At 39.6% G+C, this 144,179-nt stretch overlaps 2 protein-coding genes across 7 annotated transcripts; one reads left to right on the forward strand and one right to left on the reverse strand.

The window, feature by feature from the left end:
* The first annotated feature begins 3,617 nt into the window (after nucleotides 1-3,617).
* Nucleotides 3,618-17,839, forward strand: KIAA1191 (KIAA1191 ortholog). 4 transcript variants are annotated; one of them, XM_067732784.1, is made up of 9 exons: nucleotides 3,618-3,828; nucleotides 4,909-5,021; nucleotides 5,263-5,349; nucleotides 8,065-8,243; nucleotides 11,375-11,495; nucleotides 13,641-13,765; nucleotides 15,831-15,937; nucleotides 16,130-16,272; nucleotides 16,380-17,839. In XM_067732784.1, exons 3-9 carry the CDS (start codon nucleotides 5,322-5,324, stop codon nucleotides 16,586-16,588), a joined length of 912 nt encoding a protein of 303 aa, XP_067588885.1. In that variant the 5' UTR covers nucleotides 3,618-3,828; nucleotides 4,909-5,021; nucleotides 5,263-5,321; the 3' UTR covers nucleotides 16,589-17,839. The 4 variants fall into 4 exon arrangements, with proteins under 4 accessions (XP_067588885.1, XP_067588887.1, XP_067588886.1 ...); XM_067732786.1 differs by lacking the exon at nucleotides 5,263-5,349; XM_067732785.1 differs by lacking the exon at nucleotides 4,909-5,021.
* An 88-nt stretch (nucleotides 17,840-17,927) lies between these two features.
* On the reverse strand, nucleotides 17,928-113,727 carry SIMC1 (SUMO interacting motifs containing 1). 3 transcript variants are annotated; one of them, XM_067732780.1, is made up of 10 exons: nucleotides 113,472-113,727; nucleotides 62,066-63,565; nucleotides 58,200-58,432; nucleotides 57,363-57,432; nucleotides 52,017-52,171; nucleotides 47,190-47,342; nucleotides 45,201-45,329; nucleotides 25,549-25,705; nucleotides 25,286-25,370; nucleotides 17,928-18,765 (listed from the first exon to the last, which is right to left on the reverse strand). In XM_067732780.1, the coding sequence occupies exons 1-10, from the start codon at nucleotides 113,598-113,600 to the stop codon at nucleotides 18,503-18,505; spliced, it is 2,874 nt and encodes a 957-aa protein (XP_067588881.1). In that variant the 5' UTR covers nucleotides 113,601-113,727; the 3' UTR covers nucleotides 17,928-18,502. The 3 variants fall into 3 exon arrangements, with proteins under 3 accessions (XP_067588881.1, XP_067588882.1, XP_067588884.1); XM_067732781.1 differs by lacking the exon at nucleotides 113,472-113,727 and adding an exon at nucleotides 110,945-111,088; XM_067732783.1 differs by lacking the exon at nucleotides 62,066-63,565.
* Between the last annotated feature and the right edge of the window lie 30,452 nt (nucleotides 113,728-144,179).

Consider the following 144,179-nt stretch of genomic DNA (forward strand, 5'->3'; position numbering starts at 1 on the left):
TCCTGAGTACCACGCATAGTACCTGACACAAAGTAAGAAACAAAAACACATTTTCTAGCTAACCAACTGCCCCGGACTAACTTTGTGACAGTGGCCGGGTTCCTTCTGTTCTCTGCACCTTAGTTGCTTCATCTGTGATATTAGGCGGGAGAAGTTTGTTTCTAAGGACAGTCTGACAGCTGACCAAGCATCCTTATTTTTTTCAGTGAAATCTTTACCCCTCACCACTAGAGGGCGGTGTTACTGATCTTTGTTTCTTCCTTGGGAATGTGCCTTCAACCCTCTAGCCCCAGGGACGTTAAAGTGGAGGAGCTGAGGCCAAGGATAGCCAGCAGCGAAACTATCAGCTGGGCACTCAGCCCGTCTTGAATTTCAACTCTGCCGCTTCCTGGCTGAGGTATCTTATCCAAAGTTCCCTTGAGAGTGTTAGTTTCCTCTGCTGCGAAATGGGCAATGGAAATGGACAATGCCTAAGCACTACTAGGTGGAATGCCTTATCTGTGATATTATAGGGGGCAGATTTCCAGAGTTCCAAGTCTAGAGATCCCAAAAATGCAAATGCCCCACCTGCTACTATCCCAGTGACCAAGTTTCAGTCCGCTGATGGGTCGTGAGAATGTTGACAGGTCTATCTAGGGAGTGGACCTTTCTGAGGGCTTGTACTGGCCAGAGAGTGCAGATGTCTAGAGGAAGGCAGGTGGGCAGAGTCTGGTTCCACTCTCTGCCCGTCCCCCATGAAGTAGAAATGCAGGATGATTTGGGGCATCCTGGGTGGATGTAAGAGAGATTCTGGTCAATTTCAGAGGCTCCAAGTTTATTAAGGTATGAAGTGCCCAAGAAGGTGCAAAAAGAAAATTCCAAGTCAAAAGTATTTAGAAAATTAGTTTCGGGACTTCCCTGATGGCACAGTGGTTAAGAATCCTCCTGCCCATGCAGGGGACACGGGTTCGAGCCCTGGTCCGGGAAGATCCCACATGCCGTGGAGCAACTAAGCCCGTGTGCCACAACTACTGAGCCCACACACCTAGAGCCCGCGCTCCACAATAAGAGAAGCCACCCCAATAAGAAGCCTGCACACCGCAACGAAGAGTAACCCCCACTCGCAGCAACTAGAGAAAGCCCATGCACAGCAATGAAGACCCAACGCAGCCCCCCAAAAAATAATAAAATAAATTAATTAATTAATTAATTAAATATTTTTTTAAAAAAGAAAATTAGTTTCGTGGTAAGTGTATGTTGTAAATATACATAAAAAGGCAACCAGATTCCCTGGTCAACCACACACAGGGACCCTTGACTGTTGTCTGCCCCCAGATAAGAACCAACAATCAGACCTCAAAGACCAACCTCCCAAGGATGCTGCCACTCTTGGGGAAATAAAGTGGCTGTGACAATTAAAAGTAGGCTTGGCTAAGAACCAAAACCAGAGGGACTTCCCTGGCGGTCCAGTGCTTAAGACTTCACCTTCCAATGCAGGGGGTGTGGGTTCGATCCCTGGTCGGGGAGCTAAGATCCCACATGCCTCGTGGCCAAAAAACCAAAACATAAAACAGAAGCAATATTGTAACAAATGCAATAAAGACTTTAAAACAAAGAAAGAAAGAAAAAAAGAACCAAAACCAGAGTGAGAAAAAAAGCACAGAAAAGGCAGTGGAGGGGAATCTCTATTGCTACAAGAGATCCACCCCCGGCACTGAGAAAAATGGCCTGAGATCAAACAGCTCTGAAGGTGCCCTTCTTGGGCCTCATGGATTCAGCTGCGACTGAATCCTCTTTAGCTATGCAACCAGACCATTTAGAAAAGTAGTTTACTTACAAAGAAGGGTTCGAAGGAAGTCCAGGCTTTAGAAGAATAAGCTCCCTAAATAAAAAATACAACACCCATTTAAAGGGGAAAACCCTGTAAGCTTGCAAAGGCTAAAAGTTTATAGCTAGTCTGCTCTTTGGGGAAAACAGCAATTTTCTCAAACGGCTACTATCTGCCAACATCATGTCACAGCTTCAGACATCAGTATCACAAGAGTCAGGGATAAAGTTGTCTTAGTTAGAGTCAGTAACTTCCAGGAAAGCCTTCAGTTTTCATTAATTTGGGGATAAGACTGAAACAAGGTGATCCTGTCCTGCAATTTATATAAAGGTGCGAAGTGCTCTTTCCTCCCCTTCTGACTAAGATGTGATGTGTATGCCTTCCTTGTGATGGAGGAGGGCAAGGTGTCAGCTTTGTCTCCACAGAGGGCAAAAATTAAGGCATATTTTAAAAGTTGCAAATTTACAAAGTAACACTTTTTTTTTTTTGAGAGTCTATTTTAATTAATTAATTAATTAATTTTGGGCTGCGTTGGGTCTTCGTTGCTGCGTGCGGGCTTTCTCTAGTTACGGCAAGCAGGGGCTACTCTTTGTTGTGGTGTGCCGGCTTCTCTTGTTGTGGCTCACGGGCTCTAGAGAGCAGGCTCAGTAGTTGTGGCACACGGACTTATTTGCTCTGCAGCATGTGGGATCTTCCTGGACCAGGGCTTGAACCCGTGTCCCCTGCATTGGCAGGCGGATTCTTAACCACTGTGCCACCAGGGAAGCCCTGAAGTAACAATTTTTTTTTTTTTTTTTTTGCAGTACGCAGGCCTCTCACTGTCTTGGCCTCTCCTGTTGCGGAGCACAGCCTCCGGACGCGCAGGCTCAGCCGCCATGGCTCACGGGCCTAGCCACTCTGCGGCATGCGGGATCTTCCCGGAACAGGGCACGAACCCGTGTCCCCTGCATCGGCAGGCAGACTCTCAACCACTGCACCACCAGGGAAGCCCATGAAATAACACTTTTAACACGAGAAAAAAATCACACTGCAATGTAATTGTGCTATTTATAAGCTAATCACAGAATTTAGAAAAGACTCTAATTACTGGCATATTCAAGTTTAAAGGTGCATGAAGAAAGCCTCTCAGTCCCGCCAGTAGGCCTGGCCAATGGTCAAATGCTGAAATCTAAAAGTCCCAGCCCCAAGCCCCTATAGCCCTCTTGAAATGAGCCTTGATGGCAAGCTTTGGACATGTGGATAGATTGTTTTTCAACTTCGTTTACTTCCTCAACTTTATTGCTTTGTCATATTTGTAAACCCTTTAAGGAAAAAAGAAGCCTTCAGGGTATGACAGTTGAGCTGGCACCTCTCCAAGTGTCACTTTCCTTAGTGTAAAAGGGAAATAATGTTACGACCACCTTACCTAGCAGAGGCTGGTGCTATTTGCTTCCCCTTTTGGTTCTGCTACTAGTATGAACCCTGCCTAACCCAGCTGTTCCTGGAAGAGGGTCCCTGCTCACTTCATCTCTTCTTAGTCAAAGTGCCTTCGCATCTCTTCAACTTCCCCTCCGTGAAACGGGTTTGAGGGTGTCACTTTACTATGCCACCTCCATCTGCGCTCAGCCTGTCACAGACCCAGGCATAAAATGCTAGTCAAGGGTAGCTTTTCGTCTGGGAGCTGGCAGTTTCCACACACGGAGCTCTGGCCCTACCAACCTGCAGTGCAGCTAAGATCCTGGGGCTTTCCCGACCATGGACTACAACTCCCAGCATGCATCGAGCCCCCCACCCCCCCCCCGCCAAATCTCGCGTGAAATGACTCGGCCTCTGGAGACTTTATCGGGAAGGCTGCGGGCCGGCAGCCTGTGGTCCCTCCCTGTTTGCTGTCTGGGGCCTTCTGTGTCGCCACGGGCACAGCGCCGCTCACACCATGGCTTGGGTCCCGAATGCGCCACAGCCTCTCGAGAGACGTGGGTCTTCGGAGCCTCTTTAGTGCCGGAGCTCGGGCCGCAGGCGGCTCCGCGGCGGCGGAAAAACAGGTAACCAGATGAGCCGGACCGGACCCTCCTTGGGGCTCGGTCCTCCACCGGTAAGGAGGGGCGTGCCCCCGTCCCCTCCACCGAGGCCCTGGCCCGGGCCCTCGTGGTGCTTCTCTCCTCTCCCCTTACTCAGGCTCAGATCTTTGCCGGACCGCTCCGTGCATCTCTCGCCCCGCCTTCTGGGGTCCCCCCGTGGGGTATCTCTGTGATAATGACCCCGCAGCCCCGGCACCGGGCTTCGCCTCTACTTTACCAGGCCGGCCTTGTCCTGGACCCCCCCATTTCTCGCCCTTATCTCCTACTACTTGCCTTGCCCCGGGGAACTTTCGGCTTGTGCCAGGCCCTGGCCCTAATCGCCTTAATCTTTCTTATCCTCGCTGGGTGGAAGAGGCGGTTCAGTCAGCCCAGGCGTTTCACATCCTGGTGGCATTGTCCTGTATCTTATGAAGGAGAAGTCAGAGCTCTGCGGGGAGGGGGTAGGGGATGGGCACTGGGAAGTGGAAGGGGAGGTGTCGGGTCGGAATGCTGCCTGGACCCCGAGGATGGCCGACTTTGGTTTCAGCGATACTCTTTAATGAGGAACTAACGATTTTGCCTTCTGAGCTTCATCAGGATAGAGGGGGGAGTGCAGCAAGCTGAAAAGCGAGTAACTTGGCTTTCTCGGAGCTTTGTTTGAACTCCCCTGTAAAATGGAGATGAAACTACCTGCCTTACAGATGGGCCACTTGGCTGTAACCTTGGACAAATCACTTCTGCTTTTTAGTTTCCTTTTCTTTAAATTGGGGGTAAACAATGCCTGCTTTGCAAGGGTTGCTGCAAGGGTTAAAACGCAAGATAAGTGTTGTATAAAACCCTTATGAATATCAGTCAGTACTAGCAGCAAGGAATGAATTTACCCACTGTGGTTCCCTAGTCCCTTGCTGTGGGTCAGGTTATTTGGACCCTGAGCCCTAACTTATTTAAAAACGAAACGAGTATAGTATCTCTCGCAAGGTTGTTACAGGAGATACATGAAAGTACAGGAAGGTGTTTGGCAGACTCTGAAGGGCTGTGCCAATGCTGGTTGTTTGTTGTTCTCAGAACCTCTGGAATGGATGGACTCTTCCCGAGCAGCTTTGCTAACTTGCAGCAGCTGAGCAGCGTTCCTCATTAATATCTGTCTGTCAGCATAATCGTCACATCATTTCACTCTGGTAAGGTGACTTTTTCACTGTGTATGGTGTCTGTCATATCACAGGTGTTAAGATCAGTGACAGGTACAGTGAGATCTTTGATTTTATCCTTTTTTTTTCTCCCTCGCATGTTTGTCCCTCTTTTGTATGTGTTTCAACCTTGTAACCAAGCCATAAAACTCTATGTGCTTGTCAGAAGAACAGCATTGGAGCTATTCTTTGGTGTTCACTGTAAGAAAATGCCCTTTGTTGTTTTTATTAGGTGGCAGGGACTCAGCTCTGAATTCTGTATAGAAAAAGCACCTGGATCCCAGTCTTTCAATGGCTTCGAGACAACCAGAAGTGCCTGGTAAACTTAATTCTTTTTGGTAAAGTTATGTTTTGCCCTTAACATTTTGAGCTAGACAGAAACTACTTTTTCTGAACCACATATTAATAGTAACTCTGTGCCACCAGGAGAGTATTTAGACTTAATAGATTGGCATCATTTAAATATTATCTTATTAACCACCCAGCCAGGGTGTGAACCCAAAAATCTAACTTGAAAGAGAACAGTTATTTCACTTAAGGGTATGACAGATTTGTCACTTTCCTATGTATCAAATAAAAATTTAGAATAAGCTGCGTAGTTCTTAAACCAAAGTGATTAAACTCACCCCCTTTTTTTGTGAGGAGGAGATAGGAGGGTGGGAGGAATGAAAGTTTGGGCAAAAAGGCACCAGCCTGATTTCAAGACACATTGAACTTAGTCATGAAAATGCTCACTGCAACATTTAGTGAGTCCTGGGTCTGTACAGGGTTATAATTTCTGGGTTAGTGAAGTCATTGATTCCTCCTTGGACTGTTTTAGTGGCAAGGGCTAGTGATTTTTAAAATCTGAATCACTCAATTTTTGATTCTCAGTAAAGTATTGATGATAGTGCCTGTCTCTCAGGTTTGCTGTGAAGATCAAACATAAAATACATGAAAATGTGAGTTAAAGATGAATATACATTTACTACCCAGAAAATTTTTTGGTCTCTATTTGTGGGAATTTATCTCCTAGTAAATATTAGCTGACTTTATTATTATTCTTAGGAAGGCTATTGGGATGGCTCTTGGGATGAGTCTTTAAGATGTTTCTGAAATTGCTCCCAAATTAAGTGGAGTCATAGGAGTCTCCCGATAAGGATCCATCTCTAGTCTCTAACTTCATCAACTTGTGTTTTAGTTTGTCTTTCATTGTCGTTGTGATGACTGTGAACTCCCTGTAAGCATCCTGGCCGCAGGGTTGCATGCATTAGGTTAATGCTTATAGTGTGGGGAGCATGGAGTGTTGCGTGGCGGGTGTGAGAGCTGGCTGAGATCTGTGTTCCAGCCCCCACCTCACACTTGCTAGTGGGGTGTTGCTTAAGATCTATGCCTCAGTTTCCTGAGCTGGAAAAGGGGAAGAATATCTGCTTAATGAGGATTAGGAATGATGAGGGATGTAAGTTCCCGGCAAGGAAGGGTACTTGGTAATTATGATTTGCTTGTGTGTTTGTTTTAATTGAGATAATTCACATACCATACAATTCAGCCATTTAAATGAACAGTATAGTGATTTTTAGTATATTCACAAGGTTGTGCAACCATCACCACTGTCTGATTCCAGAACATCTTCCTCACCCACAAAAGAAAACCTTGTCCCTTTAGTAGTCACTCCTGTGGCTCCTCCCTCCCCCCAGGTCCTGGCAACTACTAATCCTCTTTCTGTTTCTATGGATTTGTTAGTAATTGTTATTAATCATAAGAATAATGGTAACTGCTTGGCCCTCTTGTTGTTTACATGGAATGTCTTTGCTGGTTTTGGACTTATTGCCGAACAGGTTGATGTCTTGGAGAGTGTGATTGTGTAATTAGAGCAACAGGATAATGTCACACTGAAGGCAGGATCTGGACGTTAGTTCTGCTCTGAAAGGATCAGCAAACAAACAAAATGAACTTTGCTCCCTGATCTGGCAGAGCTGAGTGTGCCCTTGAGGTGGGGAGCCTGCGTCACTGGGGCATTCCGCCAGTCCGTTCCGGTGGACAGGAATGGCAGGATCAGCTGGCAGTGCTTTGTGAGAACCGTTGTCAGTAGTTTCTGTGATGAAAATTGGCTGTGCCATTTAAGTCATATAGAACATTCGAAACTGTTCTAGATGCTGCTGGACAGCATATTATTTGACATATTTCTTGTCATGGTGCTCTTGTTATCTTAGGTGAGGTAGTAAAGACAGAGGATTTGCCACCTCTGGGCCTTCTTTTCCTCATGTATAAACTGGGATCAAGATTTCATGGTGTTTTTTTTTTTTTTTTTGGCCATGAGGCTTGTGGGATTTTAGTCCCCCCAACCAGGGATTGAACCCTGGCCCTCAGCAGTGAAAGCGTGGAGTCCTAACCACTAGACTGCCAGGGAATTCCCAAGACTGCATATCCTCAGTTTTGCCTGAATTGAGAGTCTTGGGATTGCCACGGGCTTCTGTGGCCTAAAGAATACAAGCTTTGAGGGCTTCCCTGGTGGCGCAGTGGTTGAGAGTCCGCCTGCTGATGCAGGGGTCACGGGTTCGTGCCCCGGTCCGGGAAGATCCCACATGCCGCGGAGTGGCTGGGCCCGTGAGCCATGGCCGCTGAGCCTGCGCGTCCGGAGCGTGTGCTCCGTCACGGGAGAGGCCACAACAGTGAGAGGCCCGCGCAACCCCCCCCCCAAAAAAAAAAAAAAAAAGAATACAAGCTTTGAAATCAGATTGCTTTGGGTTTTGATTCCTTACTGCACTTTGAAGTTATGTGACCTTGCTCAGGTAAATTGAAATTGAATTTTGGTTTCCTAATCCATAAAAATGGATTAGGGGTGCTGTGTGGGTTAAGTGGAGAATCCAGTGTCAGGCAGAGAGGAAGGAATTTGTAGTTACCTTACCTTGACTGGATTAGCTCTTCCAGAATGAGCTTTTCTTCCTCTGTCCCAGAATAAGAGTGTTTCAGAGCTTTCCTGCCTACAGATTAATTTAAAGCTACTGGTATGTTCAGCTGATGAGCCCATCCTGACAGGTGTGTCTGTTCTTAGCTCTTGAGCCTAGTGGGCCTCTAGGCAAGATGTCCCTGCCCATCGGGATGTACCGCCGGGCATTCAGCTATGATGATGCCCTCGAGGACCCTACGCCCATGACTCCTCCTCCATCGGACATGGGCAGCATCCCCTGGAAGCCAGTGATTCCAGAGCGCAAGTATCAGCACCTCGCCAAGGTATCTGACCCCGCTGACTGCCGTTGGCAGGCCCAACCCCTTCGTTCTCCTTCCTCTGCTCTAGAAGCCGTCAACGGCTCCTGACACCCATAGAATTGGGCAGCCACCAATCCCTATATATGTTATGTTTTCTGTAGAGTTGGTAGGCCTTTTTCCTTTTTAATTCAAAACTAGAATGGCTGTGTCTTCTACCTGAAATACAACCTCCCCATCCCCTCTCCTCCCCGTCCTCCCCACCCTCGTTTCCACAGTATTAAATCCAAGCTCCTTAGTCTTAGTCTGGCTCTGCATGGTCCAGGTCCTGTCAGCGCTCCCTCCCCTCCGAAGCCACCCCCCACCCCCTGTGATCCAGCCATGCAAGTTACCTAAGATTTCTTGTACTTAATAGGGTATTTGATGCCTCTAAGTCTTTGCTTCTCGCTGCTCCGATTGCCTGGAATGTTCACAGTCCCCATCCTATCCTCGTACTTCATCTGCCTGACAGATGGCATCCTTTAAGTCTTAGCTCAACCATCTCTTCTGTGATTTTCCTCCATCCTCCCAGTAAGACTATCACCCCTCCTTTTGAGGTCTCCAGTGTACTGTGGACCCCTGTTACAATCCCTGTGTTACTTCATTGCCCTCCATTAGCTTCCTGGAGGCAGGGGCCCTGTCTGATTCATACTCCATCTACAGTATCTAGCAGAGGACTTGGCATAAAGTGATTGCAAAAAAGATGCTCATTGAGTGATTAAAAATTGGCTCTTTCCTGAACATATGCTGTGCTTTTCCTCATGCTGTCCCTCCTGCCTCAGATGCCCTTCCCCACTGCCATCCTATGTGAGAGCTGCCTCCTTTGTAAGGCCCTCCTGACATGCACACACATGCATACACATACCTCGTTACACACTGATCTGCTCTCACAGCCCTTTTGTGCAGTTGGGCTTCATGGGTTCTGACATGCTTGTTGCAGGCTTGTTTCTGAAGCCTGTGCTTCCCGACTGCAGGGACTGTGTCTCTCTCGCCTCTGACTTTCCAACCACCAAGAATGCCAGAAAGGTGGTCCTGTTGCCTGAATAAGCTAGGCCCACCCAGTTCAGATGAATCCTTTTAAGCTGCAGCTATCGTTTCACTGCACTTTGAGCTGTGTGACAGCTAGGTCCTGACAGCAAGTACCAGTAAGCAGCTGTCTAAGCAGACCTGGGTGTGAGCCACCTAACAGTCTGTGCACCAGCTGTGAGCTTGGGCTTCACCCCTGAGCCACAGTGTCTCTGTGTGAGAGATGAAAATACTTTGTCATGGAGGTGCCGTGGGGATTAAATAAAAGAGGACTGGAGGGACTTCCCTGGTGGCACAGTGGTTAAGAATCTGCCTGCCATTGCAGCAGACACGGGTTCAAGCCCTGGTCTGGGAAGATCCCACATGCCATGGAGCAACTAAGCCCGTGCGCCACAACTACGGAGCCTGCGCTCTAGAGCCCGAGAGCCACAACTACTGAGCCCACGCACCTAGAGCCCGTGCTCCGCAACAAGAGAAGCCACTGCAGTGGGAAGCCCGTGTACTGCAACGAAGAGTAGCCCCTGCTCGCCGCAGCTAGAGAAAACCCGTGTGCAGCAACGAAGGCCCAACGCAGCCAAAAATAAATAAATAAAATAGATAAATTTATAAAAAAAAAAAGAGGATTGAAAGGCCTGGCACATATTAGGTGTGGAGCTGATGTTGTGACTCCTGGCTTCGGGCTTAGCTTCCCTTGGCAGAGCTGTATGTGATCCTTCCTTTCTAAAGAGTGTAGTGTCCCTCCCTTCCCTGCCCCTACCCCCCCGCCCCCACACACATACCATTAAGCTCTCAGAACAGGGCGCTCCTTGCTATGAAAGTGCCCCCTACAGCTCTGGGGGAAGTTCCCTATTTCAGTTTTCTACTGAAATCTGACCCAGTCAGTTGTTGAGGTAGAAACATTTTGTGTAAAAAGTATTGGCAGTACTAGGGGGAAAGGGCCCCAGCAGCCGGCCTGTGATGCCAAAACAGCAGACTCAAGGGACCGGAGCAGAAAAGAAGCAAGGCTCCTGATAGCTCTTGGGAGGGCAGCCCACCACCCTCTTCATTTATGAAGGCTGCTGCTTGCTTCTCTAGGCAAAGAATGGGCTTCCAGTTTTCTGCTGTGTCCCAGCTGGAACAGCTGACAGTTTGGAACAACTGGCCTTTCTAAGGAGAGCTCAACTTGACTCATTACATGCATTCTTTTGTTTGTCCTAACCATCCATGCCCTAGGCATCCATGTCCCAATCGTCAGCCGTCTTCCAAGTGAGAAAGCAGAGGTTCAAGTTTTGCTCGAGTAAGGTCACAGCTGAAGAGTTTAAATCCTGTTTTGTAACAGGGATACAACATTTCAATACTTCCTTCTACTCCCCTCCTTTCTGACCATCTTGCTTCTCAATTCCTTTGGAGAAGTAGAGAACAAAGAGTAAAACCCAGTCCTCTGCTTCCAGTTAGTCCTGAGCACAGTGTCAGGCGTTTAGATTAAGGAAGGCAGCGTGCTCCAGCCCTCTCATGTTAAAGCTGAGGAGCTACGTAGACTTTCTGGTTTGTTTTAAAAGACCGTTATTGAACCCTTAGAGCAGTGGTCCTCGAAGTGTGGTCTCAGGGACCAACAGCATCAGCATCACTTGGTAATTTGTTAGAAACAAAATTCTTGAGCCCTACCTACTGAATCAGCTCTGAGTTGGGGCCCAGCAAGCAGTCTGTTTAACAAGCCCTCCAGGGGATTCTGGTGCTTGGCAAAATTTGAGAACCACTTAGCGAATGCAGTGATTAATTAAGCAAAAGCAAGCATGGTGCTTGGTACACGGTCAATGCTTAGTAATAGTTGTTTCTTCTGTATCCTTAGGGGCATATTGTGTTTTGGACAGACATAATCTGGAAAGATAATAGAGCTCAGAGCTTCAAATTCTGGCTCTCCCACTTTTATAAATTCAGGCTATTCGTATAATGTCATATCTTTTGTCACTATGGATAATACATATCTAATTGGGTGTGAACAACCAAGCCCCCCTTCACATATTTTCTCCTGTATCTGATTACTCCCAGAGGAGTAAGTTGAGGCGTGTGACTCCCTTGTCTGGCTCAGGTGCCTCCTTGCCCCTCTTGAACAGGTGGAGGAAGGAGAGGCCAGCGTCTCATCCTGTGCCCTGCCATCGGCCATTGATGGTGCGGACAAGGTCCCCGTGGTGAAGGCTAAAGCTACCCATGTCATCATGACTTCTCTGATCACAAGTAAGCATTCTGCGCTCTCAGAACTGGGGGAGGGGAAGAGTTTAGGCTTCCTACAACTAGCTGGGGGAGTTCTGCAGACACACTTGCCTTAACCTGTCCTAACCCAGCCCGGCAGAGGTCAGTCTGGCTGCTGAGTCATCATCAGTGTTGAAGCTACATTTAGGTGGAAGACTTGCCCAACGTTAAGCATCTCAGTTGATTTAGGTGCACTCCTGCTGCTTCGTTGCTACAGCCTTATTTACCCATATCCATCAGCGTGACCTTGGGCAAGTTACTTAACTACTGAGGCTGTTTCCTCCTCTGTGAGATGGGGAATCTGGCCAGCAGGTGGAGGGGAGGATTAGATGGCACCAGTGCTCAGTGGCCGGGAGCGGCTGCTGATACTGTTTCAAGCTCTGCTGGAGAAGGAGACACACTGAGACATCTCCCACCACCCCTGCGCTTATTTTTTTTAATTAAATGGCTCAAAGTTGTTCCTCCTCTTGGATCTTGAGACAAGATTGGTGCCTCAAGTGTCTTTGGTCTTAAGAATGTGTGATTTGTGGTCCTGATAAGACTGGAAACAAGAGAGCTTGAATTTTTTAAAAAAATCTTACAAGTTAACTAAACTTGTTGGTTCCAGAGGGCCCTTCTAGTTGCTTCTAGTGGGAAGTTAACAATTATTAGATATACAGCTCTGCTTGTCAGCAGCAGCCTCTGCCAGGGGCAGGGCACGTAGAGGTTCTCTTTAGTTGGCTCAGTTTTGATGTCGGAAGCCCTTCTTTATCTGCTCTGGAGGGCATCAGTTAGTCTTGGGCAATTCCTGAAGAACTCACCCAGGAACCAAAAGTCCAAACTCTTACTTGGACTTTTTCTTATTCACACATAAATGCACTGTTTGAATCAGCAACTATTGCTTGTGTTTTGCAAGCTTGAGAAGGTGTCCTGGCAGTGTTAGGAAGCTTAGTCATTGTTCTTTTAGAACAGTGTAACTTCTTTATAGAAAATAGAGTTTACTAACAGTATAGAACATTATAGCGCCCCAGTATATATTACTGTCACTCAGATACTTATTTGGCTTAGTCATTTCCACATATATGCCTATTTTTATATAATTGCAAATCTAATAGACAAACCATTCTATCAATATTTTTTCAATTAATATTACGATGAACTTTTCATGTTGCTGTAGTCATAAAATTAAAAAAAAAAGCTGCATTTAAAATTCTGGCATTTTAAATATCAGGTATCGTATTCATTAAATCCTTTCCTGCTTTTAAAATTTTCAAGTGACTACATGGCAAGACTGGAAAACACCTTTATACATTTTGTGTGTGTGTGTGTGTGTGTGTGTGTGTGTGTGTGTATGTTTCCTTTGCTTCTATTTCTGTTGGAAATAAACTAGTCCCTTAGAAGGGGAATGACTAAGTCATAAAGGACATCTGGCATCTGGACTTTTGGTCCTCAGCTGCCACATTCTTGTACATGGGGGTGTATTACATAGTGTGTGTACAGATTAAGCAAAAATTCCACTGTCAGTCATTCCCAGGTATAACTGACATTGATGACAAGATAATCGGGACAGACTGCCCTGATAGTGAGTTGAGTCTGCCTGCTGTGCCAGGCACTGTGGTGGGCAGTTTCACACACAGGAAACATTGGATCAGTAGACCTTGGTTAGTTCAAGGCACATTCTCTCTGGTTTGGATCCAGTTGCTACTTTGGTGCCATCTGTCCTAAACGTGGCCCATTTCTCTTTGGTGAAGATCGTAAAGAGGGTGGTGAGTATCTCTGAGGAAACTTTATATTTGGAGAACTTGCACTGTTTCTGAATGTCAGCTGCCTTCTCCATGTTGCATTTCTGAATACAAAGAAAATGTCCTAGGGTATAAATGAGAGGAAGGTAAGGAGTGTTTCCCGGGAGGTTATCAGGCTGTCCCTTTAGGAGTAACCTGCTCTTTAGCTTGCTGTAAGGGAAGGCTTCTTTCTGCCTAGGCTTCATGTGAGGTTCAGAATTCCTGCCACGATGCCTGTCTGGCCATCCTTCTCGGATGGCCAGTGTGTATGCTCTTGCTCCCGGGGAGAACAGTGGATATCTGTGTTCATCTCCCCCAGTTTGTGATGGGAGAGGGGGATGGGCATGACTGTTATCTCCTCTGTTCCCAGAACAGACCCAGGAGAGCATTCAGCGTTTTGAGCAACAGGCAGGGCTGAGAGATGCTGGCTACACACCCCACAAGGGCCTCACCACCGAGGAGACCAAGTACCTTCGAGTGGCAGAAGCACTCCACGTAAGCTTGTTTCTTAGGAACTTTTAAAAAACAAAACCCTCGGGCTTCCCGGGTGGCGCAGTGGTTGAGAGTCCGCCTGCGGATACAGGGGACACGGGTTCGTGCCCCGGTCCGGGAAGATCCCACGTGCTGCGGAGCGGCTGGGCCCGTGAGCCATGGCCGCTGAGCCTGCACATCCGGAGCCTGTGCTCCACAACGGGAGAGGCCATAACAGTGAGAGGCCCACGTACCGCAAAAAAAAACAAAAACAAAAAACCAAAACCCTCATCATTCACAGCTTGAGGTGTGGCAGTGGTTTTGAAGTTACCAGCTCAGCTAGTTGGGGGTGTGGAGAGTGGTGGAAAGAGGCTTGAGCGAGGAATTTAGAGCAGGTTTAGTCCCCCTTGTGGTCGCACTTTCTAGCTGAAAGCTCCCAGGCTCTTGGCCTCGTAGTTTCTGCTTATCCATCTATAAAACTTACTGTTTCCTTTACTTCTAGTTCGGAGGGTCAGATGAGATTCTGAGCTTACACAGGTGATATGTGTGAGCACGTTATGAACAACAAAGCCAACGTGGGTCACTATGTACCAGGGTGATTGACTCTGAGGGCGAGAAATGGGAGTCAGGCAACCTCAACAGAGGTGACACTGGCTAGAAAGGAATGTTATGCTCTATGTTTAGTTTTTTAAAAATTAAAATAAATATAGAATTGGGATGTTTTTGCTTTCATTTTAAAAATTGGAACAAATGGAGAGTTTTCAGTAAGGTTAATAATGACCAAATAATTGTATGAATAAAATAAAATAGTTTCAAATGATTTTCTTTCAGGGAATATCACTTTATACTTAATAGTGCTTTTAAGATTTATCAAGCACTCATATTCACTTCATCTTCTTACTAATCCTCTGACATAGATACATCCATGTTTTATAAATGAAGAAACTGAGGTCCAGGGTTATGTATTTATTAACCAGTCATAGTACCTGCAATCAAGTCTCCTGATGCCCTATTTCCTGTTGGTTTTTCTCCATATTCCAGAGTTGCCTGAGAATCTGGCTCCCGAGGGGCTCACAAGGAGGATCATGATATACAATACATGGAGGAGGAATAGTTGGGGGTTAGTGGCCTGTGGGCAGGGATACGAGACGTTGTGGATGGCTGCATTTTGTAATGAGCATCCCGGATGATGTTTGCACACTAAACTTAAAACCACTGCTGTGGCGGGTCAGGGTTGGTTTGGTGTCCAGCTTAAGCTCTCAGACAAGACAGATCCTTCTGGAGAGGGGCACTGTCAGCCTTTGACACTGAGAACTTTCCAGGGTAGGTGTCAGTCTGAATCCCATTTGCACAGTTCACCCCATGTAATGGTGGAACTGAATCTGGCCCACCTTCTGCATCTTGGCCATAGGAGTAGAACATGAGGATGGCTGAAATGCCAGCTCATGTAACTTGATATGTTGAGTGTTGAGAAAATTCATCACGGTCATTTGTTTGAAGTATAGCCTGGGCTGAGCATTGGTGTACTAGACACGGAGCACGGAGACCGTATGGAAGCCTTGACCTAGGAGCAGTGAGAAGTAGGCTTGTCTCCCCTGCTAGACTGCTGGTCTGTCTGTTAGATGTCTGTTTACAACGCTGAGGGCAGCTGGAGTGACTGGTTATGGGAAGGAAGGGCTGCACAGAGGGAGCATTTAGCTGGAGGGGTTAGTGGCCAAGTCTTGGCGCTGAGAGGCTGGGGATGGCGGGGTGTGCGCGGTAGTGGCAAAGAGGGCAGTTGAGGAAGGCCCGCCACTGGGGTTCTGGCTCGTCCACTTATTGGTTGGTCAATGTGGACAGTCGAAAGCTCTGGTGTGGAATTAGTACAGAGATGTTCAGGATATGCTATAGGATGAATACATTTTTTTAAAAGATGGAACTCTAGTATGGCAGAATCAAAGGAATATCTTCCTATAATCCAAAACTATTTCACCTCTTAATGTTTCCTTTTGCCTGAAGTTAGTGTGAACCAGGTTGTTTATACCCAAACTTAGCTGTTTTGTATTTGCTGTGATTTTCAAAAAGCCTCTCTTCTTACCCATCTGAGCAGAAACTAAAGCTCCAGAGCGGAGAGATAACAAGAGAGGAGAAGCAGCCGGCCTCCACCCAGTCCACCCCAAGCAGCAGCCCCAACTCGTCCCCTAAGCAGAAGCCCAGGTGAGCCCTTCCTGCGACCCCCACCCCCCAGCAGCCGTGGGCTAAAGCAAAGCCAGTGCCACGTCCAACACTGGGAGGTCAGCCTGTGGCTTCCGAGTCAGGAGGGGGAGCTGACAGTCCCTAGTCCTGGCGTGGGACACTTCTAGAGGTGTAGGAAGAGGATGTGTTACCATTTTATTCTTTCTCTTCCAGAGGCTGGTTCACTTCTGGTTCTTCCACAGCCTTACCTGGCCCCAATCTTAGCACCATGGATTCTGGAAGCGGGGAAAAAGACAGAAGCTCGGCAGATAAATGGAGCGTCTTTGGACCAAGATCCCTCCAGAAGTCTGATTCGGGTAAGGCTGCCCCTTCACGAAAGAGAGCAGTGGCGGGCATTTTACCATGTATGTTGGTAGCTGCTTACTAATTTTGAAATCGTTTGCTCTGTGGTTTACTTCTGTAGGAGGTTTTGCCATCCAGGCCTACAAAGGAGCCCAGAAGCCTTCTCCAATGGAACTGATTCGCACACAAGCCACCCGAATGGCCGAGGATCCAGCAGTGTTCAAGCCACCCAAAATGGACATCCCAGTGATAGAAGGGAAGAAACAGCTGCCGCGGGCCCACAATCTAAAACCGCGGGACTTGAATGTTCTCACACCCACTGGCTTCTAGACCTCTTTCTGTTCCAGGGACTCTGGATAGAGGTGGCTTGAGCCCAGCTCCCCTTTACCTTGGCTCTGACATAGGAAAAGTTTTGTTTTCTCTTTTTAAAAAACTCTCAAACTGAGGCTAGAGCTGGAGACATAATTGGCTTTTGAGAAACATTAGTGCAAAGCTTGTCCTTGTGTGGAAGAAGCCATTTTGTACTGCTTTAATTTAAAGTTAGACTAAACCTCAGCAGTGATGTATGGGGACCTCATTACCTATTTTTGTATCATTTACCCTACACAAGAACTTTGATCATTACTTAATAGGTAAATAATATTTGTGCTGTTCCAAAACCAAGGCTTCTTGATTCCTTTACCACTGTCCATGTGCGCATGGACAAATCATGGCATAGAGGCGTTCACTGACTAGTTTAGATGACTTTGGCCCTCCTGGCTGTGCTGGCACTGTGTGCTCCAGCCTTGTCAGTTATGGGGACCCAGGATCTGTTTGAGATCTGGGTATAGTTAAGAGCCAGCCTTGGTAGGGATCCCCTCTGTTTTCTGCTGAAACCAGAACCTCCTTGCTTTTTGGTAGACCTCATGGATCACTTTGTCCTGCAGCCAGTTCTTACGTAGTACCTCTTGGGCCAGTGCTGTTGGAGGGATGCTTCTCTTTTGTGTGTCACAGAACAAACACTAGCCTTACATATCCTTTGTTGCACTTTAAAGTGAGATTAATTTAACTCCCATTTGGTTGAAAACTTCCGAAGGGAGAAAATCCAGTCTACTGGTTTGGTATAGATAAATGGATGTTAAACTTTCTTAAAGGAGGTGGCAACTGCAGTTCGAGTATAGTCTTGCGGTTCATACGAAACTAGTGTCACCCTATTTTGAGTTTCTTGTTCAGGCCAGGGCCTGAAAAATTCTTTTCTGGGAGGTGGAAGAATTAAAAAATTTTCTGTATGCAATCATTTTCCCCCCAAAAGAGCCTCACACCTTTCTAAACACATACCTCACTGAGGAAAGGGATGAGGGGATCCACCTTTTCATTTCTCCTCACTGTGTACATGTTCAATCATTGTCTTGAACACTGTTTCAAATTCCTGCTGTCTTTTGCTTTGGACAGTATGGTGTCTACACAAGGAGCTGAGCTGACCTTCCCACAGAGATGCCCTGGAGTCTAAAATGATCAGAACAGTTAATTTATTTGTGTTTTCTGTTATGCTTGTATCTCTTAACTTGTTTTGACAATAAAAATCCTTACTACTTTCTCAAATGTGGATGGAACTTTTTTTGGTTCTGTTAAGAGTAGTTATTCCATTCTGCCTGCTTGCAGTCATGAAACCGAAGCATGATAAACTTGGTATTTTGAAAAACCATTGCTTTTTTATTGTATGCTTTTAACATCAGATTTTTTGTAACACACTCAATCCTTTTGTTTTTACCCCTTTCATTGCATTAGATCTTGACAGACTGGCCACAAAGTCAAGTTCATAGGCAATATCACAGGTCCAATATAGGATGTTTGTTCTCCATTAGGGAGAAACAAATATGTCTTTCTCTTTCGAAACAGGTTGTCAGTACCTTGAATGACATAACATTGATGTCTAGAATTTGTTCAGCACACGGATTCTTTTTTCACATCTTGAAATGTTAAACATACAGTGCATATAGTATTACCTGTTTCAAAAAAAGTATAGATAAATAATTTATTAAAAAATATATACACCTTATATATTTAAGCCATATCTGAGAACAGGCTAGGATAGGATTATAAAAAAAAAGATATTTACTAAACAGAAAGTTATTATAGCCTACAGATAAATAAGATAGGTTTGGTCCTATAAGATTTTAAACTACTTTTTATACTTTTAGAACTTCCAAGTAATTTGAGATGGAGTTCAGGAGGTATTCTTGGCGTTCAGTGCTTAGAAGGACCTCAGGGTCTGCTCCAGGCCTGTGGAGAGGCGTCTGCGTCAGGGTTCAGGTCTGCGGCATAGAAAAGCAGGAGCTTCAACAGGTGCACCTTGTCTTGGAGCTGCGGAACGAGCGGCTCCCCCAGCATCTGGACCAGGCGGCTGCGGAAGGCCTCGATCTGTTTCTCCACGTCCACCACTGTGATGTCATCTCCTTGCTGGGGCTTGGGCTTAATCCTTTTGATTATTAAGTCTTTTCGATCGATCACTGAACTCCGTAAGTGCTCTGCAAGAGGGAAAAGTTTAGCGGAACTGTTCTGAACTGCTTTTTATTCCTTTATGACTTGGGAAGATGAAGTCCAATTTTGGTAGGTAGGGTCTAGGCAAAGACTTGATGAGTTACTAGGATACAAGTCAAAGGGCATGTGAGTACCTGTGGTACCTCCATTTCCAGTCCTTTGTTCTTGGTCCTCTTTGGACCTCAAGTTTTACATATTAAAAAATGTATTTCAAAGTCATTTTAATTTTTTTCAGAGTAGTACATGCTTTGTTTAAGAAAATCAAATTCTACTCAAAGGCTTTTGTCCCCTGTGACCATTCTCCTCCAGTAGCAGAGTGAAATAGAGCACATTTCCCTGCTTAAAACCCTCCAGATACTTGCCTTTGCTTTCAGAGGCCAAACTCCACATTGTTCTGTGGCCCAGCCTGCCTGCCAGTCTCCTCTAGTCCTGCTCTCCTTCTTACTACCCGGATCTTACCTCCAGTTCTTGAAACAAGCTCTTCCTGCATCATGGCATTTGCACTTGTTCTATCTGGACTGCTTTTCCCCTAGACCTTTGCATGCTTACCTCCTTCTCATCCTTTGGGACTCAGCTAAGAGGCCCTCCCTGACTAGAGTGAGCTGCTTCCCTCATTTCCCCAGTGTTCCTCTTCATCACAGCACCTGATTTATTTATTGGGTTGCACTCACCAAAACTATAATTGTTTTTGTTGGCATGTTCACTGTCAGGCACTGTCACTGCAGCTAGAATGTCAGTCCATGAGGGCTGGGCTCAAGTCTCTGCCTCTGACGTCATGCACTGGGAAAGGGGTGTACATCCTCCTCTCTTCCATGTTCTTGCTGGTCACCAGAGAATAACTAGGCAACCCCAATTGTGGGGCATTCTACAAAATAAGTGCCCTGGACTCTTCAAAAATGTACATATTACGAGAGACAAGTAAAGGCTGGGAGCTGTGTTAGATGACAGGAGACTGAAGAGCATAACAACCAAGTACAATGTGTGCTGTTTGACTGAATCCTGGCCAAAAGCAAAACTGAACACCTATAAAGGATATTATCGGCACATATTAGATAATATTAAATCAAGGATAAAATAAGTGGGATGATGAATAGTTGTTATGTAGGGGAATATTCGTATTCTTAAGCTGAAGTATTTAAGCATGAAGGATTGTGACAGTGCAACTTACTCTTAACTGGTTCAGCAAGAAAAAGAAAAAAGCATATAGATGGATTAACAGATAAACCAAATGTGGCAAAATGTTAACAGCTTATGAATCAAGGTAAAGTTTATATGGGTGTGCATCGTACTATGCTTTAAACTTTTCTCTAAGTCCAAAAATAAAATACTGGGGGAAAGTACAAAGGTCTAAAGGTATCTCATCCCAAATCCATAACTCAGTCCCAACAAGGTTCTGGAAGTGTGTGGAATTGAGGGAAAGGAGCTCAAGGTTACATATAAGGCAAATGAAGTGAGAAGAGCCCTGCAGCCCTTCTGACTCCCAGGTGCGCCAGAGGCCACAACAGTATCATTTTCTCTATCTCATTTATAAAATGGGGGTAGTGGCGCCTTCATTAACAGGGTTATTAGAAGGACTGAACTACAGTGTCCAGAAATTTGGGAAACAATAAACTGAAAAGAAAGTACAATAAATACACTGTAGAGTATCCAAAGAGTCTGGAAACATAGGAGGTGAAGCTGCCTTGAGATGTCATTACAGGGCCCTTTCAACATTCAATCAACAAACATTTACAGTGAGCACCTACTCTGTCTGTGGAACTGGGCTAGAATTCGGGGATGCAGTGGGATCAGAGCCTTGGGCCCAGCCTTCATGGACTGACGTTCTAGCTGCAGTGACAGTGCCTGACAGTGAACAAGCCAACAAAAACAATTATAGTTTTGGTGAGTGCAACCCAATAAATAAATCAGGTGCTGTGATGAAGAGGAACACTGGGGAAACGAGGGAAGCAGCTCACTCTAGTCAGGGAGGGCCTCTTAGCTGAGTCCCAAAGGATGAGAAGGAGGTAAGCATGCAAAGGTCTAGGGGAAAAGCAGTCCAGATAGAGAGAACAAGTGCAAATGCCATGATGCAGGAAGAGCTTGTTTCAAGAACTGGAGGTAAGATCCGGGTAGTAAGAAGGAGAGCAGGACTAGAGGAGACTGGCAGGCAGGCTGGGCCACAGAACAATGTGGAGTTTGGCCTCTGAAAGCAAAGGCAAGTATCTGGAGGGTTTTAAGCAGGGAAATGTGCTCTATTTCACTCTGCTACTGGAGGAGAATGGTCACAGGGGACAAAAGCCTTTGAGTAGAATTTGATTTTCTTAAACAAAGCATGTACTACTCTGAAAAAAATTAAAATGACTTTGAAAAGATAGAATTGGCTGAATAGAGTGGGATATAGGGAACATGTGGGTTAGGAGCAAGAAGAATTTGGAATTTATTAATACAGGAAATTCAAAGAAGCAAAGGTTGGCAGTGCCCACCTAACCACCATCCAAGGGGAGGAAGTCTTGGCCAGTGGACTTGAACCATTCTGGTCCAGTTGGCAAGGCCTTGGATTTTATGCTTCAGTAGAGGAGAGTTCTTACATCGGAGGTTCTTGTGATTATTGTGTGAGGTGATTTATGTAAAGGGTTTATTTGGCACAAGGCCTGGCTCAAGATATTCTGGCTGGTAGTATTATTAGTTCCTGAATCAACACTAGGATCAGCTACTATTATTTTATCATAATCATCATCGCTACAGGAATCTCCAATCTAACAGTCACACTGATCTTCAAAGTGCTTCTGATCCGTCACTACCTCCCCCACTGCACCACCCACACCCTTGTCACCATTATCCCTCCCCTGACCTCTCTGGTCCTCGGCCAAACTATTTATCACACATCAGGCAGAGTGACCTTACTTAAAACCACTTTGATGGGTTCCCTTCACTCTGGAATCAAGGTGAAATTCCTTAACACGAACTCCCTAACAGGAGGGCCCTTCACACCTGCTCCTGTCTGGTACCGTGGTCTCGTTTCGTGCTATTACCCCCTTGCTCACTGTATCCTAGTCCCACCAGTTTGCTCTATGTTGCTTGGACTCATTAAGCAACTTCTTGTCTCAAGGCCCTTGGACATGCTGTTTCTTCTTTCTGGGAAACTTTTCCCTCCCTATTCGCTTGGCTAACACTGGTACTTCATATCTCAGCCCAAGTATCACTTCTTCAGGGAGGCCTTCCTGGGTTCCTCCATAAACAGTGTAAGTCCTGTTTTGTGCACTTGTACTTTCCTTCACAGCATTTATTTTCATTGCAATTATATGTTACTTGTGTGGTGGTTTGTTTAGGGTCAATCTCTTTACTAGACAGTTAAGCTCTAGGAGGGCAGGGGCCATGTTGGTCTCATTCATTGAAGTTTTCCCAGTGAGCCAGGCACAGAGGAGGCATTCAGTAAATACTGTTGCCTGGATGAATGTATGAACTTAACTGATCTTGCCTGAGTCTGCTTTTCTCCCCTCTGTGGACAGGGCTCCTTGCAGGAAGGCTGTATGTGAGACTCTCCTTGGAGTGAACAGGTGTCTGACTTCCGCATCGCCCTAAGTGGTCCAGCAGAGTGGAATTCAGGAAAAGCATGCATTTCATTCGTTTAAATACTATATGTTTAAATTCCTAGAATTCATAGTTTCAAAATATGAGGTTCTAATTATTCATAAGCATCAGGAAAACTCATGGCATTATGGCAATTCATAATTTTGCCGAGGCTGACTTGAGTTGCATAGTTGTGAAACTGGGGTGTGGGGGATTGATTCTCTCAGCCAGAGAATGTGAGCTCAGCCAACAGCCCAGCATCCACCTCTCAGTGGGGCTACTCTGCCCTCTACAGAAACATTTACAAGATGTGGGGCTTCAAGATATACTTCTCCCCAGGATCAAGGGTAGATACAAAAGTATTTTAACCATGTATAGAGAGTTTAGAAAGTGGGGGGTCGGAAATTCCTTAGAATCTCACCTTCTAATCTCACCCAGTGATTTCATAGAAAATTAGTTCCTTCCAGTGTGCTTTCACCATATACAGACTTTGGCAACAGACCTGGCTCTGCATTTACTTTCCTCTCAGCCTTTGTTTTCCCATCTGTGAAAGGCGGGTGGTACTCACCTTCACAGGGGTACTGGGTTAGATAAGCCAGTGCATGTGCATTTACCTATGCTGCCTTCCTCTCTTCCTCCATGCTAAGAGGTTCCCATAAACACAGGGCGAGCTTAGGCTCCCCAACCTCTTCCCTTCTTCCCCTGCCCTTGGAGCTGGACAACTCCGGCCGACTTCAAAACACACTCAACAATGTCCTCAGCCCACTTGAAGAGGACAGAGATGACTAAGGAGCCCTCACAGTAAAATGCCTACTGACAAGGACACTGACCATTTCAGGGAACCATTCAGCTGTGTTCTTTGTAGTTCTTTGTAGGACTCTGTTTTCAAACTACTGGTTCTAAATATTTTTTTCTCCTTCTTAACTCCTGGTCTCCAAAGAAGCTGGAAACGACGTTAAGGATAAAATAGCATTGGAACACACCCCGTTTATTCTTGGTCAATATACACTGGTCTGAGGCCTTCCTCTCCTTTATTCAAGGCAGAAGAATATTCTGTAATAAAAGTAGATCCCATGTCCATCTTAAATTACTATTGCCCATGACCCAGGTGTATTCCCTGGGACGCAAAACAGAAATGAACAAGAAGTGTTAAAGGTGAACTTTAAGCAAAACCGAGCTGCTTTAATATTAAACTTTCAGCTAGATCTCCAAAAGAAACAATTACATAAACCTCCATGAGGCATGGAATTTGCCTTTGGGGCTTTGTTCTGAGAAGGACACATACCTTTCTTTGAGCGTGTTAAAAAATGCACAAACCACACAATTACATGTCGTGGCCTTGACAATGCTCTCTCTTATGTTTTAGTTACAGGCGCCTGAAACAGAGAAGACCCTCCTGGCCAGATGACAGGCAGCTAACACTTGACTGAGCGCTTTCTACTTTTATCTCACGCCCATTAGCAATCAGTCTTGGCAAGTTATGTATTACCATCCCCGTTCTACAGAAGGAAGAAACTGAGGTCTAGAGACATAAAGTTAGCTGCCCAATGCAGAGTAGGTGATGGAGTTGGGATTTAAACCCAGACCTTCTGTCTTAAATCTAGTGCTTTTTAAAATGTTTCTGTAACAGCTTCCTCAATTCCAGGCCCAAGAGGGTGTAAGGACCATCTTATCTTCCCAAGTGCCATTACTGAGCTAAAATCAACCTCAATATGATCATGGCAGGTAAATTATGTATATATGTATGTATGTATGTGTGTGTGTGTGTGTGTGTGTGTGTATGTGTGTGTGTGTGTGTGTATATATGCATTTTCCCCCCTTACTGATGGAGAATAAGTTGGACATTGTACCCCTAAATACGTGAGAATGGATTTCCTAAGACCAAGGGTATTTACTTTCATAAGCCAGGATAATTATAAAAAAAAATGAAACTTAATATTAACACAATACTATTATATAATCTACTTAAAATTTACCAATTGTCCCAATAATGCACATTATAACTTCTTTTTTCCTGGTTCAGGATCCCATCCAGGATCATGTTTTACGTTTAATATTCATGTGCTTTAGTTTGTTTTTAATCTGGAACAGTTCTTCAGTCTTTCTTTGTTTTTAAGACATTGTGACTTTTGAAAGTACAGGCCAGCTACTTTGTAAAAGCCCTTCAATCTGGGTTTGTCTGATGCTTCCTTCTGATTAGATTCAGGTCATGAATTTTTGGCAAGAACACTACATAAGTGATGAGGTGTCCTTCTCAGGGTATCACATCAAGAGGCATGTCAGTTTTCTCCCCTGAAAACTTACTATCTTTCCTTATGTAATTAATAATTACATTAGTTTCCCCAGGGACCACATTAATCCTTGGCTAATCAAATCATTCTTATTTGAAGCAGCTATTCCATCATTATCCTTGTCAATATTTGCCCCCTGAGTGTTAATTAGTCTAACTTTTCCAGATCCTCACGGATCACTGGCTTTGCCTGTGACTAGAGCAGAGCCACTTTCACAGACTTAAGAGTGTCTTACAACTTTTGCAAGATGTACATTTTTACTTTGCCACTGATTTGCTCTGTATTTGCATCATATTGACGGATATTTACAATCTCCGAGTCAGTGAGCAATCCACCCAACAAAGACGCTGCAGTGATAGGCCACGGAAAGATGCCAGGGCCAAATCAGGTCATTAGTAAATCTTTCTCATGTTAGGATGACTTTTGTTTACCTGCACAGCCTAATAACTGTGAGGACCACGGTAGTATCTGCCATAACAAAAATACTATGTGAATTCTGTTTCACAGCAGTGATTCCGGCTATGTCCTTCCTTGTTCCTCACAGTTACAGCAAGGAACAATGGTTTACTGAAGCTAACAAATTAGAGTCCCTTATGTAACTTTAATTCATAATAATGTCCACTGTGAGACTCCCACACCATCTGGTTTGTGACCAAATGCTCCTTACCTCTTAAAACATGTTGGTAACTGGATAACAGAAACTGTAGATGCTCAACCAGTTCATCCCATGTCTGCCACTGGGTTTTATCCGACTGCAGAGATAGTAAAAGCAATTGGTAATAAATGCCTTCCTCAGTTAGAGGTTTTGTACAGTTTTCAAGTCACTTTTACATAATGTAAAAAAGTGTAAAACACTTTTACATAATTTACTTAATCAAGGATTAAGGAAAAGGTGTTCTAGGCCTGGAACTGAAATAGGGAAAAATGTACCTGACACTTGAGCAGTGATGTGGAATTGTTCAGAAAATAGAGGGCCTGGGCCAGAGACAAGGGCAGGCGGGTGGGTGTCTCACAGCTGTGGAGGAATATGATTTCCAGCACTTTGCAGCGCAGAAGGTGGCTCTCCATGGTAGTAAAGAACATCTCTCTGTGTGGAGAAGAGATAGAGAGAGTTCACCATCACAATTATTGTTTCACGGAACATACACCACAATTCTCCCTGAATGCTCTAACCTTTGCCCTAATCCAGAGAAGGCTAAGAAGGAATACAGTGAAGGCCTACAAAATCACAAAGCTTGTGGACAGGGCAGAAATGGATTTGTTCATAAATTCGCAACTGTCAGAAGGAGGGAAAGTCTTTGATATTTGAAAAAGACTAGTTTAGGACACGTTAAGAAGAATTATATCATACTGTAACCAAGAGAATTAATCATGAGATTACATATTTCTGAATGGCCATAATGTGCCAGGTACTGTTTGGCAGAAACAAGGAATAATAAGAGAAATAAAAGAGGATATTGCTCTCAAAAAGCTGATAGTTGAAGAGGGGCAAGAAGTATGCAACAGGAAACCTACATAAAGCGCAGGGCAAGTGTACACGTATGCGAGGTGCCTGTGGTGCTCTAGAGACACAGAGAAGAGAGCACATTTGGTCAAGGGGCTGGAAGCAGCCTTCGTATGGAGGAGGTGGCACTGCTGACAGTGGTCTAGGAGTAAAGAAGGCCCGAGGCAGGAGGCATTTCAGTGCAGGGATAAACATGGGTAAAAACAAAGAAGTAAAAGTCATAGCTGGGGCACTGCAGCCTTGTTAAATTTCAAGTCTAGGACTTAAGAGTCCCAGAGGGACTCTGGCCCTTGACTTTGTCACTCTGTGCAGGGCAGGGCTTGGCCAGCGAGGGTGGGCTGGAGCACATTCAGAGGCTTCTGAGCAGGACAGCTGTAAAATGGGGGCTGTGCTTCAGAAAGGTGAATCAAACTCATTGTTCTAAAAGCAATGTCAGCTTCCAAAAAAAAAAAGTTATGAATCTCAGATGCACAGGGTGAATCTCTGGACTGCCTGAAGGTTTTTGCCTGAAGGTTTGTTTGGTGGTTCTTGCCAGGTCTGCTTGTCATAGCAGTTCTGAGGAATAGACGGCTCATGAGCAGATAAGGAGATGGCAGCAACAGAGCTAGCTCTAGATCTCAGAGTTCTTTCTTCTACAACTGCCCCTTTGCAGTTTTGCAACATCTGGAAAAACAGGGTGCTCTTTGTGCCACTGTCACTTATAAAAATGATAAATAACAAAGTATCTATTCATTTTTATTTTCTTTTTTCCCCTTTCCCGTTGCTGTTCCACCAGGCACAGGTATTATTTGTGTAAAAGCAAGGGTAAAAAAGCAGAATAAATACTTTAAAACCTTTGCTTCTTACCATTCAAAAGTTTTAAAAAGTCTGTAATATTTGTGAAAATCCATTTTATCTCTCTTTTTTTTAAAAAAATATATTTATTTATTTATGGCTGTGTTGGGTCTTCGTTGCTGTGCGCGAGCTTTCTCTAGTTGCGGCGAGCGTAGGCTACTCTTCTTTGCGGCGCGCGGGCTTTTCATCGCGGTGGCTTCTCTTGCTGCAGAGCACGGGCTCTGGGCACACGGGCTTCAGTAGTTGTAGCACGTGGGCTTCAGTAGTTGTGGCACACAGGCTCAGTAGTTGTGGCTCACGGGCTCTAGAGCGCAGCCTCAGTAGTTGTGGCACATGGGCTTAGTTGCTCTGCGGCATGTGGGATCTTCCCGGACCGGGGCTCGAACCCGTGTCCCCTGCATTGGCAGGTGGATTCTTAACCACTGCGCCACCAGGGAAGCCCCATTTTATCTCTTTAATGTGTGTTTTTTTTTTAAGTACGATTCTATACCTCCTCTGACAAATTTTCTTTTTTAATACAAAGGACTCCAAATTATTACATTTATAAGATATTCCCCCAATTCTTTTAAAGTTTAGTTTCTACTCTGTATTTGGCCTATTACTTTCACAAGACAGTTTTCCTATTTAATAACTTTTTATTTCAAACTGTATTTTCTCTTCCAATTTTTATTCCAGGGCCTGCATTTGTCCTGGTTTTATAACCCAAGATGGCAAACCCAGAAATATCCAAGGGACAAGAAAGTAATTTTAATGTATTGGACATAGTAGGAAATGGAGGTACAATTATCTATAGCAATTCAAATTCAAAATTTAAAAACAAGATACAGAGGAAGGCTAACATCCAGATCCAGCCTTAACAAGTATAGCTGGTATTGGATTTACTCTCCTGTTATCAATAATTATAAACCTGTACAAAATATATGAAATAACTATTTTCAGGCATTGGACAAGCTACTACAAATGACTATTATTCTTGAGAGAAGGGAAACAAAGGTGGTGAACCCCATGTTTACCCCAGATTTCTTGCTGGGGGCACTTTCTAACTAAGGCAGAGGAAAGCGTCGGTCCCAAACAGAAAGCAGTGGGCTTGTTGGGCAGAGCAAACAGAGACTGGAGTTCAGTAGAGCTGAGGTGGCTGGAATTTGTGTCAAAGAAGAGGGAGCTCAAGAAATATGTGTAAGGGGCCCCCTTGGCACATGGACAGGGAGAAGATCCAAAAGCCTGGGAGAGAACAGCTAGTGAGGAGCTATGAGCTGACTGGGAATTTGGGAGAGTACCCAGTGCTGAAAGACATGGGGTTTCAATGAGCTAGAGGAGAGATCTCATTGAACATGTTGGGCATTCAGGTGCAACCCCAGGAAGACTAAGCTACAAGACTAGTATCTTAAGAAGGGTTGATTTAGAACACCCTTACAAATCCTAGAAACAAGGCTTAAAAGGAGAAAGCTAATCTGCCAATAAATCACTGTCTGCAAGAATGAAACTCAATACTCTTTAAAGGAAGTCAGCAAATTTCAGACTCTCAACAATGTGGCATTCATAATGTTCAGCACACAATAAAAAATTATTAGACAGGGGAAAAAGCAGGAAAATGTGATTCATAACCAGGAGCAAAATGTCCATAGAAACAGGCTAAGAGTTGATACAGATGTTGGAATTAGTAGACAAGGACTTTAGAACAGCTATTGTAAATATGTTCAAAATTAACCAACCAACCAACCAACCAGCCGACCAACTAACCAAGATATATATAATCAGTGATTAGATGGGGACACTTAGCAAAGAGAAATGGACACTATAACAATGAACCAAATGGAGACTCTAGAGCTGAAAAACACAATACCTGGAAAAAAAAAAAAATCACTGGATAGGCTTAACAACAATTGGGCACCACAAAAGAAAAGATCAGGGAGCATGAAGTCTATCCAAAGTGAAAAAGAGAAAAAAAAAAGACAAGTCAAAACAAAATAAAACAAAACAACAACAGTAGAAAACACCAGATCCTCAGTGTTCTGTGGAACAGTGTCATACAGCTTAATGTATATGTACTTGAATTCCCAGAAGATGAAAGTTTGGGGCAAAAAATAATGGCCAAGATATTTCAAAAATTGATCAAAAGTATCAACTCACAGATTCCAGAATCTCAATAAACCCCAAGCAGGATAAACGTAAAGGAAACCACACCTAGTTATAATAATCAAATTGCTGAAAACAAAAAAAAGCAGCCAGAGAACAAAGACACATGGCATATAAGGGAACAAAAGTAAGAAATTCTAATGACTTCTCATCAGCAATCCAGAAGAAAATGGAACATCTTTAAAATAAATTAAAAATACCTATCAATCTAGAACTCATATCAAGTAAAAACACCATTCATATATGAAGGTAAAATAAAAACATTTCCAGATAAACAAAAGCTGAGAGAATTCATTATGGTAGACCTGCACTACAAAAAATGTTAAAAGAAGTTAAGTTCTTTAGGTGGAAGAGAAATGATACCAAATGGAACTTGGATCTTCAACAAAGAAAGAAGAGCACCCAAAATGGTAGCTATGTGGATCTGATGTGTTTTTATTTCAGCACCACTAAGCAATTAACTCAATTCTGACACTATTTACCATAGTGTCAGATCCCACAGGTTAAGGGCTCAATCCTACAAGACTGCCCTCCCACTCTCTCTTCAGGTGCCAATTGGAAAGTCCAGGTTGTTGACCTGTGTGCTTCTGAACCACTTAGCTATAGATCGAAGGTTCCCAGAAACCCATCTTAGGTTTGATTAATTTGTTACAGTGGCTCACAGAACTCAGAGAAACACTTTACTTACTAGATTACCAGTTTATTATAAAAGGATATAACTCAAGAACAGCCAAATGGGAGAGATGCATAAGGTATGGGGAAAGGGTGAGGCCCTTCCATGCTCTCTGGGTACATCACTCTACAGGCATCTCTACCTGTTTACCAACCTGGAAGCTCTCTGAACCCAGGCCTTTTGGGTTTTCAAGGAAGCTGCATTAGATAGGCACGACTGATTAAATCATTGGCCATTGGTAATTGAACTCAACCTCCAGCCCCTGCCCATTCCCAAGACGTGGGGGTGGGGTGGGGGGAGGGCTGGTAGTGGAGGGTTGGAGTCCCAACTCTCTAATTACATGGTTCCCCTGGCAACCAGCTCCTATCCTTAGGTCACCAAATACTTTCTGAAAGACCCCTCACTAACATAACAAAGATAACTTGATCACTCTTATCACTTATAAAACTCCAAAAGAGCTCTGTGCCAGGAACAGGATGAAGATCAAATATATATATTTCTTATTATAGGTCATAATATCACAGTTAGGTAGTATAAAGACTTTCCCTCCCATATCTCTGAAATTTTTTTAAAAACAACTAAATGTTTAAAGCAAAAATATGATCCCATCCTGGAGTAAAATGTATGACAACAATAGCACAGAGGATGGGAGTGGGGTAAATGGAAATACACAATTATAAGGTTCTTACATTACATGTTATGATATAATATTAATTCAAGGCAGACTCTAGTAAGTTAAGAATGCATATTGTAATTCCAAGAGCAACCATTAAAAAAAGTAAAACATTTGCTGAAAAAGCATGTGATAAAATTCAATACCTGCTCATGATAAAAACTGAGAAAACTAGGAATAGAAGGGAACTTCTTCAACTTATTAATGAATATCTACAAAAAAACTTATAGCTGGCATCATAATTAATGGTGAACTCATATATATATATTTTTTTGCGGTACGCGGGCCTCTCACTGTTGTGGCCTCTCCCGTGGCGGAGCACAGGCTCCGGACGCGCAGGCTCAGTGGCCATGGCTCACGGGCCTAGCCGCTCCGCAGCATGTGGGATCTTCCCAGACCGGGGCACGAACCTGTGTCCCCTGCATTGGCAGGTGGACTCTCAACCACTGCGCCACCAGGGAAGCCCTGAACTCATATTTTAATTAATCAATAATTAATGAACTGAATGCTTTCCCCTACATCATGAACAAAGGTGTCTGCTTTCATCACTGCTATTCAACATAGTACTGGAAGTTCTAGCCAGTGCAGTAAGGCAATAAAAGGCATACTGATTGGAAAAAAAGAAATAAAACTTTCCCTATTTGCAGATGAAATGATGGTCTACACAGACAATCCTAAGGAATCTTTGGCACAAAAGCATTTTCCTTAAAAGAAAAAGCTGACAAGCTGGACTTCATTAAAATTTAAAGCTTGCTTTTTGAAAGACCTTGTTAAAGAGGATGAAAAGACAAACTACAGAATGGGAGAAAATATTTGCAAACTACAGATCTGAAAAAGGATTGTATCTAGAATATATAAAGACTCTTAAAAGTCAACAGTAGGAGAGCAGAGTCAAGATGGAGATGTGGGAAGACGTGGAGTTAGCTTTTCCCTGCAACTAGGGCGCCTGCCGGCCGCTGGTGGGGGACTCTGATGCCCAAGGAGATGGGAGGTACCCCAAAGTGAACCGGTAGGATGTAGGGGGACTGATGGGGGAGGAGAAGTGGAAGCCAGACAGGATCGGCATCCCTGAGGCCAGGGAGATCAGGAGAGGCAGGCGGGAGGAACTCTCCAGGAAGAGCAGGAGAGGAGGGAGGGCGATTGCCTGGCCCGCCTGGGCCAGGGAGCCTGCTGAGCTCCCAGGCCTGTACCCCCCCTCCAAAGCCCCATCCAGGCTGCATGGGTCCTGGGGGCATAGGAGGGAGGCAGGGAGATCAGGAGAGGCAGTTGGGAGGAGCCATCTGGGAGGAGTGGGGGATGAGCGGAGGGCGATTGCCCCTCTCACTCGGTATGGGGAGCCTGCTGAGATCCCAGGCCTGTCACCTGCCCTCCAAAGACCCCTCCAGGCTATGTAGGTCCTTGAGGGCATAGGAGGGAGGAGGGGAGATCAGGAGAGGCAGGGGGGAGGGGCCCTCCCAGACTGGAGGAGCAGGAGAGGAGAGGAGGGCGTTTGTCCCACCCACTTGAGCCCAGGAAGCCTGCTGGGCTCCCAGGTGAAGTCCCCTGCCCTCTCAGACCAGGAGTGGGGGGCACGCCTGGGCTCCTTCTGTTCCTTGAGCCTAAGGCCCATCCCCCACAGCCCCCAGGGCCTGTTCCAGCCCTGTGGGTCCTGAGCATTAGCCCCAACCACTACCCAAACCTCACCCTTGCTTAGGCCCTGCCCTCTGCAGCCAAAGCCTCCTCCCCCACCCCCCTTTTTTTCCCTCCTCTTTTTTTACTACTGTGGTACTGTTGTACCTTCCGGTTGTTGATTCATCTATATTTTTATTTTTATATTCTTCCTAACATATCTGTTAGTTTCCTAGTCTAATTTTATTTTTTACTTTGTTATTGTATTTTATTTTTTTGCCACCCCAGGCAGCTTGTGGGATCTTGGTTCATGAGCCTGCCAGGGTAAGGACGAAGCTCCTGCGGTGGGAGTTCTGAGTCCGAACCACTGGACTAACAGAGAACCTTAGACCTCAGGGAATTTTCATTGGAATGCGGTCTCACGGAGTTCCTCATCTTAGCACCAAGACCCAGCTCTACCCAGTAGCCTACAAACCCCAGTGTTGGAAGCCTCAGGCCAAACAACCAGTAAGACAAGAACACAGTCCCACTCATAAAAAAATTAAAAAAAATGAGACGGCAAAATAATATGTCACAGATGGAGGAGCAAGGTAAAAACCTACAAGACCAAAAATATGAACGGGAAATAGGCAATCTACCTGAAAAAGAATTCAAAGTAATGATAATAATGATGATTCAGAATCTCGGAAACAGAATGGAGGCACAGACTGAGAAAATACAAGAAATGTTTAACAAAGGTCTAGAAGAAATAAAGAACAAACAGAGATGAACAACACAATAACTGAAATAAAAAATACAGCAGAAGGAATCAGTAACAGAATAACTGAGGCAGAAGAACGAGTAAGTAAGCTGGAAGACAAAATGGTGGAAATAACTGTCGAGGAGCAGAATAAAGAAAAAAGAATGAAAAGAATTGAAGACAATCTCAGAGATCTCTGGGACAACACTAAACACACCAACATTCGAATTATAGGGGTCCCAGAAGAAGAAGAGAAAAAGAAAGTGTCTGAGAAAATATCTGAAGAGATTATAGTTGAAAACTTCCATAACATGGGAAAGAGTCACTTAAGTCCAGGAAGCAAAGAGAGTCCCATACAGGATAAACCCTAGGAAAAACACACAAAGACACATATTATTCAAACTAACAAAAATTAAATTCAAAGAAAAATATTAAAAGCAGCAAGGGAAAAACAAAAAATAACATATAAAGGAATCCCCATAACGTTATCAACTGATTTTTCAGCAGAAACTCTGCAGGCCAGAAGGGAGTGGCAGGATATACTTAAAGTGATGAAAGAGAAAAACCTACAACCTAGATTACTCTACCCAGCAAGGATCTCATTCAGATTCAATGGAGAAGTCAAAAGGTTTTCAGACAAGGAAAAGCTAAGAGAATTCAGCACCACCAAACCAGCTTTACAACAAACGCTAAAGAAACTTCTCTAAGCGGGAAACACAAGAGGAGAAAAAGACCCACAGAAACAAACCCAAAACAGTTGAGATAATAGTAATAGGAACATACATATCAATAATAACCTTGATTATTAAATGCCCCAACCAAAAGACACAGACTGGCTGAATGGATACAAAAACAAGACCCATATATATGCTGTCTACAAGAGACCCACTTCACATCTAGGGACATATACACACTGAAACTGAAGGGATGGAAAAAGATGTTACAACAGACAAGGAGGGACACTACATAATGTTCAAAGGATCAATCCAAGAAGAAGATATAACAATTATAAATATATATGCACCCAGCATAGGAGCACCTCAATACATAGGCAAATGCTAACAACCATGAAAGGAGAAATCGACAGTAACACAATAATAGTAGGGGACTTTAACACCCCAGTTACACCAATGGACAGATCATCCAAACAGAAAATAAATAAGGAAACACAAACTTTAAATGACACAATAGACCAGACAGATCTAACTGATATTTATAGAACATTCCACCCAAACGTGGCAGAATACACTTTCTTCTCAAGTGCACATGGAACATTCTTCAGGATAGATCACATCTTTGGTCACAAATCAAGCCTCGGAAAATTTAAGAAAATTGAAATCATATCAAGCATCTTTTCTGACCACATGCCATGAGACTGGAAATCAATCGCAGGAAAAAAACTGTAAAAAACACAAATACATGGAGGCTAAGCAGTGCACTATTAAATAACCAAGGGATCACTGAAGAAATCAAAGAAGAAATAAAAAAATACATAGGAACAAATGACAATGAAAACATGACAACCCAAAACCTATGGGATGCAGCAAAAGCAGTTCTAAGAGAGAAGTTTATAGCAATACAATCTCACTACAAGAAACAAGAAAAATCTCAAATAAACAATCTAACTCTATACTTAAAACAGCTAGAGAAAGAAGAACAAAGAAAATCCAAAGTCAGTAGAAGGAAAGAAATCATAAAGATGAGAGCAGAAATAAATGAAATAGAAATGAAGAAAACAATAGCGAAGATCAATAAAACTAAAAGCTGGTTCTTTGAGAAAAACAAAATTGATAAATCCTTAATCAGGTTCATCAAGAAAAAAAGGGAGAGGACGCAAATCAATAAAATTAGAAATGAAAAAGGAGAAGTTACAACAGACACTGCAGAAATACAAAGCATCGTAAGAGACTACTACAAGCAACTATATGCCAACAAAATGGACAACCATGAAGAAACGGACAAATTCTTGGAAAGGTACAATTTTCCAAGACTGAACCAGCAAGAATTAGAAAATATAAACAGAACTATCACAAGTAATGAAATTGAAACTGTAATTTAAAATCTTCCAAAAAACAAAAGTCCAGGACCAGATGGCTTCACAGGCGAATTCTATCAAACATTTAGAGAAGAGCTAACACCAATCCTTCTCAAATTCTTCCAAAAAAAATCCTGAACAAAATACTAGCAAACAGAATCCAACAGCACATTAAAAGGATCATACACCATGATCAAGTGGGATTTATCCCAGGGATGCAAGGATTCTTTAATATACGCAAATCAATCAATATGGTACACCACATTAACAAATTAAGGAATAAAAACCATATGATCATCTCAATAGATGCAGAAAAAGCTTTTGACAAAATTCAACACCCATTTATGATAAAAACTCTCCAGAAAATGGGCATAGAGGGAACCTACCTCAACATAATAAAGGCCATATATGACAAACCCACAGCAAGCATCATACTCAATGGTGAAAAACTGAAAGCATTTCCACTAAGATCAGGAACAAGACAAGGATGTCCACTCTCACCACTCTTATTCAACATAGTTTTGTAAGTCCTAGCCACAGCAATCAGAGAAGACAAAGAAACAACAGGAATACAAATTGGAAAAGAAGAAGTAAAACTGTCAGTTTGCCAACAACATGATGCTATACATAGAAAATCCTAAAGATGCCACCAGAAAACTACTAGAACTAATCAATGAATTTGGTAAGGTTGCAGGATACAAAATTAATGCACAGAAATCTCTGGCATTTCTATACACCAACAACAAAAAGCAGAAACAGAAACTAAGAAAACACTCCCATTTACCATTGCAACAGAAAGAATAAAATACCTAGGAATAAACCTGCCTAAGGAGGTGAAAGACTTGCACTCAGAAAACTATAAAACACTGACGAAAGAAATCAAAGATGACATAAACAGATGGAGAAATATATCATGTTCTTGGATTGGAAGAATCAATATTGTGAAAATGACTATACTACCTAAAGCAATCTACAGATTCAATGCAATCCCTATCAAACTACCAATGGCATTTTTCACAGAATTAGAACAAAAAACTTTACAATTCGTATGGAAACACAAAAGACTCTGAATAGCCAAGGAATGTTGAGAAAGAAAAATGGAGTTGGAGGAATCAGGCACCCCAACTTCAAACTATACTACAAAGCTACAGTAATCAAGACAGTATGGTACTGGCACAAAAACAGAAATATAGATCAATGGTACAGGATAGAATGCCCAGAGATAAACCCATGCATATATGGGCACCTAATTACGACAAAGGAGGCAAGAACATACAATGGAGAAAAGACATCCTCTTCAATAAGTGATGCTGGGAAAACTGGACAGCTACGTGTAAAAGAATGAAATTAGAATACTACCTAACACCATACACAAAAATAAACTCCATATAGATTAAACACTTAAACATAAGGCCAGACACTATAAAACTCTTAGAGGAAAACATAGGAAAAACACTCTTTAACATAAACCACAGTAAGATCTTTTTTGACCCATATCCTAGAGTAACAGAAATAAAAACAAAAATAAACAAATGGGACTTAAACTTAAGAGCTTTTGCACAGCAAAGTAAACCATAACCAAGACAAAAAGACAACCCTCAGAATGGGAGAAAATAATATTTGCAAATGAAACAACAAAGGATTAATCTCCAAAATATACAAACAGCTCATGGAGCTCAATATGAAAAAAACCAAACAATCCAGTTAAAAAATGGGTGGAAGACCTAAATAGACATTTCATACAGATGGCCAAGAGGCACATGAAAAGATGCTCAACATCACTAATTATTAGAGAAATGCAAATCAAAACTAAAATGAGGGGCTTCCCTGGTGGCGCAGTGGTTGAGAGTCCACCTGCCGATGCAGGGGACACGGGTTCGTGCCCCGGTCCGGCAAGATCCCACATGCCGTGGAGCGGCTGGGCCTGTAAGCCATGGCTGCTGAGCCTGCGCATCCAGAGCCTGTGCTCCGCAATGGGAGGGGCCACAACAGTGAGAGGCCCGCGTACTGCAAAAAAATAAATAAATAAACTACAATGAGGTATCACCTCATGCTGGTCAGAATGGTCATTATCAAAAAATCTAGAAACAATAAATGCTGGAAAGGGTGTGGTGAAAAGGGAATCCTCCTGCACTGTTGGTAGGAATGTAAATTGATACAACCACTATGGAAAACAGTATGCAGGTTCCTTAAAAAACTAAAAAGAGAACTACCATATGACCCAGCAATCCCACTACTGAGCATATACCCTGAGAAAACCATAATTCAAAAAGAGACATGTACCAATGTTCATTGCAGCACTATTTACAATAGCCAGGACATGGAACCAACCTAAATGTCCATCGACAGATGAATGGGTAAGGAAGATGTGGCACATATGCACAATGGAATATTACTCAGCCATAAAAAGAAACAAAATTGAGTTATTTGTAGTGAGGTGGATGGCCCTAGAGTCTCTCATACAGAGTGAAGTAAGTCAGAAAAAGAAAAACAGATACTATATGCTAACACATATATATGGAATCTAAAAAAAAAAAAAGGTACTGATGAACCTAGTTGCAGGGCAGGAATAAAGAGATAGACATAGAAAATGGACTTTAGGACATGGGGTGGGAGGGCAAAGTGCGAGTAGCATTGACATACATACACTACCAAATGTAAAATAGTTGGCTGGTGGGAAGCAGCAGCATAGCACAGGGAGATCGTCTCGGTGCTTTATGATGACATAGAGGGGGGATGGGAGGGAGGCTCAAGAGGGAAGGGATATGGGGACATGTGTATGCATATGGCTATTCGCTTCACTGTGCAACAGAAACTAACACAGTATTGTGAAGTAATTATACTCCAATAAAGATCTATTAAAAAAAACCAAACTCAGTAAAAAAGCAAACAATCTATTTAGAACATGAGAAAAAAATATTTTAGTAAAGATGTTATACAGATGGTATTAAGCACATGAAAAGATGTTCAACTTCATTAGCCATCAGAGAAATGAAGATGAAAATCATAATGAGAATCTACTACACACCTATCAGAATGGCTAAAATAAAAAACAGTAACAACACCAAATGCTGGCCAGGATGCAGAGAAACTGGATCACTCATATACTGCTGGGGGGAATGTAAAACCGTACAGCCACTCAAGGAAACAGTTTGGCAGTTTCTTAAAAAAATTAAATAAGTAACTACTATATAATACAAAAATTGCACTCCTTGGCACTTATTCCATAGAAATGAAGACTTACATTTATTCAAAAATTTGTACATGAATGTTTATAGAAGTTTTATTCATAATAGCCCCAAACTGGTAACAAGACAGATATCCTTCAGGAGGTAAATTGTTAAAAAAAAAAAAATCAAAGGTACACCCACACTATGGAATACTATTCAGCAATAAAAAATAATCAACTATTGATAGATACAACAACCTGAATGGATCTCCAGAGATTTATGCTAAGTGAAAAAGCCAATCCCAAAAGGTTACATACTGTATGATTCCACTTATACAGTATCTTGAAATGACAAAACTATAAAAATGAAAAATAGACTAGTAGTTGTCAAGGGTTAAGAAGGGGTGGCAGTGGGAAGGTATAGTTCTATAAGGGCAAAATGAATAATCCTTATGACTATGGAAATGTTCTCTATCTTGACTTCTATCATTCTTTGTTTTTATTTTTAAAAATTGAAAAAAATTTTATTTTATTTATTTTTATTTTTGGCTGCATTGGGTTGCTGCACACGGGCTTTCTCTATTTGCTGTGAGTGGGGGCTACTCTTTGTTGCAGTGTGTGGGCTTCTTATTGCGGTGGCCTCTCTTGTTGCGGAGTATGGGCTCTAGGCACGCAGGCCTCAGCAGTTGCGGCATGTGGGCTCAGTAGTTGTGGCTCATGGGCTCTAGAGTGCAGGCTCAGTAGTTGAGGCTCACGGGCTTAGTTTCCCTGCGGCATGTGGGATCTTCCCAGACTGGGGCTCAAACCTGTGTCCCCTGCATTGGCAGGTGGATTCTTAACCACTGCGCCACCAGGGAAATCCATTCTTGATATCCTGGTTGTGATACATGCACTAAAGTTTTGCAATATGTTACCATTGGGCAAAATTGTGTAAAGAGTACATGTGATCTCTCTGTATTATTCCTTACAACTACATAAGAATCTACAACTATGTAAAAATAAATTTTTAATTTAAAAAAGTTAAAAAGACTTAGGAAAGATAAAATGGAATAATAGAAAATAATTAATCCAAAAGAAGGCAGAAAAGGAGGTAAAAATGAACAAAGAACAAAAGGGACAAATAGGAAACAAACAGTAAGATGACAGATATAAAACCAATAATTAAATTAAATGTAAATGGAATAAATAACTCCAGTTAAAAGGCAGGGATTTTCAGCTGCCTATAAAAGCAAATCTGACTATATGCTGTTTACAATAAATATACCTTTTTTTTTTAAACTTATTTTTTATACTCAGAGAAGAGTTGCAAGAATAGTACAAATAATTCCCAAATACCCTTAGTATTTTTCACTCACATTCCCCAAGTGTTAGACATTTACCATATCTTCTTTATCCTTCTTACTAACTCTGTCTTTCTATTTTTTTTCTCTAAACTATTTGATAGTAAGTTGCAGACATGATGCCCATTTATCCCTAAATACTTGCAGTGTATAATTCCTAAAAACAAGGACATTCTCTAAGATAACCACGTACAATGATAAAAAAAATCAGAAAATTAATCTTAATGCAATACTATTATATTAAGCATAGACTTTAATCAGATTTTTAAAATTGTCTTAATGATGCTATTAATAGCAAAAGAAAATCCCAGATTATGCATTGCATTCAGTTGCCTGTTTTCTAATGTCCTTTGATCTGGAATAGTTCCTCAATCTTGCTTTGTCTTTCATGACATTGACATTTTGGAAAAGTGCAGGTCAGTTTTTTTCATAGAATGTTTCTCATTTGGGATTTCTCTGATGTTTTCCCATGATTTGATTGAGGTTATGCATTTTTGGCAAGAGGACTGCAAAAATGTTGTGTGTATCATATCAAGGGGCATATGATGCCAATTTGTCCCATTGCTGGTGTTAATTTTGATCACTTGACTATGGTAGTATCTCCACAGTAAAGTTATTATTTTTCACTTCATAATTAATATCTTGTGAGAATATACTTTGAGATTATGCAAATATCTTGGAGTACACAAACTTTCACAATTTTAGTACACACTCATACCTGAATTTACTCTTATTATGATGGCTTCCAAATGGTATTTTTTCCCCTAATTCATCATTTCTTCTTCTTCTTTTTTTTTTTTTTTGGTACGCAGGCCTCTCACTGTTGTGGCCTCTCCCGTTGCGGAGCACAGGCTCCGGACGCGCAGGCTCGGCGGCCATGGCTCACGGGCCCAGCCGCTCCGCGGCATGTGGGATCTTCCTGGACCGGGGCACAAACTCGTGTCCCCTGCATCGGCAGGTGGACTCTCAACCACCGCGCCACCAGGGAAGCCCCATCATTTCTTCTTATATTTATTAACTGGCTTTCTAATATAAGGAAGAGAGTCCGTTTTCTTCCTTCCTATCTGTATTAGAATCATGGATTCTTATTTTACACAACAGTTTATAATGTTCTACTGTCAATATTTATTTGGTACTCAAATTATCCCAGATTTAGTCAGTGGAAGCCCTTTAAGCTTCTTTTGACATGCTCTGAACATTCCTTGAACATTTCCTCACTTTCTGGAACAAGATGTTCTAGGCTCATTTTATACTTTTCTTTACCTCAGCTCTGGAATTAGTCATTTCCTTAAAGAACTCTGGTTCCTTTTAGTATAAACTAGTATTTAGAAACAAAGATCTGAGTACTAGGTGTGCTCACTGCTACTAGGGTGTAATTGTTTCTATGCTCTCTCAGTGGGTAAAGGTAGGAAACAGACGTATGAATTCACACACACACGCACTATATATATATATATATATATATATATATATAAAACACACTCACACATCTACATTTATTCCTATATCTATTAGAAACCACAAGTTCATGTTGATACCTCCAATTCCAATCCAGCACCACAGGGTTCCTTCTATCCTTTCCCCTTTTCATATGTGTAACTCTCTTCTCTGACAGTAAGAAACTTGGCTCTCATTATCCACAATACATTTATTTGTTTAATCCTAGAATACACATAAGATAGTTTTTGAATTGTTAACTCATACTTTCTGTGAAAAAGAAAGTTACTAACTAGAGTTTAATATTTACTTACACTTCATTTTGTCTTTAGACTGAGGGCGTTTAGTCCAGATACTGTGTTTTACATTACTTGCACAGACTAGTGGTTTCCAGGGGTTGGAGAAGATGAATAGTTACCCGTAAAAGGGTAGTACAAGGGATCTTTGTGGTGATGGAACAGTTCCATATATCTTGATTGTGCTGGTGGTTATATGAAGCTACAAATGTGATAAAATTACATAGAACTACCCTCAAATGAGGGCAATCTAGGTGAAATGGATGAAATCTGAATATGTTCTGTGGATGATACCAATGTCAATTTCCTTTTTGTGATACTGTTATAGTTATGCAATATGTAATCACTAGGGGAAAGAGGGTGAAGGGTATACAGGACCCCTCTGTACTAGTTTTTGCAACTTCCTGTTAATCTATAATTATTTAAAAATAAGAAGTAAAAAAAAAGTTGCTTGGGCTTGTCCTCCCTCCCATCCCCCACCCCATGGCCCCAATTATTATTCATTTAAAACACAGGTTAATTTGTGTCTGTTTGTATTGCATGTTAGGCTCCCATCCAACTTCCTTGCTGATTTATTTTTCTTTTTTTGAGTATATAAAACATTAATATGGTTCTAAAAGTCTAAAAGTTATAACTATACAAAGAAGTATACTCAGGGAAGTATTACACTACCAATACTACCATTAAGGTCATTCCAACTCCAGCTCAGCACCTTATCTCCTTTCCAGCCCATTGCCATCTATCTACCCCTGTATGTAAGCAATTTGATTAGACTGCAGTTTATCTTAATTTGGTTTCTTTTTTTGTAAATTATTATAATCGTGTATGTTTAAAAATTTCTCCTTTTTAGAAAAAGATATGTATACTTATTATGCATACTCTTTTGTATTTTGCTTTGTTTACTTAACAATATATTTTGGAAAACAGATCATAAATATTTTGCTCCTTTTTTTAAATTTTACTTTTTTACAGCTATATCTTCACTGTGTAGATGTACCACAGATATTCAACCACTGCCCTATGTATGGGCATTTGGGTTATTTCTAGTATTTTGCAATTACAAACATGTTGTTGTGAATATCCTTGTGCATATGTATTTTTATACTGTTAAAAGTGTACCTTTCAGGGGGCTTCCCTGGTGGCGCAGTGGTTGAGAGTCCGCCTGCCGATGCAGGGAACACATGTTCGTGCCCTGGTCCAGGAAGATCCCACATGCCGTGGAGCGGCTGGGCCCGTGCGCCATGGCCGCTGAGCCTGCGCGTCCGGAGCCTGTGCCCCGCAACGGGAGAGGCCACAACAGTGAGAGGCCCGCGTACCGCAAAAAGAAAAAAAAAAAAGTGTACCTTCAGGGTAAATTCCTAGACATGAGATTGCTGGGTCAAGAGGTACATGTACCTTTAATTTTGTTAGATATTGTAAAATTCCCCTCCATAAGGCTTGTACCATTCTGCAGTCCCACCAGCAATGTATGAGTACCTACCTGCTTTCTCAAAGTCTCACTAATGGAGTCTTTTATAGTACTTTAAAATTTTTACTATTTAGATAGGTTAGAAATTGTACCTCAGTGTAGTTTTAATTTAAATTTCTTTAAATATGAATGAGGTTGAACATTATAAGAAAATAAAATCACAGATCACTATCTCTAGTAAACATAGATGCAAAAACCCTTAACAAAATATTAGCAAATTCAATCTGTCAATAAAAAAAGGATAACATATCACAGTCAAGTAGGGTTTTTTATTCTAGGAATGCAAGGTTGTTTTAATATTAGGAAATTAATCAATGTAATTCATCACACCAATGGAAGAAAGGAGAAAAATTTTGACTATCTCAATAGAGGAAAAAAATTTCACAAATTTTAATACCTATTCTTCACAAAAACACTCAATATATTAGAAATAGAAGGAAGTCTCCTCAATCTGACAAGGGGTACCTATGAAACACCTACAGCTAATACTACTACTAAATGGTCAAAGACTAAATGTTTGCCCCCTGAGATCAGGCATAAGGCAAGGATGTCTGTTCCTATCACTTCTCCAACATTCTATTGGAGGTATTAGCCCATGCAATAGGGTAAGATAAACAAGCAAAAGGCATACAGATTGGAAAGGAAGAGGTTAAACTGTTTTTATTTGCAGACAAAATATTGTGTATGTAGAAAATTCTAAGGAAACTACAGAAATATTCCTACTAGAATAAATGAATTCAGCAAGGTTGCAGGATTTCTATATGCTATCAATGAGGCACTGGAAAATGATAGGTCACATGGGTTATGCCTTTGTCAAAACTCATGGAAGGATATTTATGTAAATTAGTTTGTATCATTTAATTGCATGTAAATTATACCTAAACTTTTAAAAGTTAAAACAACCAAGATAAAAGTATATAAAGTATCTCCTAGTATAATTTGGGGTGGTTGCCAATATGCCCTTTCTGAGAAAGTTTTAAAGTAGGGCCAGGTTTTATTTAAAATTTTTTTGTCTATGTTAAGCCCAAATTTGTTTACAGTTACCCATTCCTTAGATTTCCCATCTCTCACCAGAATCTGGGTATAAATGAATGAATCGTATGGGAGTTGGACCCAAATGAAATATCCTTAACAAAGTGATAGAGCAAGCATGGCATTTATGAATGCTTCCTTTTGGCTGACCACTGTAATGTATTGCCTTCTTTGAACTGACCTTGGATTTAAGAAGTCCTGGGGGGCTTCCCTGGTGGTGCAGTGGTTGAGAGTCCGCCTGACGATGCAGGGGACACGGGTTCATGTCTCGGTCCGGGAAGATCCCACATGCTGCGTAGCGGCTAGGCCCGTAAGCCATGGCCGCTGAGCCTGCGCGTCCGGAGCTTGTGCTCTGCCACGGGAGAGGCCACTACAGTGAGAGGCCCACGTACCGCAAAAAAAAAAAAAAAAAAAAAAAGGGCTTCCCTGGTGGCGCAGTGGTTGAGAGTCTGCCTGCCGATGCAGGGGACACAGGTTCGTTCCCCGGTCCGGGAGGATCCCACATGCCGCGGAGCGGCTGGGCCCGTGAGCCATGGCCGCTGGGGCTGCGTGTCCGGAGCCTGTACTCCGCGGCGGGAGAGGCCACAACAGTGAGAGGCCCGCGTACCGCAAAAAAAAAAAAAAAAGAAGTCCTGGGTTTAAATCTGGATTCTGAATGTGATTAGCTGTGTAAACTTGGGTTATTTAACTACTTAGAGTATATTTCTCATTTGTTAAACAGTAATAACATTATAAAGTTTTATGAAAACATGAGATAATTAACATGACAATGACTGGCACATTGTAGGGACCCAATAAGTGTTTGTCTTAATCTTAGCAGGATATTTTAATTAAATCTTTATTACAATTCTATATGGTACGACATTTTCTTCCAATAGAGGAACCAGAACTGTACAAGAATAGTCTTGGCTGCCAACTGGCAGCTTAGGGGATGAGTATGGGAAGCAGACATGGACCTGATGGAGATAATTTCCCCTAAGGGCCACCACCGTACAATGGCTTTCTCATAGTTATCTTCTGTACCAGCAACTGTTCATGAATTCATATTCATTCCAGTTTATTTTTCTTCCTTCAGATTTCTAAAATTACTGGTTCAAAGGAGGAATCACAGGCCCTAGCCAAGAGCTCTATTTCCTGTCTCTTCCTGATAAAATGCTTTACTAATTAATGCTTAGAGAAACTGAATTCCTTATTCTTAGTATCTTGGCTCATTCTAAAGGTGCAACCCTATTCATTCTTGGGTCACCTCTTTTTCCCCTAATATTGGATATGCCTATTTCATTCATCCATCAAGACTTTAGTGAACAGTTATACCAGGCTCTGTGGCTGAGGGTCAGAGAAGATGGTCGTGCCTCACAGCTGAACCTTGAGAGATGAGTAAAGTTATTAGATGGATAAAGTGGGAAAATTTAGGCTCCATTTAAGGTACCCTGCTTCTTCCCAAGAAATTATGCCTTAGTTGCAAATAGTAACAACTGGTTGAGAACCTCTTTCTTTCAAAAGGTTAAAGAGACAGGACCTATCCCTCTACCTTTTTTTTCCTAATTTAACTACCATTTGGAATTCTCTTTTGAAATTATGTTCCCAGACCAAAACAAAAGACAAACGAACAACAACAACAAAAAAACTAAGACTCACCTCTGTCTCCTCTCAGGAATGTCCAGCACAAACCCAAACATCATTTCAGCAATTTTATTGGAGCTGCATGTGGGGGTCCTATCCACCTCTACGGCTATGGACAGCATCCTCTGCAGCTGGCATACAATCCTGAGTCCAGAACACAGAACACAAATGAGCGGGAGGGTCTGGCAAAGAGCTACCCTACTGGCTGGGATGAGGTCCCCACCAGTGTACTAAAGGATCTTGTAAAGCACACACTAGGGTCAGGGAGAACTACTCAAGCATCAGCATGCTTTTATTAGCAATTTCACCTACCTGAATCCCTTTTGCCAGATCATACTATCTGAACCTCTCAGAACCTGGGGTTGAGCTGTAAAAGCAAGCTGCTTTTAAATTCAAAAAGAGAAACATACAATCTTAAGGATCTAGAGAACTTTAAGGATCACCTAACCTATAACTTCTCTATTTCACAGATGAAGAAACAGGTCCAGAATGACTAACAATTATTTGAATTTCTTTGATAGGAGAAAATACATATTTACCATATAGTCTTCTCCTGTTACTAGTTCCTTTACAATAATCTTTTACTAAGTTCAGTCTCAGAGTTTCAGCTGGTGAAACGTGACCCTCTCTTTCATCAGACCTAACTGTGGGAGACAGCCAGGCTGATGTGGCAGGAGGAATCTGGGCAACCCCTCAGAAGGTGAGCCTGGCCTTGAAGCTAGCCTCTTCTAACATGCACTATTATTTGTGAGGGAAGGAAGGGCTCTGTTTTCAGAAAATCTGTAGCCAGTGACACAATAGGTGGACAGGGACTCTGGCATCAGATTCTGGCTCAGCAATGACAAGCTGATCAATTTTTGACAAATTACTAAACTACTCTCAGTCTAAGTTCTCTCATCTCAAAAAAGGAGAAATAATACCACCTATTTCATAAAGTTGTGCTGTTTAAGATATCTGGCAGACAGGCACTCATTCATGGTAAACAGCAGTGCCTACTGTTGTTGTTAAGATCATGATCACTTTTAGGGGGACCCTATTTTATTCTACTAATATCTACTTACAATAAATTTATTACTATTATTATTATTATATTAGCTTTCATTTAAGGAACAGTGTCTGCTTCTCTCTTGGGTCTATATACTGAGTTCTGGGATAACCCTACTTCCCTACTTTAGGACCTTCCCCAATCTGCTCAAGCAAATATTTCATTGTTCCAAAACATTCTCCCTTTAGGTACAAGATTGTCTCCTAAATTAGTGAAAACCCATAGTACTTATATGAAAATCAGGTCAGTGCAACTAGATTATTATAGAGCGTTGTGAATTTAGGCACAAATGCTGTATTTGAAATATCAAGTGTGACTGTCATTTTTAACACAGTTGACATGGAATAGCAGGTTACTTGTGCAAGGGCAGCTCCAGCCCCCAAATCCTGGCATTTCTCAAAAAATGCCAAGACCACTTTCAATCCCATTAAAGAAATGCCAGGAATCTCTTTCCAGTGTGGTCTGAGGTAATAGGACCTGCCCTGGTCTGAGCCATTGCTGTTATAATCTGTTGGAACCTGCAGGTTGAACTGCTCTTCTTCTTCCAGGACTGGAGGAGAGACCCAGGTCCTTGAGGACAAAAGGCTGCTGGAACACCCACTACGCATGACTCCTCTTCTGTCAGTGGACAGATGAAGTGGTGAGTAGCTGTAACCCTGTATTGTCTCTTGGAATCTAGGAAAGGGAGGGCACTGTCCTCTGGCTTTTGTTCCATTTCGGCTTTGTGAATTTATATCCACTTAGTGAAGTCCTATTCATCTAGGGGGAAAGCATCTGCTTTTGTTTTACCTTTGGAATTAGGAATTTAGCCTTTAGTCAAACTAAGATAGTTTTTAGTAAAAACCAGCCTATGTTATAAGAGCTTAATTTTGGGGAAACTCCTCTTAGGGGGTGGTGCTGTTCTCTAAAACAGTAAATCCCAATAGCCCCAGGAAAGATGACTTCTGCCTGCTCCTTACAGCTGATTGGTGTTCTTTGTGAGGTTAGGTTGGGGAGAAGGGTGGCTACTGCTGGCCTTCAAGATTCCTGTTCCTGGAGAGGTTTGATTCTCCTTTGGGGACTGAGTTAATCTGTCTTCAGTTACTGCTTTGACCAACCACTTGATGACATCCCTGCAATGGAAAAAAGATAAGAAAGAAAAAGTTTAAACTTCTGTCTTACTATACGGTGCTCAGAACTGCAACTTTAACATGGGCTCCTAGACCTCTAGATTTCCCTAAAGGCAACACAGAGGGTCCTTAGGCTACTTTCAATATTTAAAAAGTCTAATGGAAACCCTGCATTTAATTGCAGTAAGGTTACAAAAGGTAAGTAAAACATCAACATTTTTCTTTAAGTTAGAATTATTGAAAGGTATCTCCAAGGTCAAAGAGCACTATCTGTGGCTTCCTGACCAGGAACATTCCTTGACAAAGTGGAAAGTTGGACTGGATGACTTTGTTGGCTTTCTATTATTAGATGTCAGTTATTAATGCTAATAACCAACGTTTAGAGTATGTGCAGTGGAGTCAAACCTTACACAGGGTGTAGGCTCACAAAGTTAGTAAGGTAAAAACATCTCATATAGTCAAAATTACTTTTGATGATCACTTAGGTAACCCAGGTAAAAATGATGGATTGAATATACACATCTAATTTTGTTCCCTCCTAAAATGCCACTAATACTACAGTAAATAATTTTTTAAAAAGTCCACAAAGAAGGGAAGAAAAGGAGGGCAGATAATAACAGTAAAAATCTGGAAGCTGGAAGGAAAATGAAGTATATTCACAAAACAATATTCTACAGTAGTGGAAATGAATATGCTACAGTGGATAGGTATGGACAAATCTTAGTACTCTATAATAGTAAGTGAAATATAAAAGTACCAATTGATTACATACAACATGATACTCTTTTATATACAGCTAAAAGGAGCTAAAATAAAAATATATACTTTGCAGGAACACATATAGATGCAATAAAACTATATAAAAAGGAAAGGAACATGATGAACATTCAGGATGCCAATTACTTTGGGTGCAAGAAGGTGCAAAAAGTGGATGATGGGGGATGGATGTAGGTAATTGTCAAGGTCCTAGCCTTTGATTTAAGGGGTTGGGTAAGAGATGCTGATTACAAAATTCAAAGTAACCAATTAACTAAGTAAATAAGGCAAATGTCATGTTTAGATGATGTTTAATCTAAGTCTATGACTTTGGCAATGGGGTAAATTTTAACTGACTTGGCAGAATTAAGAAAGCTGAATCCTAAGCCAGCAGTAGAGAAGAGCAATCCTATTTAATCCTATTCACCAAAAAATGGAAAAAAAAAAACCTTCAATAAGTGCTGCAAATGGCAGTGTGAGGTTTCCATGAAGTTAGGGTAAAAGCGGGTAAATTAAAATAAATATGATGGCTTGTAATCTGTTTAAGAAACTTTTAGATCTTCTCCCCCAATGCTGAAGACTACAGGTTAACTTTGTGGAGAGGTAAAACAGAGGGTCTCTGGACTGGGATACCAGGAACAGCTGGGAGGCAAAGGCATCAAAGCAAAAACAGGGGCTCTAAGTGAACCTATGCATGCTCAGTGCAGAGATCCTTGCCACTTTCCCAGAACTGTCTTCCCAAAACCTGGCATCCTGGTCTTTATCCTTCATGTAGGAAATCTGAAGTCTTTTCTGGAAAACTCATCCAGCCCAAGAGGAAAGACCTAAAAACACTGATGAAGTATTTTCTAAGAAATGGACAGCCAGTTCCACCTACAGGGAAGCTCAGAAATGACAAGTCCTCACCTGTACTCAGAGCTTCCAAGAGCTTTTGAGTCACCCTTAAACGTGGATAGATTACAAAAGTTTACCAGACATCTATGGACATATTCTAACATGAGAGATAAACACCAAAAAGCCAAACCAACCCTCCTTTCTCCTCAAAAAAGCAACTTGGAGAAAACAGACATTATACAGGGAATTAACAAAAACAAAAGCTATCATTAGTATAATCAAAGATATGAAAAGATACGGATCCATGAAAGAAAAAGACAAGAACAGAATACTATTTATTATTTTTAAAAAGGAACATTTAAAGAAAAAGAGCTCTTGGAAATTAAAAACATGGTAACAGGAATGAAAATTCTATTTTCCAAGAATGAAGGATATGAAATGGCCCATTGAATGCCCAGCATACTAGATGAACATAGATCTAAAACAAGTATATTGGGCAAAAAGAGGATTCTATAAACAGCCAGAGAAAAAAATCAAGGCACACACAAAGAATCAGCAATCAAAGTAGCTTATGGCTTCTTCACAGCAATTCTGGAAGCTAGAAGACAATGGAAGATTTCCTTTAATATTCTGTAGAAAAGATATTTCTAACCTAAATATCTATACTTACTTATCAATCAACGTGTGGGAAGATAAAGATATTTTCAGACATACAAGATCTCAAAAATTTTACTTCCCACATACCTTTCTAAGAAGCTACTGGAGACTGATCTATCAAAAACATGGGAGTAAACCAAGAAAGAGAAGATATGAAACAGAGATCCAACACTGGAAACAGGTGAAGGGAATTTTCACATTTATGATAAAGACTGGAAAAGAGGACAACCAATCCAGATTGAAGGAGGTCAAAACGTTCCACCACAGATCTTCAAGAAGAAGAACTTCATAAGACTAACCCAGTGTGAATAAACATCTTGATGGGATATTTAAACCAAACGGCAGAGAATCTAGGGTTGACTTCTGATATGCACAAACAATACGAGGAAACTAAAAATGAGGCAGTTATTAACTCTAAGGAAAACAAAAAAGGTATGAGTGAAAGAAAAAGTAATCACAGTTTAGTACTTGGCTCAACTCTGACTAGCACACATAATTATAGTGATGGAAACATTGGATACTGATCTAAACAAAATTATGATATAACTCTATTAATGGCATGGGGGCTGGGATGTGTGTGTGTGTGTGTGTGTGAGAGAGAGAGAGAGAGAGAGAGAGAGAAAGAGAGAGAGAGAGGAGGTAGAGAGGAAAAAGAGCTAACTCCTCATCTTTCATGTGGGGAGTTAATAGATAATAGCTAACAATGAAAAATCAACAATTAGCAACACAAGCAGTTTATTTAGCCATAAAGAGGTAAAAATCCAAAGAATCACTTAAATAAAAGAGTTGAAAGTAGTTACCCCTTGGGAAAGGAAAATGTGAGTGAGGGGATCTGGGGACTAGTGTATTTCTTAAATCATGTAGAACTAGATTATTCTTTGTATGCACAGTTAAAAAAAGAAAAGAAAATCCCTTAAGGGGTCATATGGAGACTGACTTACCATCACTTTCTTTTTAAAAACTTATCTTTGAGGTATAACATATAAAATAAATTGCACACTGGTTTTTGTTTGATGAAATTTTTTTATTTTAAGAAGGAAATGGAAAATTTTATTTGAGCTAAGCTGAGGATTATAACCCGGGAACAGCCTCTCAGAAAGCTCTGACAACTGTCCCACCCGTTAGAGGTCAAAGCACAGTTATACACTGTTTGATGAGTTTTGATAAATACATGCACATATCCGTGTAACCACAACCTCAATCTAATAGCCCTCTCTTTTTGAATCAAATACAGCTGGTTTCCCCTCCAGCTGGAACTGATTTTTTTCATTGATAAAGCACAAAATAGAGTATGTGGCTTGCATTTAGAGGTTACCAATGCCTATCTTTAAACCCATGAGTATAGTGTTGGGTATAGTGAGAGGCTCACACAATGAAAGTGAGTGACTTGTCACTGGATTGAGTTGGGTTCATGTCTCCCATCTCCCAATCCAATGCCTAAGCTCACAAAGCAGAATGGTCAGGAGAGTTGCTCTCACTATTTAAATTGTTATTTTTCAATTTTAAACCCAACTATGCTATCCTGTGCTCTCTGTAGTTTCTCTACTTACTGATTTTCTACCCCCTATAATCATTAACATTTAAACTTTACATAAAATGGTACATCTAGGGAAATGGATATAAGCATGCAAACTAAGGGAGAAAAAGCGGACTGTTACTTAGAACATAATGAAACATCCCCCTTTTCTAATTAAAGGAGTTATAATAGTCAATATCCCACACTGGCCTGTGAAAACTATTCTTAACAAATATGCCAGAACATATGAGAATGTAAATGTGAGTGAAAAAAAACCTCAATGATGCTCTGAAAAAAGGAATGCTGGTGAGAACCGTTTCCAAAAGAAGCAAAGCTTGTAGTTTCAGGATGAAAATTCTAGCCTGAGATCCCTACCCTATAAACCACATTTCACCCCGTTGGTATAAGGATATGGTAGTTCCTCACTCTGAAGCTTCCAGAAGCTTTGGACCTGATCCTACAAAAAAAGAACACGTGCTTGCTACCTTACTGTACTTTATTGTCAGCCACGTGACCTATTATAATAATAGGTTTTTCAGAAAGTAGTAGTGACAAATGAGATTTATCTTGAGTTACTCAGGGGGATGGAAATAAATTTAGGTTTATAAAAGCTGTGAAAAGTTTTACACAAGTCAAGTTTTCCCCCTGGATCTCACAAGGCCGTCTGAACAATACTGAAATAGACTAAAGGAAGTCTGATGGTCCTCGGGAAAAAAACCACACAAGTTATGGCATCTGACACACAGTTGGTACAGAGAGGTTTTCTTCTAGGACTGTTTATAGTTGTAATAACTATCCCTGTTATACTATCTAGCTACTAGAAAATCTCATCCACCTGATGTTCTCAGGACTTGAGTAGCTGCCCACTTACAGCCCCTACCTCTTGTCATCCCAGGGCTCAGATGGCTGGTTACCTGACATTGTGGGGTTGCTTGTCACAGGATAGCACAGTGCTTGCAATAGATTGCTGCAGGTGCTGTCGCTGCTTCCTCAGGATCTGTTGGAAATCATCTTCCAGGGTTTGTACTACATAACGTAGAAAAAGGACTCGCCCGGGCAGATTTTGTCCCTGGGGGAGAAAAAATGAGAAGTATTTCCTCTCAATCTCCTGGACGACACTGAGCACTGGGCTCTCATAAATACTAAGTCAAGGGAAGGCCCATGAGTCAACGAGTGTGTATCTAAAAGAGAGGTTTCTGGGAGAGGCAAGCAGTCTAGGTCATTATAAAAGAGGGCAAATAGGGCAATCCTAGAGCTTGAAAAGTCAGTCTCTTTCTTTCACTGAACCTAACTATCAGTCTCAGGATAAACCCTAAACTGTGGATATCTGAACAGAGACAGAAAAAATGACTATGCCAAGCTACTAGATCAAGCAACCATGATGTCTATCTCACTGCTATACTTCTAGTAAGATGAGCTGATGTATATCCTTACTGTGAAAGCAAGTCTGAGCTGGGTTTCCTATTACAGGTGAAATGATCCTAACTGTTGAAGCCTAACTGATGCAGGTAAAGAGCATGGGCTTTGGTGGTGCACAGACCTTATTTATTTGTTTGTTTGAAACTCAGCTCCATCCCGTATTTAACTTACCCCGCTGAGTCTCAGTGTCCTTGTGATTTATGTGGTGATAACTCTAACCTTACCAAAGCCAGCGTAAGTGTCTGTCACACAGCAGGCAGGCATGCACAATTCATTGGTTTCCCTTTACTGACAAGGAAGGACTTACTTCTGGCCTTGTGCTATTTGTTTTGTAAATGCCTTATAGTTTCTTTGTCCCTCATTTCCTGCATTATTGTCTTTGATTTTTTCATAGTGAAATGTTTACATTCCTTTCTCATTTCCTTTTGTGTACATTCTATAGCTATTGTCTTTGTGGTTACCATGGGGATTACATTTAACATTCTAAAATTATAATACTTTGAATTTATACCAGCTTAACTTCAATAACACACAAAAACTCTGCTCCTTTACAGCTCTGTTCCCACCCCTTTTAGTTGTTGAAGTCACAATACTATATCTTCATATATTGTGTGCCCCCAAATAAACTAATAATTCTTTTAAATGCATTAATCTTTTAAATTATGTAGAAAACAAAATGTGGAGTTACAATAATACTAGCTTTTAGATTAATACTTTAAAAATGTATTAGTTTCTTAATACATTATAGAAAACCAATGTGGAGTTACAAACCATTGTTACAATAATAGCTTTTATAACTGCCCATGTATTTATCTTTATTTCTTCATACGGCTTCAAGTTACTGTTTAGTTTTCATTTTACCCTGCAGGACTCCCTTTAGCATTTCTTGATGAGCAGGGATAGCAGTAAATGAACTCCCTCAGCTTTTGTTTATCTGGGAATGTCTTTATTTCTCCCTCATTTTTTTTTTAACAACTTTATTGGAGTATAATTGCTTTACAATGGTGTGTTAGTTTCTGCTGTATAACAAAGTGAATCAGTTATACGTATACTTATATCCTCGTATCACCTCCCTTTTGCGTCTCCCTCCCACCCTCCCTAACCCACCCCTCTAGGTGGACATAAAGCACTGAGCTCATCTCCCTGTGCTATGCAGCTGCTTCCCACTAGCTATGTATTTTACATTTGGTAGTGTATATATGTCTATGCCACTCTCTCACTTCGTCCCAGCTTACCCTTCTCCCTCCCCATGTCCTCAAGTCCATTCTCTACATCTGCGTCTTTATTCCTGTCCTGCCCCTAGGTTCTTCAGAACCATTTTTTTTTTTAGATTCCATATATATGTGTTAGCATATGATATTTGTTTTTCTCTTTCTGACTTACTTCACTCTATATGACAGTCTCTAGGTCCATCCCCCTCACTACAAATAACTCAATTTCGTTTCTTTCTATGGGTAATATTCCATTGTATATATGTGCCATATCTTTTTTAACCATTCATCTGTTGATGGACACTTAGGTTGCTTCCACGTCCTGGCTATTGTAAATAGACCTGCAATTAACATTGTGGTACATGACTCTTTTTGAATTATGGTTTTTTCAGGGTATATGCCCAGTAGTTCCTCCCTCATTTTTTTTTTTTTTTTTTTGCGGTACGCGGGCCTCTCACTGTTGTGGCCTCTCCCGTTGCGGAGTACAGGCTCTGGACGCGCAGGCTCAGTAGCCATGGCTCACGGGACCAGCCGCTCCGCGGCATGTGGGATCTTCCCAGACCGGGGCGCGAACCCGTGTTCCCTGCATCGGCAGGCTGACTCTCAACCACTGCACCACCAGGGAAGCCCTCTCCCTCATTTTTGAAGGACAGTTTTGCTGGATACAGGAATCTTGGTTGACTTTTATTCTTTAGCACTTTGAATATATCGCCCCACTAACTTCTGGCCTCCAGTTTCTAATGAGAAATCTCTAATAATCTTATTGAGGATCTTGTATTGATGTGTCACTTCTCTCCTGCTGCTCACCCTCATTTTTAAAGGAAAGTTTTGCCAGATACAGTATTCTTGGTTGACAGTTCTTTTCTTTTAGAACTTTGAATACATCATCCCATTGCCTTCTGACCTGCAAGGTTTCGCTGAGAATCTGCTGAGAGTCTTATACAAACTCACTTGTATGTGATAATTCACTTTTTTCTTGCTGCTTTCAAGAAAAAGTCTTTCAAAGAAAAAGTCTTTGACTTTTGACAGTCTGATTATAATGTGTCTTGGTGTGGGGTCTCTCTGGTTTATTCTCACTGGAGTATTCTTGAATTTGTATGCCCACTTCTTTCCTCAGACTTGGAAAGTTTTTGGTTATTATTTCTTCAAATAAGCTCTTTGCCCCTTTCTCTCTTCCGTTTTTGGGACTTCCCTAACGTGTATATGGTCCATTTAATGGTGTCCCATAGTCCCTTAGGTGCTCATCAATTTTCTTTATTCTGTTTTCTTTTTGCTCCACTGTCTCAGTGATTTCAAATGACCTTTCTTCATGTTCACTGATTTTTTTCTCCTGCCTGACCAAGACTGTTGTTGAACTCCTCTAGTGAAGTTTTCAATTCAGTAACTGTATTTTTCAGCTCCAGGATATGTTTATTTTCTACAGTTTTTAAAAATTTAATATTCTCATTTTGTTCATGCATTATTTTCTTGCTTCATTTTGTTGTCTGTGTTCTTTTTTAGCTCCTTGAGCATCTTTAAGATAGTTTAAAAAATTTTTTGTCAGTATGTTTGTGAGATTTGTGTTTGTTGTGTTTGTTGAGATTTGTGTTTCTTTAGGGTTAGTTTCTGGAGCTTTATTTCATTCTTTTGATTGGGCCACATTTCCCTGCCTCTTTGTATGCTTTGTAATCTTCTTTTGAGATTTAAACATTTGAAAAAAACACCTTTCCCAGTCTTTATCCATTGAGTTCATGCATGGCAAGACCTTCACCAATCAGCTTGGCTAAAGGTCCTGAGACCTCTCAGACCTTTACTGGAGATGTGTTTTCTCTGAGCTTGTGTGTGTGCTTTTATCTGCCTTAATTTCCCAAGTGGCTTGCCCCTACTTCTTCTTGAAAGCCCACAGTCTCTTGCTCCCCCAGTACCTGTTTGTGGAACTGCATACTCTCTGCAGCTCTAAAATGCTGCAGTGCTCACATTTCTTTTCAGCCAGAAAACTAAGCCACTGTTCTCAACAGTGCTCTGAGTCAGGTAAGACAGAAACTATCCTCCTAACAAGCCAGAACACTGGACTCAACGTCCACTCTTCTGTTTCCATCCCAAGGGAGAAGCCAAGGTATGGGAGATTTCCTCCTAGTTGCACTGTGCTATGCTAGGTAGAGGGAGGGGCATGGACACACAAAACACCACAAACTTTCCTACTCCTTTCAATGGCGTACCTTCTTGGTTATGCATTGGCCTGAGTACTACAACTTCTCAACTGGTCTCTAGAGTTTTCACAAAGGTATTCTGGTCCATATATTGTTGTTAACTTGGTATCTCCACTGGGGAATAAGGGCCTGGAGCTTCCTTGTCTACCCTCTTGGTGGTGTTTCCCAGATCATGCTTCCTTAAAGCCCTGTATTTTTTTGCTCCAATCTGGAGTGATTGCCCTCTAGGTCTACTATTTGCAGTAATCTCAGGACTTCTCTTCCTTACTCTTCTGGATTAGATCTAGTGATACTGGATCCTGTGTCTCCCCCTTTTTTGATTGTTCCCCTATTCTTTGTATGCATATCTTCAAGTAACCTATGAAATAGGGTGTGTGGATATTTTGTCAAGTTTGTACAAGTCTGGAAATGTCTTTATTCTACCCTCACAGTTGACTAATAGTTTGGCTGAGTATAGAGTTCTAAGTTGACAATAATTTGTTCCATCCAGGTGCTTTTGGGTTAGCAGACAAAAAGCTGGCAATTAAATTTAAGGATCCCTAAAGGTCAGAATGCAGACTTTTTTTCTGGAGCACCAACTCTACACTAGCTGCCTTCATTTATGACAGATGGTTCATTCGATTTCTTTTAGACAATGAATCCTCTGATTTTTTGCCTGAAAGGTAGGTAACCTGGCAACTGAGCTTTCTGTACTCAAAAACAGAGAGATTATCAGTTCCATCTACAAGCTTTCAACAGACTTACAGCTCATATCCTACTTCAACCTTCTTATATATTGTGTTTCTGAGTCCAAAAATTCTCTGCTCTAAAGGGCAGATTTCCTCCCTCTTTGGCTACAGCCCTTCCTCATGTATTCTAGCCTGTAGCTTTCTCAGCCTAGCTTCATCAGTCATCACTCTTATATTTCCTTTAGCTCTTCCAATCTTCATTCAAATCTATTGTCTTTCCCCTTATTTTCAGTGCCATAGGTTTATATATTTTTCTATTCATTTACTGTTATTTTAAATGGAATCTGAGAAAGGAGAGGGATAAGTGAATGTATTCAATCTTGAATTGGAAGACAGCACATACCATTTCAATAGGAATGTTTTGGTCGGGATTGGGGGGAGTAAAAGAAAGGAATAATGGCAAAGACGTTACTACCAGATTTACAGTCACTTTTATTTCTAGTTAAAACTTCCTCTGTGGGGCTTCCCTGGTGGCGCAGTGGTTGAGAGTCTGCTTGCCGATGCAGGGGACACGGGTTCGTGCCCCAGTCTGGGAAGATCCTACATGCCGTGGAGTGGCTGGGCCCGTGAGCCATGGCCACTGAGCCTGCGCGTCCGGAGCCTGTGCTCCGCAACGGGAGAGGCCACAACAGTGAGAGGCCCGCATACCGCAAAAAAAAACCAAACAAAAAACCTCCTCTGCAAAAGATTTTTGCTTGCAATTGCTATGTTACCTCTTCCTCCATGACATAAGTGAGCAGCTTCCAGTCCCACTCCACTGTCTTGGCATTAGCTGGATGTAGCCTGAAAGTAAAGTGACATCAATTAGAATTCTGGAGAGTTTAGTGGAAGAAGGGATGGGATCTCGAAGATGATAGAAGCAAGAAGCCTCCTCTTATCCTCAGTGCTCTTGCCCACGCTTTGATACAATACCATGTCATCTGAGGGTAGTGGAAGTTCATTTTCTTTGGCTACCCAGTATCCACCTGTCTTTTGGGAAGCATTAGTACCCCAATTTTGCCTTGAAGAAATCAACTCTTTATTATTCTTAGCCCACTGGCTTTACCCACTAGGACCCTGGGATGAAGTCTGCAAAGCATGTCAATGTTGATATTCTATTCCTCAGTTCACAATGATTGGCTCAAAGATGGACTCAGGTCTTATGTTATGCCAATTAAAACCTATAAGACTCAATTACAGAACTCTGTGTGATTATAAAGGAAGTGGACCCTCTCTTGTACTAAGAATGTTGTAAAAGCTAGAGGCTGAGAAGGTTACCATGTGAAGCCTAGAAACAGTAACGTAGAGCTGAAAAATGGATCCCGGTAACCATTTCTGAACTGAATTAAGTCACATCTTATTCCTAGGTTTCTAGTAACATGAGTCATTAAATTCTCTTTTACCAGCTGTTAAAGCCAGTTTGGATTGAGTTTCCTGTCACTTGCAATACAAATAATACTAATATACTAAGTCACCCTGTCTAATGGTTAGATGAATAAATCTTAGGCAAGAGAAAGTTGTGCCCTGAGTCCAGGTTCCCCAGAAGATTTGCCAAAAGCTAAGGTTCATACTGTTGAATTTTCATGAGAAGCATGTAGGCCTCCTTTAGAACATCCACAGTCTCAGAGCCACTGAGCAGGATTTTCTGGATGATGTGAGCCACAATTTCTCTGGGTGGGTAATGCTGGGGTGACACAAAGTCCATCAAAAACTGCACAGTCCCCAGGGGAAAGTTTTCTTCAATGGTGTTTGCTACCATCCTTAGTCTTCGATGAGGGATAGGTTCTAATTTTTGACCCTTGTTCTGCAGAGATAAAAAGAAATAAATTAGGATGGGTTTCTATAGACACAAAAGCTAGAGGTTCTGGAACAAGTTGAAGAAAGGGAAGTTTTCCATGCATTTTAAATATTCATAATTTAAAAAATTGAGACTGGAAAGCCTTATCTAAAAAACTTCTAATGACATGGTAAAATGCTTATATTGTTAACAAATAAGAATACAAAGTTCTACATGTAACATGATTTCATCTGTGTTAAAATATAGCATTAGAAAGGAAAGTACAAAAGATTTAAGAGCTAGCCTAAGTTGATTTTGGAATAAGGGTGATAAGATATTTAGGGGTAGCTATGATACTATATCAGATACTGAAACAAAGAGATGAATAAAGATGCTTTAAATATCTTTTACTGTTAGAAGAAGAATTCCATTTTGTTGATTGTTTTTGAGTCAACAGTAAATATTAAGTTGCTTCACCGCCAGCCCCCAACCCCCAAACAGTATGTATATAAAGAATGAAAGAGAATGTATGAAAAGTGGTTTTCTATTATCTGGGTGGTGAAATGATGGATGATTTTTCCTCTATATGTTCTTTTGTAGTTTTCAATTTTTCTGTAATAGACACATCATCAGAAGAAAAACAAACATTAAAAAGTCTGATATAATAACAACAATAATTATAATAATAAGTTTTAACATTCAACTTATCCTCACTTAATTCTCTCAACAACTGTAAGAAATATATGTTATTATTATTCCTATTTTATAGATAAGGAAACTGAGATTTAGAGTGAGAATTTGTCATGCAATAGATGGCAGAAGCTGGTTTCATACAGCGGTATAACTCCATAGCTACCATCTAAACTCAAACTCTCTATAAACAACAAAACCAACAATAATAAATATATTATTGTTAAAACCCCCAATTATTAAAAAATTTAAAGTGTCTACACATAAAAAGGCAACCAGGAAGGAAATACACCCAATTATTAACATTAATAAATGCTGACTGATAGCATCATGGGTAATTATTTCTTAAGCAAGCATTATTTTTAAAATCTGAGAATAAGTATTAATTTTAAAACATAAGCCAAACAAAGTTTGATAGTTTATGTATAACAGAAAAACAGTGATGGCTGGAATTGCCCTTCTGGGGAGAGGGCAGTTAGTTTTCTTATGTCTCAGGACACCTGAGGGTAACCCCTGATCTCACTGATAACTCAGAGGAGTTAAGGCTAATGGCTGGTTAGCGGCAGCATGGACACTGGCTAAGAAGTTCTTGGAAGAATTTACTGTATAGCACAGGGAATTATATTCAATATCCTGTAAAAACCTATAATGGAATGTAACCTGAAAAAAATAACGGAATCACTTTGTTGTATACCTGAAACTAATATAATATTGTAAATCAACTATATTTTAATAATATAGTTATATATTATTAAATATATATTTAATATAATAAATATATTATATTTATTGGCTATAAATGGCTATAATAAGTATTATTATAGCCATCCTAGTCGATTCAAAGTGGTATCCCATTGTGATTCTGATTTGCAGTTCCCTAATGACTAACGATACAGAAAATCTTTTGAGAAATGTCTATTCAAATCCTTTGCCCATTACTAATATAATACTGTAAATCAACTATACTTCAATAAAAAAAATAATGTACTGACCAAAACCCCCAATGAATTAGAATAGAATAGAAAATAAAGTGCATCACACTAAAAACAAGTTCTGGGGGGAGAATGACTTAGTGAAGAAGTACTTATAAAAAGCCCAAAAGTAATCAAAAGAGACAAAAAATATTTACAGATGTATTCTAGATGGCTGAGATTCTTTGAGAAGTTAAGAAATAAAGATGAAGAAGAAAAAGCCACTCTGTGTAGCCTAATTGCCACCTTGTAATCTGAGCTATGTGTACACATAAGGTGGACCTGTATCTACTGATGGCTTCTTTGGTTGTGTAGCACCTACAAAGCCTTGACTAGGTAAAAAACTTTCTCAAGTCCTCCAGGTGCTCAATAATGGAATGATGTATCGCCAAGCAGAGGCAAACTCATAGGAAAAAAGAGAACAAGCTAGTGTTGGGGAAAGTCATTCAGAAGGAGGAAACATAAAGCCTACTAGAAGGTAGAACAATTAAAACGAGAGAAAAAAATTCACTCTCTAAGGGCAAATCAATGTGAATGCCTGACACCCACTAAGCTGGATTACGGATTGCTACAACAGGAGAAGCACCTTTTGAATTCTTGAACAACTTCAAGCCAGTCTTCTTAATGTTGGGAATGTGGTTAGGTATAATGAAAAAAAGCTTCATGTTATGGGACTTAGCCACAATTTTTTTTTCTTACACATCTAGTTTAGTTCTTACAGATCAATGAAGACTAATGGGAAGTAGCATTCCCGTTAAAGTCTTCAAATTGAGCTGGAGAGGGTGTTGAGAAAAGGGAACCCTCCTACACTGTTGGTAGGAATGTAAACTGGTGCTGCCACTATGGAAAACAGTATGGAGGTTCCTCAAAAAACTAAAAATAGAGCTACCATATGTCCAGCAATCCCACTCCTGGGCATATATCTGGAAAAAGACAAAAACTCTAATTTAAAAAGATACAGGCACTCCAATGTTCATAGTAACACTATATACAATAGCCAAGACATGGAAACAACCCAAGTGCCCATCAACAGATGATTGGTTTAAGAAGATGTGGTACACACACACACAAACACACACACAGTGGAATATTACTCGGCCATAAAAAAGAATGAAATAATGCCATTTGCAGCAACATGGATGGACCTAGAGAATATCATACTAAGTGAAGTAAGTCAGACAGAGAAAGACAGATATTATATAATATCACTTATATGTGGAATCCAAAAAAATAATACCAATGAATCTATCTACAAAACAGAAACAGACTTGCAGATATAGAAAACAAACTTATGGGTACCAAAGGGGAAAGGGAGGTGGGGAAGGACAAGTTAGAAGTATGGGATTAACAGACACAAACTGCTATACATAAAATAGATCAGCAACAAGGATCTATTGTCTAGCACAGGGAACAATATTCTGTATCTTGTAATGATGTGTAATGGAAAATAATCTGAACAAATATATAACTGAATCACTTTGCTGTATACCTGAAACTAAAACAATATTGTAAATCAACTTCAATAAAAAAAATCTTAAAATTGAATTTCCTCCCCCCAAGTTAGAGAGTAACAATTTTGAAGGTACCAAAGTGTCATGAGTATTATTATCTCTGTAATATGGAAGTTGTAATGAGGGCATCAGGAATTGAGGAAGGAAAGGCAGAGGAATTGAGAAGTATTTGATGAAGGCCTATGATGAGCCAGACACTCCAACAGGCACTTTACATATTATCTCCTTTAATGATACTGTGAAGTATGTTCTTATCTCCATTTTATAGCTAGGTGAAGTGACTTCTTCAGTGCCAGATTTTAAGTGTGGGGCTGAATTTGAACCCAGATCTGATTCTACACTGAATGGTTCCACAGTGGGAGAAAGATAAAAATGTCTTAACTCAGCTGGGCCTGTCCTCTCATGCATGGACTCCTTGTAGCATACTAACGTCATGCTAGGCCTATACAAAGGACACCTGATCCCCAGGGGAAGACATGTTAGCTCACCTCTCTTGTGTCTTTATCTGGTATTAGTGTCTGGAAGAAGAGGTGATGCACCGGAGGTCGTAAGAAGTACTTCAGTCTATGCAGGCATGGTCTGTTGTACAACCCACCTTGTGGTGTTCGTGCTTGCACCTGGGCAGATCTGGGGTTGACAGGCTCTGACAGTGATATCTCTTTTCTGGCTGGAGTTTCTGTGACAGAGAGCCAAGGAACTTTCTCTAAGGAAGTTTCAGACTGTGGGCTGGGAGAGCAGCTTGGAGAGGATGGAGCTGAGACATCCATAGGGGTGTCATGGTTCTGTACATCATTTTGCGGAGAGTCAGGCCTGAGTTTTGGTAAATGAGGCAAGTCTCTAAGTGTGTGTGGCATGTCTTCTGGCAAGCATGACGTGTCCCCAGGTGAATGTAGCACATCTCCTGATAAGTGTGGGATTTCTCCAGGTGAATGTGGTACACTTCCTGGTGACGGTGGCGTGTCTCTTGGTGACTGTGGTACATTGGCTGGTGACTGTGACACATCTGCTGGTGACTGTAGGACATCAGCTGGTGACTGTGGCACATCTCTTGGTGACTGGGGAATGTCTCCTGATGATTGTGGCATGTCTCCTGATGATTGTACCATATCTCCTGGTGACTGTGGCATGTCTTTCAGGTGTGCCACATCTTGTGGATACGTTATGTTTTGAGGTGGGCCTGGTACATCTTGAGGTAGGCCCAGTGAGTCTTGAGGTGGGCTTTGTGAGTGTTGAAGTTGCCATGATGAGTCTTGAGGTGGACTTGGCATATTCTGCGGAGCGCATGGCACATTCTGAGGGCATGGCACATCTTGAGGAGGGCATGGCCCTTCTTGAGGTGGGTGAGGCAAAGTTTGTAGTTGGCACTGCATGGTTTGTGATGGGCATGACAAGGCTCGTGGTGGGCATGAGGAGGCTCGTGGTGGACATGGTGAGGCTCGCAGTGGGCATGGCAAGGTTCTCAGTGGGCATGGCAAGGCTTGTGGAGGGCAAGGCACATCTTGCTGTGGGCATGGCAAGGGTGCCCTTTGATTGCTACGGCTACCATTATTGCTTGTTGCAGGGAGGGAGTGAATATCTGAAGATAGCTGTAGGCTTGCCAAGAAGCCGAGGTCACCTTTGAATATGGTTGAGCTACAATTCGGCTCTCCTGGATAAACAGAGCCCCCACTGATGGACACAGGGGGCTGAGGACCTTCAAATGCAGTTTCTTCCAAAAGGTCCAAATCCACAGGATCACTGTTAATGATTCTCCGTGCTGCAGGCCGAGAGCTTCTGTCTACCCGCCCTTCCATCACCTCTTTGCTGGAGAGGCTGGCACATGCTTGAAGACTGGCTGGCTCTTTCTGGGAAGGAGCAACGGGTTCTAGAGTCAAGTCAAGAGTGGCAATAGGTCTATTTTCTTCCTCAGATCCTGTTAGGTCAATCACACAGAGTCCATTGCGATCCTTTGCCCTTGGTCTGGTTTCTCTAGTTAAGTCAATGAAGTCCTGTTGAAGGATTGTGAGAAGATAAGAGGTCAAGTAGGGGTCTTAGCTTTATCTAAGAGGACTTAAAGCTTAGCTTTTAATGATAAAACTATTTTACTTTTTCACTTCACTGACAATTTATATATCTTTTTTTTTTTTTTTTTTGCGGTACGCGGGCCTCTCACTGTTGTGGCCTCTCCCGTTGCAGAGCACAGGCTCCGGACGCGCAGGCTCAGCGGCCATGGCTCACGGGCCCAGCCGCTCCGTGGCATGTGGGATCTTCCCGGACTGGGGCATGAACCTGTGTCCCCTGCATCAGCAGGCGGACTCTCAACCACTGCGCCACCAGGGAAGCCCCTATATATCTTATATAACGTAAGTGTTAGTTTATTTCTTTTGGCCAAAATTTTCCTCTGTCAAAGCTGCCAATTTCTATACCTTCTTAAATTATCCAAATGCCACAAGCACATAACAGAGGACACAGGGGGAAATGTATTATGATCCAAGGTGGACAGGGGAGTAGTAGAGAAGATTTCAACCTTAAGTCAAAGTAAAAAGCAAACTTTGTTTGGAAAAGCAAATACACAGGATAACCTACAACAGAAGCTAAAGAAGGGAAACTAATACGAGAATCTACTTTGTGCTAAGAATGTGTTGAGTGCTTTCACACATCTTTAATTTTCACAATGACCCTGTCAGGAAGGCATTATCATCTCCATTATACAGATGGGGAAACTAGAGTTCAGAGGGGTTAGGTTTTTTACCTATGGATTATACAGTTATGTAGCAGAGACAGACATTCAAACCCAGGCCTGTTTCCTTCTTTCCCTGTTAGGGCCTAGGAATGTACAACTTCATTCAATGTATAGTCAGCCTATAGTCAGATATGGAGAATAATACACTAAGGGTTATAAAACTAACCATTCTAAGTGTGAGCCTAAATTAATTACAAAAAACCTCCTATATTCACCCCCATTCCTTGGCAAAATGATTAGGCAGTTCACAAAGCCTGATGATGCCAGCCAGAGGTACTGTAAACAACTTCTGTGTCATGAGCCAGGAAAAATATTGCTCTGCCTTCCAGGTGTCTCCTCACTTGGTTGGGTACCATTGCCACTGCTATGTCGGGTACTAATTGCTGGGCTAGCAATGCTCTTGCTGCTACTACAGCTACCGTGCTATTTCTTTTAATAGATGTGATGGTCACCACTGTCAACGGCACCAAAACAGGACACAGGATCCTGGGTGGGTCAAGTGAGAAGCTGGAATGCACCTCATCTTGGAATAGGGATTGCTTGGTGAAACCTAATGCCTCATTCCTAAGAAGCAGCCATATAGTATCACTGCCTCTCTACTGCTAGCTGAACTCAACATAAATAGCTGCAAAGGTCTGAATTCAACTCCTATTCCATCACCAACTCCTAAAATGCAACATTACCATGTCTCTCTCACTTAAAACCCACCATATGAGCTACAGGATAAAGGGCAAATGCTTTAGTAAAGACTCATAAAGTCCTTCATAATTCAGCCTCTTCGTGAGTACTCTCCTCCTCGTGTGTGCAAATCACACAGAACTACTTCAGATCCCCAAATGTGCCATGCTTTCTCAAGTATTACTATCTTTATGTTTGCTTATATTCTTTTTTTTGTCTGGAGTGATTATTATCCCTTTGATTGTTTGGAAGTTTCTTGTCTTTCAAGACTCAGCACAGATATCACTGTGTGCGAAAATTCTTCTAGATCACTTCTTGTCCCAAGTTAAATTATTAGTTTTCTCCCTTATATCCCCAATTCATCTGTACAAACCAAAAAGGCTTATCCCAAAGAATTTTAAATGATATTGAAAATGGAAATAATTTTTTGTCATTTTCCAATTATTCATTGCTAGTATATAGAAATGCTGTTGATTTATGTATGTATATTATCCCTGTATCCTCTGACCTTGCTAAATTCACTTACTAGTTCAGGTAACTTTTTTTGTAGATTCCTTAGTGTTTTCCATATAAGAAATCATGTCTGCAAATAGAGGAGTTTTACTTCTTCCTTTTCAATCTGCATGCCTTTTATTTCTTTTTCTTAACTATTGCACTGGCTAAAGCATCTAGTATAATTCTCAGCAGAAGTGCTGAAAGCAGACATCTGAGACTTTCATCATTAAGTATAACGTTAGCTGTGTTGTCTTCATAGATGCCCCATATCATGTTGAGAAAGTTCCCTTCTTCTCATTGTTTTCTCAGAGTTTAAAAAAATTTATTTATTTATTTATTTAGGCTGCACTGGGTCTTAGTTGCAACACATAGGATCTTTGTTGTGGCATGTTTAGTTGTGGCTTCTTAGTTGCAGCATGCATGTGGGATCTAGTTCCCTGACCAGGGATCGAACCCGGGCCCCCTGCATTGGGAGCATGGAGTTTTACCCACTGGACCGCCAGGGAAGTCCCGTTTTCTGAGAGTTTTAATTGGAAATGGTTGTTAAATTTAGTCAAATGATTTTTCTGTACCTGTTGAGATATTTTATGATTTTCCTTTGTACTATTAATATCAAAAATTATATTAATTGATTTTCTAATGTTAAATTAATCCTACGGAAAACTCCACTGGTTATGATGTATTATTTTTTTCTATATTGTTTTAATATATCAATATTTTGTTAAGAATTTTTGCATATTTATGAGGGATATTAGTTTACAGTTTTCTATTCTTGTAATTTCTTTTACTGGTTTTGCTATCAGAATAAAATTGGCCTCATAAAATGATTGGGAGCTATTCCCACCCCCTCTATTTAGGTTGTGTTGGATTGGTACCATATCTTTCTTCAATGTTTATAGAAATCACCAGTGACGCTATCTGGGCCTGAAATTTGCTTTGTAGTTAAAATTTAGTAGACATAAGGTTATTTACATTTTCTACTTCTTGTGTTAGTTCTGTGACTTATGGATTTTGTTATTAAAATTATTAGCATAAAGTTGTTCACAACAGTCCTTTATTATCTTTTTAATTCTATATTCTGTATAGATTTATCCCCAATTTTCTTTTTTTATTCCCAGTATTGGTAATTTGTATCCTTTGCATTTTCTCCCCTGATCAGCCTAGCTAGAAGTTTATCAATTTGACTGATCTTTCCAAAGGACCAAATTTTTCATCCATTCCCTTTATTTCTATTGTTATCATTATTATTTCCTTCCTTCTATTTACTGTGGATTTAATTTGCCCTTCTTTTTCTAGCTTCTTAATGTGGAAGCTGATACCTTGATTTTCAAAATCTTTCTTTTCTAACATTAGCATTTAAAGCTAAAAATTTCCCCGTAAGTACTGCTTTAGCTTCATCCCACTTTTTTTTTTTTTTTTTTTTTTTGTGGTATGCAAGTCTCTCACTGTTGTGGCCTCTCCCGTTGCAGAGCACAGGCTCCGGACGTGCAGGCTCAGCGGCCATGGCTCACGGGCCCAGTCGCTCCGCGGTATGTGGGATCTTCCCAGACCGGGGCACGAACCCGTGTCCCCTGCATCGGCAGGCGGACTCTCAACCACTGCGCCACCAGAGAAGCCCCATCCCACAATTTTTAATACACAGTCACTTTATTATCATGTAGTTCAAGCTTACCTTCACCATAGTCAGAAAACAAACCCTGTAAGATTTCAATCTTTTGAAATACACTGAGACTTATTTTATGTCCTAACACATGGCCTACTTGCTGAATGTTCCTTGTACACTTGAAAAAAATGTGCATTCTGCAGTTGTTGGATATAAATGCCAATTAGGTCATGGCTGCTGATAGTAGCTTTTGGATCTTTGATTTTCTTCACCTTTGAGGGGATGCAGTTGTGCTATCAAATACTGACAGAAGTGTATTAAAGTGTCCAGGGGAGAGACCTTCAAGATGGCGGAGGAGTAAGATGTGGAGCTCATCTTCCTCCCCATAAATACATCAGAAATACATCTACATGTGGAACAACTCATACAGAACACCTACTGAACGCTAGCAGAAGACCTCAGACCTCCCAAGAGGCAAGAAACTCCCCATGTACCTGGGTAGGGCAAAAGAAAAAAGAAAAAACAGAGACAAAAGAATAGGGACGGGACCTGCACCTCTGGGAGGGAGCTGTGAAGGAGGAAAAGTTTCCACACACTAGGAAGCCCCCTCACTGGTGGAGATGGGGGGTGGGTGGGTGGGGGAGCTTCGGAGCCAGAAGAGAGCGCAGCAACAGGGGTGCAGAGGGCAAAGTGGAGAGATTTCCGCACGGAGGATCACTGTCGACCAGCACTCACCAGCCTGAGAGGCTTGTCTGCTCACCTGCCAGGACGGGTGGGGACTGGGAGCAAAGGCTCTGGCATAGGAGGTCAGATCCCAGGGAGAGGACTGGGTTTGGCTGCATGAACACAGGCTGAAGGGGTCTAGTGTGCCACAGCTAGCAGGGAGGGAGTCTGGGAAAAAGTCTGGAACTGCCTAAGAGGCAAGAGACCACTGTTTCAGGGTGCACGAGGAGAGGGGATTCAGAGCACCACCTAAACAAGTTCCAGAGATAGGCGCGAGCTGCGGCTATCAGGGTGGACACCAGAGATGGTTATGAAATGCTAAGGTGGCTACTGCAGCCACCAAGAAGCCTGTGTGCAAGCACAGGTCATTATCCACACATCCCCTGCAGGGAGTCTGTGCAACCCGCCACTGCCAGGGTCCTGTGATCCAGGGACAACTTCCCCGGGAGAACACACGGCAAGCCTCAGGCTGTTGCAACATCATGCCAGCCTCTGCCGCCACAGGCTCGCCCCGCATTCAGTACCCCTCCCTCCCCCGGGCCTGAGTGAGCCAGAGGCCCCTAATCAGCTGCTCCTTTATCCTGTCTGGGCGGGAACAGATGCCCTCAGGCGACCTATACGCAGAGGTGGGGCCAATTCCAAAGCTGAACCCCAGCAGCTGTTCGAACAAAGAAGAGAAAGGGAAATTTCTCCCAGCAGCCTCAGGAGCAGGGTATTAAATCTCCACAATCAACATGATGTACCCTGCATCTCTGGACTACCTGAATAGACAACGGATCACCCAAAATTGAGGTGGTGGACTTTGGAAGCAACTGTAGACTCAGGGTTTGCTTTCTGCATCTAATTTGTTTCTGGTTTTATGTTTATCTTAGTTTAGTATTTAGAGTTTATTATCATTAGTAGATTTGTTTATTGGTTTGGTTGCTCTCTTCCTTTTTATATATATATATATTTTTTTTTTTTCCTTGTTCTCTTTTCATGAGTGTGTATGTGTATGCTTCTTTGTGTGATTTTGTCTGTATAGATTTGCTTTTACCATTTGTCCTAGGGTTCTGTCTGTCGGTTTTCTTTTTTTTTTTTAGTATAGTTTTTAGTGCTTGTTGTCATTGGTGGATTTGTTTTTTGGTTTGGCTGCTCTCTTCTTTCTTTCTTTCTTTTTTTATTACTTTTTAATATTTTTATTTTTAATAATTATTTTTTATTTCAATAACTTTATTTTATCTCTCTCGCTCTCTCTCTCTCTCTTTCTTTCTCCTTTTTCTCTGAGCCATGTGGCTGACAGAGTCTTGGTGCTTCAGCTGGGTGTCAGGCCTGTGCCTCTGAGGTGGGAGAGCCGAGTTCAGGACATTGGCCCACCAGAGACCTCCTGGCTTCACGTAATATCAAATGGCAAAAGCTCTCCCAGAGATCTCCATCTAAACACTAAGACCCAGCTCCACTCAATGACCAGAGGGCTACAGTGCTGGACACTGTATGACAAACAACTAGCAAGACAGGAACAGAACCCCACCCATTAGCAGAGAGGCTGCCTAAAATCATAACAAGGTCACGGACCCCAAAACACATCACTGGACATGGTCCTGCCCACCAGAAAGACAAGATCCAGCCTCATGCACCAGAACACAGGCACGAGTCCCCGCCACCAGGAAGCTTACATAACCCACTGAACCAACCTTAGCCACTGGGGGCAGTAACCAAAAACAACAGGAACTACAAACCTGTAGCCTGCGAAAAGGAGACCCCCAAACACAGTAAGTTAAGCAAAATGAGAAGACAGAGACACACAGCAGATGAAGGAGCAGGGTAAAAACCCACCAGACCACAATAAATGAAATTAAAAATTCTCTAGAAGGAATCAATAGCAGAATAACTGAGGCAAAAGAACGGATAAGTGACCTGGAAGATAAAATAGTGGAAATAACTACTACAGAGCAGAATAAAGAAAAAAGAATGAAAAGAATTGAGGACAGTCTCAGAGACCTCTGAGACAACATTAAACACACCAATATTTGAATTATAAGGGTCCCAGAAGAAGAGCAAAAGAAAGGGACTGAGAAAATATTTCAAGAGATTACAGTTGAAAACTTCCCTAATATGGGAAAGGAAAGAGTCAATCAAGTCCAGGAAGAGCAGAGAGTCCAATATAGGAAAAATCCAAGGAGAAATACGCCAAGACACACTAATCAAACTACCAAAAATTAAATACAAAGAAAAAATATTAAAAGCAGCAAGGGAATAACAACAAATAACATACAAGGGAATCCCCATAAGGTTAACAGCTGATCTATCAGCAGAAACTCTGCAAGCCAGAAGGGAGTGGCAGGACATATTTAAGGTGATGAAAGGGAAAAACCTACAACCAAGATTACTCTACCCAGCAAGGATCTCATTCAGATTCGATGGAGAAATTAAAACCTTTACAGACAAGCAAAAGCTAAGAGAATTCAGCACCATCAGACCAGATCTACAATGAATGCTAAAGGAACTTCTCTAGGCAGGAAACAAAGGAGAAGGAAAAGACCTACAATAACAAACCCAAAACAAATAAGACAATGGTCACAGGAATATACATATTGATAATTACCTTAAATGTAAATGGATTAAATGCTCCAACCAAAAGACACAGACTGACTAAATGGATACAAAAACAAGACCCATATATATGCTGTCTATAAGAGACCCACTTCAGACCTAGGGACACATACAGACTGAAAGTGAGGTCCTGAAAAAATATATGCCATGCAAATGGAAATCAAAAAAGCTGGAGTAGCAATTCTCATATCAGACAAAATAGACATTAAAATAGACTATTACAAGAGACAAAGAAGGACACTACATAATGATCAAGGAATCAATCCAAGAAGAAGATATAACAATTGTCAATATTTATGCACCCAACATAGGAGCACCTCAATACATAAGGCTAATGTTAACAGCCATAAGAGGGGAAATCGACAGTAACATAATCATAGTAGGGGACTTTAACACCCCACTTTCAACAATGGACAGATCGGGCTTCCCTGGTGGCGCAGTGGTTGAGAGTCCGCCTGGCGATGCAGGGGACACGGGTTCACGCCCCGGTCCGGGAAGGTCTCACATGCTGCGGAGTGGCTGGGCCCGTGAGCCATGGCCGCTGAGCCTGCACGTCCGGAGCAACGGGAGAGGCCACAACAGTGAGAGGCCCGCATACTGAAAAACAAAACAAAACAAAACAAAACAAAACAATGGACAGATCATCCAAAATGAAAATAAATAAGGAAACACAGCTTTAAATGATTAAACAATATCAATTAAGATGGACTTAATTGATATTTATAGGACATTCCATCCAAAAACAAGAGAATACACTTTCTTCTCAAGTGCTCATGGAACATTCTCCAGGATAGGTCATATATTAGTTCACAAATCAAGCCTTGGTAAAGTTAAGAAAATTGAAATCATATCAAGTATCTTTTCCGACCACAATGCTATGAGACTAGATATCAATTACAGGAAAAAATTTGTAAAAAATGCAAACCCATGGAGGCTAAACAATACACTGCTAAATAACCAAAAGATCACTGAAGAAATCAAAGAGGAAATCAAAAAATACCTAGAAACAAATGACAATGAAAACACGATGACCCAAAACCAAGGGGATGCAGCAAAAGGAGTTTTAAGAGGGAAGTTTATAGCAATACAATCCTACCTCAACAAACAAGAAACATCTCAAATAAACAACCTAACCTTACACCTAAAGCAAGTAGAGAAAGAAGAACAAAAAAACCCCCCAAAGTTAGCAGAAGGAAAGAAATCATAAAGATCAGATCATAAATAAATGAAAAGGGAATGAAGGAAACGATAGCAGAGATAAATAAAACTAAAAGCTGGTTCTCTGAGAAGATAAACAAAATCAATAAACCATTAGCAAGACTCATCAAGAAAAAAAGGGAGGGCTTCCCTGGTGGCGCAGTGGTTGGGAGTCTGCCTGCCGATGCAGGGGACGCGGGTTCATGCCCCGGTCCAGGAGGATCCCGCATGTCGTGGAGCGGCTGGGCCCATGGGCCGTGGCTGCTGGGCCTGCGCATCCGGAGCCTGTGCTCCGCAACGGGAGAGGCCACAGCAGTGAGAGGCCTGCATACCGCAAAATAAAAATAAAAAAAAAAAAAAAGAAGAAAAGGGAGAAGGCTTAAATAAATAGAATTAGAAATGAAAAAGGTGAAGTAACAACTGACACTGCAGAAATACAAAAGATCATGAGAGATTACTACAAGCAACTATATGCCAATAAAATGGACAACCTGGAAGAAATGGACAAATTCTTAGAAAAGCACAACCTTCTGAGACTGAACCAGGAAGAAATAGAAAATATAAACAGACCAATCACAAGCACTGAAATTGAGACTGTGATTAAAAATCTTCCCACAAACAAAAGCCCAGGACCAGATGGCTTCAAAGGCGAATTCTATCAAACATTTAGAGAAGAGCTAACACCTATCCTTCTCAAACTCTTCCAAAATATAGCAGAGGGAGGAACACTCCCAAACTCATTCTATGAGACCACTATCACCCTGATACCAAAATCAGACAAAGATGTCACAAAGAAAGAAAAGTGCCGGCCAATATCACTGGTGAACATAGATGCAAAAATCCTCAACCTAATACTAGCAAACAGAATCCAACAGCACATTAAGAGGATCATACACCATGAACAACTGGGGTTCATCCCAATAATGCAAGGATTCTTCAATATACGCAAATTAATCAGTGTGATAAGCCATATTAACAAACTGAAGGAGAAAATATTGATATTTATGAACATCATATGATCATCTCAATTGATGCAGAAAAAGCTTTCGACAAAATTCAACACCCAATTATGATAAAAACTCTCCAGAAAGTAGGCATGGAGGGAACCTACCTCAATATCATAAAGGCCATATATCACAAACCCACAGCCAATATCGTTCTCAATGGTGAAAAACTGAAACCATTTCCTCTAAGATCAGGAACAAGACAAGGTTGCCCACTCTAACCACTATTATTCAACATAGTTCTGGAAGTTTTAGCCACAGCCATCAGAGAAGAAAAAGAAATAAAATGTATCCAAATCAGAAAAGAAGAAGTAAAACTGTCACTGTTTGCAGAGGACATGATACTATACATAGAGAATCCCAAAGATGCTACCACAAAACTACTAGAGCTAATCAATGAATTTGGTAAAGTAGCAGGATACAAAATTAATGCACAGAAACCTCTTGCATTCCTATACGCTAACCACAAAAAAATCTGGAGGAGAAACTAAGCAAACACTCCCATTTACCATTGCAACAAAAAGAATAAAATACCTAGGAATAAACCTACCTAAGGAGACAAAAGACCTGTATGCAGAAAAGTATAAGACACTGATGAAAGAAATTAAAGATGATACAAACAGATGGAGAGATATACCATGTTCTTGAATTGGAAGAATCAATATTGCGAAAATGACTATACTACCCAAAGCAATCTACAGATTCAATGCAATCCCTATCAAACTACCAATAGCATTTTTCACAGAACTAGAACAAAAAATTTCACAATTTGTATAGAAACACAAAATACCCCAAATAGCCAAAGCAATCATGAGAAAGAAAAACAGAGCTGGAGGAATCAGGTTCCCAGACTTCAGAATATAGTACAAAGCTACCGTAATCAAGACAGTATGGTACTGGCACAAAAACAGAAATATAGATCAACAGAACAGGACAGAAAGCCCAGAGATAAACCCACGCACATATGGTCACCTTATTTTTAATAAAGGAGGCAAGAATATACAGTGGAGAAAAGACAGCCTCTTCAATAAGTGGTGTTGGGAAAACTGAAGAGCTACATGTAAAAGAATGAAATTAGAACACTCCCTAACACCATACACAAAGATAAACTTAAAATGGATTAAAGATCTAAATGTAAGGCCAGACACTATAAAACTCTTAGAGGAAAACATATGCAGAACACTCTATGACATAAATCACAGTAAGATCCTTTTTGACCCACCTCCTAGAGAAATGGAAATAAAAACAAAAATAAACAAATGGGACCTAATGAAACTTAAAAGCTTTTGCACAGCAAAGGAAACCATAAACAAGACAAAAAGACCACCCTCAGAATGGGAGAAAATATTTTCAAATGAAGCAACTGACAAAGGATTAATCTCCAAAATTTACAAGCAGCTCATGCAGCTCAATATCCAGAAAACAAACAACCGAATCCAAAAATGTGCAGAAGACATAAATAGACATTTCTCCAAAGAAGATATACAGATTGCCAACAAACCCGTGAAAGGATGCTCAACAAACCCATTAAAGGATGGATTTGTCAATCATTAGAGAAATGTAAATGAACACTACAATGAGGTATCACCTCACACCAGTCAGAATGGCTATCATCAAAAAATCTAGAAACAGGGGCTTCCCTGGTGGCGCAGTGGTTGAGAGTCCGCCTGCCGATGCAGGGGACACGGGTTCGTGCCCCGGCCCGGGAAGATCCCACATGCCGTGGAGCGGCTGGGCCCGTGAGCCGTGGCCGCTGGGCCTGCGCGTCCGGAGCCTGTGCTCCGCAACGGGAGAGGCCACAAAAGTGAGAGGCCCACGTACCAAAAAAAAAAAAAAAATCTAGAAACAGTAAATGCTGGAGAGTGTGTGGAGAAAAGGGAACCCTCTTGCACTGTTGGTGGGAATGTAAATTGATATAGCCACTATGGAGAGCGGTATGGAGGTTCCTTAAAAAACTAAAAATAGAACTACCATACGACCCAGTAATCCCACTACTGGGTCGTTTTCTCAGACGAGAAAACCATAATTCAAAGAGTCATGTAGCAAAATGTTCATTGCAGCTCTATTTACAATAGCCAGGACATGGAAGCAACCTCAGTGTTCATCGACAGATGAATGGATAAAGAACATGTATACATATATATACAATGGAATATTACTCAGCCATAAAAAGAAACGAAATTGAGTTATTTGTAGTGAGGTGGATGGACCTAGAGTCTGTCATACAGAGTGAAATAAGTCAGAAAGAAAAAAACAAATACCATATGCTAACACATATATATGGAATCTAAAAAAAACACAAAATGTTTCTGAAGAACCTAGAGGCAGAACAGGAATAAAGACGCAGACGTAGAGAATGGACTTGAGGACACAGGGTAGGGGAAGGGTAAGCTGGGACGAAGTGAGAGAGTGGCATGGACTTATATATACTACCAAATGTAAAACAGCTAGCTACTGGGAAGCAGCCACATAGCACAGGGACATCAGCTTGGTGCTTTGTGACCACCTAGAGGGGTGGCATAGGGAGGGTGATAGGAAGATTTAAGAGGGAGGAGATATGGGGATATATGTATATGTATAGCTCATTTACTTTGTTATAAAGCAGAAATTAACACACCATTGTAAAGCAATTATACTCCAATAAAGATGTTAAAAAAATAAAGTGTCCAACTATGATTGTGGCTTTGACCATTTCTCCTTTTCATTCAGTTAGTTTTTGCTTTGTGTCTTTTGAAATTCTGTTTATTAGGTGTATATACACTTTTAATTATTATACCTTCTTAATGTATTAACCCATTTATCATTATTAGGATTATCATTTATCCTTAGTCTCCAGCAATCCTCCTTGTACTGATGTCTATTTTTCTGTTATTAATAGAGCCAATTTAAATTTCTTATGCATACTGTTTGCATGGTGTATTTCTATCCTTCTGTTCTCCATGTACTTGTATCTTTGTATTTAAAGTGCATCTCATATAAATAGTTCATAGTTGTTACTGCTTTTTCGTCTGGTCTGACAACCTCTGCCTTTTGATTCGTTTTGGGGTCATTTACACTTAATTGGTGATTTATTTGCTTTTATATCTATAATCATGCCATTTATTTCCTATTTTTCCTATCTGTTCATTGTTCTTCTGTTCCTCCTTTCCCACCCCACTTTGAATTAATCACATATATTTTTTGGAATTCCATTTTAATTCCTTTGTTGGTTTTCTAACTATATATATATATATATATTTTTTTTTTTTCTTTGCGGTACAAGGGCCTCTCACTGTTGTGGCCTCTCCCATTGCGGAGCACAGGCTCCGGACGCTCAGGCTCAGCGGCCATGGTTCACAGGCCTAGCCGCTCCGCAGTATGTGGGATCTTCCCGGACCGGGGCATGAACCCGTGTCCCCTGCATCGGCAGATGGACTCTCAACCAATGTGCCACCAGGGAAGCCCCTCTAGCTATATTTTTAAATTATATTTTTAGTGGTTACTCAGATGATTACAGTATGCAAATTCAACTAATCCAGTATACTTAGGAAATATATTAAAATACTTAAGGTAAAAATGTAGGAACCTTAAAAAATATTCCTCTTGCCTTGTGCCCCATTATTTTTGTTGTCATATATATTTTACATATATATATTATGAACTCATCAATATAGTATAACTATTTTATTTTCAGTTATTTGTCTTTTAAGGAAATTAATAGAAAATATTTTCTTTTTACACACATATTTACAAGTTCCAGTTCTCTTCATTCCTTTTTGTAGATCCAAGTTTCCATTTGGTGTCATTCCCCTTCAGCTAAAATTTCTCATAGTGCAGGTCTGCTAGTGACAAATTCTCTTTTTCTGTTTATCTGAAAATGTCTTTATTTTGTCCTTTTTAAAAAATTTTTTTGGTGGCGTTGGGTTTTTGTTGTTGCACACGGGCTTTCTCTAGTTTTGGTGAGCGGGGACTACTCTTCATTGTGGTGCATGGGCTTCTCATTGTGGTGGCTTCTCTTGTTGCGGAGCATGGGCTCTAGGTGCATGGGCTTCAGTAGTTGCAGCACGCGGGCTCAGCAGTTGCAGCATGCAGGCTCAGTAGTTGTGGCTTGCAGGCTCTAGAGCACAGGCTCAGTTGCTGTGGCACATGAGCTTAGTTGCTCCACAGCATGTAGGATATTCCCAGACCAGGGATCGAACACTTGTGCCCTGCATTAGCAGGTGGATTCTTAACGACTGTGCCACCAGGGAACTCCTTGTCCTTAATTTTGAAGGACAACTTTCCCATATACAGAATCCTTGGCTAAAGGTTTCTTTTTTCCTTTATTTGGATATAAGGGAAATGTCAGTCCAATGTCTTTTAGCCTCCAGTTTCTGATAAGAAGTCCGTTGTGTTTTGGTTTTCTTTTTTGGCCACACTGCGTAGCTTGCGGGATCTTAGTTCCTCGACCAGAGAATAAACCTGTGCCCTTGGAAGTGAAACTGCAGAGTCCTAGCCACTGGACCACCAGGGGATTCCCAAGAAGTCTGTTGTTAATTGCATTGTGTGTCCTATATGTAACATATTTTTTTCTGGACAGTCAAGGAGTGGTTTTCTTTGTGTTCATCTTGCCTTGAGTCTGCTGTGCTTCGAGGATCTGTAACTTATTATTTTTTTCCCCACCAAATTTGAGAAAATTTCTGCCATTATTTCTTCAAAAAATTTTTATTACCCCCACCCCTCCTTTTAAGACTCTAATTACCCATATTTTGAATTATTTTATATTTCCCTACAGATCTCTGAGGCTCTGTTCAATTATTTCCATCTTTTCCCCCACTCTGTTCTTAAAATTGGGTGATTTCATTTAATCTAATAATTGTTTATTTATCCTCTCATCTCATTGTCCTCTGATAGTCCTCCTAACTCCTAATTAAGTAATTTGCTTTTCCATCACATATTACTCTAAGTTTTCACAGACAACAAATTATCTTTCTAATTTTAATAATTATGTCACCAGACAGAAATACAGATGACTAAGGCTCTCCAGTAGTTTGTATCTGCAGAATGAAATATAGCAACAAGCCCATAAAGCCCTTGTCCACTCCATTAACCCTATTTTCCAAAACTAGATGCCTCACAACAACCCTGTGAGGTGAATATTATTCACATTTTATAGCTAAAAAAACTAAAACTCAGAAAGCAGAATACTTTTCTTTTGGGTTTCTGGACTTGTTTAAATCAGAAGTCTCAAATTCACCTACACATGCCAAGGTGTTGGTCCAAGGCTTATTTCCTGATTATGGTACTGAAAATGGTATTTGCTCTTCACTGCAGGTTCAGCTCATGGTTTTGGTTTTATTTTTCTCCTTGGAGAGTTCTGTTAATTCCTGCCAGCCCAGCAAGCAGGAAAAATTAGTTTCATTCAGGATCTAGTTGTTGTTGTTTTAGCAGAGAACCCTTTCAAGTCAGTCATACTGCTGAAGGCAGAAGTTCCTGGGTTCAGGCCTCTTTACAAGATCCCAGTATTAGTTGCTTATCTTTCCCACTAGGACTGAGTATAATGCCATAGTGACTGGCACAGCATCTGACAAATGGCAAAGTGCTCAAGTAACATCAACTGAATAAAAAAATAATAATTTTGAGGGGGAAAGCTGATCTTCCATACCTCACATATAGAACTTCCACTCAAGAAGACTGAAAATAACAGAGATACTTCAGGTTTCTCTCCACCTATCACTCTTTTCCACAAGGAAAAAGGAATGGCATCATTATTTGGTGAATCTAGAACCAAGGGCTGAACCAGGAGCCCCCCTTCTTTGTTTTAAGCCCTCTACCCTAAAGATACTCTCTGCTTTTTGCTTGGGTAAGTTTACCTTGAAGTTTGTTAGGTAGGAAGGGGTCAATGGGGTTTTAAGTTTAATTTATAGTTTTAGAAAGCCAAAAGGGGGCTATAGATCCAGGAAGCTTACTCTAACTAGGCACTATTAGTAACATAGAATGTATTAGATCCATCTCCATCTATCTGACTTGTATATCCTTTTTCTGTCTCTATGGATTTGCCCATTCTGGACATTTCATATAAATGGAATAATAAATATGTGGCCTTTAATGCCTGGTTTCCTTAACTTAGCATTATGTTTTCAAGATTCCTCCATGTTTTTTAAAAAAAAATTTATTATTTATTTATTTTTGGCTGTGTCGGGTCTTAATTGCAGTATGGAGGATCTTTCATTGCAGTGTGAGGGCTTCTCTCTAGGTGCAGTGCATGGGCTCCAGAGCATGCAGGCTCAGGAGTTAAGGTTCATGGGCTCCAGAGCACGTGGGCTCCGTAGTTGCAGCACATGAGCTCTCTAGTTGTGGTGTGTGGGCTCAGTAGTTGTGGCTCACAGGCTTACTTGCCCCGTGGCATGTGGGATCTTAGTTCCCTGACCAGGGACTGAATCCATGTACCCTGCACTGGAAGGTGTTTTTTTTTTTTAATTTTTAAATTTTATTTATTTTTTTATACAGCAGGTTCTTATTAGTTATCCATTTTATACATATTAGTCTAATACATGTCAATCCCAATCTCTCAATTCATCACACCACCACACCCAGCCCCTGCCGCTTTCCCTCCTTGCTGTCCATACGTTTGTTCTCTACATCTGTGTCTCAATTTCTGTCCTGCAAACCAGTTCATCTGTACCATTTTTCTAAGTTCCACATATATGCGTTAATATACAATATTGGTTTTTCTCTTTCTGACTCACTTCATGCTGTATGACAGTCTCTAGATTCATCCACATCTCTAAAAATGACCTAATTTCGTTCCATTTTATGGCTAATATTCCATTGTATATATATACCACATCTTCTTTATCCATTTGTCTGCCGATGGGCATTTAGGTTGCTTCCATGACCTGGCTATTGTAAATAGTGCTGAACTGAACATTGGTGTGCACGTGTCTTTTTGAATTACAGTTTTCTCTGGGTATATGCCCAGTAGTGGGATTGCTGGGTCATATGGAAATTCTATTTTTAATTTTTTTAAGGAAACTCCATACTGTTCTCCATAGTGGCTGTATCAATTTACACTCCCACCAACAGTGCAAGAGGGTTCCCTTTCCTACACACCCTCTCCAGTATTTATTGTTTGTAGATTTTCTGATGATGCCCACTCTAACTGGTGTGAGGTGATACCTCATTGTAGTTTTGATTTGCATTTCTCTAATAATTAGTGATGTTGAGCAGCTTTTCATGTGTTTCTTGGCCATCTGTATGTCTTATTTGGAGAAATGTCTATTTAGGTGTTCTGCCCATTTTTGGATTGGGTCGTTTGTTTTTTTAATATTGAGCTGCATGAGCTGTTTATACATTTTGGAGATTAATCTTTGTCTGGTTTTGGTATCAGGGTGATGGTGGCCTCATAGAATGGGTTTGGGAGTGTTCCTTCCTCTGCAATTTTTTGGAAGAGTTTGAGAAGGATGGGTGTTAGCTCTTTGCTAAATGTTTGATAGAATTCACCTGTGAAGCCATCTGGTCCTGGACTTTTGTTTGTTGGAAAATTTTTAATCACAGTTTCAATTTCATTGCTTGTGATTGGTCTGTTCATATTTTCTATTCCTTTCTGGTTCAGTATTGGAAGGTTATACCTTTCTAAGAATTTGTCCATTTTTTCCAGGTTGTCCATTTTATTGGCATAGAGTTGCTTGTACTGGTCTCATAGGATGCTTTGTATTTCTGTGGTGTCTGTTGTAACTTCTCCTTTTTCATTTCTAATTTTATTGATTTGAGTCCTCTCCCTCTTTTTCTTGATGAGTCTGGCTAATGGTTTATCAATTTTGTTTATCTTCTCAAAGAACCAGCTTTTAGTTTTATTGATCTTTGCTATTGTTTTGTTTCTATTTCATTTATTTCTGCTCTGATCTTTATTTCTTTCCTTCTGCTAAGTTTGGGTTTTGTTTGTTCTTCTTTCTCTAGTTCCTTTAGGTGTAAGGTTAGATTGTTTATTTGAGATTTTTCTTGTTTCTTGAGGTAGGCTTGTATTGCTATAAACTTCCCTCTTAGAACTGCTTTTGCTGCATCCCATAGGTTTTGGATTGTCCTGTTTTCATTGTCATGTTTTGATTTCCTCTTTGATTTCTTCAGTGATCTCTTGGTTATTTAGTAACGTATTGTTTAGCCTCCACGTGTTTGTGTTTTTTACGTTTTTTCTCTGTAATTGATTTCTAATCTGATAGCATTGTGGTCAGAAAAGATGCTTAATATGCTTTCAATTTTCTTAAATTTACTTGAGGCTTGATTTGTGACCCAAGATGTGATCTATCCTGGAGAATCTTCCATGTGCACTTGAGAAGAAAGTGTAATCTGCTGTTTTTGGATGGAATGTCCTATAAATATCAATTAAAGCTATCTGGTCTATTGTGTCATTTAAATCTTCTGTTTCCTTATTAATTTTCTGTTTGGATGATCTGTCCATTGGTGTAAGTGAGGTGTTAAAGTTCCCCACTATTATTCTGTTACTGTCAATTTCCTTTTATAGGTGGTAGCAGTTGCCTTATGTATTGACGTGCTCCTATTTTGGGTACATATACATTTATTATTGTTATATCTTCTTCTTGGACTGATCCCTTGATCATTATGTAGTGTTCTTCCTTGTCTCTTGTAACATTCTTTATTTTAACGTCTATTTTATCTGATATGAGTATTGCTACTCCAGCTTTCTTTTGATTTCCATTTGCATGGAATATCTTTTTCCATCCCCTCACTTTCAGTCTGTATGTGTCCCTAGGTCTGAAGTGAGTCTCTTGTAGACAGTATATATATGGGTCTCGTTTTTGTATCCATTCAGCGATCCTGTGTCTTTTGGCTGGAGCATTTAATCCACTCACATTTAAGGTAATTATCGATATGTATGTTCCTATTACCATTTTCTTAATTGTTTTGGGTTTGTTTTTGTAGGTCCTCTTCTTCTCTTGTGTTTCCCACTTAGAGAAGTTCCTTTAGCATTCGTTGTAGAGCTGGTTTGGTGGTGCTGAATTCTCTTAGCATTTGCTTGTCTGTTAAGCTTTTGATTTCTCCATCAAATCTGAATGAGATCCTTGCTGGGCAATCTTGGTTGTACGTTCTTCCCTTTCATCACTTTAAGTATATCATGCCACTCCCTTCTGGCTTGTAGAGTTTCTGCTGACAAATCAGCTCTTAACCTTATGGGAGTTCCCTTGTATGTTATTTGTAATTTTTCCATTGCTGCTTTCAGTAATCTTTCTTTGTCTTTAATTTTTGCCAATTTGATTACTATGTGTCTCGGCGTGTTTCTCCTTGGGTTTATCCTGTATGGGACTTTCTGGCTTCCTGGACTTGGGTGGCTATTTCCTTTCCCATTCTCCGGTCCTTTCTCTCTCTCTCTCCTTCTGGCACCCCTATAATGTCAATGTTGTTGCGTTTAATGCTGTTCCAGAGGTCTTTTAGGCTGTCTTCATTTCTTTTCATTCTTTTTTCTTTCTTCTGTTCCACAGTAGTGAATTCCACCATTCTCTCTTCCAGGTCACTTATCCGTTCTTCTGCTTCAGTTATCCTGCTATTGAGTCCTTCTAGTATATTTTTCATTTCAGTAACTGTATCGTTCCTCTCTGTTTGTTTGTCCTTTAATTCTTCTAGGTCTTTGTTAAACATTTCTTGCATCTTCTCGATCTTTGCCTCCATTCTTTTTCCGAGGTCCTGGATCATCTGCACTATCATTATTCTGAATTTCTTTTCTGGAAGGTTGCCTATCTCCACTTCATTTAGTTGTTTTTCTGGGGTTTTATCTTTTTCCTTCATCTGGTACATAGCCCTCTGCCTTTTCACCTTGTCTATCTTGTGAATGTGGTTTTTGTTCCATAGGCTGCAGGACTGTAGTTCTTCTTGCTTCTGCTGTCTGCTCTCTGTTGGATCAGAAGGTGGATTCTTAACTACTGGACCACCAGGGAAGTGTCCCCAACATTCATCCATGTTGTTATTGGTATTTCATTCCTTTTTGTGGATCTGTTGTATGGCAATAGCACTATTCTTTATTCATTCACCAGCTGATAGACATTTGGGGTGTTTCCACTTACTGGTTATTATGAATAATAGTATGAACATCTGTAGACAAGTTTTTGTGTGTTTTGTGTTTTGTTTTCAGTTTTATTGGGTATATGCCTGGAAATGCAAATGCTGGGTCATCAGGTAAGTTCATGTTTGACTTTATAAGAAACTGTCAATGTTTTCTAGAGTGGCCATATTATTTTACATTACTACCAGCAATGCACAAGTGTTTCAGTTTCTCTGCATCCTTGCCAGCATTTGGAATTGACACCATCTTATTTTGGCCATTCTGATAGGAGTGTAATGATAGCTCATTATGATTTTAATTGTATTTTCTTAATGGCAAATGATGTTGAACTTTTCATGAAAATACTTGCTGCGCATATATCGTCTGTCCATATTCTAATTGGAATGTTTGTTTTCTTAGTATTAAGGTTAAAGTATACTATATGTACCTAGATAAGTCTTTTTGTGATATATGTTATTTGTAAATCTTTTCTCCTGGTGTATAGTTTGCCCTTTCATTTTAACAGCGTCTTTCACAGAGCAAAGTTTTAATCAATTAATTGATTTTTAATCAATTAATTGATTTTTTACATTTTATTTTAGAGTATAATTGATTTACAATGTTGTGTTAGTTTCTGTTGTACAGCAAACTGATTCAGTTATACATATACATATATCCATTCTTTATCAGATTCTTTTCCCATAAAGATTCTTACAGAATAGTGAGTAGAGTTCCTTGTAGTATGCAGTCGTTTTAATCTATTTTTTCGTAATTAATTAATTTTTGGCTGAGTTGGGTCTTTGTTGCTGCGTGTGGGCTTTCTCTAATTGTGGCGAGTGGGGGCTACTGTTCATTGCGGTGTGCAGGATTCTCATTATTTCAGTGGCTTCTCTCGTGGAGCATGGGCTCTAGGCATGTGGGCTTCAGTAGTTGTAGCTCGCAGGCTCTAGAGTGCAGGCTCAGTAGTTGTGGTACATGGGCTTAGTTGCTCTGTGGCATGTGGGATCTTCCTGAACCAGGGCTCGAATCTGTGTCCCTTGCATTGGCAGGCAGATTTTTAACCACTGTGCCCCCAGGGAAGCACTGATTATCTACTTTATATATAGTAGCGTGTATATATTAATCTCAAACTCCTAATTTTTCCCTCTCCGTCACCTTTCCCCTTCGATAACCGTAAGTTTGTTTTAGAAGTCTGTGAGTCTGTTTCTGTTTTGTAAGTTCACGTGTAACATTTTTTAGATTCCACAAATAACTGATATTATACGATATTTGTCTTTCTTTGTCTGACTTATTACTTCACTTAGTATGATAATCTCTAGGTCCATCCACGTTGCTGCAAATGGCATTATTTCATTCTTTTTGCGGTACATGGGCCTCTCACTGCAGTAGCCTCTTCTGTTGCGGAGCACAGGCTCAGGACGCGCAGGCTCAGCGGCCATGGCTCACGGCCCGAGCTGCTCCGCGGCATGTGGGATCTTCCCGGACTGGGGCACAAACCTGTGTCCCCTGCATCAGCAGGCGGACTCTCAACCACTGCGCCACCAGGGAAGCCCCTATTTCATTCTTTTTAATGGCTGAGTAATATTCCATTGTATATATGTACCACATCTCCTTTATCCATTCCTCTGTCAGTGGACATTTAGGTTGCTTCCATGTCTTGGCTATTGTAAATAGTAGTGCAATGAACACTGGGGTGCATGTATCTTTTTGAAGTATAGTTTTCTCCAGATATATGCCCAGGAGTGGGATTGCTGGAACATATGGTAACTCTATATTTAGTTTTTTAAGGAACGTCCATACTGTTCTCCATAATGGTTATACCAATTTACATTCCCACCAACAGGGTAGGAAGGTTCCATTTTCTCCACACCCTCTCCATTATTTATTATTTATAATTTATTTATCATTATTATTATTATTTTTATCATTATTTATCATTATTTATTTATTATTTATCATTTATCATTATTTATTATTTATCATTATTACTTAAATTTATTTATATATCTTTGGCTGCACTGAGTCTTTGTTGCTGCATGTGGGCTTTCTTTAGTTGCGGCAAGCGGGGGCTACTCTTTGTTGCGGTGCACGGGCTTCTCATTGTGGTGGCTTCTTTTGTTGTGGAGCACAGGCTGTAGGAGCACGGGCCTCAGTAGGTGTGGCACACAGGCTCAGTAGTTGTGGCTTTTGGGCTCTAGAGTGCAGGCTCAGTAGTTGTGGCACATGGGCTTGGTTGCTCCACGGCATGTGGCATCTTCCTCAACCAGGGCTCGAACCCGTGTCCCCTGAATTGGCAGGCGGATCCTTAACCACTGCATTAAGTCCCTGCAGAATTTATTGTTTGTAGACTTTTTGATGATGGCCATTCTGACCGGTGTGAGGTGATACCTCATTGTAGTTTTGATTTGCATTTCTATAATAATTAGTGATGCTGAGCATGTTTTCATGTGCTTTTTGGTCATCTGTATGGCTTCTTTGGAGAAATGTCTATTTAGAGCTTCTGCCAATTTTCTGATTGGGTTGTTTGTGTTTTTCATATTGAGCTGCATGAGTGGTTTGTATATTTTGGAGATTAATCCCTTGTTGGTCACTTTGCTTCCAAATATTTCTCCCATTCTGTGGGTTGTCTTTTTGTTTTGTTTATGGTTTCCATTCTGCAAAAGCTTTTAAGTTTAATTAGGGTCCATTTGTTTTTGTTTTCATCTTTGCTACTCTAGGATGTGGATCCAAAAAGATATTGCTGTGATTTATGTCAAAGAGTGTTTTGCCTATGTCTTCCTCTAAGAGTTTTATAGTATCTGGTTTTATATTTAGGTCTTTAATCCATTTTGAGTTTATTTTTGTGTATGGTGTTAGAGAGTGTTCTAATTTCTTTACATGTAGCTGTCCAGTTTTCCCAGCACCACTTATTGAAGACACTGTCTTTTCTCTATTCCTTGCCTCCTTTGTCATAAGATTAGTTGACCATAGGTGTGTGGGTTTATCTCTGGGTTTTCTATCCTGTTCCATTGGTCTATATTTCTGGTTTTGTGCCATACCATATTGTCTTGATTACTGTAGCTTTGTAGTATAGTCTGAAGTCAGGGAGTCTGATTGCTCCAGCTCCGCTTTTTTCCCTCAAGACTGCTTTGGCTATTCGGGGTCTTTAGTGTCTCCATACAAATTTTAAGATTTTTTGTTCTAGTTCTGTAAAAACTGCCATTGGTAATTTGATAGGGATTGCACTGAATCTGTAGATTGCTTTGGGTGGTATAATCATTTTCACAACGTTGATTCCTACAATCCAAGAACATGGTATATCTCTCCATCTGTTTGTATCATCTTTAATTTCTTTCATCAGTGTCTTATACTTTTCTGCATACAGGTCTTTTGTCTCCTTAGGTAGGTTTATTCCTAGGTATTTTATTCTTTTTGTTGCAATGGTAAATAGGAGTGTTTCCTTAATTTTTCTTTCAGATTTTTTGTGGTTAGCATATAGGAATGCAAGAGAGTTCTGTGCATTAATTTTGTAACCTGCTACTTTACCAAATTCATTGATTAGCTCTAGTAGTTTTGTGGTAGCATCTTTAGGATTCTCTATGTATAGTTTCATGTCCTCTGCAAACAGTGACAGTTTTACTTCTTTTCTGATTTGGATACATTTTATTTCTTTTTCTTCTCTGATCACGGTGGCTAAAACTTCCAGAACTATGTTGAATAACAGTGGTTAGAGTGGGCAACCTTGTCTTGTTCCTGATCTTAGAGGAAATGGTTTCAGTTTTTCACCATTGAGAACGATATTGGCTGTGGGTTTGTGATATATGGCCTTTATGATATTGAGGTAGGTTCCCTCTATGCCTACTTTCTGAAGAGTTTTATCATAAATGGGTGTTGAATTTTGTCAAAAGCTTTTTCTGCATCAATTGAGATGATCATATGGTTTTTCTCCTTCAATATGTTAATATGGTTTATCACATTGATTTGCATATACTGAAGAATCCTTGCATTCCTGGGATAAACCTCAGTTGATTGTGGTGTATGATCCTTTTAATGTGCTGTTGGATTCTGTTTGCTAGTATTTTGGTGAGGATTTCTGCATCTATGTTCATCAGTGATATTGGCCTGTAATTTTCTTTTTTGTGGTATCTTTGTCTGGTTTGGTATCAAGGTGATGGTGGCCTCATAGAATGAGTTTGGGAGTGTTCCTTCCTCTGCAATTTTTTGGAATACTTTCAGAAGAATAGGTGTTAACTCCTCACTAAATGTTTGACAAAATTTGCCTGTGAAGCCATCTGGCCCTGGAGTTTTGTTTGTTGGAAGTTTTAAAATCACAGTTTCAATTTCAGTACTTGTGATTGGTCTCTTCATATTTTCATTTCTTTCTGGTTCAGTCTTGGAAGATTGTACCTTTCTAAGAATTCATCCATTTCTTCTAGGTTGTCCATTTTATTGGCATACAGTTGTTTGCATCAGTCTCTATGATCCTTTGCATTTCTGTGGTGTCAGCTGTAACTTTTCCTTTTTCATCTCTACTTTTACTGATTTGAGCCCTCTCCCTTTTTTTCTTGAGTCTGGCTAAAGGTTTATCAATTTTGTTTATTTTTTCAAAGAACCAGCTTTTAGTTTCATTGATCTTTTCTACTGTTTTCTTCATCTCTCATTTATTTCTACTCTGATCTTTATCATTTCTTTCCTTTTGCTAACTTTGGGTTTTGTTTGTTCTCCTTTCTCTAGTTGCTTTAGGTGTAAGGTTAGGTTGTTTATTTTAGATTTTTCTTGTTTCCTGAGGTAAGCTTGTATTGCTATAAACTTCCCTCTTAGAACTGATTTCCTGCATCCCATAGGTTTTGGATCATTGTGTTTTCGCTTACGTCTCTAGGTATTTTTTGATTTCTTCAGTGATCCATTGGTTGCTTAGTAACATGTTGTTTAGTTTTTTACAGTTTTGTGTTTGTGTTTTTTACAGTTTTTTTTTCTTGTAGTTGATTTCTAATCTCACGGCGTTGTGGTCAGAGAAGATGCTCGATGTGATTTCACGTTTCTTAGATTTACCAAGGCATGCTTTGTGGCCCAGCATGTGATCTATCTTGGAGAATGTTTCATGTGCACTTGAGGAGAATGTGTATTTTGCTGTTTTCAGATGGAATGTTCTATAAATATGAATTAAGTACATCTGGTCTAACGTGTCATTTAAGGCCTGTGCTTACTTATTGATTTTCCATCTGGATGATCTGTCCATTGATGTCTCCGTTTCTCTGGTTGCAGGATTGTAGTTCTTCTTGCTTCTGGTGTCTGCCCCCTGGTGGGTGGAGTTGGGTCTTGTCCCACTGGTGGGAAGGGCCATGTGAAGGGGTGTGTTTATAGGTGGTTGTGGGCTCAGGAAGACTTTAGGCAGCCTGTCTGCTGATGCGTGGGGCTGTGTTTCCACCCTGTTGGTAGTTAGGCCTGAGGTCTCCCAGCAATGGAGCCTGCAGGCTGATGGGTCAGGCCAGGTCTTGGTTCCAGAATGGTTACCTCTGGAGAGCTCACACTAATGAATATCCCTGGGGTCTCTACCACCAGTGTCCTTGCCCCTGCAGTGAGCCACAGCTGACTCTTACTTTCCCAGGAGACCCTACAAGGCCCACAGGTAGCTCTGGCCCAGGGTCCTATGGTGTCACTGCTTTGCCCTGGGTCCCAGTGCACGTGAAACCTTGTGTGTGCCCTCCAAGAGTGGAGTCTCTGTTTCCCCTGGTCCTGTGGAGCTCCTGCACTCAAGCCCTGCTGGCCTTCAAAGCCAAATGTTCTGGGGGCCTTTCCTCCCAATGACAGACCCCCAGGCTGGGGAGTCTGACATGGGGCTCAGAACTCTCACTCCTGTGGGAGAACCTCTGTGATATAATTATTTTCCACTTTTTGGTTCACCCACCTGGTAGGATATGATTGCATTGTGAAAGCACCCCTCCTACTGTCTCACTGTGGCTTCTTCTTTGTCTTTGGATGTAGAATATCTTTTTTGGCAGGTTCCAGTCTTTTTTGTTGATGGTTATTCAGCAGTTTGTTGTGATTTTGGTGTTTTCGTGAGAGGAGGTGAGCTCAAGTCCTTCTATTCTGCCATCTTGTCTCTATTCCAGGGAGTTTTTATATTAACAAGTTTTGAGATCTTCAGATCTATTTCAAGAAAGTGGATTAGAAATAGAGTAAAAAAATAAAGATAAATAAAGTAGAAATGGTAACCTAGATGGACAAAATGGAAGTCAAAGTCATTGATTCATTCAATCACTCTTTGAGGACAATTGTGCACTAATCATTATTCTAAATGTTTATAGTTGAAAAGAGATACAATCCATTACAACAAAGAAGTTACAGTTTACTGCTGGTAGGGTCATGAGAAAGCAAATATTTGGCCCTTCTTCTTTTCCTTGTCCTTAGTCTAGTTTCACTTGCTCATAGAGTGATGCATATAGAGGCCTTGTACCCAGCCCTTGAGACCAGAGTTCCTCCAAATTTTTTATTTTGATGAAGTCCAATTTATCTTTTTTTTTTTTTTTGGATTGTGCCTTTGGTGTCATATCTACGGACTCTATCTAACCTCAGGTCTCAGCAATTTTCACTTAGGTTTTCTTCTATAAGCTTTACAGCTTTACATTTTAAATCTATGATCCATTTTGAGATAATTTTGGTATAAGGTATGATATTTATATCAAGGTTCTTTTCCTTTTTTTTTTTTTTGCTTTTGAATGTCAATTGTTCCAGCATCATTTGTCGAAAATACTATCCTTCCTCCATTAAATTGCTTCTGCATCTTCATAAAAAAATCAGTTTGCTGTACTTGTGTGGGTCTATCTCAGGACTCTATTCTATTCCATTGATCTATGTGTCAATATCACACTCTTGTGATAACTGTAGCTAAATTGTAAGTATTAAAATCTGATAGTTTGATTCCTCCAATTATAGTCTTCTTTTTCAAAATTGTTCTGGCTAATTTACTTCCTTTGCCTTTCCACATAAATTTTAGGACAAGCTTATCTATGTTTATAAAGAACCATATTGAGATTTTGGTAGGAATTAAGTTAAATCTATACATCAATTTGAGAGAAATGACATCTTTAGTATGATGAGTCTTCCTGTCCATGAACACAGTATATATTTTCACTCATTCAGGTCTTCTTTCTTTCAGAAGCAGTTTGTAGTTTTCAGTATATGGATCCCATATATATTTTGTTAAATTTATATCTAAGTATCTCACTTTTGTGGATGTGATTGTAAATGATAGTGTTTTCAATTTAGGTTTCTAAATGTTTACTGCTAGCATATAGAAATACGATTAATTTGTGTTGACCTTGTATACAGTGACCTTGCTAACTTATAACCTCACTTATTTGTCCTAGGAGGGTTTCTCTTCCTTCCTTCCTCCCCTCCTCTTATGTTCTTTCTTGTAGATTCCTTAGGATTTTCCATGTAGACAATCATATTATCTGGAAAAAGTTACACTTTTATTTCTTCCTTTACAATCCGTGTGCCTTTTATTTCCTTTTCTTGCCTTATTGTGCCAGCTAAGACTTCCAGTACCATATTGAATAGGGGTGTAAAGAGCAGACATCTTTGCCTTATTCCAGAAAGCATTCAGTCTTTCATCATTAAGTATGATGTTAGTTCTAGTGTTTTGTTTTGGTTTCTGTAGATGCTCTTTATTGGGCTGGGGGAAATTCCCTTCTGTTCCTAGTGTGCTGAGAGTTTGTATGATGAATAGGCATTGAATTTTGTCAAATGTGTTTTCTGCATCAACTGATATGATCATGTGGCTTTTCTTCTTAAGACTGTTAATAGATTACATTAATTGGTTTTAAAATACTGAGCCAGCCTGGAATTCCCAGAATAAATCCCACTTAGTTGTGGTATATTATTCTTTTCATACATTGCTGGGTTTGATTTGCTAATATCTTGCTGAGGATTTTTATATCTATATTCACGAGGAATATTGGTCTATAGTTTTCTTTCTTTTTCTTTTTTTGTACTGTCTTTGGTTTTGATATCAAGGTAATGCTCACCTTATAAAATGAGGGGGATAGTGTTGGGTTTTCTTCTGTTTTCTGAAAGTTGTGTAGAATTGGTGCTATTTCCTCTGTAAATGTTTGGTAGAATTTGCTAGTGACAATTTTGGGTCAGGAGATTTCTTTTCGGAAAATTTTAAATTACTAATTCAATTTCCACAACAGTTATGGGACTATTCAATTATCTATTTAGCCTTGGGCGAGTTTGTGATTTTGGAGGGGAATACATCCATGTTAACTAAAGTTTCAAATTTATATGACTACAGTTGTTTGGAGTAGTATCTTATTATCCTTTTAATATCTGTGGGGTCTGTAGGGATATTCCTTTTTTCATTCCTGATACTGGTAGTTTGTTTCATCTCCCATTTTTAATTTATCATTCTTGCTAGAGGTTTATCAAAGTTACTGATCTTTTCAAAAGAAATCTTTTAGTTTGATTTTCTCTATTGTCTTTCTGTTATTGATGTCATTGACTTCCACTCTAATATTTATTATTTCCTTCCTTCTGTTTGTTTGGATTTATTTTGTATGTATTTCTTTGTTTAGTTTCTTGAGGTATGAGCTTACATGACTGATTTGAGGCCTTTCTTATATATAAGCACTAAGTGCAATATATTTCCCTCTAAGCACTGCTTTAGCTGTGTCCCAAAGATTTTGATATGTTGTATTTTCATTTTAAATCAGTATAATACATTAAAAAATTTCCCTTAAGATTTCTTCTTTGGATGTGGCACATATATACAATGGAATATTACTCAGCCATAAAAGGAAACGAAATTGAGCTATTTGTAATGAGGTGGATAGACCTAGAGTCTGTCATACAGAGTGAAGTAAGTCAGAAAGAGAGAGACAAATACCGTATGCTAACAAATATATATGGAATTAAGGGAAAAATGTCATGAAGAGCCTAGGGTTAAGACAGGAATAAAGACACAGACCTACTGGAGAATGGATTTGAGGATATGGGGAGGGGGAAGGGAGAGCTGTGACAAAGCGAGAGAGAGGCATGGACATATATACACTACCAAACGTAAGGTAGACAGCTAGTGGGAAGCAGCTGCATAGCACAGGGATATCAGCTCGGTGCTTTGTGACCACCTGGAGGGGTGGGATAGGGAGGGTGGGAGGGAGGGAGACGCAAGAGGAAAGAGATATGGGAACATATGTATATGTATAACTGATTCACTTTGTTATAAAGCAGAAACTAACATACCATTGTAAAGCAATTATACCCCAATAAAGATGTTTAAAAAACATCTTTGACCTATATATTATTTAGACATGTGTTAATTTCCAAGTGTTTGGATATTTTCCTGTTATATTTGTGTTACTGATTTCTAGTTTGATTCCATTATGGTCAGAGGGCATACTTTTTATGATTTCAATTTTTAAAACATCTATAAGGTTTGTTTAATGACTCAAGATGTGGTCTATCTTGGTGAATGTCCCATGTGTGATAGAACAGATGTTACTGGGTGGAGTGCCAACCATCTTTTTAAAGTTTTAATCCAGGTCTTGGCCTAATGATATACTAACTAAGAATAAGGAGAAGAGTGGCTCTGCTCTCTCATGCTAAGAAAGAAACTTTTTAGTTTTCAAATAAGTAGGACCAAACTTTGGAACCTTGGGAAATTTAAAAGTTGCATTAGACCATCAGAGTCCAAAGGATTATAGAGCAGAAGACCCTACTTTTACACACCAGAGTTCGTGAAATCTCACACAACTCAAGATCAACTCATCCCCAAGATAGTAAGTACAGTATAGGCGCATCTTACTTGGGGATTTGGTTCCAAAGTAGGCCAGTAAAACAAGAATAGTGCCTATTCAATATTTCTCTTGAAGAGAAGCCAGCATAAAGGCATTACCACTGGCTAACACTGGGTCAATTTGAACAACAAATAAATAGTACTTAAACAAATGATGCTGAAGCAATTGGACATCCATAGGCAAAAATATGAACCTCAACCTAAATCTCAGACCTTACATCAAAATTAACTCAAAATAGATTATAGACTTAAATATAAAATGTAAAACTATAAAACTTTTAGAAAAAAAATAAGAGAAAATCTTTGGGTTCTAGGGCCAGGCAAAGAGTTTTTAGACAGCACCAAAAACACTACTTATAAAAGAAAAAAGTGAGTAAATAAGATCTAATCAAAATTTAAAACTTTTGCTCTGTGAAAGCCTGTGTGAAGAGGATGAAAAGACATGTTATAGACTGGGAGAAAAGATCTGCTAATCACAGACCCAACAAAGAAATAGTAACTAGACTATATAAAGAACTCTCACAACTCAACAGTAAAAAAAAAAAAAAAAAAAAAAAAAAAAAAATTCAAGTAGAAAATGGGTTAGATATGAACAGACATTTCACTGAAGAAGATAGACAGATGGCAAATAAGCACATGGAAAGATATTCAACATCATTAGCCATTAGGGAAATTCAAATTAAAATCTCAATGAGATATCACTATATAACAGAATGACTAAAATAAAAATAGTGAAAACACCAAATCTGGGTGAGGATGCAGAGAAACTGGATCACTCATACAATGTCAGTGGAACTGTGTGACTGTTTTTTAAAAAATGAAACAAACAACTACCATAGTACCAGCAATGACAGTCCTGGACGTTTATACTAAAAAAATGAAAAATTCTTCATATAAAAACATGTACATGCATGTTCATAGCAGCTTTATTTGTAACAGCTAAAAACTGCAGTTATCCCCAGTATCCTTCAACAGATGCCTGGTTACACAGACTGGCACATACATACAGTGGAATACTATTCTACAAAAAGGAATGAACTATTGATACACATAATAACTTGGATGAATCTTCCAAGAATCATGATGAGTGAAAAAGCTAATCCCCAATAGTTACATACTACATTATTCTAGTTGAATAACATTTTGAAAGGATAAATTTTAAATGAATGTCAGATTAGTGGTTGCCAGGGTTTAGGGATGTGAGTGGGGTGATCGTGGTGGTGGGGGGAACGTGAATGGGGTTATAGAAGGGCAATATGAGGGATCCTTGTGGTATTGGATTGGTTTAATATCTTGATTGTGGTAGTAAATACAAGAACCTACAAAGGTTATATATCTATAGAACTTAATACACACAAACACACAAATGAATAAAAGTAAAACTGGGGAAATCTCAATAATATAAGCAAATTGTATCAATATCCAGGATGTGATATTACACTATAATTTTGCAAACTGCTACCACTGAAGAAAACTAGGCAAAGTGTACAAGGGATCTCCCTGTATTATTTCTTACAACTGTTTGTGAATCTATAATTATCTCAATAAAAACAAATAAAGAGTAGTAGAAATTATTTAACCAACTGAATAAAATAGAAATCCATTAATTCATACTAATGATAGGTAGACAGGGTGATGTGAAAGAGAAGGAAATATTCTTCTTTATAGTAGAATGCCAACTAATATAATTAGGAAATATAATGCAATCAGGAAATATAATCACTATTTTACAACCATCATGGTAAGAATTGATTTAGGCAAGAAACATCAATGTATGCTAAAACTAAAGTATAGCAATTTCACGAGGATTAGAACACTTAATAGTCTCAGAGTGTCTCCCTACAAATTTCTTACTAATCAAGAGAAAGATAGCACCTTTAAAGTAGAGAAACCTGGCTGATTCTACGTCAATGAAGTGACCAATGTTAACATCACCAATAATGAAACAAACTACCTAATGTTCCTCCTGATGAGATGCACTGAGAATATTACTTCTGTTTATCAAAACACCAGAAAGTTGTAAGAAAAGTCACAAATTAGAAGGTTGTTGGCAGTGACTGGTTTGGGAATACCATATAAAGATGAAAATGGCTAATTAAAGCCACATGCAACAACACTGCTTAATTGTATAAACATAAGATTGAGGAAAAAACAAAGGCAAAAGAGAATAACATGCAATATGATTCTGTGATATTGGGATCTAATAAGAAATATATATTTGGTTTTTGTCTCTGGTTCCTGATACAGAGCTCCTAAAACCCTTGTAGTTTCCTTAGTGATAGAAGAGAAGCATCTTCGTTATTAATAAGCCCCTTTCAACCATATCTGTTAATGACATGACTGATGGCTGAAAGCCCCTAGGTATTTCAGGATTGGGGCTAGTTGCTAGAGGAACCAACCATGTGATTAGAGGGTTAGAATTTTCAGCCCTACTTCCTCAGTGTCTGGGGAGGGGAGAGGAACTCAAGATTGAGGTAATCACCAATGGCTAGGGATTTAATCAGTCACACCCACTGTCATGGAGCCTCCATAAAAATCCTAAACAACAGGGTTTGGAGCGCTTCTGAGTTGGTGAACACATCCATGTGCCAGGAGGGTGGTGTACCCTAAATTACATGGAGACAGAAGCTCCTGCACTTGAGACCCTTCTGAACTTTGCCCTCTGTACTTCTTCATCTGGCTGTTCATTTACGTCCTTTATAATAAACTGGTAACAGTAAGTAAAGTGTTTTCCTGAGTTCTGTGAGCCATTATAGCAAATTATCAAACCTTAGAAGGGGATGATGGGAATCCCTGATTTGCAGACAAGTTGGAAAGAAGTGAAGGTAACTTGCACTACATGCAATTGGAATCTGAAGAGGGGGGCAGTCTTGTAGGACTGAGCCCTTAACCTGTGGGTTCTATGATGACTGCAGGTAGTGTCAGAATTGAATGAAATTGTGGGACACCCAGTTGGTATCCAGAGAGTTGGAGAATTATCCCCCAATAAACATATTTGAATAAAAATTTAAAAGTCCCTGGAATAAACTTACTGGGAAATTTCAAGACCTATATTAAGAAAATTTCGATTGTCATATATATAGGCTGTTATATATGACCCTCATGGTAACCACAAAGCAAAAACCTATAGTATATACACAAAAGATAATATGAAAGGAATCTAAGCATAACACTAAAGAAAGTCATCAGACAACCGGGGAAGAGAGCAAAAGAAAGAACAGAGAAGAACTACAAAACTGCCAGAAAACAATTAACAACATGGTAGTAAGTACATACCTATCAATAATTAAATGTAAATGGGCTAAATTCTCCAATTAAAAGATATAGAGTGGCTGAGTGGATTTAAAAAAAAACAAAACAAGGGCTTCCCTGGTGGTGCAGTGATTGAGAGTCCGCCTGCCAATGCAGGGGATGCGGGTTCGTGCCCCGGTCCGTGGGCCATGGCCACTGGGCCTGCGCGTCCGGAACCTGTGCTCCGCGACGAGAGAGGCCACAGCAGTGAGAGGCCCGTGTACTGCAAAATAAAACAAAACAAAACAAGACCCATCTATATGCTGCCTATAAGACTTACTTCAGATGTAAGGACACATACTGACAAAGTGAAGGGATGGAAAAAGACGTTCCATGCAAATGGAAACCAAAAGAAAGCTGGGGTAACTGTACTTATATCAGACAAAATAAACTTTAAAACAGACTGTAATAAAAGACAAAGAAGGGCATTACGTAATGATAAAGTGGTCAATCAAACCAGAGAATATAACATTTGTAATTATTTATGTACCCAACATAGGAACGCCTAAATATATAAAGCAAACATTAACAGATGTAATGGGAGAAAGTGACAGCAATGAAAAAAACTGTGATATACTTTAATACCCCACTAACATCAATGGATAAATCATTCAGACAGAAAATCAATATGGAAACATTGGCCTTAAAAGACACACTAGACCAGATTAACTTAATAGATATAAACAGAACATTCCAGCCATAATCAACAGAATATACATTCTTCTCATGTGCATATGGAACATTCTCCAGGATAGGCCATATTTTAAAAAATAAAGTCTCAATAAATTTAGGAAGACTGAAATCACATCAAGCATCTTTTCTAACAACAATGGTATGAAATAAAAAATTAATTATAAGAAGAAAACTGGAAAAATCACAAATACATGGAGATTAAACAACATGCTACTGAACAGCCAATGGGTAGACAGAGAAATCAAAAGATAAATAAAAAAATACCTTGAGACAAATGAAAATGGAAATACAACTTACCAAAATCTATGGGATGCAGCAAAAGAAGTTTTAAGAAGGAAGTTGATAGTGATACAGGCCTACCTCAAGAAACAAGAAAAATCTCAAAGACAGAATTTAATTTTACACCCAGAGGAACTAGAAAAAGAAGAAATGAATCCTAAAGTTAGGAGAAGGAAGGAAATAACAAAGATCAGAGTAGACAGAAGTGAAATAAAGACTAAAAAGACAACAGAAAAGATCAATGAAACTAAGAGCTGATTCTTTGAAAAGATAAACAAAATGGACAAACCTTTAGCTAGACTCACCAAGAAAAAAATAGAAGGGGCTCAAATGAATAAAATCAGAAATGAAAGAGAAGTTACAACTGATATCACAGAAATACACAGGATCATAAAAGACTACTAAGAGCAATTATATGCTAAAAAATTGGACAACCTAGAAGAAATGGATAAACTCCTAGAAACATACAATTTTCAAGACTGAATCATGAAAAAATAAAAAATCTGAATTGACAGATTACTAATAAAGAGATTGAATCAGTAGTCAAAAACTGCCCCTCACCCCAAACAAAAGTCCAGGGTCATGGCTTCTTTGGTGAATTCTACCAAATATTTAAATAAGATTTAATAACTATCCTTCTCAAACTCTTCCAGAAAACTGAAGAGGAAGGAATTCTTCCAAACTCATTTTACAAGGCGAGAATGGCCTTGATACCAAAACCAGACAAGAATACCACAAAAAAAGAAAATTTCAGGCCAATATCACTGATGAACATAGATGCAGAAATCCTAGCAAACCGAATCCAACAATACATTAAAAGGATCATACACCATGATCAAGTGGGATTTAGTCCAGGAATGAAAGGATGGTTCACCATCCACAATTCAATTAACATGATATACCACATTAACAAAGGATAAAAATCATGATTTTATCAATAGTTGCAGAAAAAGCATTTGACAAAATTCAGCATCCATTTATGACAAAAACTCTCAATAAAGTGGGTAGAGATGGAAACATACCTCAACATAGTAAAGGCCATATATGATAAGGCCACAGCTAACATCATACTCAATGGTGAAAAGCTGAAAGTTTTTCCTCTAAGATCAGGAATAAGACAAGGATTTCTACTCTTGTCACTTTTATTCCACATAGCATTGGAAGTCCTAGCCAGAGCAATTAGGTAAGACACAGAAATAAATGGCAGTATTTGTGGACAATATATTATATAAAGTATGATAATTCCACCAATAAACTGTTAAGAACTAATAAATTCAGGAAAGTTGCAAAGTACAAAATAAATATACAAAAATCTGTATTTCTACACACTAACAATGAACTATCAAAAAAGAAAACAATCCCATTTACAATTTTATCAAAAAGAATAAAATACCTATGAATAAAATTAACCAAGGAGGTAAAAGACCTACACACTGAAAACTATAAGACACTGATGAAAGAAATTGAAGAAAACAAAAATGAATGGAAAGATGTTTCATGCTCATGGTTTGGAACAATTAATATTGTTAAAATGCCCGTATTACCCAAAGCAATCTACAGATTCAATGCAATCCTCATCAAAATCCTGATGGCACATTTCAGAGAAATAGAACAAAGAATCCTAAAATTTGTATGGAACCACAAAAGACCCCAAATAGCCAAAGCAGTCTTAAGAAAGAAGAACAAAGCTGAAGGCATTGCACTCCCTGATTTCAAACTCAGTATGATTTTGGCATACAAACCGACACATGGATCAATTAAAAAAATAGAGATCCCAGAAACAAACCCACATACATATGGTCAATTAATTTATGAAAAGAGGTAAGACTATACAATGGGGAAGGGACATTCTCTTTAATAAATGGTGCTAGGAAAACTAGACAGCCACAAGTAAAAGAATGAAACTAGACTATTGATACTATCTTACACCATACACAGAAATTAACTGAAAATGGATTAGAGACCTGAATGGAAGACTCAAAACCACAGAACTCGTAGAAGAAAACATAGGTGGTAAGCTCCTTGACATTGGTCTTGGTGATTATTTTTGTATCTGATTCCAAAAGCAAAAATAAACAAGTGGGACTACATCAAACTAAAAAGCTTCTGCACAGCAAAGGAAACCATCAGCAAAATGAAAAGGCAACCTACTGAGTGAGAGAAAATATTTGCAAATCATGCATCTGATAAAAGAGTAATATCCAAAATATATAAAGAACTCATACAACTCAATAACAAAAAACCAAATATCTGATTAAGAAATGGACAGAGGATCTAAATAGACATTTTCCCAAAGAAGACATATAGATGGCCAACAGACACATGAAAAGATGCTCAACATCACTAATCATCAGGGAAATGCAAATCAAAACCACAATGAACTATTACCTCATACCTGTTACAGTGGCTCTTATCAAAAAGACAGGAGATGACAAGGGTTGGCAAGGATGTGGAGAAAAGGGCACCCTTGTGCACTGTTAGTGGGAATGTAAATTGGTACAGCTGCTATGGAAAACAGTATGGAAGTTCCCCCCCAAATTAAAAATAGAACATGTGATCCATCCAGCAATTCTACTTCTGGGTATTTATCTGAAGAAAATGAAAACACTAATTTGAAAAGATATATGCATCACTATGTTCACTGCAGCATTAGTTGCAATAGCCAAGAAATGGAAACAACCTAAGCGTCCATTGATGGATGACCAGATAAATATGTAGTGTGTGTGTGTGTGTGTGTGTGTGTGTGTGTGTGTATAGTATATATATAAATACATATATATATACAATAGAATACTACTCAGCCATACAAAAGTATGAAATTTTGCCATTTGTGACAACATGGATGGACCTAGAGGGTATCATGCTAAGTGAAATAAGTCAGACAGAGAAAGACAAATACCATATGATTTCACTTATACATGGAACCTAAAAAGAAAAACAAACACACAATACGAAATTCACAGGTACAGAGAACAGAATGGTGTTTGCCGGGAGGGTTGTGAGGGTGGGCAAAATGGGTGAACAGGGTCAAGAGGTATAAACTTCCACTTATAAAATAAGTTATGGGGATGTAATGTTTAGCATAGTAATTATATCAATAGTATTTTATAATATATTATTATTTTTATAATATATTATATGTTATATAATAATATTATAATTATAATGTATAATAATATATCAATAATATTGCAGGGCATATTTGAAAGTTGCCAAGAGAGTAAATCTTAAAAAAATTCTCATCACAAGAAAAAAATTTTCTTTGTAACTCTGTACGGTGAATGATGGTAACTAGATTTATTAAGGAGGTCATTTTGCAGTGTATACAAATACTGAATCATTATGTTGTACATCTGAAACCAATATAATGGTATATGTCAATTATACCTCAATAAAAAAATGATGAGGATTTTTAGAAAATGTGACATGACACTAAAGTTCATTGATAATGTGTGAAACTTTGGTTAAAAATTAAAAACTTTGTTAACTAGATGGGAGGAATCCTTTCACAATGCATATGCATATCAAATCACCATGACATACACTTTAAATATCTTACAATTTTGTCAATTATACATCAATAAAGCTAAAATTTTAAATAAATAACTTAAAAAAAAAAGAGAAATGTGACAAAACCCAGAAAAACTCTGGAAAATAATGAGCTGGGGGCTAACACTACCCTAATTTTCATCGTATACCATTCTCTAGTATTTGAATTTTTTGGACTGGTACATGTAAGTTTTTTTTTTTAATTAATAAACTTTACTTTTTGGAGCAGTTTTAGGTTCACAGAAAAACTGAGCAGAAAGTAGAGTGTTCCCATATATCCCCTCTCCCCACATATGCACAACCTCCCCCAATATCAGCATCACGGTGGTATATAAGTTACAACTGATGAACCTACACTGACACATTATCAACACCCAAAGCCCATAGTTTACATTAAGGGTTTACTCTTGGTGCTGTACATTTTATGGGTTTTGACAAATGTATAATGACATGTGTAACCATTGTAGTATCATACAGAATAGTTTCACTGCCTGAAAAATCCTGCGCTTTTCTTATTCAGGTCTCGCTCTCCATTAACCCCTGGCAGCCAGTAATCTTTTCACTGTCTCCACAGTTTTCACTTTTCCAGAATGTCGCATTGTTGGAATCATACAGTATGTAGTCTTTTCAGATTACGTATTACTAAGTGAAAAAAGCCATTGAAGTTTACACCAAGTATTTTCATGGCTTGATAGCTTATTTCGTTTTAGTGCTGAATAATATTCCACCATCTGGATGTACCACAGTTTACTTATCTATTCACTTATTGAAGGACATCTTAGTTGCTTCCAAGTTTCGGCAATTATGAACGAAGCTGATATAAACATCTGTATTCGGTTTTCTGTGTGGACATAAGTTACAATTCATCTGGGTAAATACCAAGGAGCACAATTGCTGGTTTTTATGGTAAGAACACATTTAGTTTTGTAAAAAACTGCCCAACTGTCTTCCAAATTTGCTGTACCATTTTGCATTCCCACCAGTAATGAGTGAGAATTCCATTATTCCACATCCTCACCAGCATTTGGTGTTTGTTTTGGATTTTGGGTAGTCTAAAATCCAAATGTAGTAATATTTCATTGTTATTTTAATTTGCAATTCCCTAATGGCACATGATGTTGAACATCTTTTCATACACTTATTTGACATCTATATACCTTCTTTGATGACGTATCTGTTTATGTCCTTTGTCCATTTTTTAATCAGGTTGTTTATTGTTGAGTTTTAAGAGCTCTTTGCATATTTTCAAAGCAGTCCTTTATCAGATGTGTCTTTTGCAATATTTTTTTCCAGTCTGTGTTATCTTCTCATTCTCTTGTCTTTCACAGAGAAGTTTTTAGTAGTAGTGAAGTCCAGCTTAGCAATTATTTCTTCTATAGATCATGTCCTTGGTGTTGTATCTAAAACATCACTGCCAAACCCAAAGTCATCTAGGTTTTCTCCTATGCTATCTTCTGAGAATTTTACAGTTTTGCATCTTATGTTTAGGTCTATGATCCATTTTGAGTTAATTTTTATGAAAGTTGTAAGGTCTGTGTCTAGATTCATTTGTTTGCATGTGAATGTCGTTGTTGCAGCACCGTTTGTTGAAAAGACTATCTTTTGCTCCTTTGTCAAAGATCAGTGGACTACAGTAATGTGGGTCTATTTCAGGGCTTTTTATTCTGTTCCACTGATCTATTTGTCTATTCTTTCATCAATACCACACTGTTTTGATTACTGTAGCTTGTAGTAAGTCTTGAAGTCAGGTAGTGACAGTCCTCTGACTTTGTTCTTCTCCTTCAATATTTAGTTGGCTATTGCTTCTCCATATAAACCTTAATCAGTTTACTGATATCCACAAAATAACTTGCTAGGATCTTGATTGGGAGTGTATTGAATCTATAGATCCGGTTCATAAGAACTGACATCCTGACAATATTGAGTCTTCCTTTCTATGAACACGGAATATATCTCCATTTATTTATTTCTTCTTTGATATATTTTATCAGTTTTATAATTTTCCTCACATAGATCTTGTACATGTTTTATGAGATTTATACTTAAGTATTTCATTTTTTTAGGTTTTAATGTAAATGGTAATATGTTTTTAATTTCAAATTCCACTTGTTCACTGCTGGTATACAGGAAAGTGACTGACTTTTGTAAGCTGACCTTGCATCCTACAGTCTTGCTATTATCGCTTATTAGTTTTCGTTGTTGTTGGTGTTAATTCTTTTGGATTTTTTCCTACATAGGTGATTATGACATCTGTGAGTAAAGACAATTTTATTTCTTCTTTCCTAATCTGTATACTTTTTCTTGTCTAATAGCATTAGTTAGGACTTCCTGTACAATACTGAAAAGCACTGGTGAGAGAGGATGTCCTTGCCTTGCTCCTGATCTTAGTGGGAAAATTTTAAGTTTCTTACCATTAAGTATCAGAGGTTTTTTGTAGTTGTTCTTTATCAAGGTGAGGAAGTTTCCTCTTTAATCCTAGTTTGCTGAGGTTTTTTTTCTTTTCTTTTTTTTCTTTTTTACCATGAATAGGTGTTGGATTTTGTCAGACGGTTTTTCTGCATCTACTAATATGATCATATGATCATATGAAGAAAAAATTTCTTCTTTAGCCTGTTGATGTGGTGGATGACATTAGTTGGTTTTCAAATGTTGAACCAGATTTGCATACCTGGAATAAATTCCTCTTGGTCGTGGTGTATAATTCTTTTTATACATTGTTGGATTCAATTGCTAATATTTTGTTAAGGGTTTTTGTATCTATGTTCAATGAGAGCTATTAGTCTGTAGTTTTCTTTTCTTGTAATGTCTTTGTCTGGTTTTAGGGTATTAGGGTAATGCTGGCCTCAGAGAATGAGTTATTCCTCCTGCTGCTATCTTCTGTAGAGAACTGGTATAATTTCTTCCTTAAATGTTTAGTGGAATATACCAGTGAACCCATCTGAGTCTGGTGTTTTCTGATTTGGAAGGTTATTAATCAATTTCTTTAATAGATATAGGTCTATTCAGATAGTCTATTCATATATCTTTTATAACAAAAATTTAAAGTTTAAAAAGTGTTGGTTATCCCCAAATTACCCTATAAATTTAATAAATTCCAAACAAAAATGGTATTTTTTAAAGGAATGAGTAAGATGATTCAAACATTCCTTTGAAAGTGGAAAGGCTCAAGAATAACTTAAAGGGAAAACAAAAGACAAATAAGGAGGCTTTGCACTACCAAATATCAAGACAACTTCAGAGCTACAGTAATTAAAATATGTAGAAAATAGGCCCCGAATTATCTGGAAACTTAGTTTATGACACAGGTAGTTTTACACATAATTGGGTAGATCATTCAATAGTATTAAATGAGTTAACTCATTATTTGAGAGGAGTTTTTCCTTTCAGCAAAATTCTATGCAATTGAAAAGTTAGACCATTACATTTGGCACAAATCTAAGAAATTTGATAATATCCAGGTTTGCCAAAGTATAAGAAAACAGGTATTCTTAAACACTGTCCACATAAGAATATATATTACATCCATTTTGAAGTATAATTTGGTGGTTATATATCAACTAGTGATCTTAGTTGCAAGAAAAAGGGTAGCTCCTAGAATCTAGAGAAACTGAGAACCAAGTTTGGAGTCTACACAGCCAAAACTGATGCTCTAAACCATAGTGCACAACTGAATATGCGATTATCACTGTCAGTGGGCACAAACACCACAGCTTCCATGGCCAGCTATACCCTGTACCCTACTGCTACATGTAATTGCCATTGCTGCTGCTGTCTCACCAAAATGGAGTCTACCTTACCCTGCTTTTTCCCATCACCAGCTTCCAATTCAAAGTCTGGAAAAAGTACTTCTGACTGCTATAATCTAGGTTCTATGTCCAAGCATTAGGTGCAAAGGAGCCCGGGAATGTGAGTATCTGGCATTTCAGCTTTTTTTTTTTAGGAGGAAATAGATTGTATCTCCAAAGGTGGGAGTTTTACAAACATAGTTCTGGGTTTCAGACACTAGGATTGCACAAAGAATGACATTATGTCCACAACAGTGGTATACATTAAAATTATAAATACTTATTACTCTTTAACTCCAGAATTCCATTGTAAGGAACTTGTCCTAAAAACATATTCTTATGACCATGCAAGAGAGTTCATCACATCACAGTCTGTAATAGCAAAAAAATTAAAATCAATAAGGGAGAGGTTCAGAAGGAGAAAAATAAATACCGTATGCTAACACATATATATGGAATCTAAAAAAAAAAAAGTTCTGAAGAAACTAGGGGCAGGATAGGAATAAAGATGCAGACGTAGAGAATGGACTTGAGGACATGGGGAGGGGGAAGGATAAGCTGTGACGAAGTGAGAGTGGCATGGACTTATATATACTACCAAATGTAAAATAGACAGCTAGTGGGAAGCAGCCGCATAACACAGGGAGATCAGCTCGGTGCTTTACAACCACCTAGAGGAGAGGGATAGGGAGGGTGGGAGGGAGACGCAAGAGGAAGGAGATATAGAGGTATATGTATATGTATAGATGATTCACTTTGTTATGCAGCAGAAACTAACACAACATTGTAAAGCAATTATACTCCAATAAAGATGTTAAAATAAATAAATAAAGGGACTGGTTAAATAAATTATGGCATTTTTTATATGAGAATAACATGCAGCTGATAAAATATTTATTGAATGAATACTCACTGTGTGCCAGGAACCATGTTATGTACTGGGAATACCATGGTAAACAAAGTAGACAATAGTCTGAATGAGGTACCAATATTTTTTTAAATGCCTAAAATATATTAAGTGGTTTAAAAAATTACTATGACTCCACTGGGAAAAAAATTAGACATTTAGGTATGTTTGTGTACATACACAGAGAAAACTATTAGTTATCTCTGGAGAGCGGGAATGGACAGGGGTGCATTCTTTCTGATGTCCTGAGTTTTTTGCCTCTTTAAAATTTTAAAATAATTTTTATAATTTAAAATGGGGAAATTTTATTTTTTAAATGACACAAATTGTATACCTTAAAAAAAACCCCCGAGAACCCACTGGAGACTATAGGGTTTCCTTCTGGAGTGAAGAAAATGTTCTAAAATCTAAAACAATGGTGATTGTTAAACTACTCAGGAAATTTTAAGGGCAAATTTTATGTATGGTATGGAATTATATCTTAATAAAGCTGTTAAGGGGGAACGGGGCAAGTGATCTGCAGGCTTACATGGGAGCCGACCTTGATTTAAGATCCAAATTATCAATAGTTTGACATCTGATGTTTTAAATTAAAAATGTAGGTGAATTTTGCCTTCTACTCTAAAACATATCCATAGTTTTAGTTCCAAAAATCTTTATAAAAAATTAGCTTGGGTTGGAAGCCATTATTTATCCCCTGGTTCTCCCATTGCAGAGGGTATTTTGACATAACTTATCTCAGGAGGAAAGGATTCCTTAGAAAACCAATAATAAGAATTCTGTTTCTCCCTGAATAAATAATTAATGAGCACCTACTATGTTTGAGGCATTAAGTATGTGGCTGTGTCCAGCAGGGAACTTGCAATTTTGGGGAGAAGGGGTTGAGAAAGAGAAAGTGATTTAAAAAGTATTTTTAAAGTACATGATAGGGTTTAAAAAATAATTTTTGGATTAAAAAACACTGGTGAGTCTATTCTGATAAAAACACACATTTGAAAAATAGAATTATACTTTGCAATTTGCTTTTTTCCACTTAACTATTTCCAGCATCCCCAGAGGATGTTCCTTTGGAAACATGGTGAGAGGTTTGCAAGTTCACCCCAGGATTTTCAAGACTGACACTAGTGGTGGTAAATCTGCTCTATCAGTTAGCACCTGGTTGAACCTACCTCAGTTTCCTCATCTATCAAATAGGGATAATAATAGTACCTACACCTCATAGGGTTGCAGTGAAGATTACATGAGTTAATCCGTGCAAAGCACTCAACATGGTGCCTGGCATAAATACCAACTTTTCTTACTATGTGATGCTCACCATGATTAACATGGTCAGTTCTATGTACCAAACAGTCACTCTGAGTCAAAATACCAGCTCCTTGATGAGAAAGGCACAGAACCCAAACAAAGAAAGTCTTAAAGTTTTATTACTGCCAAGAAGGAAGCCCTGTAAAATTAAAGTTAAACTGTGCTTCCAATTAGGAAGACAATACTATTAAGAAATTAAACTCCTTTAATTAACTTATAAATCTAATGTAGTGGTTCTGAACCAGGGGCAATTTTGCCCCCCACAGGAGACATTTAGCAATATCTGGAGACATTTTTGGTAGTCACAAGTGAAGGGGCTGCTGCTACTGGCTGGCATCTAGTGGGTAGAGACCAAAGATGCTACTAAACATTCCACAGTGCACGGGACAGCTTCCCACAACAAAGAATTATCTGGCCCAAAGAAACCCTGATCTAATGCAATCCTTGATAAGATGATTCTAAAATTCACTTGGAGGACTAAATGGTCACAACAGACATGAACTTTTGGGGGGAAAAAAAAGTGAGAAGAGGTATTTGCTCGAATAGATACCAAAAAAAAAAAAAATACTATCAAACCACAAAAATAAGACAGTCAAATTCTGACATTGAGAATACACAAATCAATGAAACATAAAAGAAAACCCAGAAATAGATCCAAGTGCTTAAAATAATCTGGTATAAAAAATGTGTTTCAGATAAATGGAGAAAAATATTATTTAAGAAATGATTCCCAGACAAATGATTAAAATCATATATTATAAATTCTAATATCCAGAATGTTTCCCTCATACATCTGCAATCAGGATGCATCTAATAGTATATACATTTCATGCGGTAGTTTCTTTTTTCTTGAAAAGCTGTTCTTAAACTAACAGCAAGTCTTAGATTCAGTGTTGTCTTAGAAATAAGGCAATACAGTATATGGAAAATGGTAAGCATACTTCATGCTATATAAAGCATTTCAGATGAATTAAAGAAATAAATGTTAAAAATGAGATAGTCAATGAACAATAATAAGTAAATAATAGGAAAATAATCTCAGGACAGGAAATATCTTTCTCAACATAAAACAAAGAAAAAAATAAAGAAAAAAGATGCACAAATACACATGTAAAATGTAAAACTTCATTAAATAAAACATCACAAACTACAGATTTCTAAATTTAGTGCAATCCCAATTTTAAAAGTAAAAATTATTTGGAAGTTGACCAAGTGATTTTTAAAGTTATTTGAAAGAATAAATATGCAAAATTAGCCAGAAAAATTCTAAAAAAGAAGAGCAATGAAAAGTTTCCTCTGCTTATTATTAAAACAGCATGCAACAAGGTCAAAATACAAAGTCCACAAATAGACACGAAGGTTATTAGTTGATAAAGGTAATATTTCAAACCACTGGGGAAAAAGGACAGATAATTCAATAAATGATGTTGGGACAACTAGCTAACCATCTGGAGAGAAAAATATTAGATTACCATTCTATTCTTTTTTTTTTTCTATTCTTTTTTTGAAACTAATTCCAGGTGGATTAATGAAAAAAAATATTTATAATCTTAGGAGTGGGGAAAGTCTTTCTAAGTATGACAACAAAGACAGAAATCATAAAGGAAAAGGGTGACAGAATTGACTATGTAAAAATTTAAAACCTCTGTAAAGAAAACCAAAGAAATCAAAAGTGGGGAAAAATATGTAACATGTATGACACAGGGGTAGTTTCCTAGTACAAATTACTACAAACTGGCTGGCTTAAAACAACATCCTCTCACAGTTCTGGAGGCTCAGAAGTCCAAAATCAAGGTGTCTGCAGGACCATGTTCTCTCCAAGGCTCTAGGGGAGAATCTGTTCTGTGCCCTTCTCTTAGCTTCTGGTGTCACGAGCAATCCCTGGTGTTCCTTGATTTGCAGCTGCATAACTCCCTCTGTCTTCACATCTTCTTATAAGGATACTAGTCATATCGGACTAAGGGTCCACCCTACTCTATGATCTCATCTTCACTGATTACATCTGCAATGACTTGATTTTCAAATAAGGTCACATTCTGTAGTGGTGGTGGGGACTTCAACACATCTTTTTGGAGGACCCAATCCAACCTATAAAAAGTCTTTACTATGTGAGTAAAACTGACAAATTAGTAAACACACAAACAAACAGAAACCCAATAGGATAAGAACAGGCAATTCACGCACACACCCTATGTGTGTATATATGTGTATATATATATATATATATATATATATATATATATATATATACACACATACATACATATGGAGAGAGAGAGAGAGAGATCTCTAATAAACTTGGAAGACGTCCAGCTCTCCTACATGCCAAGCACACACTCTGATCTCCAACCTCACTAGCTGCTCCTCCTCCCCTTGCCTTCCCCTGGGCCAGGCACTGTGGCATGCTCTAGGGCTAGATCCTGGATGCTCTTCCTCTTGTACACTGTCAACCCAGATGAACTCTTCTAGGTCAATGACTTTACAACTTATGTGCTAATGACACCAAACTAGTCAGGACTTCTCCCCTGGCTTCCAAACTCAGTACAAACCTTATACCTTGCATCTCCAGTTGGCTCTCCCACCGGTATCTTAAATTTAACACCTTTTAAAGAGAAATCTTGAATCTTTCCTCCAACCCTGTTCCTCCCCAAGTCTTCCTCACTTCAGTGACTGACACCAACTTGCATCCAGCTGTTCAGGCCAAAACCAGGGCATCATTTTTGATTTCTCCCTTTCCCTCATTAACCACATCCAAAGATCAGGATTTACTTTATAAATGCCTTCCATATCTCTCCAGTCTTCCAGTTGCACCACCTACAAAGCTACAATTATCTCTGGTCTGGACTACTAATGAACCTCCAAGACTGATCTCCCTGATCCACTTTTGTCCCCTTATAGTAAGGTGAAGCTGGTTTGTTTGGGACAGTTTAGTTTTCACCTGTTGCTTGATACCCGGTCCAGTTAGTAACTCCTTTCATTTGCAAAAGAATCCCCATTTGGATGACAAATTATATGGTCACCTTGCCTTACAGTCTTTTCTTCTCACAGTAGCTAAAGTCACCTTTATTTTTTTTTTGCAGTACGTGGGCCTCTCACTCTTGTGGCCTTTCCTGTCACGGAGCACAGGCTCCGGACACGCAGGCTCAGCGGCCATGGCTCACGGGCCCAGCCGTTACGCGGCACGTGGGATCTTCCCGGACCGGGGCATGAACCCGTGTCCCCTGCATCGGCAGGCAGACTCTCAACCACTGCGCCACCAGGGAAGCCCCTAAAGTCACCATTTAAAAGTGTGAATCAGATCATGTTTTTCCCCCGCTAAAAACCCTTCAAAGATTTCTTATTACATAAGAATAAATCCAAGTTCCTTACTGTGGTCTAGAAGGTCCTATATAACCTAGCTCACCTACTTCTCATCTCTTCCAACTCTGTCCTTCACTCACATTCTAGCCCCACTGGCCTTTTGATTCTTCCAATTAGTCATGCCCCTTCCAAATTGCAAGCCTCTGTTTTTGCTGCACCCTTTACTGCTACTTTATTCCCCAAGATCTTCTCATAACAAATCTGTCATTTTGTTCTCTTATCAAACATTAACTCTTCAGAAAGGCCTTCTTTGAAGACGCAATCTAACGCTCCCAACCCCACCCAAATTATTCTCTATTACATTGTTCACTTATTTGTTAGTTTATTGCTCTTATTTCCTCACTAGAATGTAGGTCCATTGTCATCCTGTTCACCTTTGGTACCCAAGGTCAGAGCATGTGCTCAATATGTATTTAATGAGAGAATGAATCACAATCCACAACCATAGAAAAAATTAAAACCATGACAGCTCACAGAATCTGGCTATCAAATCAGCAAATATTAAAAGAACAAAAATTCCTTACTTTTCTTCCTAACACTCTGAAATGACATTTATGTGATTGTTTATTCTTTGTCTCCCTCTGACTAAAGTGAAATCTCCACAAAAACAGGGACTTGGTTTTGTTACACAGCCATATTCTTAGCAACTACAAGAGTGCCTGGCATATAGTAAGTGCTCAATAAATATTTACATACTGAATAAATTGACAGGATCTAGGGGTAGATATTGACTAGGTAGTGGAGAAAGGGGTACGGTGAAAATATAATTGGTGCACGATTTCTGTAGGAAATATGACAATATATATCAAAAGCCCTCCAAAGAGGGCATACCTTTAGACTCAGCAATCTCACTTCTAAGAGGAACTTATCCTAAACAAACAAACAAACAAACAAAGGTACAAAGATTATTTATGAGGAAATTTCTGAGTTGTTTATAATAGAGAAAATTTAGAAATGGCAGCATAATATCCATTTATAGGAAAAGAGAAATGTAATTATAAATCTGTACAATGAAATACATTAAAAATATTGGTGATGTGTATTTATTGATGCAGAAAGAGATAAAAAGTATATTAAAAGAAAAGGCAAACTGAAAACAATGAAGTATAGCAAGACTTCATTTTTGCAAAAACATATGGGGATGACACATGGCTATGTATGAGTGCACACTGGTATTTACAAATAAAAGTTTAGCCAGGCATACTTCAAAATGTTAACATTGGTTATTTTTGGATAGCGAGATTAAGGGCAATTAAATTTTTTTCTATATACATTTCTCAATTTTTTGTAATTAGGGCAACCAAAATTATCTGAATATGTTCTGCTTTTATAAGTAGGGGGGAAAAAAAGCAATAAATATTATAAAAAAACACAGACACATTTCATCAACTTACTGAAGACTAAAGCCCAGGTTAAGAGCCAGAAGTTCAGAAACATCAACTTCAGCATTGGAGATGGGTTTCTGATTTCCTGAATTCAAGCAAGTTGTTTCCCCTCAGTCAATATTTGTAAAAAAGAAAAAAAAATTACAAAACTTGTTTCTTTCATTTCATTGCTTCCCAAGCTTGAGAAACAGCACAAAGTGTAGCAAAAGCTATCGTTTATGCTGGCATTTTCCTTGCATTGCTTCATTAAAAACCTTCTAATGGTCCTGCCAGGTAGGTATTAATGTTCTCAAATGCAAAATCTGAGAGAGATGACAGAACTTGCCAAAGCTCACACAGCTGTTGGGGGCAGGGGCGGGGGCGGGGGGGAGGTGGGGGAGTTCCGAGTTCCGTATTTAAACAGAGGTTTCTCTGACCTCAGGGCCTTGAGAAAAAGCTGGACAAAGGCGCTTGAGGCTTTATAACCTTGCTCTCTCAATGCCTCTGATCTTTTGTGTGGTTATCATACCACCCTTATCTAACTTGCAAGAAAGATAAAAGGAGAACTAGCCCAGAGTTTTTAGAAAGGTGGAGTAAGTCTCTGGAGAAGCAAGATTTACACTGGGTACTACTCTGGAACTTGCCCTTCATTTCTCTTCAATTCGAAAAGCTCCAAATCAAAATGCTTGGTTGGGTGGTCACAAGGGAGGGGAGGGGGGCAGTTTGAGAGTGCCCCTATGTATGTGTGTGAAGGGTCACAACACACGCGACAGATTGGGATAAGGATGACATCTGGGCACCTGAAGAAGGAAGCTGACCCAGGATGAGGGAAGATGGATACCACTTGGGAGCAAAGGACAAAGTTAGTAGGAAGGACAAATTAAAGGGGGATTGAGAGAAGGAGGAATAGGAAAGAGGAGGAACTGGGAGGAGATGCAGTTGGGAGTTATTCTGCAGTATTTTTTTCTTCCACCTCTTTTCTTTCTATATTCTTTCCCTTGATTATCTCGGTCACAATTAGACCTTCGATGCTCCTTTCTGTTTAGATGGTTACCAAATCTTTCCAGTCCTGACTTTTCTCCAGAGTTCAAGTCCTCTGTCGTTCAAACTGAATGCAGCATTCCCTCCACCCCAAGCCTGCTCCTACTGTATTTGCTCTCATCGTCAAACATCCATCTGAACTGCTCGCTCTCCCATTCCGTCAACCATTCTTTCATCCAACAAATATTTATTGTGGATCTAGTATGTCCCTCACACTGTCACAGCACTAGGGACATCCATTCACTTCCCAAGTTGGGTCACTTTTACCTTGAAAATCTTTTGTCTGTCCATCTCATCTAAATTCTTTACTGAAATTTATTGAGGATCCCTCTTGCTTGAATCATGGCAACATAGCACTATAAGTTAATTGGTTTTGCATGTCATTTATTCTACAGTGACCTCCTAGATTTAGCACTATACCTCAAGTGGCTCACAGTGGAGGCTTAGGGACTACAAACAATGGGAAGGGGATTGGAGAAGCAGAAGCTAGATTTGTCTTGATGAAGTATTTGCAAAGGAAGAAAGGGGTTTACAAATAACATCAGTGTGACAATTCTGTTATTTCTGGGGTGTGGCTTTGGGAGGCTGGGAAGATTGTTGGAAGTCTGATGCTGGGAGTCTCCTGATAGAAAGCCTTGCCCACCTCCCATCCCTTGAGTACTCAATAGCCACTTGTTGATTATATCACCTTCTATGACAGAAGCCGCGAATGTTGTGTTCTCCATCGCATCCCCAGCTCTTAGAACATCAGGCCCATAGTAGGGGTTCAATAAATACCTGTGGAGGATTCTAGAAAGGCAGGGACCATAGATGTTTTATTCACTACCTTAGGAAGAAGGACAAAGAGCCTGAGGGAAAAAGAAATCGTGCAAGATGTTTCCCTCCTTATTCCTTTAGAGCCTGGTAAATGTTTCCTAAGAGAAATAAACGGCCCTCCTGCACAACTCCAAAATCGGGCCCCTCGCTCGGCTGCCAGGCCCTGGAGCGCGGCCACCATCTGGCCCAGGCCCCAGCTTCCCTCCCTCCCCGCCCGGGCTCCTGTTACCTCCCTGCATACATCTGTACCCACCACAAGCCAAACAATTACACGCTCCCGCGTCCCCGCCTCGAGGTCCGGGACTACCCCTAGGACCCTGCGTGCCCCCGGGCCCCCCGGCCGCCACCCCCGCCAAGGCTCGGGGAAGCGCACGCCCCGGCCTGAGACCGCCGCCCGCTGTGGGCTCCTGCACCCCCCGCACCCGGACCTCGTCCATGTGCTCGGCGGCCACTCTCCAGCCTCAGCCCGCTCGGGCTTGAGTGCGGAGCCCGGGAGGCCCGGCTCCCGACCCAGGCCAGCCGCACTCCTCAGGGTAGAACACGACAGGAAGGCGGCAAGGCGGGAAGCGGTTGCAGCTGTGAGGCGCCCAGGGTCGGGCGGCGGGGCCGCCGGAGCCAGCGGGCCGGGCCGAGGGTGGCCCGAGCGGAGGCGGCGCTCCGGTCGCGGCGGGGCTCGGGAAGCGGCGGCTCGCTCACTCACCACGGTCCGGCGGGGCAGCGCGCCGGTGGTCCGGGACAGGGCCCGGCGGAGCCTCCGCGCCCGGCCCGAGCGGGTCCCCCCGGAGCTCTCGGAGCCGCTGTCGTCCGAGATCACGATGAAGTCCTCCATGGCTGCGGGTCCCGGCCGAGCCAGCGCGCGGACGGCCGGCAACCCGGGAGGCGGCAGCGGCGGCGTTGACTTCGGTTACTACTGCTGAGGCGGCGGCGGCGACGGCGACGACAACCGGGGCCATCACCCCGACTGCCCCGCCCCGATCCCCGCCCCGTCGGCCCCTTCCCGCCCCTCCGGAGCACCGCCCCCTGGCGGCTGGCGGCGGGCGGCAGGCGGCGGGCGGCTAGCGGCCGGTAGGGCCGCGGTCACGGCTTTTGGCGGTGGCACTCGTTCTCCCTTCCCGGAAAGCGAGAGAAAATCAAGTCGCAGCCGGCTTGGGCCGGTGTTGGGGACGGCCGTGCGGGACGCTGAGGCTGTGAGGGCTTCCCCTGCTGCTTCTGACTCAAGTGTGAAGTGAGGTGTGAACAGGCCTCTCTGACCCAGACAGCCTCGACATACTCACCCGAAGAGCGTCCCTTTTCTGCACACGTGCAAGTACCTTTGTAGGATCATTTCCTAGAAGTGGAATTACTAGGTCGAAGGCGCTGTTTCTGTTCTGATAAATGATGCCAAATTACTAAATTGTACCAATTTGTGGTTTCACCAACAATATATGTCACTCAGGAATTTAAACTGAGATTTAGAGATTTGTTCAGTTGGTAGCAGGATCAGAGACTGAAAAAAATGCACAAAGAGAAGCGATGAAGGAGCAGACATTATATTTACAGGTTATGAATAAGAAAAAAAGATACACCCAGTGGAGGGAGAAGCGGTAGGTAGTTGGTTGTTGAGCAGGAACGTTAAAATCAGGATAGGATCTGTGTTACAATAAATGGGGTATTGACCAAATCTTGCTGCCCAGGCTCTAGCAATTTGGCAGAATGTATTAACAGAGCTCAAGGAAAATGTGTTTATCGGAAAGGGGATTGGTTCCTAAAGGAATGGTTGTCAGGTGCTATCTAAGCACTGCTTAGAGCAGCGATTCTCAAACTTTAGTGAGCATCAGAATCACCCAGAAGGCTTGTTAAAACACAGATTGCTGGGCCACACCCCAGGATTTCTGACTTAGTAGGTTTATGAGGTGGGGCCACCCAGTTTTCATTTCTAACAGGTTCCCAGGTGATGTTGATGCTGCTCTTGTGGGGACCACGCATTGAAAACCTCAGATCAATGGCCAACAGATTTCAGATGTTCTGGTGGTATGTTTGAAATCATCCTTGTTGTGAAGGGATTCATTAAGTTGTTTGTCTTCACCAAATGCCATTAAACATTTAGTTTATTTAACTTCTTTTTTGGGCTTCTGTGGCTCAGCACCTTTGTTACCACTTCTTTTCATTCTTAGCTGACTCCTGCTCCTCTAACTCACTCCTTAAATCATGGTGTTCCTCATGACCTTCCCATACTTCTCCCTACACAGTCTCAATCGTTTCCATGCTTTAATGATAATTTTTATGCTGGTGACCCCCATATGTTTATCCCCAGCCCAGCCCTGTCCTCAAAGCTCCGGATATATATATCCAAATGTCTGTTGAACCTCATAGGCATCTCAAGTTGAATATGTCCAAAACTGAACTCAACCTCCATCCCCCTACCTGGCCCTCCAAAAATAAAGCCTGCTTCTTCTCTATGTTCCCTACTTTAGTGACTGGTGGTACTACCAGCCAGCAATGGCACAGCTTTATGCTCTCAACAAATCCTGTCTCTTTTACCCCCTAAATATTTCTTGTACTCACTTGCTTCTTTTGGTCTCTGCTCTTATGATTCTAGGCAAGCTAAGATCACCTCTAGTCTAGTCAGTAGTCATAGTCTCCTATCCAGTCTTCCTGAACCTATTCTTGTCCTATTTCATTCCTTCCTCCACACTCAGCCAGAGTGCTCTTTAAGAAAGTATGTAATGAACCCCTTCAGTGGCTTCCTAATAACACTATGCCTTCGTGTGCTCAGGTTGCCATGACAAAATACCATAGACTGGTGGCTTAAACAACAGAAATTTATTTTCTCACGGTCCTGGAGGCTGGGAATTCCAAGATTAAGGTGCTGACCAATTCAGTTCCCAGTGAAGACTCTTCCCTTGGGTTGCAGATTTCTCAGTATAACTTTAAATGGCCTTTCCCCAGTGGGTGCATGCAGGGAGAGGGGAGGGTGAGGGTGAGGATTAATGGCCTTCTTATAAGGGCACTAATCCTATCATGAGGATACCCTCATGCCCTCATGCCCTACTCTAATCTAACCTTAATTACCTTCCAAAGACCACATCTCCAGATACCATTACATTGTGGGGTTAGAGTTTCACCATATGAATTTTGGAAGAACACAAACATAACATGCCATGAACTTCTAAATATAAGGACAAATATAAATAATATGTATTTTGTGTAGATTATATTAATGTTATTTTATATAGTAAATATATGATATGTTTACATATAGTAAATATATGATTTCACTGTAAGTAAATTTTACCTTAAAAAAAAAGAAATGGTAAAAATTTTTGAGGTTTATGATATGCATGCTATAGTGTTAAGGAGTGAAGTGTAATGAAGTCTGCAAATTACTTTGAAATGCATCAAAAATAAGATGGATAAATGTATAGAAAGATAGATGTGGGTAAATAAATATAATAAAACATTAACATTGTCAAATACATGGTCGTTATATGGGTGTTCACTTTTACCTTTTATGTATATTTAGATGTTTTTATATTATGTTGAGAAAAAAATTAAGAAACAATTATAATTTTACCACTTTTTTTTTTTTTTTTTTTTTTTTTTGCGGTACGCGGGCCTCTCACTGCTGTGACCTCTCCTGTTGTGGAGCACAGGCTCCGGATGCGCAGGCTCAGTGGCCATGGCTCACAGGCCCAGCCACTCTGCAGCATGTGGGATCCTCCCGGACCGGGGCACGAACCCGTGTTCCCCGCATCGGCAGGCGGACTCTCAACCACTGCGCCACCAGGGAGGCCCTACCACTATTTTAAAAACTTAAACAAAAGAGATTATAATGAACCCCGTGTACCCATCATCCAGCTTTAAGAATTATCAATCTTGTTCTGTTTATATTCCCACGCACTGTCTCACCTCTACCTTCCTGAATTATTTTAAGGTAAATATCAGACATCACATTGTTTATTCTGCAGACATTTCAGTTTGTATCTTTAAAAGATAAGGAATCTACATTCATCAAATTATTGTTGAGCATATATGCTGTACTCGAGGGATACAATAGTGAACAACATAGACATGGTCTCTGATCCATGGTGCTTATAGTTTATGGGGAAGACAATAAACTAGTAAATAATTATAGATTATGATAAGTATATAGCCAGTTTGTAAAGTCTTCACTTGTGAGATATAAATATGAAGCGATTTAATTTGTTTCCCCTATAACCATTACCACTGTCTTTAGAAATTCACTTAACTCTGTTGAACGGATTCCCTTAAGAATATTCTACTCTGGTCCCATAATTGCAGTCACTTTCAGTAACTAATACAGTACCATTCCAAGTATTATGACTTAGGCCTGCCCGTTTAAAATCTTTAATCTCTTATTTAATTCATAGCTCTTCCCGTTCTCCTGGTGCAGGTGGACTTGTGGCTACAACAGTTCTTAGTGGAGGGAGTGGTAATGTCACTCCCTTTCTTTCTGCTTGGCTCTGCTCCTAAGTAAGGATGAGGAGGAGGGAGAAAGAATGTTCTCTGCAAGACTGTCCATGAAGAGTTATCTGTTCTTTTTCTTCTGGTTGTTGCTACTTCAGTAACGGTTCTCCCAATGTGTCAGGAGTCCGGATGCCAGCTCTCTTACTTGGAATGGGCACATTGTTGCTCTCTGGGGCCTCCCCTGTGCACTCTCTAATGTAGGAGAGGTCAATCTAAACCCTTTCTCCCAGACATCCCCACCAGTCCCTGCCAGGGGCAGTCTAACATATAGCCTTTTGTTGTTGGGGGATCTTTGTCTGGAGGGGCTTCTTGGGGAGTGCCAGCAAGGGCCTTAAGCCTCAGCCACCTTCTGTGCTCTCCAGTTGACTCACCCATGGAGAATTTACGTGCATAACTCAAGGAGGAAGGGAATGCAGGCAGCTCCCATCTTGGTGCTCTTCTCTTAGCATCAACTAGCTCTCTCCTCCCTTCCTTCACCCCTAGGGGCATCAGGGGCTCATGCAGGGCAATAGTTCCGTGACTTTCAGACAAGTTCTCAGCTTGGGGAGTGGAGAGAGGAGTAGTTTACTGCCCTTTAAACTTGTGGGAAGGGAATGGGAGAACAAGATGAATGGCCTCCATCCTCTTTAGCTAGAGAAAAGCAATGGATGGTTGCCATCTACAATAAGTAATGTTCATTCATGGATTTATGAACAAATTGGAAAAAAATTCAAATATCTACTTCTGTTGCAGAATTTATGATAAAGTGATTAATATTAGTAACTGACTTTCAAACACACAAATAGTGATAAGACTTCAGGGGTACAACAGTGTTCCGATTGTATATATCTTTCTCATCAGCCATCCTGCCTGAAACTCAGGAAATATAGGGTCCCTGGTTGTATAATATGAATACACTTGAAAAGTTCCTTGTCCTTATCTGGCAACCCAGATGGATGAATACCACCCCGAAGTTGCCTTTCTTAAAACCATTAAGTAGTGTCACTTATGTTTTCTTGGCCATCCTGCATCTGTCTTGAAACAGGCTGCTACCCAAGACTTCCCAAGTTTATGATGATGTTTTTTTCAGAAATTAGTATGTATGTGTATTTTTCTTTTTCCTCTGGATGACTTATATTATTTTTTCCAGATTTATTGAAATATAATTGACATATAACATTGTGTAAGTATTAGGTGTACAGTGTGATGTTTTTATATATGTATATATTGGGAAATGTTTACCACAATAAGGTTAGTTAATACATCCTTTATCTCACATAATTACCATTTTGTTGTTGTTGTTATGGTGAGAACAGTAAAGCAACATTTAAGTATATAATACAGTATTATTATCTATAGTCATCATGCTGTACATTAGATCCCTGGAACTTATTCATCTTATAACTGAAAGTTTGTACCCTTTGACCAACATCTTCCCATTCCCCCCACCAACCCCCAGACCCTGGTAACCACCATTCTACTCTCGTTTTCTCTGAGTTTTGCATTTCTAGATTCACGTATGAGTGAGATCATATAGTATTTGTCTTTCTCTGTCTGAATTATTTCACTTGGGAAAATGCCCTCAAGGTCTAACCATATGGCCACAAATGGTAGGATTTCCTTTTTTTTATGGCTGAATAATATTTGCATGTATATTTTTCAAGGTGACACTTCTTCATAGACTTATTCCCCTCAACTCATACATAAATTGGGAGGATAATGCAGTCATTTATTCCTCAAATGGATACTCTATTTAATGAGTGCCTACTAGGTACCAGGCACCTTGTTAGGGGCTGGGGATGCAACTGTGAGCAGGACAGCCCTGGCCTCTATCACAGAGCTTAGCAGTGAAGAAGGTATCCCTTGCTTGTGAATGAAGAAAACAAATCCTGATCCCTTACTTTCTTCTTCTAAAATAATTTTTAATTAAACATTTATAGTACATGAAAAAAATGTGCAAATGCAAATCAAAACCACAATGAGATAACATTTCACACCCATAGGGTGGCTTATTATTAGAAAAAAAAAGGGAAAAACAAGTTTTGGCAAGGATGTGGAGAAATTGGAACCCTCATGCATTGCTGGTGGGAATGTAAAATGGTGCAGCTGCTGGGGAGAACAGTTTGGCAGTTCCTCAAAAAGTTAGAATTACCATATGATCCAGCAATTTGACTCCTAGATATTTTCCCAAAAGCCTTGAGAGCAGGGACTCAAACAGATACTTATCCACCAATCTACAGAGCATTATTCATAATAGCCAAAGGTAGAAATCACCCAAGGATTCATCAGCAGATGAATGGTATATCCACACAGTGGAATTCTATTCAGCCTTAAAAAGGATGGAAATTATGACATATGCTACACCATGGATGAAAGTTTAGGAAACTATGCTAAATATAATAAGCCAGTCACAAAGAGACAAATATTTTATGATTCTACTTACGTAAGTTACCTAGAATAGGTAAATTCATAGAGACAGAAAAATAGAGGTTATCAGGGGTTGGGGGAAGGGAAATGGGGAGTTATTTAATGGGTACAGAGTTTCTATTTGGGATGATGAAAAAGTTCTAGAAGTTGAGAGTGCTGATGGTTGCATAATATTGTGACCGTACTGTGCCACTGAATTGAACATTAAAAATGGCTGTAATGTAAATTTTATGTATATTTTAACCACAATAAAAATATGTGAATACTTTCCTTTTATTAAAAAATTCAAACGTTATAGACAAGGTGGCCTCTTTGACCACCTCCTCCATCCTGATTCTGGTTCCTCCTCTTCAGTGCTGCTGTGTTTACCCCTCTAGAGTTTTTTTTTTTTTTTAACATTTACCTATATTCATATGTACTTATTCAAAATGACATGTATTTTCAGCTTTATCCAAAAAGCATGTCTGCTTTAGTATGGAGATTTGAAACCATGATTTGCAGTAAAAATGTTCTAAGCAACAGGGCTTCCTTACTTATTAATGGGGACTTTTTTAGTGGATATACATCTTTAAAAGGTTTTTTTATTTTTATTTTTTTCATTGTGGCAAGTCAGTGCCTGCAGACCCACTTTTGTTTATGCTAAAGCTGTCCAGCTCAGGTTTCTCTCCTGCCTAGGGAACACTCTGTTCCCCTTGCTGGATTCTAGGTATAAACTCCCAGTTTTGGGTCACTCCTCGATTTTGCACTGGACTGCTTTAGTAGGCAGCCTCTCAGTGTGCATAACTTTATTTAAATCATTTTCTTATCCTTTCCTTGTTTCCATTCCAGCTTCTAGTTTGCTGAGATATCAAATAGATGTCAGAGTTTATATTAAAATTTTGTGTTACTGTGTTCAAAGATGATGCATCCTCATTTTGAGAAAATTAAGGCAATTTAGAATGGTTACAAAACAGAATGTGTAATAACATTGCACTTTGATAATATCTTTCCAGACATTTCTTAATGTCAATACCCACAGGTGCCAACATACAATTTTATATAAATGGGATCATAGTATGCACATTGTACTGCAATTGGGCTTTCTTAAATTAAAAAAAAAAGTCCTTACAGTTTTCTCTGTCAGTGGTTATAGATCTACAATATCCATTTTTTGACTCATGATAATATTTTTAAAATAGTATGAGATTTGCTCTTATTTTATAGAAAAGCACAAAGAAGCAAACATTCTCCCATCCCTGATAACCTGTAGGGAACAGTTTGTTAAATTAAAAGAAACAAATCTATGAGATTAGAAAATTCATGCTACGAAAAGTTACCAAATAAAAAGTGAATGTTGAGAGCCACCCTCCCTTTCCTTGTTCATCTTCCCAAGGCTAAAATGCCTTTCTTAGTTTCTTGTGAATCCTTCAAAACATACAAACGTATTTATATATACTTATTTCTATCTTTCTATCTCCTTTTTGTCTGTTTTTAACACAAAAGATCATAGTATACACAGTTATTTACTTTGCTTTTTCATTTAATATGTTATGGGGATAGTTCCCTAACTGTAAGGTATAAAAAATATATATTATAATATATAATATAATATAATATAACATAATGCATATATTTCTGAGCTGCATAAAAAGTCATTTGTTAGAATGTGCCACAATTTATTTAATTAGTTCCCTATCATGGTAATTTTGGATGTTCCTAGGGTTTTGCTTGTTTGTTGTGTGGTTTAGATTTTACTCCTACTGGTAGAACAGTGTTGCAAGAATATCTATGTACTTATCTTAAGTCTTATCAGCATATCTACAGAGAAAATCCTAAGCATTGAGGACTGGGTTAAAGGATATATGTGTTTTACATTTTGATGGAAATTCACCAAATTATTATCCAGAAAGTTTGCACCAAATAACCTGCCAACAAAAGTGTTTGAGTGCTTGTTTCTGAAACTTCCACAAGCATTGGTTATCAAAAATTTTAGTTGTTGCCAATCAAATACATTAAAATTGGTATCTTGTTCTGATTTGCATTTAGTTTATTATGAATGAAGTTGAGATACTTAAAAAAATTTCATTGGCCATTTGTAGTTTTTTTCTTGAAATTGTTCATACACATTCACTATTTTTTTTCTCCTGGGCTGTTCATCTTTTTCAATAGCTATCAGTAGAATTTGTATGAATACCTAATGTTTAATGAGCAAAGTATTACATTATTTTATAATTTATTCAACTACCTAATAATGAACACTTAGGATGTTTACAACATCATACTGCAGTTTCAAGTATTCTTATACTTACATACTTATCTGGACCAAATATCTCTTTAAGTTAGATTTCTAGAAATGGAATTCCTTATTTAAAGCCAAATTCTTTGTCAAATTTTTCAAAACAATTTTCATCGTTCGATGGGGGAATGGTCCAAGTGGGAGAAAAAAAGAAACAGGAACTAAATAGTTCCTCCTAATTGCAGGGGTAATCAGCTGTAAATTAGAGTTGAACTATTAGGCTGATTGATGATGTTATCATCCTAGTTGCTTTCCTCAGTAAGCTTCTTAAAAATCCTAAATCTCCTTCTCTATTTGTGTGCCCAGACCTCCTGGGAGTCTGTGAATTCTATGGAGAAAAAAATTAAACTAACTTTGTAATTGTCAAGTGAACAATAGTATTTAAAAATTGTAAGCACATTCTGAATCATTTTATGGCCATGCCATTTTAACGTTGGCTTTACATTTCTGTTTACAGTTGTCTGAGTTGGTACATACTATTTGAAAGAACATTTGGCATCATGGTAGTTCATTAATTTAAGTTGAATGGAGGAAAGTAGTGGGAGAATTGAGTCAGTTACCTATGGCACTGGTGGACTCCTGGGGAAACAGTTCAAAAGAAACTGTGCACAAGCAATCTGTTAAATTAGAAGAATATAGGAAACTATTTGGGGGAGGATGAATTACTTAAATCCTGTCTTTGTATCTAACAATTTGTTCATTAGCAGTAAGTGTAGTAGAAAACATAGAGTGAAGAAATTTTACATTTCTGATTTGAGTAATAATTGGATTAGGTCACCAATTTAGGCCAAATTGTATTAATGACCACAGTGCCAGCCTCAGTTTTATAGGAATTATCAGGATTTAAAATTTTAACTGCATTAAAGGATTCCAGGATTGCTTGGGTGGGCTGCCTTGAGTTAGTAAAGAAATGAAGTTATTAACACAATTTTGTACAACATAATTATCTGAACAGATGTTTTCTGTATTTGTATTCTTGACAGACAAAATCAAATAGACAAAAATTGGTTTGTTCTCATTTATTGACCAAATATGGATTTATTTGATTGTTATGAGGATATATCTCTCTCTATATATATAGATATATATACAGATAGACACATATATAAAACATTAATCTATTTTTCTTTTTTCCAATGTTACTTTCTTGAGGAAAGAAAAATCCAAGATGAAACTAACACTTAAATTAAGTTTTCCTTTGTCCTTTGTTACCACTACATTCAGTTTTACATACCCATTTGCAATGATATTATGACTAGAGTTTTGATTTCTACATTTCATTTAACATATACCATAACTATTTTTCCATGTTTTAATCTGATTTTATTCTTATTTCCCTTTGCCTTATACACTCTTTCTTGACAACGATCATATAACCAATGTCATTTGCTCAGGTACATGAGCCCACACATTTTTCTCCATAACCATGTAAACATCTACAAATATATATAGACACATACACACACATGTAAATAAATACATAAAAATATATAGAAGATTGTGAACTTGTCTTTACAAAAGTCAGATCATAAACCATATATATTCCTAAGTTATTTCCTTTGTTGCTTAATTCATCAGGGATGCCCACCAGAGCAGGAGCTATAGATCCAACTTGAGTTTTTAATAGTCACATAGTTATCCATACTACACATGTATACATTAATTTACTCTTCCTTTATTAGTGGAAATTCAAGTTGTCTTCAAGTTTTTGTCATTACAAACAATGCCACAGTAAATATTCTCATAGATTCATCCTTAGATTGTTAGGACTAGGATTATTAGATCAAAGGATATGTACGTATTTTGTTTTTAATATGTAGGGCCGTATTACTTACTTTAGAAAGCTGTGTGTGGACCTTATTTGGATCTCGATTCACACAAACTATGAAAATAAATATGACATTTGTAAAACAGTTGGAAATTGCAACACTGACTAGATATTTCGTTAAATTAAGGAGTTTTTGTTATTTTTTAAGATGTGATAATGGTAGAGATACAAACTGAAATATTTATGGATGAAATACTTTCCTTCAGAAAAGTACTGGAGGGAAAGAAGTGGATGAAAGGATGGATGAAATAAGAGTGGCCATGAGGGCTTCCCTGGTGGCGCAGTGGTTGAGAGTCCGCCTGCTGATGCAGGGAACACGGGTTCGTGCCCCGGTCCGGGCGGATCCCACATGCCGCGGAGCAGCTGGGCCCGTGAGCCATGGCCGCTGAGCCTGCGCGTCCGGAGCCTGTGCTCCGCAATGGGAGAGGCCACAACAGTGAGGGGCCCGCGTACCACAAAAAAAAAAAAAAAAAAAAAAAGAGTGGCCATGAGTTGATAGTTGTTGAAGCTGGTATAATGGGAGCTGATTATACAATGGTCTTCTTTTATATATGTTTGAAATTTTCCATAATAATAATTTTTAAACATTTTAACAATTCACACTCTAGTGTGAATGAGAAAACCTATTTCCATACATTTCCCTTAGCACTGGGTGTTACCACTTTTTGTTTTTTAAAATCTCATGTGTGAATAAAGGTATTTGTTGTTATAATTTGCATTTACTTTACTATTAGTGAGGTTGATTATCTTGAGAAAGTGTAAAGCTTCCTCACTGGCAGCTAGCATCCATGCCATGGTATTCCCAAATGAACTTACACAATACTTTCTAGAATATAAGTAAGATGTACACAAGGCCATTCTGGAACAAGACAGAGACAAGACCACTTTGCAGCCATAGAAACAATAAAACAGCTGGAGTGACAGCTGCTCTTTTACCAACGAAAACTTTAGCCTTGCTTTAATTCTGCTTACTAGATAAAAATTATGAAGGTATCAAGCCGCTAAATTGCCCCAATTTCTTGACAACCTTCAATCCATAACTGGTCTCTACTTCTTAAACTTTTCTGGAATAATCCAGCACAAGTCCAAGTCCTGTGAGAAGTCCCTTCCAATCCTCTTGCTGAGGCCTGTAGTTTCTCTGGAGAACTTTCTCCCTTGTGGCAGCAAGGTAAATGAGCCTACTTTTTTTGCTGTGGATTTGTTCCTGGAGGCCTTTGGTCAGTGGGCTTTAAAACAATCTTTTCAAAGTTTATTGTCCATTTGAATTTCCTCTTCTTTGGGACATTTTCCTGGTTCAGTGGGTAGTTCTGAAATTTTCCCTTTTGTTTGAGTCAGTCCCATTGATTACTCTAGGACCCATATGTACTACTTCTTAGTCAGAAGGGGTGAAAAATAAGGATTCTCATTCAGGTTGCATCATTCTAGGTTTGATGGCATTAGCAAGAATTTTCAGGATCTTATTAATTCACCAGGAAGGCTGCTGGGAGGTGAGGTTGAAGGTAGGAGCTAAGCTGGACTTCTCTATTTGCTCCAGACAATTCTGGTTGTTTTCTTGGCCACCAATCTTGTTTGGCCAATGTTGATGGCATGTGTGTGTGTGTACCATTTATTGCTTGTATCATTAGGTATTGAAAGAGAAAATTCATCATCTTAAATGAGAAGTCTGATATTTATATTAGATTTTGCTTCATATTTTTACAAGCTCTAATGTGAGATAAACATTTAATACTTCTTTGTTAATTGTTCTTTTATTGATATGAAATATCACTATTTGTCCCTTTTAGTGCTTTTTATCTTGAATTCTACAATTTGTTACATTAACATTGTAACATACATAACACAATCTTTTGTTTGGTATGCTGGGAAAATATTTTGATATTTAAAGCCATGTGTCTTCATCCAATATGTAACTCTTTTTCCATTCAAATGAGTAGACTCTTAGTCATCCTTTGGCATAAGGGAGATTGTCACAATAGAACCAGAGTACAAAGAGGCAATTCTTGGCTTGTGAAGTTCCCAGCTGAGGCTCAGGTATAAGATATTCTGAGCAAGTTTCTTCACCCGGATTCAGAGGAGAGAAGAGCCAAGTCCTGTTCTGTTTGCTCTATCAGTTCTGTTTCCTTAAGTGTTACTTCTGTCTTTTGTGAAGTATAGTGTTTCTTAGTTTTGTTTTTTCTTTAATTTTTATTTATTTATTTACTTATTTATTTATTTGGTTGCATTGGGTCTTCATTGCTGCGAACGGGCTTTTTTCTAGTTGCGGCAAGCTGGGGCTGCTCTTTGTTGTGGTGTGTAGGCTTCTTATTGCCATGGCTTCTCTTGTTGTGGAGCACGGGCTCTAGGTGTGTGGGCTTCAGCAGTTGTGGCCCACAGGCTCAGTAGTTGTGGCTCGTGGGCTCTAGAGTACAGGCTCAGTAGTTGTGGCACACGGGCTTAGTTGCTCTGCGGCATGTGGGGTCTTCCCGGACCAGGGCTCGAACCTGTGTCCCCTGCATTGGCAGGCGGATTTTTTTTTTTTTTTTACGGTACGCGGGCCTCTCACTGTTGTGGCCTCTCCCGTTGCGGAGCACAGGCTCCGGACGTGCAGGCTCAGCGGCCATGGCTCACGGGCCCAGCTGCTCCGCGGCATGTGGGATCTTCCCGGACCGGGGCACAAACCTGTGTCCCCTGCATCGGCAGGTGGACTCTCAACCACTGCGCCACCAGGGAAGCTCTGGCAGGCGGATTTTTAACCACTGTGCCACGAGGGAAGTCCCTGTTTCTTAGTTTTGATGTTAGAGTTTCCCTCAAATGTTTTGTCATTCTTGGGTTGGGTGTTCATCTTGATTTTTGAAGTTCCCTATTAGTCCACATGTGAATGCTAGATGTGTGTATCTCATCTTCTTGCCAGGAATTTCAGGAGAGTTTGACTTTGCTGCTGGATGGTCTATATATACACCATGGAAACCAGCCTGGATGGTCTATATTAGTGTCCGGTCTTCTGGGACCAGGGACAACTACATTATTACTGTGGGCACTGCAATGCCCTGCCTCTCTGGCTCAGCTACTTACACTCACACTCGCTGCTCTTACCAGGAGGCAGAGGTCTCTACTGCCAGTTGCTTTGCAAAAACTGGGGAAGATTATTTTATTAGTTGCCCCAGTTAGGTCTCATTCCTATTTCCCCGTGTCTACTGCCTCTGAGGTTGGAGAACCTTCAAGTTGCTCTCCAGCTTTGCTTCAGTTTTCTCCACTGGACATTTTAGGTTATGATATTCTCTTTCAATCTGATGCAATTTGCTTTCCATTTTCCAGAGATTTCCTTATAATTCCAGCAGATTAATGTGATTATCAACATCATATCAGCCCTCAACATTTCTGGGTAATTCTCAGTTTGATTTCCTGCTCCCTACAGTTATTTATTTCATATCTTTTCTATTCTCCTTAAACCTCTGACTATTCCCCTTCCTTCATATCATCAGAAGACCTTACCGTTTACTGCAGAAAGAAAATTGAAGCTATTACATGAGAACTCCCTCATCTTCCCCAAACCAAACTAAAATGCACCCATAACAGCCTCTATCCTTCCTGCCCTCCTGCTGCATTAGAAGTGCTGTTTCTCATCACATTTAAGGTTAATTTCTATAACTGTGTTCTGGGTCCAACTCCCTCCCATTGTCCTCAAACCCTACGCTCTCAACTGCTCTTTCCCTTACCTACATATCCAACTGCTCCTTCCCAACTGGGTCCTTCCCATGCACTTAAACCTTACTAAGTCTGTCTCATCTTAAAAACAACCATAACCCAAACCTTCTTTTCACCTCACTTTACCCTCTAGCTCCCATCCTATTTCTTTTCTTTCCTTTGCAAACTTCCCGAGAGAGTCGTCTACATTAGCAGCTTCCATTTCCTGGACTCACATTCACTTCTCAACCCACTCCTGTCTAGCTTCCACCCCTCCATACTCCACAGAAATGGTGCTCCCTCAGATCATCTGACTTCTGTGGTGGTTTTAAAATATGGCCACAAATTCTTTAGTATTCTTCCTTCAAAAGGTAGAGTCTAATTCCCCTCCGCTTAAGTGTGGGTTGTACTATCTGGCTTGCTGCTGATGAACAGAAAATACACCAGAAGTGATGGCATATGACTTCCGAGGCTGGGTCACAGTGCGGCTTCAACCTGTCTCTCTTGGGTTGTTTGCTCTGGGGAATTCAGCTGTGAATGGGTCATCTTGGAAGGGGATCTTCCAGTCCTGTAAACTCTTCAGATGACCACAGCCTGCCTGACATCCTGGTTATAGCCTCGTGGGAGGCTGAGCCAGAAACACCCAGCTCAGCAGCTCCTGGATTCCTTACTTTCAGAAATTACATGAGTTAACAAACATTTGTTATTGTAAACTGCTGAAGTTTAGGGTATTGTTACACAGCAGTAAGTAACTAATATAACCTCCATGCTGTTACATACAAAGAATGCTTAATGTGAATGTCAGCAGCATTTGGCATTGTTGGCCTCCTCCTCTCTGAAACACTCTTCTCTTTGATCTCATGACACCGATGTCTCCAACCTCTCTGACCCTTCCTTCCCAGAATCCTTTGCAGGCTCTTTCTCCTCTATAAGCAATTAAATGTTGGGCTCCTTAATGTTCAGTCCTAGGCTCTCTTCTTTTTCCAATCTAATCTTCCTCCTGGAGAGTTTTCACTCAGCATCTCAGTAAATATGCAGTTGACATTCAAATTTCTTCATCTAGCGCAGACCTCTCCCCAGAACTATTCGCCTATATATCAAACTGCTTGCTCAGCATTCTCCTTGATTATCCCCAAAGCACCCCAGTCTCTGTACTCCAAGAACAAACTATCTTTCCTCTCAAAACTTGGTTCTCTTGGGTGGTGGGGAGATGAGTGAAATAGGTGAGGGAAATTAAGAGGTACAAACTTCCAGTTACAGAATAAATGAGTCACAGGGATGAAATGTATAGCATGGGGAATATAGTCAACAATAATATGATATCTTTGTATGGCGACAGATGGTGACTAGACTGACCATGGTGATTATTTTGTAATGTATATAAATACTGACTCACTATGTTGTGAACCAGGGACTAACTTAGTGTTGTAGGTCAATTATACTTCAAACAAACCCATAGAAAAAGAGACCAGATTTGTGGTTACCAAAGGTGAGGGGTGTGGGGAGGGGAATTGAATGAAGGTGGTCAAAAGACACAAACTTCCAGTTATAAGATAAATAAGTACTAGGGATGTAATGTACAACATGATTAATATAATTAACACTGATATATGTTATACATGGAAGTTGTTAAGAGAGTAAATCCTAAGAGTTCTCATCATAAAGAAAAAATATATAAAAATTTTGTATGTATATGAGATAGTGAATGTTCATTAAACTTATTGTGGTAGTTATTTCATGATGTATGTAGGTCAAATCATTATGCTGTATACCTTAAACTTATACAGTGCTGTTATGTCAATTATATCTCAATGAAACTGGAAAAAAAATTAAAAAATAGTAATTGAAAACTAAAAACAAAAACTTGGTTCCTTTTCTGTGCATTCTATTTCAGAGAATATCACCACTGCAATCATCTATCCAGTTGCTTTGGGCCATCCATGTACCTCCCTCTCCCTAACCTGTTTCAGAGAGGAGGAGGCCAACAATGCCAAATGCTGCTGACATTCACATTAAGCATTCTTTGTATGTAACAGCATGGAGGTTATATTAGTTACTTACTGCTGTGTAACAATACCCTAAGGTATTGTTAGGGACCTACACTTATCTAATCATTTACCAAACCTGTTCATTTTAACTCCTGTATATCTAGTAAATCTATACCATCCAAGCTGTCGTTCTTTCTCACCAGGAGTATTGCAGGAGCCTCCAAACCTATTTCCTTAACGTCTACCCTAGGCTTGTCGCCAGTCTGTTCTCTACACTATTGCCCAAGGGATATTTTCAAATATTTTAAAAAACACGACACAAATCTGGTCATGTTTCCTTCCTGCTTAAAAGTCTTTAATGGTTTCCTATCACTGTTTGGATGAAGCCCTCAAATTCTTAATATGACCTGCTGGTCCTTTCATCCTTTTATCATAGCTTACGTCTCTAGCCTCATTGTGCCCTACTCCCCACTTGCTAAAATTCAGCCATTTTGATCTTTCAGCCCTTCTAATGTGCCATGTTCCCTCTTGCTCCAGGACCTTTGTAGGACTCTCTCTGCAATGTTATTATCAATGGTAGAAGTCAGCATTACCATCCCTGGGTCAGGGGAGACTCCCCACACTTTCAGTCTATGTGAGATTCTTTTTTAACCCTCCTAGAGAATTGGGGCCCTTTTCTCTAGAGCATTACCTCAGTTAATAATCGGGCCGAGAGGTAAGACCCTTTGATTAATATGTGCCCCCACTCCTTCACCCCCCCCTTTAAATTGTAAGTGCCATGAGAGTACTGAGAGTGCCTAACTTTGTACACTGTTACGGTTCAGTGCCTGGCACAGGGCCCAACACCTGGTGGGCATTTAATGAACAGCATGGACTGTTCCCTAAAACTTCGGAAGGACTTGCACATAAAATTTTCTGGTCTGGTGCCTTTTTTTAAATTTAAAAAATTGGGTAAAATATGCATAACATAAAATTTGCTATCTTAACCATTTTTAAGTATACAGTTTAGTGGTATTAAATACATTCATAATATTGTGCAACCATCATTACCATTCATCTCCATAACGTTTTTTTTTTTTGGCCATGCCCACGCGGCTTGCGCGATCTTAGTACCCTGGCCAGGGATCAGATCCAGGCCCCTTGCACTGGAAACGCAGAGTCCTAACCACTGGACAGCCAGGGAATTCCCTCCATAACTCTTTTCATCTTGTAAAACTGCATCTTTATACCCATTAAACCATAACTCTCCATTGCCTCCTCCCCCCAGCCCCTGGCACCCACCATTCTACTTAATGTCTCTATGATTTTAACTAAGTATCTCATATAAGTGGAATCATACAATATTTATGACTCTTTCTGGGACTGGCTTATTTCGCTTAGCCTGATGTCCTCCAAGTTTATCCATTCTGTAGCATGTGCCAGAATGTCCTTCCTTTTAAAGGCTGAATAATATCTCATTATTCAGCCTTTATTTTAAAGGCTGAATAATATACTAAATTTTGCTTATCCATTCATTCACTGATGGACACTTGAGTTGTGTCCATGTTTTAGCTATTGTGAAATAACACTGCTATGAACATGGGTGTACAAATATCTTTTTGCGACCCTGCTTTTAGTTCTTCTGGGTATATACCCAGAAGTGGAATTGCTATATCATATGGTAATACTTATTTTTTAAATGTTTTGAGGAACTGCCATAGTGTTTTCCATAGTGGCTATACCATTTTACATTCCCACCAACAGTGCACAAGGATTCCAGTTTCTCCACATTGTTGCCAACATTTGTTATTTTCTGTTTAAAATGGTGTCTCTTAAGCACAAAAATTTTGATGTTGATGCAGTTTATCGGATTTTTCTTTTATGGATTTTGCTTTTTGTGTGATATCTAAGGATTCTTTGTCTACCCCAAGGTCATGAGGATTTTCTCCTGTTCTAAGAATTTTACAGTTTTAGCTCTTTTTTAGATCTTTGATTCATTTTGGGTTATTTTTTATGAACGATGTAAGTAAGGACCTAAATTCATCTTTTTGCATGTGAATATCCAATTGTTCCAACAGCATTTGTTGAAAATATTCTTTCCCCATTGAATTATTCTGGCACCTTTGTTGAAAATCAACTGACCGTAAATGTAAGAGTTTATTTTTGGGCTCTCAATTCTGTTCCATTGATTTATTTATCTATATTTATGCCAGTACGCTGTCTTGATTTCTGTAGATTTAGAATTCATTTTGAAATTGGTAGCTGTAAGTCCTTTAACTTTGTTCTTTTTCAAAATTATTTTGAAACAATTCTATTCTAGGTCTTTTGAATTTTTATATGAATTTTAGGATCAGATTGTCAATTTCTGCAAAAAAGGCAGCTGGGATTTTGGTAGGATTGCATTGAATCTATAGATCAATTTAGATCAATTTATAGATCAATTTAGGGGAGAATTTTAAAAAGAGTGAGTCTTCTAATGCATGAACATGAAATGTCTCTCCATTTATTAAAATCTTCTTTAATTTCTCTTAGCAATATTTTGTAGTTTTTTTTCTTCCAGTTTCATTCAGAGATATAAGTGACATACAGCACTGTATAAGTTTAAGGTGTACAACATAACGATTTGACTTAAATACATTATATGGGTCTTATGCTTTATTCCTAAGCATTTTATCTTCTTGATATTGTTGTGAATGGAGTTGTTTTCTTAATTTCATTTTGGATTGCTCATTGTTAGTCAATAGAAGAGCCATTGATTTTTGTATATTGATCTTATATCCTGTGACTTTGCTGAAATTATTTATATTCTACTATTTGTTTGTTTAACTGAGCTGTTTTGTTGTTTAGTGCTGGTGTTACTAGTTCACTTGGAAGCCCATCTGCTCTGGTCCTGACAAATTTCAGTGCCATTTCTGTTGTCAGTGATGAACCCCCAGTTGTCTGCAGACCACTCAGCCTGACCTGGAGCCAATTCAGGGTCAGTTAGGAGGTACAGTTTTTTCATTTATCCTGCTTTTCATCAGGGTTGAAAACACACAGCCGGGATACCTCCTACCAGCGGAAGGGCTAAGATACTGAAAGATTCAGTGGTTATAACTGAGCAGCAACCCCTCTGGCCCTGTTCCATATTTCAGAAGTCCCAAGATCTGGATCCCCTGGGGACCTGTGGATTTCTGGATCTTGTTCCAAATCCCTACTCCCTCCCTGGAGGATGGGGGGCTCTGCCTAGTGCTCCAAGTTTGCAGAAGGTGATTTCTTTTGGTAAGTTATGTTTTCCTGGGGGAAGGTAAGGGCTGGACACTTTTCCTGCCTTGTCTATGACTATTTCAGATGGATTTCCTTTAGAGCTCTATTCTGCAACTAGTGGGCAAATTTGACTCCTATCTAAGTTGATGCCAGCCTGTTGTTGTTGCTTTTCTTTTCTTTGGGGAGCCCTTGCTTTTTGGTCACTGGGAGCTGCTGTGACACTTGGGCAGCTTTTTGTTTGGTAATTTAGAAATTGTGCTCTCTGAGGTAAGTAGGCCAGATGGGTAACTGTGGGCCCTCCAAGTGCTGGGTATTAGCATTGCAAATATGACTTTTCAGTTCTAGTTAGTAAGGTGACACCCAGGGAGAGAAGGAATTGTGCCAACTAAAGGAAGGTTCTCTTATTTATAATTTTCCCCACCAGCAGGAGGTTTTCAAAATATAACATCTGTCTTAGAAGGCTCTGTGCTGTCTAATCATCATCATCATTATTATAATCATAATGTGAATTTAAATTTCAGTGACAATACCAGGTGTGCATAATTTTCTTTATTTTTAATACCTCTTTCGTGTGTGTGAGATAAAACGCAAGACATTATTTATTTTTTACTTTTTAAAAAAATTTTGATTGAAATATAGTTGATATACAATGTTGTATTAGTTTCAGGTATACAGCAAAGTGATTCGGTAGAATATATATATGTATATGTTACTTCACCAGCATTAGCATAAATTAATTTGTCTCCTTAACACAAGTTTGTTTATGTTATGACAATCACTGCCAGGTAATGAGGGAGCAAAGGGTTTGAAAAGAAGGTGGCAGGTCTGAAGGAAAATTAGTTATAAAAATATTTTACATTTTAATAAGTAAAAAATTTTTCATTATAAAGAAAAAATTTAAATACAGAAAGTAGAAGAAAAAAGAGTCACCTGTGGTGTCATCATCTAGAGACCACCTGTAGTAATGTGCATTTCTTGTTCTTTTTCCTATGTATAAACCTAAACAAATATATTTCTCATGTAATTTAGGGAATTACCAAAATAATTATGCTTTGCTTTTAATAACCCCTGCCCAAAACAAAGCAGAACTTGAAAATGGAAAAATGGGAGAAGAGTATTCATTTTACAAAAGAATTCCCTCAAACTTATTTTTCAATGTGGTTCTATTGTTTTTGGAAATGTCATGCTCTTAAAAAATTTCAAATTATACAGAAAAATACGAGAACGTAAAACACTTGACATTCCCCTATTTAAAATGAACTACTATTGGGATACAGCTAACCCATTGTTTAGAGATGAATTCATGGCTGTAAATGTCTATGTTGAAAGGAAGAAGGAACGTAAATCAATAACTTAATCTTCTATTTTAAAGAACTGGAAGAAGAGCAAACTTAACCCCAAAGCAAACAGAAGGAAGGAAATATTAATGAGCAGAGTAGTAGTAAATGAAATAGAAAAACAATAGAGAAAATCAAGGAAACAAAAAATTGTCAACAAAGTTGGCAAACTTTTAGCTAGACTGACCAAATGTAAAACAGAGAAGACTCAAGTTACTAAAATCAGGAATAAAAGTGGGGACATTGCTATTGGCATTATAAATGAAAAGAATTATAAGGGAATTCTATGAACAGCTATATGCCAACAAATTAGATTATGTAGATAAAATGGACAAATTCCTAGAAACATGCAAACTACTGAAATTGTCTCAAGAAGAAATAGAAAACCTGAATAGATCTGTAACAACAAAAGGTATTGAATTAGTGATCAAAACCTTTTCACAAAGAGAAGCCCAAGACCATATGGCTTCACTGGTGATTTCTACCAAACATTTGAAGAAGAGTTAACATCAATTCTTCATAAATTCTTCCAAAAAAATAGAAGGAGAGGGATTATATCCCAACTCTTTCTATGAGGTTAGTATTACCCTATTGCCAAAGCCAGATGCAAACGACGAGAAAACTATAGACCAATATCTCCTATGAATCTAGATGTAAAAATCTTCAGCAAAACACTAGCAAACTGAATACAGCAACATATAAAAAGATTGTATGCCATGACCAAATAGGATTTACCTCAGGAATGCAAGGTTTATTCAACATATGGAAATGAATGTAATACACATGTTAATAGAATAAAAAAAATCCACATGATCATCTCAATAACTTCAGTTAAAGCATCTGATAAAATTCAATACCCTTTTAAGATAAAGACAATAAACTAGGAATAGAAAGCAATTTCCCCAGCCCACAAATAACATCATACTTTATGGTGAAAGATGGATAGCTTTTCCCCTAAGATCAGGAACAAGACAAGAATGTTTGCTCTATTCAACATTTTACTGGAAATTTTAGCCAGAGCAATAAGGCAAGAAAGTAGTAAAAAGTATCCAGGTTGGAAAGGAAGAAGTAAAACTATTTGCAGATGATATGATCTTTTATACAGAAAATCCTAAGGCATCTACCAAAAAAAATATGAAAGCTAATAAAGGAGTTCAGCAAGGTTGCAAGATATAAGACCAAGATACCAAAATCAGTTCTATTTCTATATACTAGCCATGAACAATCCAAAAATGAAAACAGTTCCATTTATAGTAGTATCAAAAATAATAAAATGCTTAGGAATAAATTAAACAAAAAAGTGTAAGACTTGTACACTGAAAACTGCACAACATTTTTTAAAGAAATTAAAGAAGAACTAAATGAAAGGAAAGACATCTTGTATTCATGGATTTGTAAGACAATATTTTTAAGATGGCAGTGATCTTCAAATTGATTCATAGATTCAATGCAATCGCTATCAAAATCCTAGCTACCTTTTTTTTGTAGAAATATACAGTGGATTCTAAAATCCATATGGAAATGCAAGGGACCCATTATAGTCAAAACAATATTGAAAAAGAAGAGCACAGAAAATATATTTGAAATTTATTGTATGTGAATTTTATCTCAATAAGAAATATAAAGGAAAATGTTAACTACTGTTAAGAATACCATTGTGGTGAGTATTGTCCAGCCATCCAGATCCTTTATGTAACCCTGTGTTCATGTGACACAAGTGTGCTCTCCTGCTGCACTGTGACCTGCTCAACTCCCCCGCAGTATGTCTCAACTTCTCATGGCAATGGCTACTGAGCTCTACTGTCAATTTTAATGGTCATTTAAAATTCTGTTGAACATACTAGAGTATATTTAACTATTCTCAACTAATAGATGATTTCTAATCTTTGCATATAGTAAAGAATACAGTGATGATTATCCCATAAGTACTTCTTTTTCACTTATGTTATCATCCTTTTGGGTAAATCATTGAAGTGGTATTGCTAGATTGAGAGGTATTTGCATTTTGTAGAGCAGTGGTCCCCAACCTTTTTGGCACCAGGGACCGGTTTCATGGAAGACGATTTTTCCATGGACGGGGTGGGGGAGGGGTAGCGGGGGCGGGGGAAAGGGATGGTCCAGGCAGTAATGCGAGCGATGGGGAGCAGCAGATGAAACATCGCTTGCTCGCCTGCCGTTCACCTCCTGCTGTGCGGCCCGGTTCCAAACAGGCCGCAGACCCATACCTGTCCATGGTCCGGGGGTTGGGGACCCCTGTTGTAGAGGACCAAACCACACTGTAGGAAGTTTATTTCAATGTGTGCTTTTAGCACTGGGGCATGAGTTATGTGTTTTTCTCGTGTCATCTTTGTGCAAGTTTAATTATCTACTTCACATAATACATGTGAAATGTGATTTAATTTACATACAACCCTTTAGGAATATATCAAATATGGATGCATTACTTTTTCTAAGTAGTTCAGCATAATACCATTAATATATGATTTTTTTCCCCTATAACCTAGGTTAAGAGTCAGAAAAGAAGATCCTCATAGAAGTAAAATACATGAATATCAGTCACAGCCTTGTTGAATAGCATAAATGGGAGATAGTCTAAGTTCTCATTAGAAGAGGAATAGGTAAATAAGTTATAGTACATCATATGAGGATACCAAAAGAATGAGGAAGAGTTATATGTATTGAGGTGTAAGGTCTGCAAGACATACAGCTGAATGAGAAGAGCAAATAGCAAATCAGTGTATATGATGTGTTCTAATTTAAACCAAAAAACACTAAATCTAAGTGTATAGAAAAATTTCTTCAAGAATATACATCAAACTTAATACATTAGGAGAATGGAGTAGAATGGAGGATGAAAGGTAAATATAATATCTTACTCTTATGGGAATTTTGTGCAGTAAGTATGTCTTCAAATATTACTTTAGGTAACAGAAACAGTATTTGCTCATTGTAGAATATTTATATATGTTGACAGATATAAAGAAGAAATTAACAATAACCTATAGGTTCATAACTCAGAATCATTAAACATTCTAATATATTTTAATATGTTTTTTCTATATATGTATTTTTGTCATATAGCAGGTACAATTTTGGATCCTGCTTTTTTTTTTTAATTAACAGCATACTCTGAGTATTTTTCTACTTTAATCTTAGTCATAATCCTAATATTGAAAATCAAAAGCTAAAGAAATAATATCTTGGGGAAAAATTGTATATTTTTTCAGTGAGCTAAAGAAGTAAAATTTTGGTTAAAAAAAAAGTCTATTTGTGAGGCAGTATGGTTTAGTGGAAAGAATTATGGATTTGGAGGCAGATAGAACTTAGTTCAGAATGCTGGCTCTACTGCAAGGTATGACCTTAGTTAAGTCACCTATTTATTTATGTAGTGAGGTTAAAATTAATGCCTTACCAAGAGACTAATTGAAGAGATCAAAGAAGACCTAAATAAATGCAGAGACATATTGTGTTCACGGATTGGAAGACTCAGTATTGTTAATTCTCCTTAAATTGACTTACTAGAGATTTAATGCAACTCAAATCCAAATCCCAGAAGGCTTCTGTGATAAACTGAAGGTTTATATCCACCCTCCCCACCCCCCCACCGAAATTCCTAAACTGAAACCTAATCCCTAAAGTGATGGTATTTGGAGGTGGGGCCTTTGGAAGGTGATTAGGTCATGAGGCAGAGCTGTCATGAATGGGGTTAGTGTTCTTAGAAAAGAGACTCCAGGGAGCAGATTCCAGAGAGCAATCTTGCTCCATCTACCATATGAAGACACAGCAAGGAGACAGTTGTCTATGAACCAGGAAGCAGATTCTCATCAGACACCAAATCTGCTGGTACCTTGATCTTGGACTTCCCAGCCTCCAGAACTGTGAGAAATCAACTTCTGTTGTTTATAAGACACCCAGTCTGTGGTACTCTGTTACAGCAGCCTGAACAGACTAAAACAGATTCTTTGTAGATATAGCTTATTCTAAAACTTGTATGGAAAGGAGCTAGAAAGCCAAAACAATTTTGAGAAGGAACAGAGTTGGAGGACTTTTACTACCTGACTTTAAGACATACTGTAAAGCTATAGTTGTTAAGATAGTGTGATATTGGTGAAAGGAGACATATAGACCAATCAAATACATACACAATATAAAATCTAGAAAATAGACCCTCATAAATGGGGTCAACTCCCTCATAAATGGGGTCAACTGACTTTTGACAAAAGTGAAATGTAAATTTTTAACAAATAGTGCTGGAAAATCCAAATGCAAAGAGGTGAACATTTACCTACACTTAATGTTGCATACAAAAACAAACTCCGATTGGATGATAGACCTAAGTGTAAAGCATAAAACCATAAAGCTCTTAGAAGAAATCATAGGAGAAAATTTTTTCCTATTGGCTTAGACAAATACTTCTTAGCTCTGACACCACTGGCATGATCCATAGAGAAAAAAGTTGATATATTAAACCTAGTCAAAAGTAAAAACTTTTGTTCTGCAAAGAACCCTGTTAAGAAAATAGAAAGCCAGCCCCATATTAGGGCACATTACACGTAAGAAAAAACCACTTGTATCTAAAATATATAAAGAACTCTCAAAACTCAACAGCATTTAACCAAAGAGTTTTTAAAAATGGACAAAAGATTTTTCACCATAGAGGATATAAGGATGGCAAATAAGCAACTGAAAAGATGTTCAACATCATTAGTAATAATTAAAACCACAATGAAATTTTATTATATACCCATTAGACTGGCTAAATTAAAAAATACTGACAACACCAAGTGCTGATGAGCATGCAGAATAACTAGAACTCTCATTCATTTCTGGTAGGGCTGAAAATGATACTGCCACTTTAGAAAATAGCTTGGCAGTTTCTTAAACGAGGTAAACATACATTTATCATATGGCTTAGCAATTTCACTTCTAAGGATTTATCGCAGAGAAATGAAAACTTATGTTTACACAAAGATTTGTATACATATGGGTATGTGTTTCGTATAACTCATAAGTATAAAAAAATGGAAACCACTCAAATGTCTGTCTGTAGGTGAATGGATACTGGCACATCCACACAGCGGCGTACTACTCAGCAAGAGGAATGAACTATTAATGCACACAACAACATGGAAGCATTTCGATAACGTTATTTTAAGTGAAAGAACCCTTTCTCAAAAGGTTACATAATATTCCATTTGTATGACAAACTGGAAAAGGAAAAAATACCGGAACAGAGACCAGATCAGTGCTTGCCAGGAGTTAGGGTTGGGTGTCTGAATACAAAGGGTCAAGGGAATTCTTTCCCTAGTTGGAATTATCCTATGTTCTGTATGTGGTGGTGGTTACAATAATGCATGTGTGTTTAAAATCCCATAGAGCAGTACATGGAAAAAAAAATTTTACTTTTTGTGATTCAAAAAAACCTCTGCCTTGCTGGATTGTCACTGGCATTGAGTAAAGTCTAATCCATCTGATTCCTAAAGGATTCTCATCAAATAGTAGCTGCTGTTACTAGTGGGAGTGTAGAATAGAGGTTTAGCATGGGCTCTTAAGTTAACCAGCCTATGTTGAGATCCTGCTCTGTCACCTACTGGCTTTTGACCTCTCTGTGCCTCAGTGTTCCCTCTAAAATGGGGTAGTGATTGTACCTATCCTAAAGGGTTATTAAGCAGAAAATAAGATAATATAGGCAAATATGTAATGAATTTACACGTTTATTATTAACATCATTTATTGGTTTTTCTCTGTTAATTTCTGTAGGAGACAACCTGGGGAAGTGCAGCAGGACTCCCTGAACTTATTGTGGGTTGGCATCCCAAAGGCCTCTGCAGGCATTTGTCTTTGTTGATCAAGGTGGCAAGCAGGACAGCAGTCAGAAAGCAGGAACTATGCAGCTGTTTGGGTGTCCTAATGATTACTGGTAGGACGACCTGGCATAGGGAGAAGGCCCTGGCAGAGAGAGGCCTCTTGAAATTCTATCCCAGGGCTTTGAGAGAGTGGTCTTGTTAGTGCCTCTAACCTTTCCTTAGGAGTGACTTTGTTGGGGTTGCTACTGCTTTGATATATCAAAATTCAGTGATGTGGGAAGGGAAGGGTAGGGATGAATGTGGAGTTTTTGAAATCTAATTTTAATTTTAAAATTAACAAAGATTTAGATATAAAAATCTAAATATATATATATATATATATATATATATATATATATATATATATATAATTTGAGAATTGAGCATTTAATAAAAGTGACCAAGTTCTAGGAGTTCTAAAATTATGTTATTACCGGGAGATTTTGTGGTTTTGCATTTTTTTTAAATCTCAGAAATAGAGTTTAAAGATTACTATAATTCTGTCATTCATGTGGTAACCAAGAATTCTGTGAAATACATGAAATATGAAATGCAGTGCATGAGCTACATACAGCAAGTCTTAAAAGTCATTAGTTATTTACATGTATGTGTATGTATACCTGGCCTCATTCTATAAAGGATTTGTGGGGAATTCCCTGGTGGTCCAGTGGTTAGGACTCCACACTTCCACTGTATGGGTTTGATCCCTGGTCAGGGAACAAAGATCCCGCAAGCTGTGCATGTGGCATGGCCAAAAACAATAATAACAACAACAACAAAGAAAAAGGATTTGTGGTGGCTTATGACAAACATTGAGAAAAGTAGTAAGATATAAATAAGAAATACAAAATCAAGATAAGACAAATATAAATTAGAATAGAAATTCAAGATTGGGGCAAGCAGAGAAATTGAAGAGAAATATGCAAAAAGTAAGGGCTTGCTCTTAATTGAATGATTCAACTAAACATTTGGCTCTGAGCTTCCTTGGCAAAGTGAGGAACGGCATAAGCTAACTCTTATTATTAAAAAGAAAAGCACATACCAGCTCCTTAGAGAAAGCAAAGCTTTTGTTAGCTCTTATATCCAAAAAAAAGGTCTCATGTAGGAGGTTGTTACATATGAACAACATCATTTTTTTTAATTTTTGAATTTAATTAATTTTTTTTTATACAGCAGGTTCTTACTAGTCATCAATTTTATACACATCAGTGTATACATGTCAATCCCAATCGCCCAATTCAGCACACCACCACCACCATCACCCCCGCCGCTTTTCCCCCTTGGTGTCCATACGTTTGTTCTCTACTTCTGTGTCTCAATTTCTGGCCTGCAAACCGGTTCATCTGTACCATTTTTCTAGGTTCCACATATATGCATTAATATATGATATTTCCTTTTCTCTTTCTGACTTACTCCACTCTGTATGACAGTGTCTAGATCCATCCACGTCTCAAAAAATGACCCAATTTTGTTCCTTTTTATGGCTGAGTAATATTCCATTGTATATATGTACCACTTCTTCTTTATCCATTCGTCTGCTGATGGGCATTTAGGTTGCTTCCATGACCTGGCTATTGTAAATAGTGCGGCAATAAACATTGGGGTGCGTGTGTGTTTTTCAATTATGCTTTTCTCTGGGTATATGCCCAGTAATGGGATTGCTGGGTCATATGGTAATTCTATTTTTAGTTTTTTAAGGAACCTCCATACTGTTCTCCAATTTACATTCCCACCAACAGTGCAAGAGGGTTCCCTTTTCTCCACACCCTCTCCAGCATTTGTTGTTTGTAGATTTTCTGGTGATGCCCATTCTAACTGGTATAAGGTGATACCTCACTGTAGTTTTGATTTGCATTTCTCTAATAAGTAATGATGTTGAGCAGCTTTTCATGTGTTTCTTGGCCATCTGTATGTCTTCTTTGGAGAAATGTCTATTTAGGTCTTCTGCCCGTTTTTGGATTGGGTTGTTGGATCTTTAACATTGAGCTGCATGAGCTGTTTATATCTTTTGGAGATTAATCCTTTATCCGTTGATTTGTTTGCAAATATTTTCTCCCATTCTGAGGGTTGTCTTTTCGTCTTGTTTATGGTTTCCTTTGCTGTGCAAAAGCTTTTAAGTTTCATTAGGTCCCATTTGTTTATTTTTGTTTTTGTTTCCATTACTCTAGGAGGTGGATCAAAAAAGATCTTGCTGTGATTTATGTCAAAGAGTGTTCTTCCTATGTTTTCCTCTAAGAGTTTTATAGTGTCGGTCTTACATTTAGGTCTCTAATCCATTTTGAGTTTATTTTTGTGTATGGTGTTAGGGAGTGTTCTAATTTCATTGTTTTACATGTAGCTGTCCAGTTTTCCCAGCACGACTTATTGAAGAGACTGTCTTTTCTCCACTGTATATCCTTGACTCCTTTGTCACAGATTAGTTGACCATAGGTGCGTGGGTTTATCTCTGGGCTTTATATCTTGTTCCATTGATCTATGTTTCTGTTTTTGTGCCAGTACCATATTGTCTTGATTACTGTAGCTTTGTAGTATAGTCTGAAGTCAGGGAGTCTGATTCCTCCAGCTCCATTTTTTCCCCTCAAGACTGCTTTGGCTATTTGGGATCTTTTGTGTCTCCATACAAACTTTAAGATTTTTTGTTCTAGTTCTGTAAAAAATGCCATTGGTAATTTGATAGGGGTTGCATTGAATCTGTAGATTGTTTTGGGTAGTATAGTCATCTTCACAATATTGATTCTTCCAATCCAAGAACATGGTATATCTCTCCATCTGCTGGCATCATCTTTAATTTCTTTCATCAGTCTTATAGTTTTCTGCATACATGTCTTTTGTCACCCTAGGTAGGTTTACTCCTAGGTATTTTATTCTTTTTGTTGCAGTGGTAAATGGGACTGTTTCCTTAATTTCTCTTTCAGATTTTTCATCATTAGTGTATAGGAATGCAAGAGATTTCTGTGCATTAATTTTGTATCCTGCAACTTTACCAAATTCATTGATTAGCTCTAGTAGTTTTGTGGTAGCATCTTTAGGATTCTCTATGTATAGTATCATGTCATCTGCAAACAGTGACAGTTTTACTTCTTCTTTTCCAATTTGTATTCCTTTTATTTCTTTTTCTTCTCTGATTGCCATGGCTAGGACTTCCAAAACTATGTTGAATAATAGTGGTGAGAGTGGACATCCTTGTCTTTTTCCTGATCTTAGAGGAAATGCTTTCACTTTTTCACCATTGAGAATGATGTTTGCTGTGGGTTTGTTGTATATGGCCTTTATTATGTTGACGTAGGTTCCCTCTATGTCCACTTTCTGGAGAGTTTTTATCATAAATGGGTGTTGAATTTTGTCAAAAGCTTTTTCTGCATCTATTGAGATGATCATGTTTTCTTTTTGTTTGTTTTGTTTTTCGTTTTGCAGTACTCGGGCCTCTTACTGTTGTGGCCTCTCCTGTTGCAGAGCACAGGCTCCGGACGCACAGGCCCAGCGGCCATGGCTCACGGGCCCAGCCGCTCCGTGGCATGTGGGATCTTCCAGGACCATGGCACAAACCCGTGTCCCCTGCATCAGCAGGCAGACTCTCAACCACTGCGCCACCAGGGAAGCCCAATCTTATGGTTTTTCTTCTTCAATTTGTTAATGTGGTGTATCACATTGATTGATTTGGGTATATTGAAGAATCCTTGCATCCCTGGGATAAATCTCACTTGATCATGGTGTATGATCCTTTTAATGTGTTGTTAGAGTCTGTTTGCTAGTATTTTGTTGAGGATTTTTTGCATGTATATTCATCAGGATATTGGGCTGTAATTTTCTTTTTTTGTAGTATCTTTGTCTGGTTTTGGTATCAGGGTGATGGTGGCCTCAAAGAATGAGTTTGGGAGTGTTCCTTCCTCTGCAATTTTTTGGAAGAGTTTGAGAAGGATGGGTGTTAGCTCTTTGCTAAATGTTTGATAGAATTCACCTGTGAAGGCATCTGGTCCTGGACTTTTGTTTGTTGGAAAAATTTTTAATCACAGTTTCAATTTCATTACTTGTGAATGTTTTCTATTTCTCCCTGGTTCAGTCTGTTCATATTTTCTATTTCTCCCTGGTTCAGTCTTGGAAGGTTATACCTTTCTAAGAATTTGTCCATTTCTTCCACGTTGTCCATTTTGTTGGCATAGAGTTGCTTGTACTGGTCTCATAGGATGCTTTGTATTTCTGTGGTGTCTGTTGTAACTTCTCCTTTTTCATTTATAATTTTATTGATTTGAGTCCTCTCCCTCTTCTTCTTGATGAGTCTGGCTAATGGTTTATCAATTTTGTTTATCTTCTCAAAGAACCAGCCTTTAGTTTTATTGATCTTTGCTATTGTTTTCTTTGTTTCTATTTCATTT

The sequence above is a fragment of the Pseudorca crassidens genome, chromosome 3 (assembly GCF_039906515.1).
Source record: "Pseudorca crassidens isolate mPseCra1 chromosome 3, mPseCra1.hap1, whole genome shotgun sequence".
NCBI classification, from domain to species: Eukaryota; Metazoa; Chordata; class Mammalia; order Artiodactyla; family Delphinidae; genus Pseudorca; species Pseudorca crassidens.

Excerpts from the sequence above, each read along its gene's own strand:
- KIAA1191 (XM_067732784.1), top strand. The coding sequence starts at position 5,322 with ATGGCTTCGAGACAACCAGAAGTGCCTG. Across the intron at positions 11,496-13,640 it reads CATGACTTCTCTGATCACAA|AACAGACCCAGGAGAGCATT; the intron begins GTAAGCATTCTG and ends CTCTGTTCCCAG. Across the intron at positions 15,938-16,129 it reads TCCCCTAAGCAGAAGCCCAG|AGGCTGGTTCACTTCTGGTT; the intron begins GTGAGCCCTTCC and ends TTTCTCTTCCAG.
- SIMC1 (XM_067732780.1), bottom strand. The coding sequence starts at position 113,600 with ATGGAGGACTTCATCGTGATCTCGGACGACAGCGGCTCCGAGAGCTCC. Across the intron at positions 52,172-57,362 it reads CTTATGTCATGGAGGAAGAG|GGACAAAATCTGCCCGGGCG; the intron begins GTAACATAGCAA and ends TTTCTCCCCCAG. Across the intron at positions 25,706-45,200 it reads ATTCCTGAGAGGAGACAGAG|AGAGATGTTCTTTACTACCA; the intron begins GTGAGTCTTAGT and ends TTCTCCACACAG.